Raw genomic sequence first — 144,179 nt, forward strand, 5'->3', positions numbered from 1 at the left:
CAAGACAGGTTGTGGAAGAAATACATGATTTCACAGTACTCCAAAGTAATTTTTTTAATTTTTTGTTGCAAGTAGTTCCTACTTGGTCAATCCACTCATAAAAGCAGCTGAAAAATGTGGAGTAGGTTAAGATGAATGTATGTGTCACTTGTACTCCCCTGGCTGGGAGATAAGTAGAGTTGAGAATGAGAAAAGAGGCATTTTTATTGCAACAGTGATCCAGCAAAATCAGTCACAAAGGATCTGATCTAAGGTCCATTAACATGCAGTTTTTCCAGTGATTTAATAGGCTTTTAGTCAGACCTACTGCCTCTTCTACAGTATCCATCTCCTCTGATCTCAGAGAAGATTAGTACAAAGCAAAAGATATGCACATTGCCATGAAGGTCATGTGCACTGATCAGCCACAACATATGCCATAGGCAGGATTTCATGTACCTCGAGCTGACATCAGGAGCAATTTAGAGTTAGAGGAGAGTATTGAATAACAGCCTTTTAAATACAGTAATTATAAGGTCTTTGAAACAAATACTGGCGTTGTGATTTGGGGAGCCTGCGGAATTTAATCAGCCATTCTTGATCTAATTGCCAGTGTGATTTTCACTCTATCAGATATGAGTTGTAATTGGTTTTGAAAAGCTTGACATATGATAGGCTTCTGGGCTCTCCTTACTTAAATGCTTTATTTATTTTATCAAACAACTTTCTAAGCAGAATATTGTACCCTGGTCTGAAACTCTCACCCTCTTTCCTAGGACACAGTGAAGTAGATGCTGAAATGCCTGGAAGAATAGCTCTGGAAAGCTATCACAGCTAGTAAGGTCTGAGGTTTTGATATTTACAAAGAGCCAGAAACCACTCTCTACTTGCATCCAGTATTTTAATTTTAATGGAAAGAAAAATGAATCTTTGTCTTAAATCCCACAGTAGAAGAACAACTTCAGGAAAATGAAAGGAAATGCTTCTTCCCAGAGTGGAATTCATTGCTGCAGGAAACACTGGAGTCAAATACTATGTCTGGATTTCTACAGGACTGCAGTGGCACTACTAATAACAACTGTAATTTCAATTTATGAGCTCAATTCTGCACCAATAGAGTCCATGCAGGATCTGGGCTTAGATCTGCAGATCTGCTGAAGCAGGAACCTGTGTTCAGAATTATCTGTGCAGGCAACAGAAAGGGATAAGAAAGGCTGAGCTGCCACAGGTGTTGAGCAAGGCTCCAGCAAAACCATTGGAATATCAGTGGGTTTTGTTACCTGTCTTAGGTAAAAATACTCCTTTTTAAGGTGAGGAAATTGCAAGCATGGTTTCGAATCAGGGGTAATGCATCTCACAGTCTCTTTCTCCTAAATTCAGCATGCTGCAGGGACTTTGGAAGGAGCAGCAAGTTATTATTTGGAAAGAGCAGACCAGTTATTTGGGTCTGATTATGGGGCTGGGCATCTTCGTATATGGTAAAAAAAAAGGGCAAGTGCTTTCTGTCAACAGAGGAGCACAGAGAGGGGGACGTAAGGAGGCTGTAAAGAAATGTGATGCAACACGACCTGGGCCCGATCCAGAGCTGAGCAGAGCCAATGGAAAGACTCGTAAGGAGTCCTGGATCGTGCTGCAGAGGGATTGTAAGCACGCTGTGCCGAGAGCCCAGGACCCACCTTGAGCGGTGCACAGCGGGCCCTTGTCCTCTCGCCAGGCAGAGCCCAGCCCTGCCGAAAGCTTGTTTGTTATTGTTATTGTCATTGTTGTTGTTGTTGTTATTGAAAGAAGTATTTTCACAGCAGTGAAGGTCAGCTACGAATGATGACTCACTTGCACCGCAGATCTACACAAATAGCATGTGCTAAGATTACCATCTGGTATAACAATCTACATCACAAGACACCACATTTCCTGTTACCCAGGGTAAGTAAATTTCAAGCATGAGGGAAAATTTTAGCAAGTTTCCCCAAGTACCTTTGCAGAAAGAATAATGTGGCTTACACAGAGGGGGGAAGAGAAAGGGAAATTATGAGGTAAATGCTATTCCCCTCCCTCCTGCCCCCTCATCTCCCAAGAAGAAAAACATATTAAGTTTGCAGTTCTCATTTCTATCGTATTTAAAAAGTCAAATCTATGTAATGAATACCTGTCTGGAGGGAGTCCAGCGGGATGCTGACAGCCAGGCTTTTTGGACACTGTGTGAAATGGAGAGTGTACGTTTCACTCTCTCTCTCCATCCCTCTTTTTTCACTATTTATTTAATGTCAGGACAGTGCTGTGTGTGCAGCCGCAGTGACGGGCGTTGGATCTCGGCGGTGCTGACGATGCTCTCCCCCGCACCCGGTGGCTCTGAGCCTGTGGTGGGAGCACAGCTGGGCCCGTGCCAACCTGGGACACCCCAAAACATGAGGAAGGGTCCACTCCTTTCCCTTGATGCAGTCTGGCTGCCAGGGGTGTGCCACCCATCCGCCCCATCTCCTTGGAGATGCTGGTTGGGCAGCTCCCTGAGCGAGGCACGGATGAAAATAAAAGATGAATCAAACTGGTGTGTTTCCATGGAACACAGTGGCCTGGCTGTGGCAGCAACTGAGAGTGTTGTCCCAGCCAGAATGGCACTCACTGGCAAGGAGAAAAGAGGCTTTCAGTGGCTAAGCCTACACATGCCAGGTGCTAAGGGCCATATTCATAGCATTCAAAGTTGCCCGGTGCCACTGAGCATCTCTTTTCCTCCTCTCTCCATCCACTTTGCCTTTTCCCTGTGTGAGAGGGGGCTGTGTCTCTACTGGAAGCTCAGCACAAGGCTAAAGCCACGTCCCAGGTTGGTACTTCAGCCCCACAGCCTTTGCAGGGTGCCAAACACCACATCTACCTGCCATCTCTCCCTCCAGCTGTGGCACCACATCCCTCTCCTCAAAGGTTCTGGTCACCTCCCAGGAGCTGGCTGCTGGCCAACCTAACAAGGGACAAGGGATGGCTCCTACTCCAAAGAAGCTGGCAAAACTAGTGGCCCTTGGATTTGGCAGGAGCTGAAAGAAAGACCTGAGCCGCGGGAGGAGAAACAGATAAGTCTTTTCCAGACAAAACAGAGGTGAATAAAACAAATAAATAAATGAATCTGGGCAAGCCACTGGATGCCAGAGGCACTGCACATGAGTGAGGTGGCTGGGAATCCCCTTTGGGATGCTGGCAAGGGTTTCTTTGGCTCCAGGGAGTTCATGATGACTTTTGCCGTGACTCAGTGCTGTTCAAAATCAGCTGCAGAGACAGGCCTCAGCAAGGATCAGGGAGATTTCATCTCCTGCATCTCCTGCTCAATTTCAGACAAAATCCAGGCACTTGGGAGGAGGTGTCTTTCTTTCTGACTCTTTGTTTGCACACTAAGGGTTGCAGCCTGTGCTGTGGTGGAAATACCAGGAGACAGGCAGACAACAGAGCAAGAAACACCATAAAGTGTTCCATATAAATGAATAAGTGACCATAAGTGCCCTTTTTTCCCAGCCGTGGGCACCCTTCTTGCCCTTCCCTGCCCTACCCCAGCACATCCTTTCCAAATTGGCCATCCAAAACTCTCCTTTCTGTGACTCACACGTGTATTAAGCCATCTCTGGGGTAGTGCTGATGCCCAGCCACAAGCACATCTCCAGCCAGGAGAAGCTGGTGCTGCTTTGTCAAAGCCTGAGACCACAGTAATTTAGGGAGAAAATCCTTTTCAGTGGTAGGACTTGTCTTGGTTTTCTCCACAGCTTTAGCTATCTATGCCCCAGTGAAAGGGCAAAGATCAGTTCTTCCTCTTGCTTTGTGTAGGTCTGCTGTCAATGCTGGTGATACAACTGCTGCTGTCTGAAATAAAAAAAGCAGTAAGTAGTGCAAAGATCATAAATTGAGACCTGCACAGTCTGCTTGCTCACCATTTTAATCACCAGCATAACTCTGACAAAATTGGGATCTATATGTGATGTAAACTGGCAGACCTTTGCATATCACCTCCTGGATCTCCATGAAAACTGCTGCCCAGGGGTGCCAAAAGGAGAGATCTTCCATCCTGCATTGGCCATGTAGTCCAAATAGCCTGAAAATGCAGGAACTGAACCTCAAACCATATAAGACATCAGCCAGCAAACCTAAGAAAAGACTCAATTGTTATAGCTGGATTAGAACAGGCCATGTTTTTTCTACCCTGTGATCTAAGGAGCGTTAGGAGAAACTTCAGAGAGCAAAATACTCTCATGAGCTGGTAATATACATAAAGCACAGTAGTGTTCCCTGTGACATGCAGCATCCACTGAATATATGGTGCCACAAACCTACAACCACCCAAAGTCAGGCCAACAACACTTTTGCTTCTCTTTCTGTTTTATCAAGGCATGTGCTGACATAAATCAGACCTCCCCCGAAATCACTGGACTGGACTAATGCAGCAAATGGAGACCCTGCTCAGGGTGCAGCAGGGCAGTTTGAGATGTGACACAGTTGTGTGTAACTTCACACCTTAGTGAAAATAAAGCTCTACAACCCCAATTAGTTTTATAACATCTCTTTAAAGGATGATGCACTGGACACCACAGATGGGAAAAATTTTAGATCAGGACAACTGTAAAACTGGGAAAACTGGGAGTGGGCGCTGCCTTTTCAAAGTTATTTTCTTAGTTTGTAAAAACTTTGCTTAAACCCATCTCTAGAAAGCCTCAGTACCAAGAGTACAGATTTCATTAGTAACCCTGCAAGAATAAAAATACGACTTCAGCACTTCTGAGTTATTCTTAACATATGAGCCACTTTCTGGAGAATCCAAACCTTTGATCAACTTTATGAGAAATACCTGTGACACAAAGAAAACATTTAATGAGCCAGAGATGTCAATTATAAGCTCTCGAGCAATTTTATACCCTATATAATTCATATTAACCAATACAATTTAAAGTGTATTTTACCATTCTATAAATGTCCTAAACTATCCCTTTTAATATTTCAACTTTTTTTTTTTCATTTATTTGTTTCAAAGCATGAAAGATAAACCCTTTTCAAATGTTCATGGTCTTTCACAGTATAAGGCAAAACAAATTGGGAACAAACCAGCAGAACATCACAGAGATTGTAAATTTCAAATAAATGAAACACTTCTGCATTTTTTATTTAAATCAAAATTTGTTCGGATGGATAAGTGGCTGATGTTGATTTAGTGGTTTTTATGATTTGCTTCTTTTTTTAATATTCTCCTTTTCTTATCATTATGCTTCAGGACACGACCCTGAAACACCAGTATTAAGGAGGAACTTTAGAAAAAACATGTTGCTTTGCCAAGATCTTTGAGAGAAGATTTTAGACATTTTTACTGATTGTTGGTGTCTGCTTTCAGGTGTCTTACAGTGCCTTGGTTTTTAAGAGTGCTGAATACCAGTCTCCTGAACTGCACAACCATTATGTGACTCAAAGACAGACTTTTCAAATATCTGTTTGCTTTTGTAAATCTTGATCCTTAGACCTTGAGCTTTGCAAAACTGTTCCATCAGAATGCAAAGAATCTCTGATTATCAGTATAATAAGAAATGGTAAAATAATGCTACTTTAGCCATTTAAAGCTCATGTAGACCAAATTCTACTTTTTTTCCATTATCAGTACACTTTGACTGAGAAAGAACAGGATGTTTTCCTTATGCAACTAGACAAATGTCCTGGACAGACAAAATGTTACAACTTCCAATTTAACTTAGGTACTCAAGCAGCAGACAGGCTAAATCCAGCTGCTTTAAAAGGTTTTTCATTCTTTTGCAGTCTCTGGGCCTATCTGTAATACCTTATGCTTCCATTTTGTGAGGTTTCTTGCAAAACATATTAGCCTCAGTAAGAAATCTTCAATTCCCACGGAGAATTACATTTCAAAATGATGCTCCGTGCTAGTAAGCAATATTTTTCCTGGGCTTCCACATATGGCAATATTTATCTTCAAAGTTTTCCTCTTTGGCTTGTAGGCTGGTTTGCAAACCAGATGGTCTTGTGTGGCCTAATTGTAAGATGATTTGTTGTGTGATTCAGTAGCATTGTTTATTTGTACAGTGGTTTGATGGAATTTGTAAACTGCATAATATTGTTTTACTGTGTTTTCTTTTATGACAGAGCCACATCTTGCTCTGGCATTTGTGGTGGTGATTATAATTAAATGTAGTTCTCAAGACACTTTTATCTCTGTTTGCTTGCTGCATTAAACTAGTGACACAAAAACACAATATTTCTCATTTAAGCAGTTAAATAATGCTGGATTTGAAGGCTGAGTGAATGCACAAAGTTTTATCTTAACTCCCCCCCCCCCCAAAAAAAAATTACACAAATCAAATATATAAAATGTTGGTTGAATGCTGGAAATCCAATGGCTATTCAGCAGTGTTAACTTCATGACTAACTTGGAGCTAATAATGAATCACAAAATGGTTTGGCTTGGCAGGAACCTTAGAGATTTTGGAGTTCCAACCTCCCCACCATGGGCAGGGATGCCACCCACTAGATCAGGTTGCCCTGGGCCCATCCAGCCTGGCCTTGACCACCTCTAGGGACATCCCCATTTTAACCAGCCCTTTTCACCATGGGTTCTGCAGAGAAGCCTCCTTTGCTTTTTTGAGACAAGAAGAATTTGGCTGTGCTTGATCATTGCACATGGTTAGTTGTATTCACATAAGTATTGTTTAGGAATATATTTAGGTTTCCAAGCCTATAAACAGATCTAAAGAGCCTTCTGGGCTTCCTGTTCTGTTTCCATCATGAAAGGTACCTTCTGTTTAGTTTCTGGAAGCAAACTTGAAGGGGGATGACTGTGACTGGGAGCCCAATAAACACTTTGAAGTACAGGCTCCAAGATTAGGAATTTGGGAGGTTTCTTTCACTTTTAGGAACAGAGTTTCAAGCCAACCCGTTTTAGTTAAAGTCACATGTGTGTCCTAGCTATCAATGGTCTGTGTGGCAAACTGATGGACAAACTCCAATGCCATACACTTTTTCAAGAGATGTCAACATAAGATACAAGAAAATCAACACCACGAACTCATGGCATTGATACAGAGAAACTTCAGGAGACAGGCTGCAGAATGAAGAGATAAAAGAAACAGATTTGTCCTTTAGCCTCTGGAAGCAGTTTCCTAATAGCAAATTAAAAATTTTTGGTATGGATTAAGAATTATTTTAGTACAAAGATGCTCAGCATGTAATCTCTAGTCAGTAATTTATAACAGATTTGGAATAAATCAAAAGAAGCACAGTGTTCTAAACAAATCTCCTAATTATTCCAGCAGGAAGTATGGGTGTAATGATGATTCACATAAAAAGTGTCTGATTGACCTTTATTTTTCATGTGGACATTTGCTACTTTCATCCCTTTATACAAACACATTCTGTGGCAGATTACCCTTGAAAAGATTTCAAAGGAATAAATCAAGATTCAGAGACAGACACATACCACCAAACAGCCCAAGTGCATGAGGAAGCTGAAACTAGACTGTGATGAAGCTGCTCCCACGCAGTGCCTGGCCAGCCTAGGGATGTGTCATCATTTTTTGTAGTGCCTTGAGAGAGAGTCACTGCTCCTACACTTTCCTAAGCAGGTCTTTGGTAAAAATCCTTCCCCATCTGCCTGTTTGTCTCTGGGGATGCAGGGTACCACTCTTGTTGGTTGTGGTCATTTTTTTGCTGAATGAGATTCCTTCACGCTGACATTTTCTCTTAGGTCAGACAGTGGTTGAACATCAAGACGTGTCTGAGCACAATTTGTCTTCTGCACCTACCTTATTTCAAAGGGCCATTACAGCTTTATTCTCTCGTCAAGTTGCCACTGCTCAGCAGTGAATAAAGGCCCTGCTGCAAGAGAGGAGTGCAGCTAAAAACAGTTTTAAGAGGTGTCTGTCATCCCTTTCCATTAGCTGGTGGAGTGTATTGGCACTCCAAAGTGAGGTGTTTGCCCTCTTAATAGAGATAGGAAGGGGCAGGGCTCTTTCCAGAGAGGCTTCTCACTAGACCATTTACACAGGTGGACCAGTTCATGCTGCTTGGTTTTCTTTTTTTCTGGGAAGAATATTGTCAAGGCTGAAAACAGTTCAGATGACTATTTCTTTTTCCCCTTTTTTTTTCCTTTTCTCACAACAAGAACCTGAAATCCTGATATTTTCATTCTTAAATTCCAAAGAAAAAAGATGACAATAGTTTCACTTGTGATATGTTGTTGCTGTGTGCCAGAGGCATGGGGGAAGGGCCTTTCCTCTGAAAAGAGCATATTCTCCATTGAAAAGCTACACAGAACAAAACTTCACTCCACGGTCTGCTTCAGTAATTCTGCAGACTCAAGTAGATGTTGCTGTGTTAATTCAGCACAGCTCATGGTTTCATGTATTTCTTTGCAATCAGGAACACTGGAAATCTGCTTTCATGTTTGAAATGAAGGCTGATATACTTATCTGACTATGACCACAACAAACCAGAGTGCAAATGACTGAATTCTGCTCTCAAGCTGACCTGTGTGTGATTGAAAAGTGTAAGGTAAATATACTTACCTGTTACTCTCAGAAGTCAAAGATATCTCAGCAAAGCCTGATAAAACCATGCAGACAAATTTATCTCTGGGCTGGATTCCAATATCAAAAGGTCAGACTGAAAACTGTTTGAGAGCACTATAAGCAACTGAAAAGGAGAGTTTTCCCCAGGCTATAGTTATATATTACACCCATGCAATAAATACAGCACAAGAATTGATTCCAGCATTAGAGAACGTTATTTTCAATGCTGCTGGATAAGATAAAAATGGCAGCAACACCTTTTAAAATACACCAAATTAAATGATAATAAGATCAATTTCCTTCTCCAGAATACTGCCATGTTCATCATCCTTCTAGATTTCAAATATAAGCTCAAATGTGCAATAGAAATGCCTTCTTGCAGCCTACTGTGGCAATCAGTGTTCAAACACTTCACAAACACATGTTTTGTGTGAAGGCTCTAGTAAAATAGCAAACTGAGCCTGACTATTCTTAGACAAATGACTTTAAAGCCTGTTTTGTCCCCTGTTGAAATAGTTGTGCTGTAGTAAAGCTGAAGTAAGAGAGCTGGGAATAAGACCAGTCAGTTCAACTCTGTTGCCTCCAAAAGTAATTTCCTGCATCCAGCAATGCAAGTTACAAACCCAAACTGCTATCGTGGAGTAACCCAGAAGAAATGGGTCTCTGAAATTTCCTTTTTTCCCTCCCTGGGGCCATACAGCAGGACTGCTTAGAATACATGTAGTGAAACTGTCCAGAAAGTGCAAAGTTACTTAGCAAATAGAGGGAGTGGCTTACGAATACAGAAAAAAACTCCACATAAACATTCCAGCCCAATGTAAATTTTAAAGAGGTCTTTAAATTTATATACACCACTTTAATCTATGTATCCACAGCAGTGCATCAGGCATGACTTGATTGTTTCCTTTTTCACTATGTACATTCTTGCTTGCAAGTGTGTCGTGGGTTTAAACCCAGCCGGAGATGGGGCACCACAAAACTGCTCACTCAACCCCCCTCACCCCGGTGGAATGGGGGAGAAGAATCCAAGTGACACTTGTGTGTTGAGATAAGAACAGTTTAATGATTGAAAATAAAGTAAAATACAAATACTAATGGCAAATAATACTGACAATAAAAGTGAAAAAACAAATCATGCACAATACAATTGTTCATCACTCACTGGCTGATGCCAGATCCCCTTCCTGAACCCTTCCAGGTAACTCCCCCCAGTTTATATACTGGGAATGATGTTGCATGATGTGGAATATTCCTTTGGTCAGTTCAGGTCACCTGTCCCAGCTGTGCTCCCTCCCAGTTTCTTTTGCTCGGTGTCAGCGCATGAGACAAAGGGGAAAAAAATAGTCCTTGCCCCCAAAGCATCAGTGAGTTATCAACACCATTCTCATTCTGAACCCAGAACACAGCACTTTAACAGCTACTGAGAAGAAATTAACTCGAGCTAAAAACCAGGACAATGGGGGTTTCCTCTCTGCAACCCATGACACATATTGTTGCATATACATATGTATCAGTCTCTGAGGATAAATTTCCCCTGGCGTGGGTGAGAGTCATGGATTCCTCCTGCACTGCTCACAGTGCTTACAGTGGGGGGAGGAGGTCTGATCAGTGAAGAGTTTTTTGAATGAGTCCCTGAGTATCTTGTGGAGACCAAAACAGTATTTTTGCATTTACATGGATAGCCCACTGTTGAGAGTGCATTTGAGGTCCTGCTTTGTGCCTGCAGATCATCTGGTGTGTTACAGCACTGCTTTAAGGGACCAGGAACCAGAGAAACCTGGGGGTTTAATGCTTGAGATCTCCTTCTCAGTCCTTGGGATACTTGCTGAGATTTTGACTATTTGATAGACACCATCTGTTACCGCAAAGCAGTGGAGGAACTTTGAACACTGAAACAAGAGATAGAGGCCAGGAGAACAGCAAGGGGTGCTTAGCTACAGCAAAAGTTAATTAAGGATTTGTTAAGAGCTCATTTAAATTATGTCTCCTGACTGCTAATGATCTCAAAATGTATCAGTGACTTTCATTTATTACTAGATAAATTCCTACCTCCCTAGAGATACCTCTTTTCTTAAAGTATGAGAAATGGGAATGGCCCGTTGTGCTGTGGAAGCAGTCCAAAGCAAAAAATACAACAAAAACTTGTCCAGTTTTCCTGTGGTGTTATATAGGGCCTGCCTATACTTATGCTGACAAAAACCTACTGTTGTGTTCATCTTTCCTGCTCTCTTTCTGCAACCCAAGCCTGTGTACACCAGTTGGCTGTATCTGACACTCAGGATCTGCAGTAATTCACCTTCTGTGTTATATATCAGGGCTGAGTATCAAGGTGAAAGATGTCACTTCATTTGCTTATTTACGGTCTTCTGGCTTTTTTTTTTTTTTCTTATGGTAACTGAGAGTTTCATAGAAGAAGCAGAGGAAACAATATATTTCAGAGTATCTCCAAATGCAGCTTTCCCTCCCAACTGTTCACAAATTGATCCAGACCACCTCTTTGAGAACAGGTTACACACTACAGAGGAATGCATAACTTGCCCATGAACTGCTGCATATTTTGTCTTGTGTTTACATTTTTCCAAAGGGGAAAAAAAAAAGGACTTTTTTTTCCAGATAAAGATATTTTCTGCTTTTGATTGATGAAATTAGTCTGCATATCCTTGGAGGCTGCCAACAAGTTTACACTAGGAACTGGAATGAATCCATCAATTCATTTCATGTGGGTTCCATCAGATGGCAAAAACCATCACATAGTCCCATAATGCTGGTCTTTAAATCACTGAAGAATGAGGTGACCTGTAGCACTCCCGGCCCTCTGGGCAACACCTTGATGCATAGGGACATTTTGACTGTTTCCAGCAGTCATTCCTATGAGTGGCAATTATATTTATGTGCCTTTGCTCTTGGGAGAAAAAATAGAAGACTGTCTGTGAGACTTGCATGTGGCATGCTCAGAGCAACTCAAGAACTTCTGACATATTGAGCTCAAAGCCTCACACACCCCAGTAACAACTTTGGTGATTAAGGTTTGGTTACAAACCAGTTGCAGAGATTGGCCCTAACAGAATTTAATGAAAGTGATTCAGGTTTGAACACTACTTCAGAGCCCCAGCTTCTTGATTTTTGATCAAATGTGTACTCACGTGTTAATATTTTGGCTGCATCCATCTCTAATTAGCTCGACCAAACAGTATGTGAGAGCTCATGGTGTACTTCACTGAAGAAGAGACTCTGGTCCCCTTTGCCATTTTTATCTTCCTTGTTCCCTTTCTTGTAGCAAATATTTCTGGAATGAGTTTGCGAATCATTGAATCAGGACCTGCCTGCAGTATGTGCAAACAGTGCTGAGAACCAAAGATCAGTGATCACTGACCCTTCCTCCTGCCATCATCTTAGTTTGGCACAAAACCACTGCATTTATAGGAAATATTTGTTTCTTGGACCACCATATGGTTGAAGAAAGGTTTATACCCCAGGGGTTCTGTATTAGATTCCAGCAGGTTACTTCATTAAATGAGCATATCAAATTTGATTGGAAGTTCTCATCAGCTTTCTGTTCCATTTAATTTTATTTTTATACAGATGAAGAAATTACTGTTACACCCATACCCACTGACAAGCCAACTACATTACTTCACATCTACTTTATAACCACATATAATTACATAACCTCTTGGTTTATTTTCTTCCAGAACTCATGGCTCCTCATAGAATCTGTTCTGTCTGAACTAAGAGGCAGATTTTGGCCTAAAAGACAGTTTTCAAGACATTGACATGGTTTGGGGTTTTCCTATATTGAATATTCTTCATTTATTAACCACAATTTGATTCAAGCACAGTAAGAGCTTCACTGATACAGTCTGGAGAGGTTGTGTTAACAAAAGGAAGGCAAACCCAGCATCAAAATACTCTGCATAAACCTCTTTATCATGAGAGATCTTCCATCATTTCAGCCCCATGCTATAAAATCTCTTTTAGCACAGTGTTCCCTCCACTTTGTTCCTCTTTAATTACAGGCACCATGACCACTTTCTCACCTACACTTTCCAATCAGAATTCCTCCTCAAACCCTCCTGTTCTTCACTGACTTCACGAATACAGCAGACAGGGCTGCAAAGTATTCCCACCTCGAGGCAGTGTGAGGGCTTCTTTGGATAAGAATGAGGCTGGTGGATTACCTTCATGTCAAAGCACATAGCTGGGTAGCTAAAAATATACAGAATAAAAATTGGCATCTGGAAGTTTTTGAAGGACTATAGTTTCATGCCTGTATAAACTCACTGAAATCAATTAAGGCTGGAGCATAACCACTGTGGAATCGTCCCTAAGATTGTTTTCAATGCTCATCCCAAGTTACATTCTTAAACATATTGACAGACCACAGAGTAAATTTGCTATAATGTATCACAATAACCCTAAATAATCTGGCATAAACATGCTCTTTCATTCAAACCAAGAAATGCTATGCACTCCTTAGGTGCCAGGGAAGGCACCAGGAAGAGCAGTCCCTGGTCTCCTCATCAGTCCCTGGTCTGGAAGAATTTTTATATATAATTTCATCAATTTTAAAAGCAATGGTTGTCCCAAAGTCCTTCCTGCCATCAGTTTTATTTATTTAAATGACTAGAGCCTGATAAAGAAAAGCTGCAATTCCAGGCTCCTTAATTCTTATTTGCTTAGGTAATGCAGTTGCATACTGCAGAGTGCATGGAAACAGACAACATACTAGGGAACCCTATTTTATGTCAAAAAATACTTCAGGTGCCACATGGCTGCTCCTGGTAAACTGATAGAACTGGAGCAGTGGTCTGCAGACCACGACATCCACTGCAGATAGGATCCACCCTCACCCTGGATGGATGGATGGATGGATGGATGGATGGATGGATGGATGGATGGATGGACGGATGGATGTTCTTCACCTCAGCCTGTGGCAGACCACACCAAGGTCACACATGCCAAAATCCCACACCAAATCAGGCTTTGCAGGGTTTTAACATTCCAGAGCTGAGGAATTACCTGTGCCAGAAGAACACCGCCATACGAAAGCAACACCAGCATATAATTGAAATAATTTATTTACCACTAAAGCACCACAAAAACAGACATACAATGTGTTAAAATACAGAGTAATCAATCACCAAAGTACAACACAGCTGTCCTTTAAGTTCCTTTCTTTTTTCTCCTTTAAACCATGCCAACCATACAGTTGTATTGATGCTCAACAGATAAGAAGTGCTGTCCTACCCCACCCAGCTAAGTGCTATGATTCCCCCTCAGCCCCAGTCAGCCCCTTGGGTCTGATCTCTCCAGATGCTGAACATTTCCCATCAGTTCTCAGGGACTTTGCTTAGACAGTGGCAATCACCTCACCAAAATAAGTCCCCGTTGCACAAAGCCCTGGAGCTGTTGCAGACCCATCTAAAGATCCCGTGAGGGGTATTTACATCAGACCTGAGAGGTGCTAAGGACTCACATGACCCCACTGTGCAGTGGGGAATTTCACCCATGAGCTCTGCAGATTGTAGGATCAGGCCTAACACCTTTGGTAATTAAAGGGAAATACATGCCTAATGAACAGGAAAAAGAAACACTGTAGGAGCTTTAAAATAGAGAATTTCAAATATTATCAGTGCATTTTGAAGAACACTAGAAATTTTTTAAAAATCGATCGTGGGGCAATGAGTTACAGAAATAGTGTTTTATGCTTAGAGAAAAACTCCAAGTCCAAATTTTCAGCTGCATCCAGCACACAGTGAGTAGAGCTGGACAACTGTGCTATCTCCCATTCCACTTTTTCAAAACTGGTTTTGAGCTGCATTCCTGTACCAGAGAACTGCAAAAATATTTTTAAGTTTTGTAAAATGTGCTCACTCTTGTCTTCTCTCCTGTCCAACAAAAATACAGTTCTCATACTGAACCTGATAAAACTAATTTTGCTGTTGTTATACAACAAAATCCAGAGTATGTATTACCCTGAGGAGTTTCACTGAGTTCAGTGCATCTTTTCACTGGAGTTAGTCTGGCTCAAGCAAGTATTAGCAGGACAGATTCTTCACCTCAGCTCACTAAATAAATCAGAAGTCTAGCATACCTTCTCCTCCTGAGCCAGTGGGTGGGACTGGATCATCTCTGGGGCTATGTTCCCATCTAGGCAATGAGCACAGGCTCCACAGAAGTCCTGAGGAGCTGCCTGTGCAAGCCACCATGGCACCTCAGCTTTGCACCAGTATTCTGCTGAAGCCAAAGAAACTGCACTTTTAAAAGTGGAGCTGACAACACCAAGCTCAGGAGTGTCCTCCCAACACTGCTCAGGGCAATGGCAAAAAATGTCCCTCTCACCCAAGCAGAATGCTCGCATTGCAGGTTTCCAGCTTTGCTCTGCAGAAGCATTCATCACGTGAAATGAAACGATTGTGCCTTCTTCAGAATTCTTTTTATTCTTATTTAGGTTGGGGCTTTTTAAAAATGAAGTATGCGATGAGACTTTTTTTCTTTTTACTCCCTCTACAATATGAAAACGTGTAACAACAACAAAACCCTAGGAACCCCCACGTTCCCTTCTCGATTTTTTAAAATAAGCTTTAACGTGAACTCGCAAAAACCAAGGGTCTGACCCTGCCAATCCTTACACATACCCCAACAGCCTGAAGGTCCCTGCTGTGCCACTGCAGAAGCCAAAGGCAATCCTCTGTTACCTGCAGCACAGCAGGGACAGCCCCACGGAGGAGCTGCAGGACCGATGTGCCAGGATAATGCACCCAAGGGCGCTCCACTCCCACCCCACGCGGGCATCGCTGCCTACAGCCAGGCAATATATAAATATATATATATACACACATATATATGTGTATATATAGATATATATATAGGTGCTGCCTACAGCCTCCTGCACAGTGCTGGATGCCATCCTCTGCAAGGGTTTGCCTGGCCTCAGCCAGGCTGGGACATCTCTTCTCTCGACACCTCGCTCCCTGCCCATCTGTTTGGACGTGTCTACAGCCGAAAGAAAACGGGAATGCCCGCAAATCCGCGGATCCAGGCGTTATGAACGGGGACAACTGGAGGAGGAGGAGGAGGAGGAGGAGGAGGAGGAGGAGGAGGAGGAGAGGAGGAGCAGGGGGGGGAGATTGGTTTAATCCATCCTTTTTTTTTATGAAACAGAAAAACAAATGGAGTCAGGTAGCTTATGTCATAATGATGAACAATATACAAAGCACATGTATAGCAAATTATTATAAAACATGTATTTGTAGTGCAAGTCAAAATATAGGGACTCTACTCATACTGGCCAGCTAGAGGGAAACACATGATTCTGAGTGATCAAAAAGAGCCCCAAATTCAAATTCAAAGTCATGAGAGCTGACAGTATTACAGAGTACAAAAATATGGTGAAAATTTACACATTACACATAAAGTACGTAATTTTTTAATAGTTTACAAATAGAGATCTACAGATATGTTTCCAATTAAGCTGGCTTTTACTACCCACCTATTGTAATACTCTAGGTATGGTTACATATACCAAAAGAACAAAAAAAATTCCCATAGCATAGCTATACAGCAACATATTAAGGTCTGAAGATTAGACCAGTACATGTTAAATATTTCACTGGTTTACTAAACTGACATTTTAAATCATTTACAGTAAAAAAAAAAAATCTTATAGACTTGTCTTTGAGACTGAAACAGAGTGTCCTTTATTAGTAAATTATTCAGTATTTAAAACAAGGGTTTGAGACCTTACAAGAAGTCTCTCTAGGCAGATGGCATGAAAAATAAGGTATTTTAAAGGCAGAGTTTGTCAGTAATGTAATAACTGGTTTCTATTTTAATTGAACTAAACTAACCATTACTTTTCTGATTCTTTTGAGCTTGTGTTCCTTTAGGCTTTATCTGTATTTCTGGCAGCTTATTTGGTCTCCACTTTGTCCACATTGGCTGGTTTTCATTTCTCCAATGGTGATACAGAAATGTTCATTTGATAGTTTTTACACACAAATAAATAATGCACTGTTAACTCTATAGCTAAGAGGAATGGGTAGGATGCCTATTGCATAACAATACAGAGAGATCAAGTAAGGCATGGGACAGATACAGCAACTCCACTTCATGGGATTTTCCTGTTTTTTTCCTTTCACATAGTAACACTAACAAATTTCTTCCAGTGTTTATTTTTTAAAAGGTTTCTTTTTTTCTTTAACTTTGCTTCTTGTCTATCTCACACTATGTGTAGGTGAAATGTAGGAAAAAGCCTTCAATGTTTTGCTTCAGATGCCAGTTTAAAAAGAAAAACAAAACAAACTTTCAAACAGTTCAGACTAGTACCGCTTTTTTTTTCTTCTTTTTTTCTTTTAAAAAAATGAACCTGGGTTTTTTATTTTTCTTCCTTTCCTTCTCATTCTCTCTTTCCTTTTTTTCCTTGATTATCTTTTTTTTTTTTTTTTTTTTGTTATAAACACACGTCATGCTGTTTCAGGGATATCCTTTAGCTGCACTTGCAAGACTTTACAATCATGTTGGACAGCTGTTCGATTTTGGGTGTTTTTCCAATGTAGTAGAGGATGGTGAGGGGTTCCAAATCCTGGGATACACAGCACGGAGAGGCTGAAGCTTCTGGATTTATGGTGTTATACAAGCTGAGTACCTAGAAGGAGAAACCAAAAAAGACAGATTAAGGCAGCTACCTCTAATGAGTGAATTGTTTTCTGCATCAGTTCCTCCCACAGCACCTGAGAAAATGCCCACTGAAAGTGGTATGAAGATTCCTGGATTTTAGGGAGTTTTTTATGCTTTTCCACTTCAATCTGGTGTTCACAATATGCCTGAATTTCCTAAGGTTTTGTCCATTCAGGTAAGCCTCAAAGCAGGTACATACTTGGAGTCTGGCTCTGAAGTGTGGCCCTTTGATCAAAAGGCACACCATATTTATGAGAAGAGAGGAAATGGAAAGGTTTTTATCTGCTTCTTCAGGTTGTCATTTGCTGTTTACAGGATTTTGGACTGACAAGTGACCAAAGAGAAAAGAGACCCCTTCAGAGCATAGGCACTCCTCTTCTTTGACCCTCTGGCTACGTTAATCAAGTCTATCAATGCCACCCTGCATGCACCAGGACTCAAGGTGCAGTTACTCCTGCTGAGAGCCACATGCATGGAGTTATCACCTCTGTCACCCTGGATTCCTATGCATGGTTCTCTGCAAGGGAAGTATGTAGGGTTAGCCACTGATGATGCATAGGTGCTCCTGAGAATGCCATTAATGCCTCAGCCAAACACCAAGTGACCTTTTCCTAGAACTTCTACACAACACTTGCAGCTTAGAGAGACAGAAGATCTGTTCAGGACAGCAACACTAACTACTTTATTAGGCAACTTCTGGCTCCTCAGGCAATTATCCAAACCACATATTTGTGACCATGACAGTTACTCTTCCTCTTTCCCTTAAAAACAAGTGCAGTTCCAAAATGTGTGCACCATTACTCCACACCAGCACGGAAACACACTCACCTTATTTACACCTCTGCCTGCTGACACTGCTAACAGCACAATGTCACAGACACTGACTACTATAAAGGGGTCTGAAAACTCAGGAAGAACATGGTATCGTGGTTTTATCAACCATGAAGAACTCAAGCTGTCCCTTGGACACGGTGAGTTGTCCCTGCTGGCTGACACTGACCTGTCATTTTAAGGGAGGCTTGAAAAAGGAGAGACATCATTCTTAGTAAGGACTCAAGGGTGCAATTCTTACTTTATGACAACTATGATGCAAATGTCTGTCTCCTGCATTTATTGTCTAGACATCCTCAGTGACAGCTGAGAGGAAATTAGCACTTCACAGCAGAATACTACTCATCCTGAGGCAGTTGGCTAAAATACCACATCTAAGCCCTAAAATAAAAAGTCCCATCTCAGACAACAATGATTTGGCTCTTCAACATCCGATACACAAAGTCCCTCCTTCCCATATAAATTTTTAAAGTATAAGAAAGAATATGTCTTTTGAAGTAAAAGAAAGACATCTATCAGTAGATTTTCATGAAATTCAGGATGGCAGGTCATAAAAGTATGTGATGACCAGGTGGGATAACTCAGCCCTTTTGTTACTCTGGAAGTGCCTCTCTCTGTGTCTTTGCTGACCAAACTCATTGTGCCATCTTCCACTCATGTCTATAATAAAAGGCCTTTTCCAAGCCACCTCCAAAGGCTACATACTCACAAAAAGTATTCAATCCAACTGTGTGTTCATATCAATGAACATTAAAAAAAAAAAGTAAATCTCTGGGCCAATACAATTTTCCTGCTTCAAAACTAGCTTGAGGCCATGTGTGAGTTCCTCTGTAGGGCCATATTTCATCATCCTTAGTTACTAACTCTGGACACTGGTGCTGATGTCAGTCCCACAAACACAGCTCAACCTACAGTTATAAAAGAGAAGCTGAAGATTAGCAAATCCATTACTTACTCTGCTGTGCTGAGTATCTGAGCTCCATAAATACGGGCAGGCTCCTGCACAGAAATTAGCATGGTATCCTTTAGGTTCATGAATCCATTTCCAGCCAAGATCCCTCTTGAAGTCAATATAAAGTGGACGCAGACAGCAATTATCCTGCACATTCCTGGGAAATAAAATACAAACACATTGGTCAGAACAAAGACAACACTGGGAATAAAAATAATCCAGTTGCTTGCTTCCTGAATGATCCTTTACAGGCCGGCAAGTCTGAGTCACAAAAATTCTCAACTAAATCAAATCAATAGTAGCTTATTCAGTAACTGAAATTACAGTTATTACAGGATGCTTAGACATGGCAGGACTTGCTCACACAGACAAAGCTAATGGCTTCCCTGTAGGACTACTCAAGTGTTTTTCTCCAGATCCTACAAGGGAGACTCTGGGTAGGTGAACAAAGTGGAGATGATAATTTGGCTCTAACTATGGGGCTAATGCATCTGGGAATCATCCCAGATGGAACTGAGCTTCTGCTGTCTAAGGCCACAGCAATCTGCCCCTGTCTCTGTGGGACGGGAGAGCGCCGGGCAGAGACCTGCTGCACGCAGACCCTGGGTCTGAGAAAGAGGGTCTGCATTGGGTACAAATGCCAACTGTAAAGAAACATGATAAACAAGTGCATGACACCTCCCAGGCTGGGAGGAGTGTGTAAGAATACTGGATGTGCAGGCATAGTTACCTAAAACAATAGGCAGCATCTAGAGCACGCTTCTTCCGCCGACTGGGCTGTTGCGACTCAAGTCTGTAGGAGGGTAACAACATTAGCAGAAGATGTGGGGTCTTCCCACTGTATTTTTTCCTATTGGACTTTAAAGCTTTCACATCACCACTGGAATATGTGTAGTCATCAATACCTTCAAAAAATACATTTTGGTGATAAACATTGTGTTGCTTTTTCTTCACAAATTAAATAAACCATCTCTTAAAAAAAAAAAATCTCTCAGAAACCGGGCCATGATGGTGCCAGCTGGGCATGTTTACTGGGGAAATGGGGGCAAATTTCAACCCAAGATGCCTAAGAAATTCACAGTTTTCATGTTAGCTATTGTATCAACCCTCCCACGTTCACATTTGTTTAATGGCATTTCAGTATATTTACCAGAAACGTTTAAATAAGCAACAGAGAAGGTAATTTCTGTCACTGCATCTGTGTGCCTTAGCTTCAGATGCCCCAAGCAGTGATTCTTATGTTGCTTCAGTTAGAGCAGCACTCCCAACTTTCAACAGGCATGTACCTTTTAATACAGTTAAAGCTGCTCTGGATACTTCCCCTTCATTTCCCACTTTTACTTCTATCCCATTAATTTGCTCTATCACATTCACTCCTTTCTGATACTTGTAAATTCCCTGTCTTTCATTGCCAGTTTTTTAAAATCTGCTAATTTTCCCCGTTTTCTAGTCTCTTCCTTCATATGGGCATGGCAAAGAAAGTATTTCTTCTTGAAATGGCAATCCATGGCCTCACATTCTATATTCTCTTTTAACACTAACTGCCTTACTAGCTTCTTACCATGGCAATAGCACAGACTAGAGACTCAAAGTATTTGCCTTTCATAGGAGTCAAGTTATGCCTTTTGGTAAGATCCTTTAGAAAATTAACCTCCCCAGCCAGATACTACCATCTAAACAGAAAAAGATACACTATTCTTTTCTTAACATATGCAATTACAATGACCAAACATGACCATACTAACAGTTTTTTAAATGCACACAATGGCTTTAATCATATGTACAGTACATGTATTTATTTACAGGAAAAAATTCCAATGCAGTGAAACAACGGTTAGAAAAACTTAATACTTGACAAGGAATATAGCCAAATACTTGGACCACAAGTGAACCAAATCATGATACACTTCAATAAATGAAAATTTCATGAACACAACTTAGGTTAAAATTGGTTCTAATATAGCTATAGATTCATATGTGCTGGTGGATGGTTGCTGTAGTACAGTCAATTAAATATAATTTCTCTTTGTGAAACCAAAGTTTAATGGCTTAAAAACACAAGAGAGCTTATATGACCTTGGTATATTTACTCCATATCACCTTGCCTGCTGTCCATAAAGAGCACATATATTCATAACCTTCACTACAGCTTTTTATTTTTTAATGCCCACTCATTCCAATATTTTCAACTAAGTCTGACTCATTATAGTATTAGGATGGAGAACAAAAGGTTTACTTTGAAAATATTGAGTTATTTTCTCATCCAATAGTGGATGGCAAACTTTGCAAGAGTCTTCACTAAATCCAAAACTCTATGTGCAAACTGTGAGCATGCTGCAAACCGTAGCACAGACTCTTAAGGACATCAAAGCTGCATGCATGGAAGGAGACAGCTTTTTTATGCCATCTGATTTTAGAACTGTTCAGGTGATACAGATTTACCCTTGTGATTTAAGTACCATTTCCTACCAGCTGAGAATCATGACTTGCTCAAATGAGCAGGTTTTCAATCAGCTGAATGCCATTTAGGACACAGAAACAGCTTTTTGTTTCCCTCCTCAATTAGTACATACCAAAACATTTTAAAAAGTTGGAGTTTATTTTCTTTCATTACCTGCAAATCTTGCTTCAAGCTCCTCACTTTTATTTGGGATGATGTAATTATTGGAAGGCACAAAGGTACAGCATGGACAATGTAAGCTTATCTTAAATCCAAGATTCCTGTCTGCAAAACATAAAAGTGAGTGTTGTTGGTTTTTACACGTGGAATGACTCTGAAATACTCCTGAGTTAATGGAGGAGCAGCTGGGGCAGGAGTGAAGGCAAAGAGCACTTTTTGTCACCTCTGTGATGGAGCCACTCATGTACAGTCTCAGTGACATCAAAAGACAACCACTCTCCTTCAGCTCTTGTTTTAACTACTTTGCTGTCGATATAGCGCTGTCCTGGTGATGATAACTCTTTAGATTTTAAAACCTGCAAGAAACAAAAAATAAGATTGCCTACAGGTTAACATTTAGCTGATTGCTTTTAAAATGGACTGCTAACATTAGAAAATAGCACAAGAAACTCTGACAGCTGAAACCTCTATGCAGCAGCAGAACATTCGTGCACATTTTCAGAAAGAATCTTCTTTGGGTGTGTAAGGAGAACAATATAAAAACACCCTAATGAAATCAGCTTAGGCTCCCAAGCAAAACACACCATCATATATTCCTTTGTGAGAGAAATCACACAGAAGGAACTGCCCTGAAAATTTATCCTGTAATATAAGAGCTGAAGAGATCCCAGTAATCATCAAAAGAAGCTATTTTACCTTCTTCAGTAATACTTACACTGGCTAGAGCATAAGATGCCAAAGTCCAGGCTGTACAATGTAGTCTGTACACTGAAGATATTACACTGCTCCCTTATAACTAACCTAGGATATTGCCTTATTCATGCTTTTAGCCTTCCCTCTGAATTTCAGGTACTAATCATCCATTTAACAGAAGGCCATGCATGGATTTGTGCAACAGGTGAGGCTGCTTCCATCCAGACTTTGATGCAGGCTGTATTTGTATTTGTGTCAAATGTGTCAGCAAAGCTTCCACTGACCAAGCAATAAAAAATACCTGAACAAAAGAAACCCAGGCCCTGCAGGACCAGCATTTCAAGTGCCCACAGTCGTTCTCATCTCAGGCAAACAATTCAGTGAGTGCCTTCCCACATACAAGCATAGCCTGCTATTATTTACCCACACTCTAGGACAAAAACAATTGGCCTTTTGGCTGTTGACAGGTTTCTGGTTTTCTGGTTATTACTCTGTTGATAGTTTTGTGATGCAGGGAGCTGGAATGCCATGCAACATTAAGTCAGCTCCAATCAAGACAGCACACGATAACATCACTTTGTAACTTTTGGCATGCCAGCTGTGCGACTTCACATATTGTTTCGGGTTTTTCCATCCTTTAAGCACCCAAGTCCATCTCCAAATGAGTAACTGACAACATCTCATTGTTTCCTCCTATTTTCTCAGCCCAGAACAACCTGATATCTAGCAAGCACTGCTGTAATAAAATCATGGTGAAACCACATAATACATGTAAAGAAAAATATTTCAAAAGAGGTGTGAAACTATGTCATCGTGATAAAATCAGGCTTTTTGTAATTAAACAGGCTTGAAAAGCTCAGATTCTGTCCAGCATGTGGAGTCAGCATGTAGAGTCTCCCTATTTATTATCCAGCAAGGCAGTGCTGGATCTCTCTCTCATAGGCCAACAGCATGGCTCTTACAATAACATTTGTCTTATGAAAAGAATAGCAACACGACAAGCTCTTTGTCTTCTTTCTGATCAACACATTTAGCAAAAAGCCATGAGAAGATGTTGGTTCCAGTCCATAAGATTACTAAGGGCCCCTGGTAGGCGATGCTGAGTTCCCCAGTAGAAACTAAGGGCACTCAAACAGTGAACATTGGGACTCCTTTTTATGAGGTAACCTTCAAACAAAGTGTCTGAACAACTGTTTACAGAGAGTCTGGCAGCAGCAAGGGGACTACCATTGCTCAGAAGTGCCAGAGGGATGAGAGAATCAGTAATCAATGCTGGGAAAGTCCCAGAGAAGTACAAATATAACTTTGCCTTCCCTTTGGTCTTTATCAGGTCAAGTGTTTCTGAGGATGTAATGCAGCTGTCATTCTGCAAGGTTGTGTTGGGGCTGGGGAGAGAGGGTGGGGGCTGGGGGGGTGAGGCAAATGGGACACAAGAATTTGGCTCATTTCTCTTCCTTTCTGCACAGTCATATCTTTCCAAAGACTCCAGAAACTGCATACCTCAGTTTTGGCAGTGATGTAAGGACTAAAAGTAAGTAATGTGCCAAAAGCAATCTCCTGATGTTAACTATAATTGGTCTTAGACATATTCTGAAGACACAGCTGTGCCTTGGTATCAAAAATAAATATATTTATCCCACTCTTTATCCCAATTGCTACCAAAAGACAGAGTCAAGTGCTGTCAGTGCATACCTGCAATAAAAGGCATTTGTAAAAGTACAAGAAATCATCACTACATGTATCCAATGGTACAAGGAAAATCCATCACCACTGTTGAGCTGAATGACAAGAAGAGTGTTGGCAGGTTTCTGAAGTGTATGGCACTGTGGGACAGGATGGATAGTGTGGATTAAAAGAGCTGGATATTCCCCATCCTGTGGTACCTACAATACCTGAAAGCAAAGTTTCTCTCCATGTTGTTTATGCAGCATGTTCAGGAAAAAAATTATGAAGAATGAGGTAAAAAGCTACAAAGGATAATTTCCACAATTGACACCATGGGTTAAACAGGCGCTGGCAGTTCTTAAGCAAAAGGCTGTTAAGTGAAAAGAGTGTTACACTTAGTGAAATTAACTTCAGTCACCTTCTCTTGGGTTATATATCTTTGTATTGTTAGGGTGATGTATGATCTTAACAACCTGAGTACTTGTAAGCAAGAATGATATTCTAGACTCACCATTTCCATTTTCCCTTCTTTATCTCTTACATTGTTGCAAGAGTGCAAAGCTAATGGAAGAAAAAATCCTAGACTAGATTCTCAGAGTCCATTTTCTCCCACAAAGTAATCAATCCGATTAAGTTTCTTTTCCTACACTGCTTTCTATTTCCATCCACACTGAAGCAGTTGCACTCTATATGGTGGTAAACAAAGGAGCCTTTTTGTAGGAATCTCTTAGAAATGTTTACAGCTACAATATATTCTTCAAATGAGTCTTCCACAAATTACTACATGAAATAAGCATTTTAGGTTCTCTCTGCCATTTCCCTGCTTTGGTTTGCTTCTTTTTACTTTGCCCTACATTTCTGGTTTTAACCTTCCCCATCAGCAACACACCCTTTCTTCCAATACACCCTCAAGCCTATATCCTCAATGAAAAACTTCTCTTGTATTGTTTCTAATAGTTTCTTCCTACTAGATCAACTAATTTCATTTCAAAAAGGAACAAAAGCATTTTCTGTGCCTTGCAGCTTTTGTGCTTGAAAGCTTGTCTACTTCTTCCAACCCCACTGATTGGTCTTAGAAGAGATATTACCTTCACCTATAAACATTGCCTTGCCTTACCTGTAAACACCACCTCACCTTCATGCCCAGCCCATCACAACCACATCAAACACTGTTATCAGAACTGCTGCTGCACAGCTTGTACCTGCAGGAGCTAAATGAAAGCCTTTGTGCAAAAGTTTTCAGTGCACTCAAAATATTAACAGAAGGCAAGGGGAAAAAAGAAAATCCACAGAAGAGAAAGTCAACTGAATTAAACTTCCCCTTTAATCCTGTCTTACTTCCTTCTGGCACCTTACCCAAACACACCCTCTTGAAGAGGTAGAGTGAGTTTGGTCTGACTACAGGCCATGACGTGGAAGGCTAAGGTTTTCCAGTGGGGGAATCCTGGGCATCACCTACTGCATGCAGAGACACAGATCCCATCATTTGCATGAGCAGGAGACAGAGTTTCCACACAGGCAGCCCCACCTCCCTGGCTGAGGAGGAACATCCTAACACCCACATGTGCAAACAGCTGGTGATGCATGGCACGGATGGGTGTGAGCAGGCACTCCTTCACACACAACCTAGAGAAGGCTCCAAGCCAACAAACCCGGGTTCTGGACATGAGGATGGCTGTCCAGGGATATCTGCTTACTCGGTCCTGCTTCCAACAGAGTGGTAATGTAGCACTGCCTGTTATAATAAATGATTACACAGGGAACATAACATATATGATCACATGCTGTGGGGATGAGTTGAATGGGAAGAAGTGTTACCAAAAGGTGATTCACCAGACTTCTAGACCAGTATACAGAGTAATTTTCATTCAGTAGCAATGCTCTAAATTCTAAGAACAACTTCAGGTTTTTTCTACCCCATTTCTGTATGTGATTCCTCCCTTTCACAGGAAAACCACCAACTAAAAAATTTCTTAATCTCCTCTTGACCCATATCTTGTACACTGCCTTCTACCTACCTTTTTCTATGCCCACTGCTAACCTACCTCTCATACACTTTTTTTTTTTCAATTCTGAGGCGTCTTGAAAACACCTGGTGAAAATATGATCTTACAAATACCCATGAAGAGTCTCTAGACGTCACTTACATGCAGCTACTGCCAGCAGATCAAGGTGAAACAACCACATGAATAAATGAATAATGCAGTTAATTGCAAGAAATGGCTCATGAAGAAGCCAGATGCAAACAAAGCATTGCTCTTGTTTGTACAGCTCCATATGTTTAGGAAGCCCAGCCGGGGATCTTGGTGATGACAGCATTCACATGCCACCCTCATCAGGACTGCCAGATTTCTGGCATTTTACAAATCCTGTTGAAATCTACTCTTCATTCTGCTCAGTCATCTGGGGGGGAACCTCTGCTTGGCTGGCAGGGGCTGACCTGCCTGTTATCTTGAAAGTGTATCCCAAATCACCATGACCAGGGCATTCAGAAGTGAAAAATTTTAGTTTTGTCACAAACTGGCTTCAGAAGAATAAGCAGTTTCCAGAACATACTGATTCGTAAATTACTTTTGTCACTTGCTATGCTTATTTTTCAGACTAACTGGAAAGCATTAACAGATATCCTTAAAAAATTTAAGTATCAAGTAGCTGAAATCTTCATTAAAATACTGGAGGATGAAACTGTTTATTTATAGGCACACATGTTTATATCCTCAAACAACCATCACACAGTTCTGAGTATAAAAGTAAGGATAAGGATTATCTTAGTCTGTATTTTATAAACTGTGAAGTACACTCAGAACACTACATAATTCATGATAACAAACAAAGCAGAATGCTTGCAAAATTAGCAGAAACATGATTTCCTTAAAGAATGGGGCATATCTGAAGTTGACATGAGCAGAGCAGCAGCAATCGGCATCAGTGTAATTAAACTGGTTCAAAAACAAACTCTAAAAAAACTCCTAAGCCCAAGACTGTTAGAAGAAACATAATTATTTTGCTCAAAGTTTCCTTCGCCTACTCCCCCGCTCATATATTTAGGCAGCTAAAGCAGGGGATAACTGAATCAACACATTAGTGTATGTATTCTAGACAATAACCACCAACAGCAGACGCCAGAACAGCCTGTCTTTGTGACTCATTACACGGCTAGAAGGAAAAAATTTGACACGAAGATACACTGGTTCTTTCAAACAACCAGAGCTCCAGAACAGCAACTTGTTTAGTTCATTTCAGATTTGGTATTCTGGCCAGTAATTACTTCTAGTCTTCTACTGTCACCACAATTCAGATGCAGAAGAATAGGAAAATTACAATTAAGTATAATTTTCAATGGAATAGTTTTGTCTAATAAATTCACCACCTCCTCAGCAAGCAAACAAACAAAAAACTGAATGTGGTTCAGCAGTGATGATACACAGGCTGATGCATCAATGACATACATTTGCTGCAGCCAAGAAAACCAAGAGTGTTTTACAGCTGGGTTTGAGAATTATGGTCACCAACTCTTTGGAAATATTTCTGGTGACTTACAGTTTCTTAAAACAAGTTGATGAACTTTCCAAACATAGTAATAAGATCATATGGCCACCTAAAAATATCTATCATGTTTCCTGCATTGCCTTGGAACTTGAAATGGTCACTGCTATCAGCCAGTGTGGGTTCTGCAGTCACTGAACAGCAGTAAATAAGGCATTATCTTGTGAAAACCTGTTATCAATCTGTCTTTCCTCTCCATTCATTCTGGACTGTCTGATCTCCTCCCTCCAGATGCTGCTGGCCCCCTGATAACTTCCTTCCTTCCATTCCCTTCTCTGTCATTTCAGACTCCTGTGATGTTCTTGTGTATTACAACATCTTGGCAGGCTCACTACTCTTTCTCTTACTTATCAGTCATTATCCATGATTTCCACTGGAACTTCACGGCCCTTTTAAAAATAATGGAAATAACCTGACACGGACTTGTAAGCTTAAAGTAAATAAGCTCAAACAATGAGATCCAGTGGCAAATGATGTGCTTATTCTGGTTAACACGAGAGCACAGATAAGTTCAGCTATGCACAGCATGGCTAAAAACTGCCATTTAGGATGACCTTTTCTGAACTAGAAGAAACTGCAGGGGACTCTAGCCCAACTCTCTACACTGGAATGACCAGATTCCCAAGGTCTGCATACACAGCTGCTTGGTGCTTCCAAATTCTTACATAGTTTTCACCCTGCTGAAAGATTCACTCACTGCCTGGTTCCATATTTCAAAGGTCTCCTCAGACAGCTCTCAGGGACTTTGGCCAGCTCTTTCTGAAACTAACAGTTAAAAAATGGCCATGCTAATTATCAGTCCTTTCTCATTCCCTGCTTAAATCTGAGGCCTTTGATCCTATTTTGGACATAGGGAAAGGCAAATCCTTGATTCTTGCTGCAAACCTTTCCAGTTTCTTACTCATTATATGTGAAAACATATGGTGCAAAGTGCAAAGCTTCCATATAGTACCTTTTGCCAGATAACTGGGAATCCATTGCCTATCAAAATCTTAGCTGCTTCTAAGTGCAAGAGACCGGCTGTGTACTTTTATAAAAATTGTCAGTGTGAGTTTTCAAGCTCTTCTTGTAGCCACTCCTGCAAAGGAGTAGTTCAGACTCTGCCTTCAGTGCTATGGAGTTAAAAGGGCTTTAGAGTCCCCCTGCTTATCAATGAAGTCTTTCCATTACTTGCAATGGTCTCCGAATCAGGCTCAAACTGAGGGCAGAATCTTTAGAGACTAGTATATGAGATGCAGAGCTCCTGCCAAAATACAAAGAAAGGTATGGAGTACTTGCCAAAGTTTGTAAAAAACCCATGGCTCTCTGATCCATCTGCTCAGAACTTGCCAGACACGTTCTTCATGCAAACTTGCAAATAAAAAGAACATATTGCACACATAACCCAACCTCTTTTATATCTGGATGGGCCACAGCTGCAGAAGGATTCTCTTACAGTGTTGGCTGATGCTCACTTAAAGGTAACAGAAGGTGAAGTGTGAGGTAGGTAAAGAGATGAGCACTGAAGCAGATCAGAAAGGGAGGGGAAGTCAAGTATGCCATGGAATCACTGTGACTGACTCATTGCATCACCCTGCAGTGAGGAGAGGAGCTCTGGGAAGAGAACAGATCCTGGGAAGGGATTTCCTCTCCATTTGCTCCCCAAGCAGGGCCCTCCTCCTGATACTGAAGATACATGTGCAGTGTAAGTTGGGGACAGAGCCCCGAGGCCCTCCAGCCTGATTTATGTTTAACCAGGCAGGAAGACTCTGGATTGTTTAAGCAGTAAATAAGAACGGAGGGTCTGGGGTCCTTCTCCTGGAAGATTCTGAAATATTGAGGGCAATTTCCTGCCATTTGGGAGATTTTAAGATAGCTCCAAAGAAAGATTTCATATAAAATGAAGCAAAACAAAAAAATCCTGTAAACTTATCTAGCCTTTAGCTTTAACTTGCCAAAGGCACATTATGTTTTATTAAAATATCAACATAGGGGAGCCAAAGTCAACAGAAACAGAGTGGGTTCTCCTGTCTTCTAGCCAAATCTCCCAGATCCTGCAGGGTACTCCTGTGTTCATCTCCCCTTTATGCACAAGCCTCCTAAGCCCTTTTCCCTTGGTCCTGTCCCTGACAGCCATATCTCATCTTCATGTGCATTTTACAACAACATTTTGGCATGCAGCTTTCTTTGCTAAATGAGTATTTGGACACAGTACTTCCTCCAAGATGTTGTCTTCTTCCACAAGTCCCTCCTCTTTCTTCCTTGCTTTGTTCCCTATAACTCACAGATCTCCTCGTGGTTTTCTCTTCCCACCACCTAAAGGTTCCCACCCAAACCACTCCCATCCTCCTCCATTTTCTCCCATCATCTATTCTTCACGCAGGCTTCTCTCCAAAAAAGCTTCACATTGTTTCCTACACCTCCCCAGAACAGGAACACCACCACCTTTCCCCCTCCAACAGCCTCTCAAGCACATGGCCACCAAGCCAGCCTGATGTTCCTTAGCCCAGTGACTACCACACCGAGCTGCTTGGTTCAAACTTGCTCGTGCCCCAGTGTAATGTAGGCTTGGCTACCCCAACAAACCCCAGCCCAAAGAGCAGGAACCCAAACCTAGCTGTTGTTTTCAGAGCCATGGCTGGCATTCCCACACCTCCAATAATGTACAGGCACCACAAATGGCAATACAGCCATCTGTGGCCTGCAGTTCTACACATGGCACTGTCCAGCTGGGAAGCACATGCTGGCCCTTGCCAGGAGCTGATGGAAATGTTATATATTTCTTCAAGTTGTCTTCAGTAAGTGCTCTATTCCTGGCAAGAGGTGGCTGCATCCAAGATATGCTCTCAAATTACAGTGAAGATAATGCAGCCATAAATACTTCCCCTCATGCTCAGAGAATATTTGCTAAAGGTACTCTAGACATGGTCTCCAACGTACTGACATCTTTTTGTAGGGCATGCAGTATTTAGAACCAGAAAAAAGGAATTCTAGAACAAGGAGAAAACAGCAATTCAACTGAAATATACTGCGAATTAACTTCCTCTGGTCCTGAGCTTTTGCTGGGGGAAAAAGAAGGAGTTTGGTAGAGTAGAAAGTTATTACATCCACGCTTTATACTGGGTTTGGCACTTCAAAGGACACTGTACATTTGCCATTAAACAAAACCTTGTAACCTTTCAAAATGCAAGAGGCTGGTTTCAGGACAGCAATACATAAATTGTGAGATCCAAATGCACTACTTTAGATGTGGGTCACAGCGATGGCAGTCAATTATAACCAAGTGCCCCAGGTGATATCTGTAATACAGACATCCTGCACCAGCTCACAGCCACAAATCCTGCTTCATGGTATTTTCTTCTGATCAGCCTGAAGGATCTCTGTTGCAGTCAGTGTAAATTGCCTCAGATTTGCACTGTGGAGATTTGGCCCAAATCTATAGTAGCTCACTCTAAACTGAAAAACAAGACAAAACACTGTCTGAATTGAAACTATTTGAACAACTGACTGTGGTTTATATTTAAATCTGACTCATAATGGGGTAATATGTTCCACAGCATCTTCCTCCTCATACCTCAAAACAGAGAGAGAGGCCCTGGAAGAAGTGGGGGCTACCACTGCCTAAGGACAGACAGTTTTTCCTAGACCCCAAGCAAGCTCCACAGGAGCTCTTGACATGGATTGGGCCCTCCCTAACATGGGAAGCCCAAAAGTCTGCTGTCTGCTCCTGTTTGCTTCAAATTCTTCACTTTCAATCTGATGTGTGTCCCCCAGCACTGTTCATTTGCCCCAATCCTTGCTCTGATACATCCTGTGGATATATCTCCCATCCACAGCAGCCTCAGATAATGATAACAATAAAACACAGCACTTCAGCTGCACTTTTTGGGATGCTTTATGATGTGTTAACAAAACATGGCACCGCTTCCACAGGAAGTAATTATTACTTGTTATTGTTTGACTGCCGGTACATAATAAAAATACCTTAAACCCAATACCACAGTACTCACAGTACTCTCTGAAGGATGTCTTTTCACCCTGTAAGGATTTCCACTAGTTCTGCTTTGCAGTGGTACCTATTTGTTTTTTGGAATGCTTATTCATAAAAGACAAGGCTTTTTTTGAAGGGTGCAGGAACTTTATTCATAAATACAGAAGCACCTTAATAAAAGAAAGATGTGATGAAGTCTTCAAAGCAGGCAAGAAAACTGATGAACAAAGACATTCCCATAACAACTGAGCTTTATCTGATCAAATTCCAATAAAGCCTGCATTTGGCATAAGTCTTTAAAAACATAGCAAGGGCCACTGGAGGATCCTAAAACTTGTTTATTTAATATTACTCCTCGTCCCTTCCCCAAAAGCACTTTATCCTCTTAATATTTTCGGAGGTCTTGGTGCATGTTGGGGAGCATTGAGTGAGCATGGCACGGTGGAAGGATGGGAGAAGCGTGCCTTGTCCGAGGTCACGCCGCTTCCTTCCTTCCCTTCAGCTTCCCACTCTCCAACGTGCTGATGATCAGCAGCATAACCATTAGGTTAAGCCTCCCTTTGGGGCAGAAGAAACAACAGAAAAGGTAGTGCCTTTAAAGAATTTAATTGTCTGCAGCTTCACTTAACCAGAGCCAAGAAGAGACAGAAGCTTTCATACCAGCCTTAGAAAAGTAACTTAATTCCTACTTCTCTGAGTTTTATTATTTTCCATCCTAAGACTACTTAATATGTGCAATGCACTTCCCATCTGTGCAGGAACACACAGATGTGACTGACTAATCCTTAAATACCAAGAGAAGTATTCTGGGTGAAAACAGACATTTTCTGCACACAGGGATTACTACTTGCCCATTGGCTTTGTGGATGCATCCAGGGCACTTGCATGAGAATTAATCTCTAGGATTCACTGCCTGGAGAAATCCAGATTGCAGAAAACTTGGCAAGAAGATTCATAACCACTCGCTCCCAGCATAAATACGATGGGGTGCTCTCTGCTCCAGCTCAGCCTCTGAGGTGGGAACAGGGTCCTGCTGCTGTGCAGGGGCTGGGAACAAGGGGCCACAGCCCTGGCTCACCATGCCAAGCAGCCCCAGACTGCCTTCCCGGAGTCAGTGCAAACAAGGGCTGTAGGAAAACACAAAGTCCCCTTCTGATGTGGTTTGGAAAAGGGAGCCAAGTACAGCCTGAGGAAAGCTTAGCTGAAAAGGTGCAGTTTTGCATTTCTTCTTTCATTTTAAGGGGTAGATCTGTAAGGTCAGAGGACCACACAAAGAAAGAATCGGGCGGAGAAACAAAATATTTATATTCTGCTTGCTTATTTTTTCAATTCAGCCTGCACATCTGTCTCTAGCTGTTCCTTAAATAGTCCTTTAGAATAACGTTGTCCCTTCTGCATCAGTGGTATATATGCTACTCCTGAACTGCCACTGGACTAAATCAGAAAGCTCCTGGAGGGCAATCAGAAGATGTGCACATGTTCAGGGACTATCGCAGTGAACCACAAGAGAGCTCTGATTCTCCCCAGAAGGCTTCTGCTTCTCTCCTCCTGCTTGACTGAGAAAGACAAGGGGACAAAAGAACAACCATTCCTTGAAACTGCAGGTATGAGAGGAATTTCAAAAACCCTGATCAAGAAGAACCCCACAACAAAGCAAAACACTAGGCAACCTGAAACTTGGTTGGAGGAGAAAAAACCCCCTAATAATTAAATGTTGCTTATGCAAGATGAAAAACCACACTGTTCCTTCTGGGCACAACAGCCCTGGCAAGCCCAGCATGTATGTCACAAGACAGGAAGCAAAGCTCATGCACAGAGGAGGAGCGGCAGCTGCTCATGCCAACTCCAGCAGCAATCTCCTCTGCAAGGCTCACTCTCCATGCATGGCTTTTCATGCTGGAGTCAGGTATCTGACTAAGAAGATAGTTGCCTCTCCCACTTCCACTGAAAAGAGGACCTTCCTCACTCTCCCCTTTTACCTCTCACGTGTGTACCATGTTCACCACTAGACAACGCTATCTGCATTCTCAATATATCAATAGACAGCCCCGAAGCTCCAGCACACTGGGGCACCAATGCCTCCTTATCCATCCTTCTTCACCTTCATCTGCATAGATTTTCTTCTTTCTAATCTCTAGAATTAATACAGTAAGTTTTAGAATGCTTTCTATAGTACTGTTCTACAATACACCATAGAATATCTCAAGTTGGAAGGGACCCAAAATCATCTTGGGTCCCTTGTCTCCAATTTCTCCCTGCTTTTGCTTTTCCTGTTAAGCACAACATCCTAACCTCATGTGCTGTGATGGAGATCAGTTGCAGCAACATTTAGGGACTCTCGTGCTCCTGGCAGAAGATCCCATGTAGCTCAGAGTGCCCACCACAGAGCTGTAATACCCCCATACCAGGTTTTAGGAAGAGCTGCATACAAGATTGCAAGAAATAAACATGACCAAAGGGAAATGATCCAGAGACAGCTTGCCTCTCTGCAAGCAAGGAACAAAGTAACATGCCTAAAATATGCCTGGCACAAACACACAGGGCATGCTGCCTTTGGCTTGCCTGTTACTTGGTGGAGAAAAGATCTAATCCTACAATAACCTGCACTCATTACTCACCTAACACTTCACTTAGTTTGCTCCACCCAGCCTAAAAAAGAAACTGCCTTACTCACCAGCCATATATTTATCCAGGGACCCAAGTACCTGCCCTGGATGCAGGCGTAGTCATTTCCATGGGCACAGGCATGCTGGAGTCAGGCTCTTTCAAGTAAGCCCCAGCTGTTTCTCATCACAAGGCAAAATCCCAGCCAAGCAAAGGCCCTTTCTTCCATACCTCTTCTGAACTCTTTGTGTCCCATGTTCCTCAAACACAGAAAGGCAATGAACTGAGCTCAGGCAACCACAGCTGTATTTTTTTCAGGTGGCTGACTAACAGCACTCAAAAGTTGAACAACAGAAAGCCCAGAGATGCCATCAACTCCTTTTAGGATGTCTGAACAGTGAGGTCAAGCTAGAATATACAATTGTTTCAGCAGGCTGCTGTGGCAGCATCACTGGGACACTGGGACACAGTGTATTTCTCTGGGATGGCTGTTCTATATAAGCAACACCGGCGATTCTCAAGAGAGGTTCTTAGCTTTCCCTTTTAAAAAGTAAAAGTATTTGCTCAATTTTTCTGCCATTCTTGGAAAGGATGGCAGTCAGGTTGCAGCCCCCAGTGATCACCTGTGGACCTGAACCACATTCAAATGTGAATTATGCTTTTCCTGCATTTAAACAACATCTAAACAGACCAACACACTTCTCCTGTTGTCAGCCCCCATGACTGGATTTTACTGTCACTTCAGCAAGCCCATGAACATAAACTGCCCCCTGTCTCTGCTTCAACTTTAGCTTCCACTTGACCAGACCAGGCAGGAAAAGGTGAACATTCAAAGCGAGGGAGAACACTCAAATTTGCACCCACTGGATCCAAGTTGGACTCTACAGTGCTGCAACCCCAGGACAGTGCCCAAGCACAGATAATGCAGGCAGCAAAAACAGAGCTAAAGAGGGTCTCCATATACTTATACAAAGTGGTGTCCTATCCATCAGGGTTTCCAGCAGAACATGACACAGGTTGCTGGAACAGCCATGAGTTTTACTCAGTATAAAACTTCTGGGAGCTGGGCCCCTTTTAGTTGCTGTGTTTCTCAGAGAGGAGAACTATGCTTTAGATGAAATATGCTCTAGACAGTATTTGCACAAATGCACAAACTCTACGTTAAATGAGGTTAAAGGCTCTGAAGTCCTTAAAGATTAAATGACATAAATCTTATCAACACTGGAGTGAAAGAGTCATGGGGCATTTTCTTACTCACTGCACAATCCCTGAGTTGTCCACTCCCTTGCCTCAAACACTGGACTACTATACAAAAGCCAGATTTGAAACTCCTAAGCTTTGCAAATTCAGTTTTAATTCCATTTCTACAAGGAAGGCTTAAAAAGCTTCTCCTGAACATGGGCCAGAGAGAGGAATTTGACCTCTATGTAAACCACAGTTCAGGTCAGGTGTTGGGAGACAGAGATCCTGGAAATAACCTTTTTTGATGTCTTGTTCTCTTACTTCTTTTTTAATATGCTGTGAAACAGAATCACAGAGTCACTAAGGCTGGGAAAGACCTCCAAGATCATGGAGTCCAACCTTTGACCAAACACCACCACGTCAACTGGACCATGGCACTAAGTGCCATGTCCAGCCATTTCTTGAACTCTTCCATGGATGGTGACTCCACCACCTCCCTGAGCAGCCTGTTCCAATACTTGTGAAGCCTTTCAGTGAAGGAATTCTTCCTCACGTCCAACCTGAACCTCCCGTGCTGCGGCTCAAGACCATTTCCTCTTGTCCTGCTGCTGCTTGCACAGGAGAAGCCAATCCCCACCTGGCCACAGCCTCCTTTCAGGGAGTTGTAGAGTGATAAGGTCACCCTGAGCCTCCTTTTCTCCAGACTAAACACTCCCAGATCCCTCAGCCACTCCTCATAGGACTCTCTCTCTAAACCCTTGCCCATTTTTGCTGTCCTTCTCTGGACATGTTCCAGCACCTCAATGTCTTTCTTGCAGTGGGGGGGCCCAAAACTGGACACAGGATTTGAGATGAGACCTCACCAGGGCTGAATAGAGAGGGAAAATCATTGTCCTGGTCCTGCTAGCCACACTATTGCTGATACACTCCAGGATGCCACTGGCCCTCTGGGCCACCTGGGCAAACTGCTTACTCAAAACTCTGGAGTCCTGAGCCTTAATTGCTAGAAAAAGTTTGCACATTTCAGCTTCGTATGATTTCGAGTGAAGTCCTTCCTAGGGAAGGCACTGAAATATGAGGCAGCTTTGGAGAGATGCCTTAGGTTGCAATACAGGATGTGACCAAAAGTATGTATTCTATCACCATCTGTTAAAACCAGGTGGGGCAGTATTTATCTTTCCACAACCCATCCTTCCTCCAGGGAAATATCTTCTGTTAATGGGCCACTGAGTCCCACTGCATGACTGATAAAATTACATCATCCCATTGGAAGATGCTCCACCCATGGGGAGGAGCCAAGCATTTCCCACCTAGATAAAATCTGAGATTTGGAACACCAAGGCAGCCTTTTTTCCAGAGGATTCTGGAGGAAAACCAGACCCTTCCACATCATCACTGGACCTTTGGAGGAAAACTGCACCCTTCTACAAGATCACTGCTTCAACAGAACCACATCTGCCACTTCAGAAGAACTGTAGCCACCATTTAATGGGACTGCTACCAACACCCTGACTGACTGATGGGGTGTCAGGCTGTATTCTGACTCTGTCAGTGTTTTGGGTTTGCTCTTTGTAAGGCTGTATTTCTATTTTAGTTTTTCCTAGTAAAGAACTGTTAACTCCTATTCCCATATCTTTGCCTGAGAGTCCCTTAATTTCAAAATTATAAAAATTTGGAGGGAGGGGGTTGACATTTTCCATTCCAAGAGAGGCTCCAGCCTTTCTTAGCAGACACCTGTCTTTCAAACCAAGACAAGAGAGGAGACCCAGCTGCTTCTCCCCACGGTTTGCTCTGCCTGCTAGGTGGGTTTGCAGCAGCCAGGTGGGGAGCTGAGGTGTGTGAGGTGCCTCCATACCTGGTACAGCTCTATCCTCTGCTCTGAGACGCGGGCCTTGGTGTTCTGCAGGCGGAAGACCCTGAACTCAGCCTTCACCAGGTTGGAGGCGTTCTTCTCCATGGCCGAGACGTCGAACCTGACGATTCGGAAGTAAAGGCTGTAATAGTTCGGCGGGATGGCGTCTGCAAGAAAGCAGTGGGGTTTCATGACTCCTCTTGATGACAAAATACGTTGTTCCTTCAAACATTCTAATACAAGACAGCCTCAGTCAGGGAAATATCTGAAGCGTGGCTCAGTTTACAATGGTCAATTTAGTACTATTAACGATTTAATAAAAATTAAGAAAATCTACCCCGTGTGTTTTTTATAAGATTGCCATATTAATAGAGATTAACAATTACTTTCAACTCTATTTCAGGTCATGCATTTAAACCTCTCCTCTTTCAACCTACTGGGGGAAAACCCTGAATATTTATGAATTGAGAAAAAAACATAGCAGATGATATATGGTAAATGCCTTCAGGCTTACAGAGTGTTCACAAAGATCTGCTAAGACAACAAATAACAGCAGCTCATCTGATCTACATGTTCTCTGAAACCCACTTCCCCCCAGAATACGGGCCATGAATTAGCCAGCTTCAGATTTTATTCCATACCTAGTTATTAAAGGATATTTTTGGAACAAAATAATCATTCTGATTATAGTGATGAGGGCTGGGAGAGAAAAGGAAAAACAAAGGGAAAAGGCAAGCAGACAGTAGAAACTGTAAAAAGGATTACATGAATTTTGACCACTTGGAAGCAGTTAAAAGTCATAAAAATAACCACCCTTTACTATATATTGGGGAAAAGCAGAAAAAAACCAGAAAAATGGTCTCAAGTCTTCAACAGCAGCGTTATACATCTCAGTTTAGGTTTCAAAACAACGTTTCTTCTTTTCCCAGTGGTAAACTCTGACTAAGGGTAAGCAGCAAGGCAGTTTTGCACAAACCAGGTAACCCTAAGGGGTTCAGTCATCATCTCAGGCCCTTCCACACTGTCCAGAGCAGCAGCACCAGGAGAAATTTGTCTGTAGCACTCCTGCCTGACACCCAAACTTGTCAGAGAGGAAACAGGGGAAGAGGGTGGAAGGAGACAAGCTCACAATCCTCAGAGAGAAGATGAAATGCCTGAAAAAAATCTCTATTCAAATCGAGGGAACCGTTTCTTCTTCTCTTACAGTGTGAAAACTGAAGTGGATAAATTAAAAAAAAAAAAAAAAAGGAAGAAGGAAAATTTTATTTGGGGAGACATTTTCAGCTGAGGAAGTGCAGGTGTTCTCACAGTTACACATTTAATGACCCACTTGTTGGAGCTCTTTGGTAAGTTCAAACTGACTACTTAATAAATGTAGCTATGAGAAAATCTTTGAGGATAAAGAAATAATCTCAGCCTCAACTGTAGATGCATTATAAGTGAGAGATGACAAGTTCTCAAAACATTTCAAAACAATCCTCTGAAAGAGTACGCCCCAAAGAAGACCCTCAGTATGATCAAACAGGTACAACTACGAACAGGAAGCCCCAGACTTCCTTATGATTCCATTTAATTAACAAAAAAAAAAAAAGAGTTCTCAGATTTTCACATCTGCAGTGCTTGAAGATTACCCCCCAGGCATCATAATCACTGTTCTTGGCTTCCACGCTTATTGACAGGAAACTGCTACAATCTCACAGTGAGAACTCAAAGGCAAACGGATGCAAATTACTCCCACACCAAAGCTGCTCCTCACTCCCATCAGCAACACATCACTGCTGGAGTCTCCCAAAATACCAAAGGAAGGGCCGCTGAGAAATGCTTAACTGTGTGCAATTATGATGCTGATACATTTTTCAAATTCTTATAAAAGCTACTTGGTTTGGAGATTACATCCTCCTTCAAGAGAGAAACACTATCTTCAGTTTATTTTTCTTGCTGTAGGAAACTCAGAGACTACTACTTGTTCTTCAGCCAAACCTAATCCTACTAGGAATATAATTTGGCATAATAATATGTATATATGAGATTGATGCTTCCAGGATGAGTTGTAAGTTGTCCTTTCCTGTCATTTGTTTGAGGCATCACCCTACCATTTTGTTCACTGTGGACAAGCCAAACTAGCAGCCATTCACTTGCCCTGGCACAGACAAACCCTGTTCATCTTGACTTTATTTTAGATCGAAAAGCCCTATTTAACTGTCAGTTTGGTTTATATTTAGCTTCTTATTCCTAGAACTTTCTTGTGCTATATTTGTAGGCCTTCTCTCCAGTTCTTTGTTTTAGGTACTGTATATAACAAATCTCTGAATATATATCTGAGTGGATATTCCTGAGCCATTCCTGCATTTGTATTTTTTTTCTCTCTTTCATATATAAGGAAGACAGAGAATGAATATTCTTCTAGTGTGCCCGTTGTTGTGTTTGCATATGTGCATTTGTATATGCTCCAAACAAGTATTTTCCTTCCATTGGAAGGCAGACATGGGACAACTCTATCAGTCAGCATGAATTCTTATCTTAAAGAAGCTTCATCTCTCTTATAAGACAGTTTCACATCTTTATGTGCAAAATCTCACATAAGAAATTTGATTTCTTTACTCTATCATTCATGACAGTATCCACAGGAAGTCAACTGAGGAAAAGGCATTATTCATGGGCTGATGAAAAAAAGAAGGAATGGCTGACTGCACAATTGGGGTTTATGTGAAAATTAATCAACATGAAGTCTGAGAAATGAGACTTGCAACTCTCTTTAAAGGAACTCTAAGAACCCTATGGAGTCTACAAGGTTTTGGATTAGCCTTTAAGTGATCTCAGATGCTGCAATTTATCTCTCTTTGTGACTCCACCTTAACCTGACAGTTGTATCAATTCAGATGCAGTGAGATACCCCTGCACTCCCCTCTGGTTTTGGCTGGCCCCATGACTCCAGCAGACACCAGGATGACTCTGACCAAGCTTGTCTGCAAACACAGTTACCCTGCTGCAGACTAGACTTCTGAAGTATTCTTTGAACTATTATCATTAATGAGTGGAATTAAATCAATATGTTTCCTGTAGCTAGGAAAACACAGATTTCTTTTGTTTTGGTGGGAGAGAGAATAGTAAATGCAATGAAAGGTTCCATTTTTATCATTTTTAAATTACTCATTAAATCAACCCCCAAAAAAACCTGAAGACTTCCAGCTGTAATAATCACAATCACAACCATCACAGTCGAGACGAGTTGCACAACACAGCTGGAGAAGGCGAAGGCAGCATCCATCCTCCTCCTCTCTTTAGGCTGCTAAACACTAAGCATCACAAGTTTACTCTTTTGCTTTTTGGGTTTGCTTTTTTTTTTTTTTTCTGTCTTGAACAAGCTAAAACTTCATCAGCTGCTTTACATGGGGAAGTCCGACCTGCCAGGTTAAAATGTACTCTGGTATGTGAGTGATTAAGTGCATAAGGACACTGTGGTTTCTTCTGCCTCTTACTGACTTTGTTCCATGTCCAGCATCCTCCAGGCTTCTGTGCCAGCAACCTGGACAGCAAGCAGCCCTGCTCTGATGAAGCAGAAAAGCACCAACGGGAGGGGTGCAGGAGACCCATCCCAACACAGTCTTCAGTGTTGCTCCAGGCTGGAACACTGTCACTGGGAGAGACTGAACACATTCTCTGACCAGCCATCCAAAACAGCACACAGGCCCCCCAGGAGCACCTGGGAGGAGAGCAAGGTGTAGCCAAGAACCCTGAAAGCAGGGATAGGAAGTTTGTTTTACGCTGAAGATATTCCCCAAATGAGGAATAACCTGCATAAAAGGATGACACTTCTGCCTTGCGCAGTTGTGTTTGATGAACTAAGCCCTGCATTTCCACAGCTTTCCTCACAAGTACTGCATGTACTGACATTTCAGGAGAAACAAAACACTCTGTTTGACACAGCTCTTCTGAGAGCTGAGCTTTCATTCTGGCGAGGAAAAAGACCTAAATTCAATTGTATCCAAATGAGGCTTTTTTTTCCCTCTGAATTTTCATTTCTGCTATTGAAACAAAAAGAAATCAATTACATGCACAGCCCAAGTTAGAAAATGTAAACAACTTTTCTTTTCTCGTTGGAAGAGGCCAGACAGGCCGCCTTCACACATACACCCACACTGGAAAGGCTGAGAGCTTCAATCTAATCCTTCCATCAGGGGCTTGTAATAAATGCTCCAAAGATTTATTTTTATTCCCTTTTGTGTTTATTAAACTTTGGAGGGTTTCTTTTCCTTTTTCTTTTCTTTCTGGTGCTTTGCCCATTCTTTATTATGGCAGCTACAAAACACGGAGTGCCCTTTTCTTCTCGCTCTCTTTTTTTTTTCCCTCCTCATCTTTCTAACTGCACTACATGAATGACCATGTAGTAGGCTTTGAAGCAGCACATGCAAATATTTATAAGAGTAGCTTGATTGTTATTAAATGCAGTTGTTATGCTTTCCACGTTCTGGCAAGCTTCCCTAACCTCTCTAACTATTAGGACCATTTAGGCTGTTTAGATTTCAGCTCACTGATAGCAAATTCTATGGTTTTTTTTTCCTTAACAAGCAGCATAACGTGACATCGTTTCTCGCTGTGTGTGAATTTCTCTCCCTGCTCAGCTTTGGGGTCCCTGCCAGGAGCTGGGTCAGGCTGCCTCCAAAGACACGGTAAGTGAAGCAGCATGAGCTGGAAGGATGAACATCTTGTCAGCTGTGACAGCACCTCTTTCCAGCAGGATCCCATCCTTCCTGTCAGGCACACTTGGGTCACAAATCCTCTCCTCTTTTCCAGGGAAAGCCTCTCCAAGAAATTAGAAGCTTGTTTAATGCATCTGGGCTCCCAAAGCCCATAATAATCACTCTGCTCACCCCTCCCGACCCTGATGTGACTTCAAAATCCTGCTGGAAACTGCCTCTCTGCAATCAAAGGGGACCTAATGATGGAAGCCATAGGTCATACCCAGGAATTGGGACTGGCCCCCAAGGGTAAATCCCACCATGACATTAAGCTCTGAGCACATCCATCAGCTGATCAGTGCTCTTGGACTGAACACTCGTGCCATTCCTCCTCAGGCACAGCTTCCAGGCTTCACGCAGCAAGGCTTCAAAGTAGACACTATAAAAGTAGTGTAAGAGACTCACTCCAGTATTCCAGTTTTTATCTACAAAGTTAACACTGAGGTACTACCTCTATCTGTCATCAACCATTTGCTACTGAGGAGGGACTGTGCACTGAAGTCAGAAAAAGCCCACTGGGAACACAGTAGGTTGAGAAAGAAGAAATACCCAATTACCAGATTTTGTCACATATTTTTCACTGTTGAACCACTTGCTATTCCTCTTCTGAAACACATTTAAGATCTACGACAATATATGAAAAGTAAACAACCCCAGGACATTCCAAATTTAAAACCAGGCACAATGAGGCAAGGAGGGAATTTTCAGGGGACACATTTATGAAATTATGTGTTCCTTATTAAAAACCTGACAAGAGCCTTCTGGTTCTGCTACTACTTCCTCATTGCTTCACCAAGCTTGAATCAAAAGATGACTAGCCAAAGCAATGATCTCAACAGCAAACAGATCTGGTAGTCAGGTTTCCAGTTACCCAAATAATTCATTCCCTCAAGGTACTCCTATTGCTCTGGAGTTTGATGGACTCTGACAACACTTTTACATAATTGTCCCCTGTACTTTCAAATTCTGTAATGGTGAAAAACATCCTGCAGTCATCTTTGGGTCAAAATGCAACTGGCTTAGTAAGGATACTGAGACATTGTAATTATCCTCTGGAGAATCACAGGATTAAATTTAAGTTTAGGTTTAAAGTTCTCACAAAGACAAGTAGCAAAATAAACTCAAGTAATTGTTAGTGGTGTAGTAAAGCTGCTGCATAGGATTCTTTTACAAAACAGGTTTAAGTCCTGGCTTTGTGGGTCACCATAAAGATGCAAAGAGAAAGGCATCTTATTACATGCTCCCTTAATTCCTTCCGCTTCATCCCTATTAGGACATTGGAGCTGGATGTGAGTCTTAAAGTGGGCAACAAACCTTGCCTTGAAAAGCTACCATTGCTGTTTTAAGGCTGTAATAGGTCAACACATTTTAAATTTTTTTTTGTTTGTTTGGGTTTTTTTGTTCTTTTGTTTTGGTAGTTGTTCTCCCTGGGCTGGGTCAAATCATGTTGCAAGTTTAACCTCAACTGTGTTTAAATGCTGCAGCTGACACTGACTGCTTTGGATGTTAATTGTGTATGCAGACCACTGCAAGAAGGGCTGTAATTTTGCTGTGTCACTGAATTGTCTGATTTAAGTGAATCTTATCAGACAGCCCTCATTTAGATCTTATTTTTCACTGGACCTTCTCTCTCTGCCACCCTTTCACAATTATTTTCAAGCTACTAGTCTTTGTACACTCAGTCCAAAACAGAATTTAGAATAAAAAAAATCATACTACTGACCAAAAGCAAAGACAAAGTCTCCAGGATGCTGTGAATGACAGGGAGGCACTGCTGCCTCACACACTCCTGCTGCAAGGGGAAGGAGAGCTTAGGTGGGTGCAGCCTGCCACAGAAAAAAACCTGTCCCCATCTGCTCATTGCAGGGAAGATTAGAAAGTATGAATGTGTTTCAGCAATGGGAGAAAAACACTTAAGGAAAACATACATAGTCCTCCCAGACAAAGCTACACAATTTGCTTTGTAGGAAATGGGTTGTGTGGGATGTCTGGAGCAAAAAGGTAACACCTGTGGAACACACAGGAAGACACCTGGAACTAAGGACTACAGACTGCATGTGTGAGTTTACATCTTCAGATGCATGGCAAGGCAAACCAGCACAGAGATTGCAATATCTTGTAACTACTTCACCACCACAGAGTAGACCTGAAGCAACTGCAAGACAATCCTGGTCCTTAGCAAAGTCTCCTGTTCTGAAAGTGTGTCCTGTTGAGTGAATTCCTTCAGGAAAGTGCACTTTTCTTCTGCAGCTCTGAAGAAAGCAAGGGCTGCCCAGAAGACCACTTCTGCTATAAAACAAATACTCTCCGAGTATTAACTTCTAGAAGAATCTGACTGAACACAGCCTCTCAAATCAACTGCCTGGATCCAAACTTCTGAGGCTGGAGGACAATCAAAAGCTTGTTGAAATCACAGAAACCTCTGGCTAAGATGAAAGGGGAAACTGTCTGGTCCCTTTCAGGAACACAAAACCAGAACTCCAACCCAAGCACACTTGGTGCGACCACTCCCAAATACTCTTTATTTCTTAAAAAGGAGCATGGAATCCCTCCTAGGGCACAGAACCTCTGGAGACAAAGTAGCACAGATAGTACTGCTCCATACCTGATATTTCTATTCCCTGTTTGGAGCAGATGGAAAGGAGTAAACCAGCACTTCACATAACAACACCTACACGGTGCCCAACAGACACTTTCTGCCCCTGCCTTTATGACTGCTTGAATGTGAATTTCCCAAAGAGAAATTCCACCATGTGAACTCACCAGACCCTCCTCTCTTTGCCTGCCTTCAAAGCTTTCCAGGCTGTTGGCTTGTTTTCCCTCATCCAACCTGAAACACAGGGGCTGGGTAATGCAAACAACACTGACAAATCACATGAGAGCTCTTCTCAGCTGTTCTAAATTTTGAGCCGTTTGAGCAATGCTTAATTGGGGTAACTTAATTACTTGGGATTATTTTGGAGAGCAGCAATTGCTGAGTTTTCCATTCTAGACCATCTTTCACAAAGATAAATCTCCAGGCATTTTAGGAAGTCTGAAAGGTCTGACCTCAATTCTCCTCTTCTCAAAGTCCTCTTTACACATCACCTGTCATGCGAAGCAGCCAGAGAGGGAATGTAAACACAAACCCTACTACTATCTTTGTTTCTTAACAAAGGAGTCTTAATCTTGCAGCAGGTCAAAACATACAGGGTAAAGGTACAGCACAACAGCTCACTCTCTCACACATAAACCCCCTCTAATCTCACTGCTGTGTATGCAACACTGCAATTTTAATAGTGAGAAAGAAAAACACATCTTCAGATGTGTCCCTCACTCCTGCACTGATGCCAGCACAGCAAGGCCATGACCATGCATTCCCAAGAGAAGCTGATCCTTTTCTCCAGGGAGGTGCATGATAAGCTAACAGGAAAGCTGCTGTGTCTGTCAAAAGACATTAGAACAAGTTATAAAGATACCAAAGCTTCTCCAAATCCTGAGTAAAGTTTTGGTCCCACTGAAGTCACCGACCAAACATTCCCAGCACTTTGAAAAGGGCCAGGAATTTACCTCCACAACTGCAAGCACAGAGAAGATTTTCAGTACAAGGAAACTGTCTTCAGCCTCTCTGTGAATTTATCTGCCAACAAAAGGCCTTTCAGCAGTTATTTTGTGAACATTCAGGGAAGAAGAACTCCTTTCAAATCCCCATCAGGATCCTTTGAATGAAATCCCAGGTTATCATGTATCACCACTGAAATCAAATATGTAATAGATGTGTGTTGTGTTTGGAAACGTCTCAGGTATGTACTTCGCTATTCTACTTACACTGGAATGTAAGAAAAATACTCCTAGTGTCTTTCATCTCTCTCCATGAAAGGCTGCTCCTCTTTCAGCTAGTAATCATAAGGAGGAATTGCAAGTACAAGTGCCTATCTCATCTTAAAAGAAAAAAAAAAAAAAAGGTGGGGCAAAAAGAAAAAGCTCACCAGGGAACACAAGCCTTTCTCACAGGCAGAGTAAGACTTGACTTGCTGGCACAGTTCAGCTGAGGTTATATGGCTGCAGTGACCTCAGTGAGTGAAAACAGAGCAAACCAACCTTCCCCCATTCACAAGACTGACCAGCCTTCCCTGTAACAAAGACCCTTTTCCTCTTCCATTTCCAATCTCCTGCTTGCATGCTGCTGAAGTGATACCTTCTGCAACCAGAGACCTCTCCACTGGCTGAGGAGGCAGACAAGATGACGAGCCCAGCTGCACTGCTGTGTCCCCACTGCTTCACACAGACATTGGGATGATGACTGCAGTGCCTGAAACCCCCCAAGCAGCCATCAATGCTTCAACCTACCCAAACCCAAGCCACATGGAAGAGTTTTGATCTAAGAAAAAAAATTTACCTTCTCAATGACAGATTAGATGTAAGGTTCGATTTATGTATGTGTTTGAGAAAGTCTATATATGTTTATTTTTTCTCTAATCCTTCCTCTTCCTGACACCTTTCCGATGAATTTCACTTGCACTCACAGCACAGCCAGCAGGATTCAGACTGGCTTCACCATGTTACCACAGTGCCATTTTACTAATGAACTATTTCTTAAAAATATGCTTTATTCAGACATACTTTTACTGAATCCCTCAGATTCACACAAAAAATCACTTCTGTTATAAATCTATCTTCCCTGTCAGCGAGAGGAGCTTGGCATGCCTGCACACAGCTCTGCACACTCCGCATCTCTCCCTCCTCTCAGCTCCAGGATTTCCACGGGCACGAGGCCAAGGCATCCTGCTGCCCTGGGGGGACATGCCATCCCAGGTAAGGTGAGAAAGCTGCCTTCCCTCAGCAGCACCCACGGCAGAGAAGTCAACCGGCCCACAGGGTCAGGATGCTGACAAGAGCCACGGGACATTGATCCTACAGGGCCAGCCCAGAGCTGGGGACCAGGGTGGTCTTTTGGGGACCCCCAAAAGCAGTTCCAGTGAGGAGGATGGTGTTTAAGCCTGATCCTTGGAGAGAAGCACAGGCATATCCTCTCACTGGTAGAAAGCAGGGTTTACAGGGCTGACCTCTGTAAGGAGAGGGACTCAGCACTCCCTTTAAGGCGAGCTGTGGTTACCCAAAGTCTGTCTCTGTCTGTAAAATGAGGCTGCTGCACTGACAGCAAACACGCTCCTCACAGGCTCCAACCTGCGCCTTTAGTGCTGGATGACTTGAGCTGCCTTTTAAGCCTGTGAATGCCATCTCCATTTTAATCTTCTGCATAGAAGGGCTTCTAATCACGAGCTTTGTTACGAAATCCATGAGGATGGCAGGAAATCTCTTGGATAGGTCCTAAGGATTATATTGTGCCAGGGCAATGCAACTATACAAAAATCTACTTTACAAAAAATGTACCGCTGCAGAACAAAGCTGCAGTGGTGAGAAAAAAAAACAGAACTGGAAAACATTCTGAATTATTTAAAGAACTAAGAAAACTTTCCCCAAATCCAATTTTCTCCAACAGTGTCACAACAACCACAAAGCCGTCATACATGACAAACTCAGTGTGTTGAAATCAAGGAAATGGCAGCAAAAAGACATTCTCAGGCCATTTCACAATTCAGTTTAAGCTGCTGTGTTTGTGTGCCTCTCTACCTTAGCACAGAATAATCCAAATATCACTTCTCTTGTTCTCAAGTCCAACGTTTTATTTCTCCTCTTATACATCTGCAGGGCGATTCAACCAGCCGGAATTCAATGTATGTGATGTATGTGGTGAAACCAGTCTGAATATTTAGCACAGAAACAGGGCAAGAAGCCTATCAGTCTGCTTCAGAGAAAGAGCACAGGCACTGGCTTCCCTTTGAACACAATCCTCTCAAAGTCATCCTCTGAGCTTTTCACGCAGCCTTGAAGGATTTCCTGCCTCAGAGTCCGTAGCACTGAGGGAGCACAGGTTGAACCCAGCCCTTGTGATGCTCCTCACACTGAGGAGAGCCTACAGGACCAAATCCTCCATGCAGCTCACACTTGGAATGTGATTTTTATTACTGCTTTCCCAACCTACCCAACTTGTGTTTTGGAAAGGCCTCCTCTGAGCAGGAGCAGGAGTAGGTAATAGCTTTCCTGCCTATGCTCTTGGTGGCCTTGCAGTTCACAGTCCTGATGAGAGAGATGAAAATGAGCATCAACCCTCTGCAGAGACTGCTCATTCCACTATTCTCAAGCTGGCCTGTGGACAGTCACCTCCTACTAACATTCTCCAGGCCCCCTCAGCCTGGATTACATCCCAGGCTAGATAGAGTCATCCAGTCTCCCCTGATTTATTTTGGTTTTAGTATGGGAAGAGAGTACAGTTTCAACTGACAGAAGTTGGTCAAGGCAGGTCCCTTGCACAGAGATTAAACTGAACTGTGCATCCTACAGAACCCAGCAGGGCAGCAGTCTTTGCTTGGTCATGGATGAAAACTGAGTAAGAGTATACCATAAACCAAGTTGTCCTAAGTTATTTTTCCTTTTAAGATGGACCTAGAAAGAGTAGTGTCCTGCTGCCAAAGGTCTGGAGCAGCAAGTCCTGCCTGTTACCTATGGCTGCAGGTTACTGCATGTAAGGCAATGTACCTTTGAAACCATGAGCTCTCCTTTTCTTCCCTCCATCTGTAAAAAAGCCACTGTTTTTAGGTGCACATCTGTCATTCATCACACTTGGTGGTAGCTCTTTTGCTTTTGCTGCCTCATCTCACTTGGAGCTCTCCCACCATTTCATTCCTTTAAACCACTCAGGCATTTTCCCTCTTAAATTAGTCCCTTAAAACTTTCCTTCTTCTTTGAGCTTATTCTTTCATTAGTGTATTTTTTGGTGCTCTCTAAGGAGAACAAACCGAAATAAACCTCTTTACTCCCAAAATTACACTGTCATGTACTGAACAACTTGTAAGAAACCAAGCCAAGGCACAGACTGATAATGAAGGTAACACCATCAGGTTTCACCCTCTTCTGGACTAGGAAGAAAGTAAATTTGCACATACAGCCATAAACCATAGGAAATTAAATAGGTCTCTGCAAATGAAAGTTGCCTGTGAAAAGAGTATCCAGGTCTATGGTTTTAATTACTACATAAATGAATGGAAAACAGGATTAAGGAATTTGCACAATTGTTACGCATCATATTTGGAATCACAGCCTTTTTTTCAGCTACAATACCATGAAGGCATAATTCAATGAAGTCCAACTGAACTAGATCCAGTTTCTCCTTGATACTTAGTTTGGTAGACAAAAATCTGAAATAATTCTCCAGTAGCACTCCTGTGGGACTGAAACATGCAATACCAGAGTGATTTTGCAAAGCTTCCTCACTTATACTCAGGCTTTGGATTTTATGATTTGCAGCCATTAAAAATGTCTATGACTTCCAGTTTTTCAGCTTTGTTCATTTACTAACTCTTATTTCTAAACAAGATTTCAAGCACCAGTTGAACCATGGACCGTGACCCCCTCTACAGAAGTCCTCTGAGTTGATAAAGCCATCTGGGAATCAATCAAAGCATGCAGAGGAGCAGAAGTGTTGGAACTGCTCTTGTGCCCTTTCAAGAATCCATTCATGTTTGCAAACACAAAAGCTTGGTGCTTTTCATTCAGAGCTAGAGTAAGCCTTTCCTTTTTCCTTCCTTCTTTTTCTTGTTTTCCTCTTACTGCAGTGCACATTGATTTTACATGACCAAACTGCCCACGAGTGACTGTTCTTTACATATTTTCATGCAAGTCAGTCAGTTACCCAGGGAGAATTTAGCATGCTGTACCAGTTCAGCCAAGCTTTTCTTCCACAGGCTCAAAATCCCCCTAACTCCTTTCTCCTTCAGAGGCTTGCTCTTCATCTCCAGCTGAAATGAAGCTCAGTAAATATTACACTTGCAAGGTAGCAGGTCTGGAATGTGAAGCATCTAGAGCTCAGCAGAGTCTCTTCTCGGCGTCTCATACCTACCTTGTTGCCTTGTGCCAAACAGTGTTTGACTGGCTTTATTCAATTCAAATAAAGACACTGAATCCCACGACTGTACAAACCTCTCAAAAATCAAAACCATAGTTAAATGCCCTCTAAGAAATGCCACTAAGAGAAGGTAAGAGTGCTGCATGCCTTTTTAGAGTCCCTGAAAAGAGCAGCATCTCAAACAGACCTTTCCATCTAGAATATACACTAACATTTTTGTTATCATCCTTCACAAATGAAAGACAAGGGAAAGAAGATAATAGATGGTTTTTCATGCTCTGTCCTACAGGATCCTTGCCTGTCACATTATGAACTGCACAACAGCAAGGACCAACATGGGTAAACTTCTGTCATTCCATAATTGAGTTTACAGAATAACACTGAGAGCCAAGTGATATTGAAGAGTAAGAATAGTCATAAAGCAACAACTAAGCTCAAATTCTCTATAATCAAGCCATATTGATTGGCACCATGTAGCACAGCTTGGCAAGGATAAACTCCAAGCATTTCTCACCTTCTAACCTAGGCTGTGTCCATACAGGCTCAGTCTTGACTAATGCTAAATTCCAAGTGCTCTCTGTTCAGAACTGCAAGACCCCTAAGGCTGGGAGAGCTCTTCTGAATTTAACATTTGCTTGTACTAATTAACTGTATGGATTAGATGCTTTGTGTCAGCACAAGTTAGAAAGAGACAGCATTCCCAGCTTCTTTCCCATGGGAATGCAATGGCTGGCCAGCCCAACAGGTGCAAGCTCTGAATGGTATAACTTGACTAATTTATATACAGGTTACAGGTCTGCTTGACCTTGAGGCAGAAATTTATGCCTTGCTAACCTAATCCCCAGAAGCCTTGGACCAAAATGCCTCTCAAAATTTGAAGTAGAAACAAACAAAATGTCTTTGAATCTTAAAAGACACCAATATTCATTACAGACCTTTTTGCAAGTAGGAAGGTGAAGACCATACCTTCTCAGACTCTCTTGTTCCAACTTGAACTTTTTTTTTTTATTTCAATGCTGGAAACGTTCTAGATACTTATGACTAAAAATGTTTAATTCCAACAGTCTACTTTTTACACAAACCCACCTCTTTCCAGTCTGATCTAAACTGTGGCCTCCAGTCTCTATTGGTCCAAGCACAGTAGGAGTGAGCCTTTCTGTGAAAGCCCCCCAGATCACTCCTGAACAGTGATCTGTTCAGTTTAAAAAAAAACAACCTAAACCACTTAATCTAATGTTAAAAAAAATCTAAAATATTTTTAAAATTTACTGCCAGAAAAGCAAGAATAAAAAGGAAACAAAAAAGAAGGAAAAGTAAGGAGGAAAAAAAAAGATTTAAAAAAGAGATTGTTTTTCTGAATAATTTCAAGTTAACATAGTAAGATGTCCTAGACAGTTTTCTGAGTCTTAAAACCATCCCATTTCAAATGCTGGTTTATGTAAATCTGGAAAGTTGCCTTGTCTGGAGTAAAATCATATACAGATTGAAAAAGGATTAAGTTTTTTTTGTTAGAATATATGCAGTTTTTATATTTTAACCTTCTAGTGTCTGAGATGGAAGAGAATTGGGAGAGATGGGAATGGGAGAATGAGGAAGGGTATGGCTCCCTGCAAGGGCTGCTGCAGGTATAGACTCTCTTTTTGCATTGCACAAGGTAACACGGGGCATTACAGACACGAAAATGTCATTTTATAGCACGGGCCCTCCTCGTGACAGGTTAACACACGAGGAAATCCAGAAGTTCGTATCATAGTGGGCACTCAGTTCTTGTCTGTGCTATTCATAGCCGAGTGTTCAGGTTTACAAGGCTAGACTGGCTTTCCTGTGTCCAAATAAAACAGCTAGATTGATCCAGTTGGATTTTCCAAAGGGCAAGATAACGTCTTTCCCCGAAATACTACAAACATCAATCACTCCGAGCGCCGCCATCTGCCTGAGATCCATCTGCAGAGAACTGGCTTTTGGACAGACACCACCACCACTGAGTTCCTGATTCCTTTATCCTTGGTGAGCCTTCTCACAGCCTGGAGGAGACACCACGACAAGAGAAGTGTGGAGCAGGACAGCTGTGCACCAGAGGTCCCTGAGTGGCAGGGGTAGGGACACACAGCTCCAGCAGGTCCGTGGTACCACCAGGACAATGGAACTACACCCCAGCTCAACAACAGATTCCTTACTGCCTCCTATTGCAATGACAGGTTTTGCTCAATCAATTTAAACTCTTTGCCTCCACCTGAAGTTTCACCTATTTTTTAAAAATCTTTGCAGTAATACCCCCCCAAAAATCTGCTTTACATTGGCAAGCAACTTTACTTCCTGCTTTTTTGGGCGCGCATAAATGTTTGAGAAAAAATTTTCTAGAGAAAGAGGCGTGCATACAAACAGACACACTTATATGCACATGAAGAAACAAAAAGTATAAAAGAATATGTTTCAGACTAACAAAATGACATCCAACTAAATATTAGAAAAAGATGTTCTGACCGTTTATGATTCAGAAGAATCCAAAACTAACGCAGACTCCAGACAGAGATCACATTCAGTGAAAGAGCTCCACAAATTGCATCATACAACACCATGACTGTGACAATGAATATGGACAGCAACTACAGGGGCAATGTCTGCATTTCTTAAGGTTCAAAACAGACTAGGAGTGCCTCAGCAGCTTCTTGGAATAAGCTAAAGAATGATTTGAAAACACATTTGTTCAAAGGAGCATGAAAACTATGGTGGCTCTTCACGGCAAGTTTTAATTTTTCTGCTCTATATGCATTATTACTCATACTTCCTACTGGTGGGGCTGTGCAGGTATTCAGCTGACCTGTGCCAGCATAAGCAGGGCTCCACAAATAAGCCTCTACTGCTCCAGTCATATGACACTGACACAAATTACACAAGATACTTAAGTTTAAGGATCATATTGAGAGGGAACAAGCACTGGAAAGTGGCTGTGAAACAGGGAACTGTCCAAAGAGTTTGTTGCTCACTTGGGTGTTTTGTCTGAAGTACAGGCTGCATATCCTGGAGGCAGAGTCCTCCTCAACACTGATACAAAAGAACAGGTGACAGCGAAATATCACACCTATTTATACCAAACATAGAATGCTTCAGGACTATTCTAGCTCTCCTCAACCCAAGGCTGACCCTCCATCAAAAGGAAAAGCTCCACATTTCAGAGATGAAACTTCAGAAGGAATTTGTCCTCAAAATGCACAAGGATTACATCAATAATGAGGGGACACCATTGTCCTGGCTCTGTATTATTGATGCACAGGTACTACCAGGACCTCAGGATCACAGATACAAATGAGAAGTATGGGACATCAGCTAATTACCCTACAGTCATATCAAGCAATAAAGAACACATTTTTTGCCATTTAAAAATTTACAGAACAATAGGTTATTTTACATACACAGAAGTATTACCAGAATGCACAAAATAATCATAAAAGTTAAAATCACTGCAAAAAAAAAGTTTTAAAAAATGATTCAACTGAAGGGACACAGCAAGACAACTGTACTGCAGATAAACAAGTTCTCAGTGCATCACTGCAGCAAAAGTAATGTGCTCTCAGACTGCAAGGAAAGTGAAGGCTTTTACTACAGAAATTAACTGGGATCACACACACATACAAAGTATTTCCTTTCAGTGTTGCACATCTCTTTCCAATAGGATAGTGTCAAAATGGAGAGAAGTCAGGGCTAAGCAAGGAGATCCAATGGCTCCAGAGTGTCATGGAAAAAAAAGACTTAATAGGTCACTTTCGAAATAAGTTATGGAAGTGCTAATCTAAGATTAGATGAATAGCACTTAGGTGTGATAAACCACATCTCCAGTTAATCTGTGGCACCACTTGCCTAAAGCACTGCAAATACATAATGCCTCTTTCTTCTTTGACACCTCTTTCACCCTTGACAACGGTGGAGGGAAGGGCACCTGGATACAGCAAAGGAGCCACTGAGACTCGAAGCAAAAAAGAAGAGAGGAAATGTAAAAAAGGATAAGCTCATGTGCAAAGTAATATAATCCATGGCATCAAATACAGGCCACTGGAAAAAAATAATGCTTGAAAATCTCTATTAATCAGAAGAGATGAAATACCACTGTCCTGGAGACCAGGGCAGGGTACTGTGTTAGCATGAAACTTGAGCAGTCCCTATCCGAAGAACAAAACTCCAAAGAATGTAGAAAATTATGTTTCTTGTAATATCAATTGTATGCTCTGGGATAGGAAATCTAGCCAACATTGTACACTGAGTCAGAAAGATGATACAGCCTTATTTTCATTTCTTGAAAAGAGTATGGGAAAATTACTTCTTAATTCATTCAGTTATTTCAAAAGAGAGGCCTGAGAGAAAATGCTTAGAAGTTAGTTTTCTCCATTCTTTTCATAGCTTCCATTTTTTTTGAAAGGGCATCAAATCCTAATTCCATCCCAATTCCAAAAAAGGAATCAAAATAATAATGTGAGATGGGGAAAGTCACAGCTGAGCTCTATTCTTCTTAGTTGATAGCCTCCTGTAGGCACTTGAGTAAAAGATACTACAGAATACTACTGTCCATACTACAGATACTATTCATTCCTCAGGCTAATTTTGAAAACAAAAAAGGTATGATCATGACATTGTTCAAATCTGACAAGTGACTTTAACACACAATCAGAAACTCAGTTGTCTGTTTACAATATATTTCAACAAACTTTGTTTTGCTTCTCCAAGTACATAGCAAACTACAAACCAATTAAAAGACCAGCTGATGAACCAGGGCCACAGCAGAGTGTAAAAAACGACAGACACAGACCACGATCAGAGCCAGAGATCCAGGCACAGTCTCTCTGACACACACATTCAATCCATTTTTTTTTCCTACCTTTCTTATACAAGCAATGCAGCTCTAGTGCACAGCCTTGCGTGCGAGGGACTACGGACACCTGCGCATTCTTCTACAATTACCTAACCTTCTGAAAATACCTGCCACAAATTAATACACTACTCTTACAATTAAGAAAAGATGATTTAAATACAGTGTCAGGCACCAGAAGACTGGAATGGAGCAATCTATGGTATCTATTAATTAAAAAAATAAAATAAAAGGGGAGGTGAGGGAAATAAGGGGTAGCGAGAAATTAAAGACAGAACGAGAGTGGAAAAATATTCAAACAAACAATTTGTTAGCACCTGGAAGAAAGCAAGGAGTTGAATAACTGCTCACATGGCCTTGTCAGAAGCAATTAGTGTCCAAACAACCTGAAGTGCCTTCAGGACTGGATAACAAACTTTACAAACAGAGGATAAACCACAAATGACACTTATCTTGACTTCTGTAAGTTTGGACCCTGACAAGCCTATTAGCAAATGAGGGAAACGGGGTCTAGACAAAAACAGACAGGAGGTAGGCTGCAAGACTGGAAAACTGCCCTGAGCCAGCAGCTATCAGTGATTCCTAGTTAAAATAGAAGCTCTACCCACCAAGGTGCTGCAGAGGAATGAGATTACTACTGAGCTATCAAACATGGACTAATGAGTTGGGTTTCTTGGCCAAAAAGAGAATGCTGAGGGTGTCACATAAAAACAGCCCCCAGCTATCTAAACAGCTGCCACAGAAGGCAGGGGAATGATCATTTTTCCACGTTCCTGAGGGATAAATCCTGAGTAGCTCTGAGCTAAGGTTTGTTTGAGGCATCAAGAAAACCTTTAGACAGCAAGGGCCATGCACAGAAAGCTCCCACTGCATCCAGAGTGAGTGGCTGCCTTCTAAAACCCTTCCTGTGGGAACAATTTTTACAGGATACCAATTACACACATAGAGACCAGCTAACTTAAAAATTTAACTGTGTTTCTTCAAGGCGTTCTGTTTCCTGGGTAATGCACTTGGAAGTCTGCTGCTATCCTGGAACTAACTAATAAATCATAACAGCTCCTTAAGTTAAAGAGATAAGCCTTGTGCTAAAGGAATTTATACCAGGATACTTGACATGTATAATAATGCAAGTATAATGAGCAAATTCTCTGTGGTATTAAAACCAAGTTTGTGCTTAAAACAACACAGTAAATAATTATAACTGATACTCTATTCCCTGATTGTGAATTCCCCAAACTAGGATGCTATGTCGTATGACACTTTCCTCTGCTGATGATTCATTATCTTGGGACTGCTTGTTATATTGCTTGAAAAGTTATATTCAGCGTGAAGAGTGATGGCAAATTTTTGTAAAATTACTGTGATATGCTTTTTTTTCCCCTTAGTCTTTGGCATTATTTCATGCTAAACTTTGAACTTGCTCCTTTCATTGATGTGCATTTCAAGTTTAAAGCGAAACAGTCCAATAGCTGAAGCCAAAAGTTTGACCTCCATTATAACTGCTGTAATCTTCTGGGAAAATATCCTCTTGACTCTAATTTCTCTTTTCAGACCCACCATGCTGCTGATGAGAAATAATAGTTATTGGAGCTGTTAGGCCAAGATTAATGTCTGGCCCTGAAAAAAAAAAAAAACAACTCCAAACCAAAACAAAAAAAAGACCAGTAGCAGTGAATGAACACATGAAGTTTCTCCATTTCTCATGTACGATCACTTCCTAGATAAGCAATCTGGATGAGATGGTGAACACTCTCACATGAAGAAATATTTAAGATCAGATGAAAATCTCTGGTTTCAAGCACGCGTGCCTTTTGCAGTGTAACTGATAACACCACAGAGCATCATTATCTGACTTGTCAGCTCAAAGGGGAAGGTCTGTAGGGCTGGGAAGAGTACTGAGATCAACAGTGCCTCACGCACCAGGGCCCTGATCTCTCACTGGGACTTCAGCAACTACTGTAACACAAGTATTACAGCATTCTCCACTTTGCCTCAATTGGATAGTGTTGTTAGATGGATGCAGCATGTTTCTATCAAGAAATACTTGGCTGCGCTTCTAGAGGAGTGAAATGATCCCTGTAAATACATGGACAAATTGTGGTTGGCCCTTGGCTCCACACATCAGAAAACCTCTCTGTCAGCAGCTGCAACATGGGGTGAAAGTTGGCTGATGCACTAGAAGGGCCAGAATGGGAGCAAAGAAAAGGATCTCTGTTACAGGAGCTGTGGAGAGACCTGACTCACTAAACATGGGCAGTTATAGCCTCCCCAGCTGGACCATTCCTACCCAAAGATGTTTTACTTAGCACCTCTCAATAACACCAAAGGGAAAAAAAAAAAAGTAATATCCATAGTGAACTTCTTTCTCTATTTTTCACTTTTTCCGGCACAGAAGAACAAGACTGCTTTCATGTAGATTTTTTTTCCTTTGGTGGCATCAATAAAAGTTTAAGGCTCCCTGTCAAAAGCAATGAAAAGGTTACAAACAACATAGAATAGCTGCCAATGCCCTTGAACTAAGAGTGCTCATGCCCACCTGCTTAGCTGTCAGTACCCAAAAACACTACCCACTGCTTCACAATGCTAAAAGTAAGATGGGTATTTTTGTATTTATTTGAGGTTAACAAAATCTCTAAGTCAGAAGGCTCCCAAGCTCTCACGGGGCTTCCAAATTCCAGTCAGGGACACGAATTTTGACCAGAAATATTTTGGCAGAGCAAACACCATTTGCACAGTACACGAGATGTATTTGCTCCTGATGGCATTGGCTGCTTTTTGTGAAGTCAGCCACCAGCAGTTTCTGCACCCAACTGCAGGATCATGAATTGCAACAATCCAAACTGGAAGTTTGTAAAGCCCACCTCACCATAACCACACTTTCACAAAAGTGGATAAAACATAGCCTCAAACAAATTGTTTCTTCCACCTTTGAAAACACATGGGAGCATGAGCGAGGCTCCCCCACGATGCCGAGGTTTTGCACAGCTTAAAGATTTTGCATCACTGTTGGTGCCGGTGCAGGAATCAGCTCCTCAGGTGAGGACCTTTGTCACCAGTGGTAGGTCACTTGTGACTTCCAGCCAAGCCATGAACCTCCCACTGTCTGCTGACTTCACTTATGGTTCGTGGCAAAGGCTGAACCAGCACAGGCATAGAGGAGTGTATCACTTGGAAAGGTGCCATGAGAATCCATGGCACCTCCAGGTATCGCTGAAGTGCCTCAGGAAGAAGGCAAGAAAACAGTTACAGATTTAGGCTAGTCAGACTTGGAGGCAAACAAAAGAAAGGCTTCTCCATGGGAGTCATTTTCACACTGGGACCTCTTCTGAAACATGTCTGTGATGAAACCATAAAAGGGGATAGATACTTCCAAACTTTTTCCCAGAGGCTTTTAAGAGAAGCCTTCTTACTTGTGTATTTCTGATAAAGGCCCCAGCAATAAAGACCAAGGAATTAAGTCAAATTAGATTTTACCAGGAAACCTGTAACATTTCACTTCAGAGAATACTCCAAGAAGTGAAGCATTTGCAGTGTTGCTGACAGCAACTTGTCTGCAAGAGTCCAAAGACAGAATGCAATGCACTCCTCCTGCCCAAGACTTCATCTCAGCAACAGGGCTCAAGAACTCTGCAACACTCAGGGTCCCCAAAAACAAATCCACATATCCAAACATACCAAGAAATTTGGAAAAGAAGAAAGAAAACAAGGAGAAAAAAAGAAGGGGGGGAATCAGAACATTCCAGCACATCCAAACCTAAATATGCTAAATAAAATAAAATAGAACAGGATAAAACATAGACTTATTTTTAACAGAAGAAACTTACATGGATGATTATACAAAAAGGGCACTCGTACCAGGTGAATCGTGATGATTATCAGACACCCATCTTCCCTTATTAGTATTTTTAATCTATTGCTGTTTCTAAGAGCAAGCTGCATTTTCTTCCTTTATGGCTTTTTTCCTATACAAGTGGGCCTCACTAGTTAGCTATCTGGAAGATCTGACAGTGGTCAGGAAATTTCAGGAGTGCCTCGCAGAGAGTGGAGGAGATGAAAGCAAGTCCCACGGCACACGCTCCATTCCTCTCGCCCCACCTCTGCCAGGAAGAGCTCCTGTTCCCCTGGCAAGCAGCACAGCTGGCTGCCTCCTCCTGCTCGGCCAAGGGTCCAGGGAACAGCCTTTCCAAACTATTCCCTGGCTGCAGGAGGAAATGAAAGCAAGTTATTTTCAAGAAAAGCAGATTGGATTGTCCAACTCTTTCACTCTGGGGAGAAAAAATAACAAAAAGAAAAAAGAATTATGCAAGAAGTAAAAGTATAACGAAGAAGGAAAAGCAAAAGAAAACTACGTTGGGTTTCTTTTTCATTGCAGAGAAGTCGAGATTCACAGACTCAAAGCACAGGCAACACATCTTTAAATGATTAAGATAAATACAGCAGACAACAGATGAATGCTAGAGACAGAGGGAAGTGAAAGTTTTAAACCACATTAAAATTGTTCAATCTTTCCCGCTTTGTAACAGTAATTACAAGTAAAATGATTTACACCCTGGTGCAGTGCAAATCAGGAACAGAAAAGCACAGAGATTTTAAGCCTCTCTCAGGAAATCTCTGCAAGCACTGTAAGTGCCACTAGCTGCCTGCACGCAGGGAACACACACCTGTCTGCCATGCCTCAGTGCTCAGCTTTCAACTCCTTCCTCTGCTTCTTCACTGCAGCTGGCCCAGGAAGCTCCCAGGCCACTCCTGAAGATCCCTAAAATGCTTCATGTACTGCATAGGAAATGTGTCTGCTCACTGAGCCCAGAAATGGCTACACAGATGCACATGGAAGGATCAGAAGTTCCAGTACAGACAGGACAGAACAGCACAAGAAAACCTGGAGAAACTCATCTGCAGAGCTTCATGTTCAGCTAGCCACAGATTCTGCTACAATGGAATCATGGCTAACACAGAGAGGATTAATGCAGGGTAACAGGTCACTCTCTTTGACAGAGTAACTTGTTAAAAAAAACAGATTGCTGCATGAAGATACTTGCTAGAGTTAGCTCCAGTTTCGTGCTAATGAGCATATCAACTCCTGTTAAGTACAAATAACCCTCATGCCAAGGTCCTTTCACTAAGTCGCAGTTACTAGGATGACTTACAGTCCATTATGTCCTCTACACTATTTTGAGCACAAATGAAATTTCTTTATAGGTTAAGGGCTCAGACCTCTGGGTGGAGTAGGAAGAACACATCCATTAACTACTTTGCACATGGAGTCACCAACTGAGCCAGTGACTTGGAGGTCTCCCATGTCTTGTGCTATCGAACATGGAAAAGAAACCCAAAAATATTATTTGCCTTCAAAATTATGGTTTCTGACAAGAGAACTAACCTCACAGCAGGAGTGTGAATCTGCCCCTTGCCTCTCTGAGGAAAGAGCTGCCAATGGTACATGCTCCAGGTAACCCATCTTTACACCTGGCTCCTGAGGAAACAGGGTGACTCTCTAATGAGCTGGTCTCTACAGAACCCTGGTTTTAGGTTGCTGGCACTTCAACAACTAAGCAACTTCAAGGAGCCAAACATAAGTACTGATTTATTTTTAAGATGGAAGCAAGGTGCTTGACAAGCAAGATTCAAAGCTCAGGTAGAATATACTACCTCATGTTCTGCACAAAATCAGGAAATCCCAAAAAACTGAACAGGTGAGTTTAGTATTATGAAGGAGACAGTCATACAAAGATGATACAACGATGAACTGAATCAATTGGACAAAACTGCTCACAGAGAAAACTGGACAGGATAATGGACTGACACCTAGCTTACTGGATAAGTAGAAGTGATACATAATCAACAAATAACTCTTGTTAGGAAACTGTCTGTGAACCATAATGAAACCATAAGAATGCCACCCTAAGAAGATAAAGGTAAAAAATGCAAGTATATATTATCAAAAAACCTTAAAACTAAAACTAATAGCTGCTGAGAACTACTATAAAATTAGAAAATAAAAACTGCAGATAACAGACAAGAAAAAATAAATGGGCAGATCAGCTCCATGGCCAAGAAACTTAAGAGATGAGATTTACTTAAGTACTAAGGAAGCTTAACCATGATATTCCTCCATGTCATAAAAACTGTTGAAGTAGTAGCACAGAAATATGAAATACACTTCTGTAGATAAAAAAGTCAGGCAAGTATAAGATTAACAGATTTTTTTTTATTCCAGTAGCAACTCAGATGGACTTAAAACAACATTATAAAACAAACTTGCATAAGGACTTTTTAAAGAGCTGTTGAGGGAAGAATGTAAATTATTAGAACTAGCTTTCAATAAATCCTAAATACTGAAAAATACCTTAAAGTTTTGAGGCAGAACATAATTGTTCTTACGCAATCCTAAACAGGCAGTCCGTGATATTGCACTTAACACAGTCAGCCTTATACTGATCCCAGAAAAAATACTTGAAGTGTGGGAATGAGAATGAGCTCAGAGGAACTAAGTGAGTATAATCCCAGCAGCTCCAGGAAAAGAGATCCCCCTGGTCTGTACCTTAGTGAATGACATGGGTAGGGAGGACAACTATTTTACTATAATGTACTTGGGTAGCTGCAGGACATTTAAGCTGGCGCTACATAATGACTTCATTAGGAAACAGGACACTAACAGGGCCAGGCAGTAAATGAATCAAAGCCCTGCATTTTTATGAGACTTAAAATACAATGGTAGACAGCAAATCATTACTGAGAGGAAAGCACCTACAAAGGTCCCATTTTACTGTACTCTACTATCTAATATTTTAACCATCATCTGGAAGGAAACAAAACCATTACTAATCCACTGCAGATTCAATAATGATATGGATGTGTTAAATAATGAAGAAGGTGCACCAAAAATAGAGTCACTTGAATCCTGAATGATCAAGATGTGCATGTGTTTTTCAGTATGGAAATACAGCTGTAGGACAGATAAACTGGACCATACTTACGAAGTAAGAGACTCCATCTGATAGCCAGCACCTCTGAAAAGAACTTGGGAGAGACCCTGGTGGATAATTACCCAAGCATGAATTTCAACTTTTCCTTATAGAGCTCCTGGCAAAGCTACTGCCAAAGTTAACTGCATGAACTGTGTAGTATTGAACCAAAGGAGTTTGCAACATGCAAACATGGCACAGCCACTCTTGAAATACTGTGTCCAATACTGCTGTCCACAGTCTCAGCAGAACAAAGCAGAGGAGCTGCAGAGGGGAACCCTGAGAATAACTGAAAAGGCTAGGAAGTATCTCATGGATTACAGCACAATTAACTTTAAAGAGATGCGGCTTGATCACAGTTCACAGACGTGAGAGCCACTTGAAACTGGGTAAAGCAGCCCATGCCAAGCTCCTGGCTGCTTACTGCAGGGTCTTCCAGCAGCCACGCCAGCTTACTCTTTGCCAGATCTGTTCCCCTCTCCAAAACCTCAATTTCCTGTAGGTACCTACAGAAAGCCCACAGATATGACAATGGGTCTGCAAAATAGCAAGTGAAGGTTTAAACCAGATTCAAATGCTAGAACTTGAAGCTAAACAACTTAAACCACGAAGACACCCATTTTTAGTCCCTGTAATTAATCACTGGAATAATTTACCAAGTGTACTCTTCCCTTTCAAAAAGGAATTAATTCAAAACTCAGTGGCCTGGAATATGCAGGTAGAGATCAGAAGATTATAATGAGGGCTTCCAACTTTTTTAACCTGTCCATTCTATCGTAACTCAAAGCTTCCTAGAGAACTATCAGTCTCGTCCTTTCTAAAGTATGATACCAGCTGTTGATGAGCTATGAGTGTGAACAGACCTGGAAATGTTACACCCTGAGAAGAACATCTCATCCTTGCTGAGATGAGCATCTCCTTCAGTTGCCAGGCAACATACAGGCTCAATCAGAAAGCTGCCTGCAGGTCTGGCTGTCCTTACATTAAGGCACTTTATATCCTGCGACATTAAAATATTGCCTTATATTAAACAAGAACCAAACCATTTGGTTTCATATCCTGAATCAAATGAAATCTCATCCCATCAGGACAAAGGAAGTACCACACAGACAGAATACAAACCAAGCTTTTTCCTTTGCTTTTTTGAAAAACAAGCGAACACACAAAACCCTAACAACCTGTAGTGGATGTTGAGTCCTTTCAGGCTTTAAGAAGTACACAGCAGTAGTACAAACATGATACAAAACAGCATTCAGGACATTTCTTATCAGCAAAGCAGATTTAACTGTCTCAGACTTCATCTGAACAGAAGGCTGGGATTCTCAAAGGTTACAAAGAAGCCACTCCTTTAGGTGCTGCTGGCCCTGGCCACGATGACTGTTCTTCTTGCCTAAACAATCACAGAATCCAGTTTCAACATCACAGGAAAAAATCTGGAGTGACTTTACTGACTTAAATTAAATTGCTTCAGCTCTTCATCCATGCAAAAAAAAATGTATCTCAAAAAGTTAACTCGTTATTTTGTGAGCTTAGAGACATATCAAGTCAGAGAAGCTTTATGTAAAACCACATGCACCTTCATGCTATAAGCACAGCTCCTGTTCCCAAACTTCTTGGCTTTCCAGCTTGTAAACTCAGCATATATCATGTAGCAAACTGGCTTTCAGAAATGGTCCTCCTGGCTCCAGCTCTATGCAGAACTGACTTTAGGATTTTATTGATAACATAAAAACACCTTGTTGGCTTAGCCCTGACCTTTCTTTACAGTCCACTGCACAGAGATTTGCCACATTCTTAGTCAAAGCCTTTAGATTCTTCCCTGCTCCTGGCGCTGAAGTCTGATTTTGCACATGTTTCTAAGAAGCCTCTGGATGTGGAGTGATGAACTTCTAGACAAAAACTCGCTGTAGGGAGGATGATAAAGGTATATTATGCCATGTTTATTTGCCAAGACCTTTGCAGTCAGATGGTCATTTATTTCAGACTGGGGAAGATGTGGAATACCTAAGAAGTACAGGACTTTAACTGATTCCTCCTTCTCTGCATTCTGCACTTCTTGCCATATTGCCACCATATGCTGAACCCAGATGACATCTGCCAACAAATGAGTCCATCAATAAAGCTAACTAAGGTGTTCATTTTCAAACGTGGTCTTTGTTTTTCAGAGCCTTATGCAGAAGAATGTCTCCAGTGGAAACTCAATAAAGGAGAAAGCACCACATTACAGTAATACACCCCAATATATACTGGAGAAGTGGCCACTCCCTGAAACAAAGGAATGACACTTAATACCTGACCAAAGACTTCTGCAGCCAGTGGAAAGACTTCCAGCATTTTCAGCAGGCTTTGGACCAGGGCCCTTAATCTGGGGAACACACTCTCAAAAGGCAGAGAAATGGAAAGGTTTGACTGTATCACATGTACAGCTGGCCCAGTGGTGGCAAGTGTGCATGAGGCAGATTCCTTTCCAGACTCTACCTCAACAAATACACTTCCAGCCAGAGAAAATCAGGTTTCCCAATAAAGTGTGGTAAATAATGGGATTGCAGCTTGGAAGGAGGCAAGTTCCTTCAGACACATGATACTGCTGTACCTCAGACTGTGGCCACCTTCATAAAGATTTCTTTTTCTAGGTTCTTTTGGGGCTCTTTTCTTCCCAGATTAGCAAGAGGAATGTGAAACTGCCAGATACCTGGCTCCTAGCATCAGGGAGAAATGCAAGCTGGAACAGGGGAATCCAGATGCAAAGAGGGAGAGAAAGGTCAGGCCCCCAACAATCTGTTCCGAGTCCATCCAAACGGGGCCAAAGCTGCTCACTTAGCTCCCTTGCCTTGCAAACTGTATATCCTGGCAGGGAGCCTCTCAGCTCCTATCACACCACCAGATCAGAACAGCAGATTGATTTTCAAGAGAGCTGGAACTTGTTCCCCACTCACAGACCTAGAGATGCGTGTCTGCTGCAATAGCCTGCTATCATAGGCTGGATAAACACGCAACGAGCACAACAAGCAAAACCTACAGACATCTTTCAGCAAACCTCAATGTTGAAATGTGGCTACTTCACTTCCAAAGCGTGCATCAAGAAAAATATGAGCATAAAGCAGTGATTAGCAGAAGATGTACAAGTCCTTGCTCTGCCAGGGAGGCCCAGAGCCAACTGCAACAGCCAAGAAAACTGGGCTGGATCTCTTGGAGATTGGGCGAGAATGAGAACATCAATGATCTGCATAGATCCAACACATCTCCAGACTGTTTACAATGTCCCATCATGTTGGCGAATACAATATATCACTTATCCTTCCCAGAAGGCAAATATCCCCGCTACCCCCTGCAGGCATTTGAAAGCAGGAATGAACTGCCAGTGGACCTGAACCTTGGCATCCATAAATCTTGCTTACTAGGCATCCATTAAGTGCTCTGTTTAACTATTCTCCGGTCAGCTGGATCAATTCCTGCACCACAGCCCCAAAGCACAAAGGCCAGGAGCTGTGATGCCAAGAGCATCACCCAGAGCTGACCCTCCGTGGTCAGGGGCAGCAGAGATGTCTCTCAGCCTTGCCAGTCGGGGCCACCCATGGGACCAAGCAGAGATGGGACAAGGAGCAGCAGCCTGTGCCAGGCTCTGGAGAACACCAGGCCCTGATCTCCACTTGTGCCATTGTTCCAACCCACTGCTGCATCACAAGAGGCTGAATTTGCAGCATGGTTTTTGCATGCTGTTTGGAAGATGTAAAGTTTCGTGGGTGCTCTTCCAAGTGTACATCTTGGCAGTCCTAGAGAACTTTATAACACTTTGCCCAAAGCCCAAAAGAAGTACTTTTGTGCATACTGGACAATGCCCACTCAAATAAGCAAGGACCACTCTCTCAATTTGGGGTACTGGAGATCAGCTGCACATAAAGCTACATGCTCAGGATTAGTAAGTATTATTGTGCAGAAGCCTTCATCAAATATGTGATTGCAAGGTGCTCTCTGACCACTTCAAAAGAGTCAGTGCTGCTAACACCTACTAGTTTTTCAGCCTTGTGATTACAAAGTTCACCCACAGGGTTGGGGGATTTTGTAGATTGGGTATTTTTTCCACTCCAAGGAATGAAAACCAACATGTTCTGATTCCTATCTTTCAATCATCACTATGGTAAGGATATATTACCATCACTATTTCAGCTGAGCTAGCTGCTGAATTGCAAATGCTGTAAGTAAACAAAAACAAGTAAGAGAAGGAACTTCAACAGGCTTAGCTCGCCTTTTAAAATTCAAGGCAGGGGTTTAAAAGAGATGAAGCCAGGGAAAACATTGGATACTAACACCAGCCAAACAGGGAAAAATAACGAAGTTGTAAGCCTGAAAAACTGAAATGGAAAGAATGACAGATTTACTGCTGCATTTGATGCACATAACCACCGATAGACTCTCCCCAGGAAGTGTTGAAATTACCATCACTGAAATGAATCCAGGAGCTAAAAATTAAATTATCTTTCCCAGAACATTCCAATTTGGGCCCTGGCAAGAAGAGCTGTTTGGATGCCGCAGAGTGCACGCATGCACGTGTGTGTGCACACATGCACACACAGGGCACACCCTCGAGCACAGGATCCTCTTTCACACGAGACCTGACCTCCCCCCCAGCTCCCACAAAGCCAGACCGAAATCACGGTCATCCTACAAAGCCTCTGCTTCAAATGCACAACTGTCAGATTAAGCAATCCATAAGGAGTCTTACAGCAGCTCCAAGTTATGAATGAATGGTTATTTGTGAACTTGCCTGTCAAGACAGATGTGGTATTTGTCAGTGCAGTGTGGGTTAGATACGATGGGAAGGAGCCAAACAAGCAAAGTGAAAGGTCAGTATCACAACATTTTCCTTCCCCTCCCCTCCTCAGTTTGCCTAAAACTGTGCCACAGCTTTTGCTGAAGTCCAATACAGTAGTCTATTTTCATGCAATTTACCATGCTTATTTGAGAAGCAACATTCAAGCAAGAAAAGCAAAATAAAACCGTGTGCAGAGGGAGAGAAGAACAGCAACATTTTGGTGCAGGAAAGCTACAGCAGAGGGACAAATCCAAGAAAACAGCACATCTTTAGAAACATGGTGATACTTTGAATCAAGACCACCCTGTGGAAGCTGAAATACAATGCATTGTTTTCCTTGCATTAAAATGCAGTATTACAAGGATTACAGGTTAATTCATGTTGGAAGTCTAATCTCCAGCTCAAAGCAGGTTCAGCTATGAGGTCAACTTATGTTTTATAATTTATACAGTTATTTTTAATAACCTGAAGTCCACACTGTACTAAGTACTACATAAAAACAAAAAGAGGCTCCCTCCCTAAGGAGGATTCAGAGGGGAAAAGCTCAGGTCTGCAACGAAGAGTCTGAATGTATCAATGAGCATCACACCTGAAATGAGAAGCACTCCTCAGTCACTGTCCAAATTAAAACCTGAACAAGGGATAAATGTTCTGAAGATCCTCTCCACACTCTCTGCCACAAATCTGCTGCAAGAGTGCCTGTGAGGTCCAGCATCTCCTGGAAACCAAACATGGATGCCAGAGAGCCCAAACAACAACACAAGATGCATTTCAGCAGAGCCTGTCTCTTCACAGTGAGTGAGAAGTCTCTCTGCACAGCTGCCTGAACTCATCCAACAAAACCTCCAACACAAGGAGCCAGAAGCTCTCCCAGTGGTATGAACTGCCACGTTCCCCTTGGAAAACCTGGTTGTTTTAAAGAATGCTATTTTAACCAAAGAAGCAACTTCTGTACTGTGGACCAACTTGCAGAGCACCAAACACGTGTAAAAAAACTATAAAGAGCAGACAGGTCTAACAAAGCCAGGTCTAGCACTTCATTTCTGCAAAGCCAGCCCTGTGCCATTCAAGCTGAGAGAATCACAGCAGTGAACAGCTTCATGAGTAATTCATAAATTCAAACACAACCGGTCACACTGGAAGGAGATAAAACACAACCCTTGATGCTAAGGGTTTTTTTCCCAACATTTTCTCATCTTGTTACAGACAAATCTTTGAATTTCTCCTCTATACCTTGCAGCTGTATGTCTTGTACAGTCGGGTGCCCAGCTGCAATCACTTAGCACAGCACAGACAGCAAGGACAAGCATGGGGGAGATGTTTTAAGAAGAAACATTGCTGCCTCAGATTGACTACTACAGGAAGCCAACTGACAGTGATGCTGGAGCTAGGCACTGACTGTGCACAGCACACACTGAAGGGGAAGCAAGCAACAGCCTGTGCTGGAAGGCAGGGTGCAAGCTTTCCCTAAACAAACGGCCAAACCAATCCTTTAATCTAAACAAACCAGCAGAAACATCCGTAACACATTAATACATTAAATAATACCTGGGGAGCGTATCCCCCTCAAGCTAAAAACTGCCTGCTTGAAAACATGCTGCATGTGGTTTCACAACAGGAGCAAAAACGTTCGTGTGTCTTCACTCATGACTTGTTTTGTCACCATACCCTGGGGTTCCTCTCTTTATCTGTAATACAGGAGCAGTCTGGCACATCAGTGCAAAGGCAAAGGAAGCCAGCTGCCCAACAGGGTCAGCCTTCTTCAGGATCACTGAAGAGTTTCTTCTTTCCTCTCTAAAACATGCTGTAAAGCATTTCCTTTTCACTGGGCTCCCATGCCCAAATGACAGATTTCCACCCAGTGAGAGGGATTTGAACTGTCTAGCTTTGTTCATCCCTGCAAATGCACCATAAACCGGGCCCCAACTCAGGAAGCTAATTAGGCATACACACAGCCTTAATGCTAATGAGCCTGTTCGTGTGTGTGAAGCTCCGTGCTTGTTTCAGGGCTATGTTGAAGAAGCTCACTGAGAATGACAGCCAGTTCTCTCATTCATTCTTTTGCTCAGCTCTGGTGCAGACAGGAATCTCAAGCTGACAGCAAAATAATGGCAGTAGTAACTTGCCATCCTGATGGCCAGTACAGTTCTCATGCAGGGTACCAGAGAGGAGCAAGGCTAAAACCAGTATCTAATGAAGATGATGCTCTGCTTTCCTCACTCAATCACCTACTCATACTAGTCCTGCAAGTAGAGCCAGCAAGAAGAGCACAAGCTCTGGGCACTCCCTGCACATCTCCAGCCACGGAGCAGAAGACAAGGGCAGATTTCCAGAAAGGTCTCTGGGACTATAAAACATTCACACTGTCAAGGGCTGGAGGGTGGGGAGCAGCAGGGGCACTGCTGCATATTCACTAAAAGGGCTTTTAAGCACAGGGAACAGGCTGCCCAGGGAAGTGGTTGAGTCACCATCCTTGGAGGTATTTAAAAGTGTATGTGTGGCACACAGGCACAAGGCTTAGTGGTGAACTTCACAGTGATAGGTTAACAGTTATACTCAGATGACATTAAAAGTCTTTTCCAACCTAAGTGATTCCATTGTTCTGTCAAACTTTCTCACTCACCAAACTACAGTGAAAACTGCCTCTTTAAAACAGACACAAGAGAGAAATTCCAGGAGGGCTATGGAAAGGACTTGGAAATATAGCCCTGTCTTGTAGCTCATCTGACCATGCAGTGTTAAAGATGGGGGTCATGCGTGTTTAGCATTTCTGCAGGCTTCATCCTCCGGAAGAAACTCAAGGACCATGTATCATTCCAGACTGGCTCTTGGACCTTCCCCCCCTGCTCCCCAGCTTGGCACCCTGCTTATAGTAAAAGTGGCTGGTGATTCAGAAGCCAGGCAGGAAGCACATGTGGTGCTGCCCTTCATTAGTGCACCAGAGCATGTTATTTTATTATCCCTCTCAGTATGTAGAGGACTACTGTCTAGAAAATTATCCTGTGCCTTTTCTAAAGCCATATGGAATTTCCTGGGGTTTTCCACCTATGAAAATTGCATTAAGTGTCATTCCTTAAGGAATGAAGAACTGTTCCCCCCGTGTCTCTCCTTGGGAAAGACTTCACATTGCTTCAGGTGCTCTCTGTAACGCAGAGAGTATGCCTGGCAAACACCTCCTCCTACAAGACGTGCTCCAGAGCACAACCATAGGTCCAGCATAGCTAGAAAGTTTTAAAATAAGTTGTTCCTCCCGAGTCTGTTTCCATATCATTAATAACACGGGGAAAACCTGACAGATTAGACTCTGTGTCGTGCTAAATGCAAACATAGGTGAGCTGTTAACATTGTGGTAATGATGCAGTCAGTGCTGGGAGCCGTCTGCAGGAGCAGTTCTGAAGACAAGGAACCCACATATGTGTAATTGCTGGTAAATTGAGTCCTTGTTGATAAAGTAGAAGCATGCCATTGTGCCCTGCCAGCTTATAATGTTGTCTTTCATGGGGCAAATATTCAGCAGAACGATGGCCTAGCAAAGCAATATTCATGGGACAGAGCTCCTGAGAAGACTAATCCTGACCATCAGTGCAGGATGGAAGCCATGGAGGCTCCTTCACACACCTTTAAGGTAGCTTAAAACTCATGAAGAATGAGGCCCAAACCCAGAAGAACTGCTTTTTCTTAGGCTAATGAGTACTGACAAACCTATCCTCAAGAATGCAGAAAACTTCAAAATTTACCTGCATTGGCCTTAAGCTATCACTACAAACCAGTTCACTGGCTGTGCTAAAAGTTGCTTTGAATGAAGATGACTGAATGGGCCTTTGCCTCCAGATACACGTTTCCTGTTTTTCTCAAGTATGCCCGTTATTCATTAGCATTACAATTCACAATCCTTAATAGTGTTGGCATTAAATTTCTGTTTACTCTCAGTGAAATGGCAATCATCACCTAACTTAAGTATTAGGCCCTAGATATTCAATGAAGAACTGGTAAGTAAGAAGCTTCTGATGTGATCCAGCACTCACAGTAACCAGTTGTAAGCATTCACTCAGGTAACTTTGCCTAGGCACAAAATTCCCAAGAATTCTCTGATGTTGTGCTCAGAGAACACCATATTCAACCTTCCTCTTTGAACTGCTCTGAAAAACCTCAAATTCTGGCTGCCACTTAGGAGAGATTCAGACTCATACAGATGCATACTGTCCTGAGCACAAGGCATCCTTGACAGACTAAAGCTTTCTGTTTTTTCCAAATGTCTTTGTAGTATTTTTTTCTGACACTTCTTTTGCATCTGTTGCTTTTGGGTCAGGCAGTCCCTGACTCGCTGAATTTCCACCTATATCCCGATGTGTCCTTAACCTCAAGTGGACTCTCAAGCCAGATGCCCCCTTATTTCCTCAGTGCAAACTATCAGTAAACCTTAGCACAACTTTAGTTTGAGCCTTAAATTAACAGCATGTGAAAAGATTAATATGAATAATTTCAAAACTAATCAGATCCCTTCTTTAAATGTTGACACAGTATTATTTATATCCCATAAATACCTTCTTGACTAAAATTCATCCCAGGAGATTGGCATCTTGCCAGTTCTATTCATATTTACTGTATTTATACAGTACAGTTGGCCAAGGATAATATTTAAGACAAAATATGCCTTAGGGTATATACAATATCTCTTATAGTTTTCCTTTTAAATCTCCTCATTGCTAAAAATATTTAGTCTGAACTTTACAAAATGCCCCACGAAGACCTATCAGCGATCTGTAGTGATATATTGCTGACTATGAGTATAATTAGAGCATATTTGTAATACTTGGGTCGTAGTCAGTTACTGAACGCTAACAACTTGTGGTAAAAACTGAACCACTGATCTTTCCCATGCCTGCCTGCAAGCAGCTTTTGACCTCCAGTGCATTCACACTGATCCCCTTCTCTCTCCTGCCTCTCCAACACAGCAGACACTGTAGAGTTAAAAAAATCCACTCTGAAATGCCTAGGAGAAAGTGCCTGTGGCCGCCAGAGCTGCGCTTTCAATTTCTTCCTTTAAAATATGGTGGAGTGATTTCTTCCTTACTGTCTTTTTTGGAAAGGTTCACTCCATCCAGCATAACTAGAGAGCAGTGGAAAAACAGTTAACCTACTTACTGTGATGTTAGCGACAGCCCTCGCACAGTAGTGCTGGATTTGCTGCTGGCTGGCCCTCGGATCCCAAACGTCTGATGCACTCTGTTGGTAGATACCTGCAATCTCCTTTGCTCTTCCAAAGCCTCTATCGATACCTTCAGACCAAATCTGGCCCCTGACAACGTTTTAAAAATAGATCCTCTTTTGTCAATACCATCCAAGTCACACACCACAGATATTTTAATTTTCTGGGAAGTATGCAGCTGTGTTTTGGACTACTGGTTCTTTGTAGTTTGCTGAAGCAAGAAGAGGGGACAGATGTGATCAGGACGGATGCACTTTACAGTTCTGAGAGACTCTCTGCTACAGGGTCAACTCCCCAGGCCAAGGCACTGCTGTAGTTCTTCCCAACCTTTGCCCATAGGTGCTCCTCTGCCCTAAGTATGATCTAATAGGTCTCAAAAGGAAGTGCTGGCTTCTACCAAAACCACCAGCAAAATAATACAGTACATCAACGTGGAAAACAAGCATGACTTCTGTGTTCTTGCTGTGGCTATGAATTATACTGAATTGCTCTGCTCATACCCACTTGGCTCCAAATATGTGGGTTTTTTTTAAAAAAAAAGAAAGTATTTCTTCCCCAAGGGTAACAAGGGTGGAGTGTATTTATCATGGCTATTAAGGATGGTGCCATAATTACAATAATAAAATGGCTCTGACTGCCAGGATGTCCTGTACCTGATGTTGTCATTTAAGACTAAAGGAAGAAAAGGAGGCAGCTGCACAGAGCGTGGGGTTCAGATACCTTGGCTGGCATCCTAGGACTATCCCATGCAAGACGGAGCAAGCCCCAAAGCTACAACTTGCTAAACTAAAAATAAATAAGGGGAAAATGCAATTAGAAACTCTAGGATAAAGTTACCAAGATGGCTGAATTATCTGTTTAAGCAAGAGCTATGTGCTTTTGAGAAACAGACAGCAAGTATATAGGGCATCAAGTGGTGGGGGAGGGAAGCGAGCTAAATGAAATGACTAGGGACTAGGGTTTGGTTATGTGAACGGTGAAGTTATTTTCTGCTTCTGGTATTTCACTTTCCTCGGTATGATGATGATCTAGATTCTTTTAAGGCAGTGCGGTGCTTTTTCTTTCCTTCTTTTTTTTTTAAGTCTATGCACTTAAGCTTCACTACCAAAACAAAAAGGCACGTCGCAATGATTATTAATCACTCTAAGCGGATTTGATCAGCACAGAGCATTTGTACCCGTTTTTTTTCTTTTTTTTTTTTTCTTTTTTTTTTTTTTTGTGCAAAACGTGGCATGGATCACCAGAAGGTCGTTAAAAACAGCAAAAGGCAGACGGGCTGAGACAGGTTCCAAGAACCGAGGCTACTCAGAAGGGAAAAGTTTTTCTGTACCTGAAATGAAAAGTGCCCACTAGCCGAAAGGGGAGGCTAGTTAAAGTGGGAAGAGGAGGGAGGACGTCTCTGTCCTCTCCGAGCACGAATGTGAACAGCACTCTGCAGGACAATGTTCTAGAGGGACACAGACAAGACGAGCCGGCGACTTTTTTTTTTTTTTTTTTTTTTTTAAAGACCTCCTTTTCACTTATGGAGAGATGGAAACCTGCCCGTTCCAGACACTCCAAGGGAAACAAGAGCAGTGGAAAGATATTGGCTCTTCCTGGAGGCTGTGCTCGGGGCTGCCGGGGAGCTAAACCCGGTGCTGGGGAGGGACAGGGATCCCGGGAGGGGGGAGCTCTGCTCAGGTACGTGGTGCCGGTGGCAGCAGAGGCACCCTGAGGCATTCCTGGGTCACTTCAGAGGGGTCTGGGGCAACAGGTGACCCCCCCAACATACCCACCCGGTCATATGGATACCCCGTCACCTAAATTAAACCCTAGAAGCCTCCACCGAAGCGATGCTGAGGATGACAAGCGAGCCGAGCAGAGAAGGGAGATTACGATGCTTGGGGGTACTATTTAACCGTGCTGAGCACCGCTAAGCCCCGGGGGCGAAATTACGCACACATGCACAAACACAGAGGACTTACTTTCGGGGTAAAAAGGCTGCATGTCTATTTTGTAGACTTCTTTGGCATAATACTCCTCGTCGCTCCTCTCCCTCTCGCAAGTGGCGGCTCTGTGGTTGGCTTTTTCCTGCAGCAGGTCCCTGGTGCTGTTGTAGATGGAGATGACCTCCGGGGGCACCTCCTCGGGCTCGGGGTACTCGTCCGGGGGGCTGGTGAGCTTCAGTTTGCTCAAGATCTGCCCCCGGATCGCCTCGATCCTCTTGCGCATAAACTGATCCATGTCGAGGGTGCTGCAGGTAGACAGGCTGAGAGCCACGGTGGCCAGATCCACGGTGAGGAGCACGCTCAGGAGATAGCAGTGCATTTTAAGTGTTTAAATACAGCGCCCCCCCACCACCAAAAAAAAAAAATAAAAAAAAAAAAATAAAAGTGACTTTAACAACGACCAACAAGAAAAAAAAAATCGAAAAAAATAAAAAGGGGATCTGTGCAAACAAAGGGGAGATCTGCAGACAAAATGCTCTTAAAAACCGGGCTGCGAGGGAGGCTCGCAATAGGAAAACGCACGGGAGGCGCCAGTGAAAAAAAATACCAGTAATAATAATAAGGGGGAAAAAAAATAGAAAAGAAAAAGCAAGTTGCTACAACTAGATAAAATTCGGGGCTGGAGTGAGCCGGACAGCAAAAAAGGATGAGGAAAAAAGCCCCCAAATAGATACAACAAACCCGCAAATCAAGTAAATGGCAGAGAGGCTGCTCTCAGCGCGCTGTAATACAAAAATCCGAAGGGGGGGAGGGTGGGGGAAAGGGGGAAGGAAAAAACCCAAAAAAAAAAAAAAAAAAAAAAAAAAAAAAAGAAGGAGGGCGAGAAGGCGCGGTGATGGGTATCACAGGGCGCTGCCGCAGCCGGCACGGAGAGGGTGCGGGCGCGGCGCTGAGCCCCGCCGTGCGCCCGCGGCGCCCGACGGCTCCCGGCGGGCAGCGGCAGCGGCACCGCCCCGCGCCCGGCGGCGCTCAGCCCGGGCACCGAGAGCCGCGCACGTGTGCGCCCGGCGGGCGGCGCCGAGCCCCGGCCCGGCCCCGGCCCCGGCCCCGCGGCGGCAGCGGCAGGCGGCGGCCCCGGCCCCGCGGCGGCGCCCGGCGCCCGCGGCGAGCGGTGATCCCCCGTGCGGCCGCGTCCCGCAGGCTGCTGCGTGCGCCCCGCGCCGCATGCACCGACCCACCCCCGCCCGGGCCCGCTGCGCGCCGCACAGCTCTTCCCAGCTCCCTCCTCTTCCTCCTCCTGCCGGAGCGCCGAGCCCGCGCCGCGGTCAGGCAGGCAGGCAGCGCCGCCGCGCCCCGGCAGCCTCCCGCGGGTCGCAGGCGCGGAGCCGGCCGCAGCGCCGCGCCGCTCTCCCCGCCCGCCGGCCTCCCCCGCGGGGCTGGCGCTGGCCCCGGCCCCGGCGGCTCTAGCGCTCCGCCCGGCGCCCCCCGCCTGCCGCCCCCGGCCCCTCGGCTCTCCCTGCGCGGAGGGGACGGGTGCCAGCAGATAACATCACGGCCGCGCAGGGAGAGGGAGATTTATACGATCTCCCCGCCCCACGTGCTCGGCTCGCTGCGAAGTGACGTGGAGGGGCTGCGGGAGCGGAGGGCTCCGCGCCGCCGCCCGGCTATTTATTCCCCTCCGCGCCACCGGCGAGGGACTCGCCGCAGCCCGGCCGCTGCCGAGGTGCCTCACCCCGGGGCAAGGAGAGGGGAGGCAGCCCGGAGCCGAGAGGGAAAAGCGAGTCCTGCCAGACTTTTATTTTACTTCTTTTTTAAATAAAGGCTTTAGTGCTTCTTGCACCTATTATTAAAGTAATCGGGCCAAATAGCGCTCTGGCGTTAGAGGAAGAATAACACGCCTCTTGGACACGGCTCAGACGCGTTCCTGTTCGAGGCTGCGGGGCAGTTCTGCCCGCTCCCGTGTCACAGAACGCTCCTCGGCACTGCCCCTCAGTTTCACTTCCAAGTGTGTTTTGGGCGATTCTCGCTGTTCCCCGGATACCTCGGTAATCGGTACTACCGGCCAACGAGGGAGAGAGACGACAGATGAGGAGGATTTGCTCCTTCGCCGAGGTCTCCTCTCCTGTCAGAAGCGTGCAAATACATCCTCATCTGCACTTGACAGAAACTCTCAAGCCCCAAATGCTCTGGCTATGCCTGTAATTCAATTTTTCCGCTGCCTCTTTTGGCCACAACAAACATCACAGGCTCCATCCATACCCTGCTCTGCCCCAGGGAAATCACTCCACAGTCTACTAGGCATCCCTCAACTTAATGCCATAAAGCTTTTACTTTACAGTTCATTTATCACCACTGTACATTAACTTTAAAAAGTGATCAAGAAGCCTTTTTTTCTTTTTACTCTCACCCATTTTAGCTTTACATTCCCTTCTGAATTAAGTTATCTCAGCTTTTACTTGCCAGAACTTTCCAATAACATCATCCTAAGTGGGGCAAGGCTGTTTTTGAAGAACCTCTGTTTTCAGAGACGAAGAAAGATGTAGAAGAGGTACTCGAAGGGCCCTAGGTGTTTCCGGGAGCAGCTCAGCCATTGCCAGTGGTATTACGGGTAAACACACACAGGAGAAAGGAGGTAGCAGGACTGGGACCTGGAAGCACACTGAGAATCATGTAAGACACAAACCAACCAAACACCACTGAAGCCTTCCTCCAGCTGACCACACCTCAGGAACCATCTTCTTTCTGCAAAATTTTCAAATGTTTTCCAAAGCTGGAGAACGCCAGTCCCCAAATTAAATGCAAGTTTTTCCTTCCCAGTGAGGAAAACTGCTTCCTCTGAGCAGCTGTGGCTGTGTGCTGGGGTGATGGAGGCACCCAGCAGCACAGAGCTGCCACACGCTATTTGCCTTGGCAAGGCTCTGCTGCCGGGGAATCTTGTGCCAGCACGGCCAGCTAACCTCGGACTGCTGTGGGTACCAGCAACGATGACGTTCTCTGAGAGATGGAGGAGCTATGAAAATATTCTTTTGACAGGTATGTGTACACATACAGACTCTTAAAAGTAAACTTAATTCTTTTCCAATGTGTGAGTATGTACAGCCCTACATGCAATCAAGATTGCATCCTCACGATGCAAGAGTTAATAGTGCTTTCCACTTAAATCCATGAATTCCTGCAAGGCCAGATTATACCTCTCTGCCACAACATCACTCTTTTACTGCTGTACATGTCAATGTCCTGCTCCTACTGACCTCAAAAACACAGCTGCAGTGTCAGGAATGGCAACGTTTCCAAAATTACTCAAATAAACAAGCAAGCTCAACATGTAGACTCAGCTGGTTTCACTTCTGCAGCACACCTGTAGAAAACCAAGGGGACAGTTCCTCGAGCTGTTACATCTCACAGCTCCACTGCTAGCCAGCTGAGGAATCAGCTCTGTTACATGGGGTACCTCAACTGCAAATACTTCTAAAGAAAAGGTTTATTAAATTATTTCCTCCAAAAGCTGCAGCTGAAACCATGAAAGAATTCCTTATACAGCAACGACGGCCCTATAGCACTTGGCTCTGCGTGCAACTCACTTCAAGGGCTTCAGAGCAGCAATTGGGACCGTGCTGGACACCCTCCTCAGGCAGGGAACTTACCCCCATCCCTCAGGATCCCTCTGCAGACACAACCCACCAGATTACAAAGTATTTTGATCCTTGGAAGTTTATTATTGGTGGGCGAAAAAAAACAAAAACCCAACCAACCCAAACCTGGCAGTGTTTTAAACCCTGAAGCCTTAGGGATGCCCTGCTGGAGGCCATCAACCCCCCTGTGTTCAGTGCCCAGATGGCCACACTGCCCACGGAGCTGCAGGAGGTCCAAGCTCCAGAGAAGCCCTCCATGTAAGCTGCCAGAAATCCAGCCAGGCTGACAGCAAACCAGTCCAACTAGATTTTGAAAGTTGCTGAGATTCCTTCTGATTTGGCAATGATTCCTCAGTGTCATTTAGACCATCTAGAAGAAAAAAAAAATTAAGATAAATCTTGAGTTTGTTCTCATCTGAGAAAAACCCTTTGCTTGTCTTCTGACCCTTTTACTGTGAAATAGGCTTACCCAGGTGCATGTCTCCATTTTGCCTTTTGACTGCAACAAAGCTGGATTCCCTAAAACTTCCCGATGTCACCATGGTGATGTTTTTGCCATGCACAACTTCCCAGGCATGCATACTCCATTCCAAAAGCCCTGGCCACTTGGGCTAAATCCCCAGCAGCTGCAGAAGCCCACCACACATGCCTGAGCTGCTCCAGTTTGCTCCAGGAAGAGATACCTACCTGCTAATCAAATAATTCAAATATACATCCACGTTCATAAACATCGACTTTCCATTATGTAATCTAGATGGAAAATACCTGAAACCTATACATCATGATAGAGTTGTCTTAGTTCCAAAACCTCCTCCTTGCACATTTAAGGAGCCTTTTTTTTTTGCCACAGAAGTCCTGCATACTAGACTCAAACAGGTGTCATTTTTACCTTGCTAAATGTGAGGAACACACGGAAAAGGCAATCAAAAATCGTCAGAAATGGCAGAACCAAACAGCAGGCAAAGATGGATAAAGTTTTATATCACAGATTTCAACTATAACATGGCCTTTTAGTGATGTAATTCTGCTTCTACATTCTACTGTTAATTTTTGTGACTATTATCGCAATTATGGCTTCGTATTTTATCTTGCAACGCTTTTTAGTTTTTATTCCTTCCACAATAGCTCTTATTGATGACTACCTGTCAGTTTCAAAAGCTGCTGGGATTATCAGAGACTGAAGGTTAACTCAGCTTACATTTGTCTCTTCCCTGTGCCTCTGTGAAATGGCCTTGTCCTGTGGGGCTGCTGTCAGTGGAAGCTTTGTAAGTCAAAAAGTGGGAATGGGCCCTTAGAGTGCATATGGGGAAAGAACAGAACTTATCTGTTTTGGCACTTTTAATTCAATACAATACTGTCTTTTTTACATATTCATTTTTTTTTAATAAACACTAACTGTTTATTAGAAAAACAGGGACACCTGGAAAGTTACTTCACTAAATGTAAAGGTTTCATGTTTCCTATTAAGTTAAAAATTACGTGGTCAGGATTTTACAATTTGTGGTTTCTTTTTAGATTGTTTTGGTTATACGCAAATGCGCTGTGCAAAATACAAAGGCAATAATCTTTCTAAAACTGCTGACGACCAGGTCATTAAGTAAGGTGGCTGGTCACATTTCATAAACTAAAGAACATTGTTGGAAGAGGAATAACTTTTAAAAGTTAAGAGGTGACTTTTGTAAATTCTCACACTGATGACGAGTGTAGGATGATTGCACAATTAATTCTTTGTGGCACGCACAGAAATCTGCAGCCGTAACTGTGGTTGTGTAGAATCTCAGTCATTCTGATGCAGGGTATTAGAGAAAAAAAAACTTTTGAATTCTCCTTTTTATAAAAATACACGTATAAAGGTTCAACTTAGAGAGCCAAGGTGGCACCTAATAAAGGTGAGGCAAAGAGGAGATGACAAATAATGGAAAATTGTAATATATACTATAATAAAACCTTAGATTTTACTGTTTATTATCCTTAGTGAAGTAGAAGTCCATACCTCTGTGCTGCACATTTCATTAGTGTGTGCTGCAACGCCTGGATGAATTTGAGAGCAAACCCTGCTGACCTTACTAACACAAGCAGCCCCACTGCCCCAGGATTGCATTTCACACAACCACAGCCCATTTCTGCAGCACTCATGTTCCAGAAGATAAAGGCTATTTTATAGAACATGCTGTTTGACACGCAAGACTGCTACCCATATATACATATGTAACTACTTGTCAACTTGCAAATCAAAGGTATATTTCCGATATTTATATAAAGAGATAATTTATTTGTGTGAACCAGAACTTCTTTTAAATATGTATGGAACAAATATAAAATATATAACAAGAATAAGAACTTTGATTTTTATATATATTTAGACACACATTTTTGTGTATTTATAAGTATATGTATTCATACATACATATCTACATACATTAAAAAGTTCTCATTCCTACAAATAGATTTAATAGTTTCAGTGGAAAGTCACAGGAGTAGTTAGCAGGATCTGCTCCAAAAAGCCATTCAGATGTCATCTCTGAGAACTTACGGAATGGAATCTCCCACCATCAAGTAAGAACACAAAGCTGTAATGCCCATACAGCTGTATGTCTGTGTTTAAAACTGCAGCTTAATAAAAGACATCTAAAATGCAATTAACCCTCAAAAAACTGTTACCAAAAAACCCAAAACAACAACACTGGAACTTTAGACAGGACATCTCAAGCCAGAATGACTAAAATCTGAAAGAAAGGGGAAAAAAATTCTTATGGATAAGAGGAAAAAGGGAACACAACATCACCATTAGTCTGTATTTCAATGCTACATTATTCTTCACATTTTACATGGCTGGGATTTTACAACTCCTAGAATAGCTTCTCTCCAATAAAGTTGCACCTTGTCTCCACAGAGTACAGCCAGACATCAGGGGTCTAGGGAAGCATCAATAGCCTAAACCCTGTATCCTAAAAACATACACATTTCCCATAAAGGCTGCACACATCAGTGCTACATCCAAAGACGTTTCTGCTTCCAACAGCTGATTTCCAGCTTTGAATCAGTTAAGATTCAAGTCTTCATAAAAACTTTGCCAGAGGTTTCCCCATGGTTACACCTCCCGGAGTTTGATCCCCTCATGTGCTTTCCCAAATCTGTTTGTCAGCCTTGAGGATGCCACACTAATCTTCTATGTATCATTCCAGTTTTAGTCTATATGCCACTGAAAAAAAGGCCTTCCTTAATCCTAGCACCTGTGGTTTTAATCACCACAGGAAATCCTGTTTCCACTTAAGTCAGTAAGACTTAAATATCAGCAGAGGAAAATGATCAGATTCACTAACTAAAAATAAAAATAATTAAAATAAGACAGAGAAATATAAGCTCAGTGGTTTATAAACCAGAGGGCCTTGACATCTACTTATAGCAAGCATGACAAAGTAAAGACAGTAGGGTAAAAGTCATCCCTTTAATCTCAAGGTTTGAACTCGTGACCTGCATCTCCTTCTCAGTATTACAGCTGTTGCCTTCTATTTCTGAACTGCATGGTGATGATTTGGGTTATACCTCATTAAGTAACACGCAAATGATATCTGTAAATATTGGATTCCTAACAGAGCATCCACTGGAGTTTATTCAACAAATTAAAACCATGTAACTCAAGTTAGAATGTGCACCCAGATTGTGCTGTTGAAGTTTTAAGAAAATTACGTGTATAGCAAGATTAATTGGCAGCAACTTCAAAAATGGGCCAGCCAGTAATGCCATATTTAAATCATATTCTGCAGCTACAAAAAGCAAATAGCTCTGGCATCCTGACTTCTTCACGAGCTGCCTATGCAGTCTGCACAGACAAAAAGCTCTAATAAGCTAACACAGCTTCAGAAATATTTTTTCCTAACGGTTTTTAAGTGACATGTGTTCAAGAACATCCTAGAAAGCTTACAGAAAGCTTTCATTGTTTCACATTACCTCACGAAACAAAACCAAACCCACAACCAAACCAGACCTCATGCAGTACCAAGCTTTTGTGCTACACTCACCAGAGTAGTGCAGAGCTCTTTGCCTCTCAGCCTGACACATTTTAAAACGTATTTTCTATGCCTGGCTACTGAAATCAAGAAATGCAGTATTCCTTAATGGCTGATCAAACTACATCTTCCCAGACAGATGGTTTGAGTTTGAGGACTCTATCTAGAATTAGAACAGAAAGATCCATTCCTGTATTAGTAATTTTGATCCATATCCAGATTATTTTAGAGTTGGATCTTGAAGAGGCCACCTCTGCATAGGGGCAAAGATGTTCAATATTTGCTTCTCCTAAATCAATGTTCTTTTAGATGGGCTTGCAATTAACCTACTCCCCTGGTTTTAGCTGGGCTCTGTGTATCAGTCTCTAAACTTCCCCATCATGGATATAGACTGACAGCTGAAATGCCTCCTGTCACAAATTCGTGTCATTAGAACATCCAGTTTATCAACAATTTAATCAGAGTGTAAAAATGCCTACAAATTTGCTGCAAATGTGCATCAGATCCAGTAGAGTCTCACTAAAGGACCTGAGTCCACAAGCTCATCACTGCAGTCTTATGAAATGAAAGCAATTAATTCATCATGAGAGAGATAGTCCAGCAATGTGTTTTACCAGCAACTGAAGTGAATGAGAATCAAAGGCAATGGCCTGTGTCTGGGAGGCACAGTATTGACATAGAAAGACACACATCTCCCCTCTTACTTGAACTGTCTTCTTCACATAAAATGTATTCCACTTCTTTATTTCTAGGCAATGACACGAATATTTAATATACAAGAACACCCCAGCAGTTAAAAAAAAAAAAAAAAAAAGGCAAAACACAGCAGATGGAGAGAACAGCAGTGGGACTAGAAATCCTGGTCTGACCTGCTGGTTGCAGTGCTACATCATCAGAAAGATGTTCAGCATCTTGCAAGGCCTGACTGGTCCCTTTCTAACACAATCCACAAGAAAGAATATCAATAGATCACCCTCCCAATTTGATCAATGTTCATACTGGAACTATATTTATACTTGGGTCTAATCCATTGCTTTGACTGAGTAGTGCATCCTTAAATTGAGGTTCTTGTGTGAAGGTTCTGAAAAATCTTCAGTCTTTTTCTGTTAATCATGAAAAGACACTTCAGAATTTTATGAAGTCTTTTCTTAATTAATGAGTATTTCTTTCATAAAGATGTACCAAATTTCAGCCGGTACTGTCAAATACTTCACTCCTCTAAAAAAAACCGACCATATACAAAACCACACTGTTGTTACCTTTTGTACAAAACTACACTACTGCAGCAATACTGCACTACAGTGCAATGTGAACCTCTTTTGAAACTCGTTGGGGCTGTAAGTGAGGATGCAGAGTACCCTGTGGTGGAAAGACTGACAATGTGTGTTGACTGCCCTTCACCTCCCAGCAGCTCTGTGATGTGTGACTGGGAAGGTGCCATGGGCAGGTATGTCAAAGGCTCAATTTGCAGCAGCTCAGGGACTCGGCTCTCCAGTGACACTTTTCATTCAGCTGCCTGACCTCAGGCACCCTTCCTGAAACGGGCACAGGCCAGTTCTTGTCCCTGGACATAGGGCACCCTAAGTAAAAGGCTGCTTCACTGCCCACAAAACTTGCAATTTATGGATCACTTAAAAACCAAAGAAAATCCTCTTTGTGATAAACTGTACTCAACCTGAAAGTCAATGCAAAATCCACATAACCAGGAAAGCTTTTCACTATCTTGTTGCTTGAATCAAGCAACTTTTGAGCTTTTCTGTTCTGAACAAGATAAGAATGTCTTCCTTTATCAGGATAGAAAAGCAAAGTTCAAAGCAAGAGAGTGATTGAATAGCCATGGGCCTTAAGTCACAATCTCCATGATTATATTCATAATGCACTTTATAAAGGGCTCATAAATGGCTAGTGGAATCTTTAAGTATGACAGATTTTAAAACTATGGCAAAAACCCCTGTTAACTTCTACTTATGATCACACACGCCTACAACATGTGACTTAAAGAACTATTAACATAACATCAGCAGGTTTTATATTTAACCATTTTCTTAATTATGGCATGAAGTTTCTGATAAGAAGTGTATCCAGTTTATCCTGTAAATGAACACTTTCTATTAATTATTCAGCTACTTCTGAGAACACTATGTCTGTAAGAAATCATAGTGGTATGAAAACCTCAATGCAAGTCTGATCCTGGTTAGCAATTCACAATTAACACCACCACATTTACTGAAAAGAGTGAAGAAACACTAAGAAAATGTTGTAAAATGATGCTCCAAAAGTTCATGCACTGGCATGACAGAATAGGCTACTGAACCAACTGTGGCACTGTTAAGAAATGCTTTTTATGAGTATTCCTAAAATAACCTTCCAAAGTACCTCTTGGAAACTGCTTGTGCTCATGAGTTCACACCCAAAAGCTTGATGAAAGTACTCTAATTCATTTAACAATTTTGTATCCAACAGGTTTAACACATGGATTTAACAAAAGTAAGTAGTAATGCTCACGGGATGGTGCATTACACAAACACAAGGATCTTTCGTGCTGAAGGTATTCAGTTTGACTGGAGTTTCATTTTTAACATGTCCCTTAAGACAGAAAAGCAATTGAAAAGATGCATTTGAAAACAATGCTGTGTCTAAGAAGTATCAGCCATTGCTAAAAGTCCGAAGAAGAATGATTAAGAAAAAGCCCTTATCTGCTAGATCACTTACAGAGGTGAAACACTGGAGGTTTACATGCTGCAAGAGGTTAGAAGCCACTGCTTAAGCACTGCAGTAAATGAAATGTATAGTCTTCCACCATCTGTTAATCAAGAACTTGTTCAGTCTCCAGTGTCTGAGGTCTTAGACTCCCGAGTTTAACATCTTATTTAGCCCAAGGACCCAATCTGTGTAACATGATCCTGAGTCTCCACTACCTCAAGCCTTCTCCTGGCCCTCTCACTCCTTACCTCAGCAAGTCTTGAAGAAATCATTGAGCAATTTGCAGGGATTGGAAGTGAACAACACTGATGACTGCTCTGTGTGTATATTAACTGTGCCAGGACTCATTTCATAAGAATGAGAAGCTTGTCATTTTCAGTTGTGCAGAGTGTTTTGTGCCAGATGACTTCTGCCTTCCTCCCCAGAGACCGCTACTGAGCCAGCTCCGAACAGATGCAGCTCTACAGACCACCTTCTTCTGGAAGCATCAGATAGTCAAAAAACTTCTATGGCCTCCAAACAATTAATTTCTCTCTTTAAAACAAATCAGACAAAAAAGCACTATCTTCACTAGGAAGCAGCTTCCAGCTCAGCTAGTGAAACCCAGGAGAACGTGCCTCACAGCTGCAGAAGTGGGAGCTCTTCCCTCCAGGTTTTAGCAGAGAAGATGCTGTGGTACAGTGGCATCAGGCACAACAAGGATATTCCATCACCACTCTAAAAGTGTTTCCCTAACAGGAGACTGAAGAAAAGCAGGGACAAGACAGTTATTTTTTTCATAGGCCAACTCACGCTTTCCTTGCTGAAAATAAGTTAGCACAATTAATGTGAAGAGAAATTAGACCAGGGGACAAGAGACATGGGGAAGAACTGACCCTGTGCCTTCTCTTATTAAACAAAACCCTTGCTTTGCGTGCAATCCATAGAATATTAAACTTTACATACTCTGGAATTGGCTCGAAGCCTAACAAAACTGGAACCACCCCATCCTTATTCGCTTTATATAGATAGGTACAGAAATATACAAAGTTGAGATGATTCATGCTCTCTGGAATGAAGGGCAGCAGTACAGCTTTGCTTGAGCACAGATATTCATGGGAGCAGGAAAAACAGAGTGAACACTCTGACTGCTGGGAAAAGCTGCTGAAGGTTGTTCTTGGTAGCTGTTGAAGAGGAAGAACATTACTGAAAAAGGGGGTAGGGCAGCCCAGAGAAGAGACTGGAAGGTGCCTGGGCCAAACAAGGTCTTTTGAACTGCTAGTCAACAAAAACAAAACTTGTGAAATAAAGCAGCCTAAAATTAAAACGTGTAGTTAGCAAATTTAGCAATTCTCGGAGCTTCTCGGCATATAGCACAAAAAAAGGACAAGGCAAAGACAAGGTGCAGTATAACATTTAAATAACTATTCAATATACATAAAAATGTAAGTATTATCCTTCTAAAAAGGCAAGAAATGCTCTCCACATATAGGCTATGCACTCTAAATGAAATGGAAGCTCAAAATACCTTCAGCAATATTGACAGACTCTACATTTTTCTTAAACACACAAGAGACACTTCAGTGCTTTAATCAAAACATTACTCCAAAAATGCAAAAGTAAACACCCAAGTATTCTAAAAGCATTTGGAAAGCCTTCTGAAATTTTTAATAATCACCTCAGGATGTCACAGTTCCTAAGGAAAACTTAGATTATTTTCCAGGAGTTTGATTATGGAAAGAAACCTGCTGATATGAAACTAGAGAACAACTGTAGATTTAAGGGTGCTGATGTAATTTTTCCACAGAAAGCAGCTGAACTCTGTGGAGAGAAAGCAGTGTCAGGTTAGAATGCTATGCTCGTTCATGAAGCATATGCATGCTTCAAACCCCACTGCAGCACGTTGTTGCACTGCACTGATGAGATGGTGACTCTCACTGCACAGCTGTACAGATGTTGAGCCTTCAGAAGCCAGGATAACCATATGTCAAACTTCTGTGGTTTTGCCACTTGGTATTTTGGGTGTATGTCTTCATTTGTGATAATAAATATCAGGCCACAAAATAATGTCTCCTCAGATATCTAATATGTTTAACACTCAAAACAGCTTGAAAATATAAACATTTCTGCTGTTAGCTTTGAGTTCTCCTAGAAGAATTACACTACAATATATACCAGATGAATAGGCTAGGGATAAAACAATGATTGCCAGTTGTTGGGATGGGCTTCTCTGCCATTTTGTAACTGTATTTTTTATCCTGCAGTACACACAAAGTTCAATCAAATGCCTTTGTTAGGAAAATCTAAATCCTACTGCACATTTCCATGATGAAGACTGAAAATTTCAAAGTTGCTCCTAATCATATCTTGCCTATAAGCAGGTACAAAGAAAAGTTTGTCTGTAAGGCATCTGTAGAAATGGACAAAACAGTACCATGTATTATAATTATCAATTAATAGGCCCCAAGGTTTTTTCTTCACATAGCAAATGGGGAAATGTGATAGCAAAGTTAAACAAATTACACAGCATCACAGTCAGCCTGGAATAGCAAAGGCAGCAGAATTCAACCCCAGCCTCTCATTTAGAACACCCTATCACCACATAATTCCTTCTGTATGCATGTGCTTACAAAAAATGTTCTTATTATGTGTGTTAGCTTCTGCACCTCTGCAACCAGGAACTAGTGAGGAGAAATTGCTATAGCTTAAACAAAGGCAATTGTGTTACCCTGAGAGATGGCTTCCAAATTTGTTACTGTCATGGCCCACACCTAAGAGGGAGGCTCTGGTTTGACCCTTTGCAGACCTGAGGAATTAGCATTAGAGCTGACTAAACCCACGGGATGAATCTCAGAGTGCTGGCTCCTCACTGAAAAACGCCAGAACACCACAACTGCAAATGAAGCAACACTGAACACAATTTTCTGTGGTATTGCTGGAAAAACTCCCCCTCCCCAATGACACCAATGGCAATGAATGTCCTTTTCTCTCCTACCAGACTCTTAGCTTATACAACCTCAGACTTGCCATGGAAAAACCATATATATATACATATATATATACTAAACCCTATTAGTAGGGTCAAGACTCTCCCTTTACAATTCTGTTTCCAGAGTTGTCTCCAATCAAACTAATGCTCCAAGACCAGAACTATCACATTAATGGTTACTTTCCTTTATTATCTACAGAACCTTTTCTGGCCCAAGTAGTAAAGACTCTATAGGAGTCTGATAACTTTACAAGGTGACGGCATTTCTGTGTTTATTGTAAGCCATTTCTATTGCAAATTGCAACAACTTTTCAAAGTGCAGCAGTGATTTGGAAATGCAGGCACACTAATACATCAATTGCCATGACTAATGTATAAACTTTTAATGACCTTGGCAAAATCTATCTTTCATTGGGCAAGTGCCACTATTTTGACTGTACAAAATGTTTTGGAAATATGTTGAAAATTATACTTGTTTTGGAAAATATTTCAGGATTTCAGTATAGCAAATGGAGCTATATTAAATAAAAGTTTGACATGGAGGAGAAAACACTCCAACGTTGTGTAAGTCTTTTTTTTTTTTTTTTTTCTTTTAAAAGAGTTATCCTCCAAGTGTTGTACATTCACAGAATGCTGACTTTTTATCCAAGGAAACTTAACAAGATAAAACATTATCTTGAATGGTTTTCAGTTTCATTCAGTCACTGTCATCTTCTTGTTTCAGACCACCTCCTTCTTCACTGTTGCCCTCTCCATCGCTTTCCTTGTCCCAGTCCTTCATAGATGCTCCCATCATGAAGTCATCACGCAGTATATTCCATTCTGGCCCCTCTTCGGACTTCACTTCACCCTGAATGTTTGAGGGGAAGAGAAGAAAGAACAGAGGAACGAGATAAATGTGAAAGGCAGTAAAAGATGCAAAGTCTCCATGCAATCAAAGTAACACCTCCTATGATCAGGAAACTGAGCGCCAGCTCTATGTGCAAATGGTACAGAAACACTCAGAAAAACCAAAAATTACTTGATGCTAAAATGCAAACTTGTTTTAACCAACCAATAAAAGAAGTATGGAAACAAAACAATTATTCCTCATGGATGAAATAGTCAACCCTGGGCATAGCTTCCTTTATTAAAATCTTTCTTGGCAATCAGAATGGATTCATGATATCATTTATTAACCCCCAGGTGCTGCTTCATTAGAACACTTCTTGGCACATTTCTAAAACACAAATATGGATTTAATAAAGGCTTAACCCCATCCCCCCCCCAAATTTAATATTTAACATATTCAGTGATACGTGAACCAAATCACCTTTATGTGAATTATTACCTCACTACCTGGGCTTGTCATATGGTACAAAGCTGCCTCTAAAAGAAACAAAGTTGATCTACTCTTAGCAAGCCAACAACACCTTACTCCAAATTTCCTAGCTCTTGGAAGTGGATAAACTCGAGGCCCACTACATGGACCGGTGAATAATAAAGAAAAGGGCCAGAAGCACAGTTCCAGGTTAGCACTGAAAGCAGCGCTCGCTTCCCGGAGGTGACAGATCCCGTGTGGGCAGTGCAACAGCCCCATCCTGTGGCTACGCTTCCAAACAACAGCTGGAAGCTCTGCTTGCATCCTTGCCGCAGGAAAATACCAAAAGCTGCTCAATGTACTGAGGAAGGATTTATTTCAGTGTTTGTGCCTTAGCAGCAAAACATTTCCGAGGAACAACATGGCTCAGTGTCCAGCAGGCAAGCAAAAAATTGTCCTACCGAAGTTGAATTAGGGGCACTGAAAACACTCCTTCAGTTCTGCAGGGTCTTTGAAAATCAAGTTAACACGGGCACCCCAGGTAAGCTCTCCCCACTCCCCTGCTCAGCATCCTCTGCGGACAAGATCTGCCTGCCTGGATGCAAAACCTGCAGTGAATGCATGATCACCACAGACATCTGTCTGTGCCTCCTCTCTGTCATGCATCCAGGAATGTGATACCACTGCTGATTTAAGCTGAAGCCTGTGGGAATCAATCTTTGGGCTAGAATAGCATATAGAATTTGATTGCAGGAGAAAAGAGAAATGAAGAATGTGGGTCCATTACTGTAAATAAAACACGTCCTATCACACCATCAGGAGTTATCTGAGTGCAAAAGGTCTGCCAAACAAGCTATGTGTTTTTAATAGGTAATCAAAGCAGAAATGCTACGTGTGACTTCTGCAGTTCTTTATGTAACACTGCCCTCGCAAAAATTGGACAACAAGTCTTAACACTTTCCTTCCCGAAAGGAATTTCCCAGGGCCCAGCTCAAAAAAAGAGAAACTCTACAGCTGTTCCTCAAGATGTTTGCACTGGGTTTCGATTTAGGGTTTGCTTTTGTGCCTTCATGGATGCTCTCATTAATGGCTACTCCCATCCAACAATTCCCCTCTTCCCAAGGGTAGTGCCTCCTAACCACTTCCATTCTTGCAGCAACTTGCTTCAAGTGCTACACCCAGTAAACCTAAAAGCATCTCAGGAAGGGCAATCGATCACCTGGAATTAAAGAGCTACAGATAAGGTAGGTCCCTAGGCAGACCTGGAAATATTCACATGGGAATCATGTGTATTACTACAATAGTGCAAACACAGGTAAGTCTGTTCTGGGATGCAAGGAGAGGGTAACTATTGTTTTCTCCTTTTTAACTGTATTGCAGTTGTACATCTTTGCAGAGCAGAGAATAGTTTTTAAAAAAATCACGAAAATCTCCAAGTTATGTTTTAATCCCAGATCATTGTTAAATCACTATGTGAACAGTGAAATTTAAGAGAGCTGAATCTGAAGTATTTAAATGGAAACTTAAATCTGAAATACTTAAATCCCATATATTTTACAATATAATCTACATTTTTTTTATTTCAACAATAAACTCAACAGAATTCCCTTTTTTTCCCAGATGTGTAGAACAGGGATTTTTTTTCTTATTTTGTTTTGGTTTTTAAACAGCACAGAAGGAGTAGATTATTATCAGCAATGACAGTTGCAGGCTCTGGGTTTGAAAAGCTCAATCCTCAAATTCATCACAAGCTACTATTCAGCAACCATTAGCCCTTCTTTCTAGCTATGTCAAGTGAACAACAGGACAAAAGCAGAACTTTAACAAAAGAGGGATGCTGATCCTCCAGAGCATTACCCATTATGTAAGGCACCACAAAGGCCTGAATAGAGTTTTACAACTAGCCTAAAGGAGAGAGACAGAGGTAGCATGTTCATGCCTCAAAGATGAAGATTAAATGCTTGAAAGCAAATATTTAATCAATTTTAAGCATTGCTTCCAAGTGAAGAAAACGTCTTGTTTAGTATCTTCATTCCTAACTCATTTACTACTCTATTTTCCCCTCAGAATAAAAACTCTCCAAATCTACTGCATCACAAAACATTCCCAAAGTCTTAAGAAAATATGCAGCAAGAGCATTTGTATAATTAACAATTAGTTGAACTGTAACATCACTTCCCAACTTGCTTTATGTAAGAATGTTAATACAGTTGGGTTTTCAATGCCATAATCTAGTTTCATCTAAATAAAACAAAACTGATTCTTGGCACGTGGAAAATAAACCAGCTTTCAATCTACACAAATGCTTTTGAACTCCCAGTCAGCTGTTCATGCACATCTCACTACAACCCTGAAGTCCCCTTTGAACATCCCCAAATGAAAACAAAGCAGGCTATATAAACAACAGAGTGTAATGCTACATAATGTGACTCCTTCAGTAAGGCAAGGAGTGAAAAATTCTGGTGTTGCTTTTTTTCCTCTTCTCTTTTATACGTTGGAATTGGGTTTTCTTTGCCAGAAAGGTGTGACAACCTATTTCAAAAGGTCTGAGAGGCAGCAATTACTAAAATACACAAGAGTCACTGGTGTTTTACTAATTGCTGTGATGAACTTGTTAACACGGGCTGAAATAAGGCAGACCAAAGCACCTACTGTGGTTACTTTAGTGCTGATACTTGCTCTGATGGACTCATAGTCCAGTTGAAAAGAGTTTATATAAATTTTAAAAAAACCCAAAAAAACTTGCCTACTTGCTAGGCTATCATAGCATTAGCTGAAGATTCACACAAATAGGGCTCTGTAGTGGGGACATATTTCCTGAGCTAATTCTGCTTTGAAGACATACTCTAAAATCTGTACCAGTACAAGATGAACTGAAATTCTTAGCCAAGTCCTAATAAAACCACCAAACAAAGCTCCAACAAAGCTTAGTTCTGTCACATAGAACAAGCAGCTGACCCTTGCAGGATCCAGGCTGGAACTGCCTCCTGGATATTTTTAAAGGAATTGGTCTATGAAGGCCTTGTGGTAGCAGCAACTGTATGATCAAGTTAGAAATCTCCTTGTTTTTATTAATTTCTTTACCGCCACAAAAAACTGGAGCTACAAAATTTGCTCTTGGTAAATGACAAGACAGTATTTTCTGCTGAGACCTGCCAAACTCAGCGCTGAAGCTGTGACAGACAGCACTGACAGCGAGGTGTGGGATCAATCCTCTCTGCCCAGGATACCTGCCAGAGCTTTTCAGAACCTTATGCTCAAGCAGACCAAAGTCCATAGTGCTTATCGGTAAGTAATGGCATTAAAAGATATGCCTTGCAATCAGACAAAAGACAGCATTTCACTCCACTGTCCACCAGCCTGAGAACACTCCAGCTCGTGCATCTGCAAAGCAGCAAACACACCTACAAGACTGTGGAGATTCCCCAAGAGCTGTGTCCAGAAGACAGGAACTCCACAGTTTTAACAAAGGAACATTTTTCAGACCTAGGAATTACAACCAGCACACTGGACCCCCACGCCTTTGCTCTGTGTATAAGATGAAATGCCAGAGCTTGCAGGGGCATCTCTCTTTACCATCACCTACAATAAATGTTTATTTGTACCTGTCAGGGGAGGAATTTCTAACATAAATATCTCTCAAGCAACAACTTTAAGCACTGAGAAAACAATTCTAACGTGTCTAATTAATCTGAACTGTCTCCCCAGGTTCCTCTGTTTTGCTCAATACAAACATTTAAGACCTTGAGACACAGCAAAGCTTTTGTCATGATGAAGTTAAAAAGCGTGACTGCCAGAACACATTCTCACATATATCTGACAATTACCTTCCCTGTCAGCCTGTATCTTGCTCTGAATCATCTACTTCTATTCTGGTTCTCATCCCCAAGCAAGTCCATGTAAACTGAGCTCCAAAAACCCCAAACAACACAGGCATACACTGAGCTGTGTTAAATCTCAATAATAATAATAACAACAACAACAAATACCTCCACTTGGCAGAAGAGGGGGAGGGAATGAAAAACAAAGAACACCAGCATAATAATTTATCCTAAGTTCATTTTCAGCAATATGCAAGCTCATAGGCTAAGAAAATAAATTTCCTTCAGGCTGAGAAGAAATGAAAAAAAAACTGCAGCCAAAGTATCTAAAGCAGAAAACAAAATGTAGTAATTTTTAACAGGAAAATAATACTTGGGTTTGATCATTAGTTCTGCCTGCAACTTTATCTGATTTGAACTGCAGCAAGATCTTGACTCTAAGAAAGACTCCTATTTAAGCCTGGTCCCAAACAGCCAAAACCCCACAAATCTGCAAACTGAGAATATAATAATCTGCACTGCTATTACCTTGAACTTCTGAGCTGAATTCTCACAGCAACTCACTCTGGGAAGCATTTTCAAGCTTGCAGAATGTGTGAGCTGCACAACAGAAATCTATTTTGCTGCAGTATAATTCTGCACAATCATTTATTCCTTAGGGTGAGAGTTATTCAATACCCATTTGCATTCTCTCTCTGAATGAGAAATTAGAACAACTGAGCTAAACTGCCCTGGTTTACTTGAAGTGACACCACACTGTGAGTATCAACAGTGGCACAGGGGATTTACTCAGATCATAAGCTCTCCCACATACACCAGAATCTGCTCTGGCAATTCTAGTAAATAAATCTAAGAATGAAATTTTTTTACAGCGTGTTTTGAGACCTGCTGTTCCTGTTCAAACTTCTCTGAAAGTAACACACTGGAATTATTACTACAAGCACAACAAATAGTGATTTTCCTTTTGAGCACAGCCAGAAGACCACCCAGAGCTTAACGACCTGCACAAGGAATCTCCCCATCCTCACATCCTCCTCTAGGGTTTACTACAACTGAGGATGTGTGAATGAGAAGGAATGCTTTGGGTTGGCACGCAGAGGCTTAAACATGGCCCAACTTTAGAGGGGTCAGAACTCAATTATAGAATTTCTAAAAACAAGCATTAATCTGGGCCTAAGCAAAGAAGAAAATTCATAAGCATCGTTATTAAATGCTCAGTTGCAAAGAAGAATCTTAGAAAAATTCTTATGAGAGAACAGATTTCCTCAGGCTTGGTTCACCAGAAACCTCATAAATTATTATTTCTGTCAGGAAAAGCTAAAATATTTTAAGAATTCAAGCTTAACACAGGGCCCTTTTGCACACAGGACGCTCTGGAACTCCTCAGCCTGTGCTGTACTTCAGCCATCGACAGCAGCCATCTCAGAAACCCCTGTGCTGCACAAGGAATTCCACCACATGTTGCTGCAAGACATGTTTGGCCATACTGGCATCAAGGCTCCCTCCCCATGTTTTAATGAGCATGGGCATGCTACACCAGGAGCTGCTCACAGACAATAAAAACTCACCTGAAAACAAGACTCACCCAACAAAACAATCCCGTAGTTAAGTTACAACACAGGCACGAACTTTACCCATACAGGCAGTTCCCCTTGCAGAATACACTCTAATTTGTAACTCACGCTCTTTAAAATACAAGGCAAAACGACAATGTTGCAAATATGAAGTAATGACATTCTTTCCAACTGCCAGGTGAAAACACCCCACTGACATAAAGAAAGAAAAGGTCCACCAAAAAGCATTTTTAAGTAGGCATTTTAAGTAGCAAAGATGAGCTCAGAGTAGATTGAAAGTTATTACAGAAAAGGTATCTGGAAAGACAGGAATAGATTCACACATTCCCCATATGAGATTCTCATGCAACACATCAGAGCAGAAAGTTTATAGACTCTATGTGCCACTGCTATTCATTTTCAGTCCTGCTAGTTTTTGTCTCCTTTAAGAACAAAATTCTTCATCACTCTCCTCTATGCATGTATACCTTCACATCTGAATGCCTGTCTATCAGCAGTCCCACTACTGACAGTGAAATTCCTGCCTACCAGACTGGCCATTCCTATGCCTGTATTCACCTGTTACTCCTACCCTTTATTCACCTGTAAATCTCCACATAGCTTTCCTGCTTCATGTATTTGGCACTGCACAGCATCAACTGATACTTGATATAAAGACTCCCTGAGTACTGTGGTTGAAAACAACACATGAAGACCTTTGTACTTAAAAAAATGAATTACACTTTTATTCCTTATTAGACAAGAATCTGTATGGCCAGTTATGGTGACCAAACTAGTTGAATCATAGTTCTGACTTGGAAAAGACAGTGCTGTCCATGGGAAAAAACAACTTTTGCTAGCTAGTCATGAGCTTCAGGTCTGAGGCAAAATATTGTGCATTTTATATTAAATGCATACTGGTTAGTTACTAAGAACAATCTAGATGTGCAGCATTTCAGTCCTGAAATTATTGCCACACAACTTCTCAAAAGTAATACAAATACTCTCTATCAGCTGATCCTTCATTTCCTAATGTGTATTTCCTAATGGGTATTTCCCTCAGTAATGAGGACATGAGGACAATGAGGTTCAAAGATGAACCTAAACATCACCTCAGATCCAAAACATCTTTGTTACAAGCTGCACAGTTCCTGAACCACCAAGCTGTACCTGGAAAATACACAGATATAGCAAGAGTGCCTAGTAAAAAAGCATGCAGTCAAGATTAAGGCCTCCACTGTGCTATCTCTCAGAAGTCACATCCTCATGTCTTTCAACAGTCTACTTAGATAAACATTTTCCAGTCACAACAGATTTTTCTCAGATGTCACCCATTTATGAAAGACACTTATGTGCTATCTCAGCTGGGTACCTAAATTTTTTGCAAGTTGTTATAAAAGCTTGCCTGTTGGCCCAGTAAGGAAACATGCAGACCTGCAGGTGTTTGGACTATTTATGATTTTTCAATTTTTTTTTTTTACAATAAATTAGCAGCTCACAAAGTTTTGGATAATATGAATGTCACTCAAGTTATTTCCAACAAATGATGCTAAAATCATCCACTGTTTTTCATTATGATTCAGCAAGAGCCATAATGGAATGAGTCCCAAAAGGCTGTCTCAAACAATAAAGGCTACAGTAATGACCATGCCCATCTCTTCCAGCACTTAAGAAATCATCTCACAGAACAGCTGATGAGAAGGAAGTAGGGCAAGTAAAAAGCCTCCTCTTCCTGACTCAGGATTTCCACTTTTGAGTCCCAGAAGAAGAATAAGGATCAAAAAAAACTTTGAGGTAGGAGGGTGAGAAAAAAAATAACCCCCAAAGCAGAGCTTACAAGGAACTAACCTTTGTGCAATTTTATTACTAAATATGACATAATGACGATTTCATGTCTGCTAAGCAGCTTGTCTGATTTCACCTCCCTACAGTCATTGTCCTGGATTTTACTTCAGTGGTTTTTGCAACATATCCTAGAGGCCTCCAAATCCAAATTTCTCTTATTTTATATCCCTGTAATTTCCCCTCACCCTGCCATGAGTGGCAAGCTCGTTAATGAACAGATCATGCCCCTCAACACTCCCAGGCTGCTTTCTGAAAGCAGTTTAAATCTGATGAAGGAAGATGTAAATTGCCCAGGATCCCAATTCCTTATCTTAAACATCTGGCTACCCTTTCTCTGCATTTCTGACCATTCCATTTCCTTCTATGCTTCTGTATGGGCTTTCCCAAGAGCTGCAGGTGGAGAAGAAATGACACAGATCACCAGGAGAACACTGTCCAAAGTTCAGCAGCAAACCAAAAAGAGGTCAAACCTTTCCAAGAGGCAGTTTTAGTATAATTTGTAATTGTACCAGGTTTAAAAAAGTACATTTTCTAATCTTTCAGTAAATTTCAGAAACACTCATCAAAAACTGGCCGGGATTTCCCAAAGTACTGAAAAAAAATGCACTGAACTCAGCAACCCTCTAACCATTGCAAGCTGGAAGCAGTTTAACCCACCACTCCTGAAGTCTATCTACCAAGATAAACAGATGAGCAGGTACCCACAGAGGTCATTTATAACACACACACTCTGGAAATCACAACATTTTATACCTTAATAAAACTTCAAAGTAAAGGAATCACTTTTCATGATAATTTCCAATAGCAAATGCTCAGATGGGAGAAACAAACTTACTCAGATAGACAAGCTCCACCCAAACCTTCTTACTTCCAGAGAACATTTTTCTATAAAACTTTCATGAAATGTTTAGATGTATTTTTCTCTAAGTACACTGCCCTGCCTATAAGAGTTATGAACAAAGCCAAAAGTGGAGAGCTGCCTTTATAAGGCTTCCAACTTGATTTACCAGATAAAAGTCTAATAGGATTTGACTCTTTGTGCTTTGTATACTCCAGGAAGATCAAAAGAAGATGTATGCCACAAGTTTTTTAAATGTGGGTGTTTTAGACAAAATTTTGCTGAAAAAAAAGCCTTGCAACATCTTCTGGGAAAACAGAACACCATCATAGCATCCTGTGCACTAATAAACAAATAGCAAGGCAAGTTACTCTCAAATATGACAGATGGAGCTGTCTCAGTATTGCCTGACATTTCAATCACAAGTCCCTGTTTATATTCACTTAAAAATTTGCCAAACATCAACTGCTTCATGCTGAAGGATTTTGCAATGTTTCAAATATAACGACTTCATTCCTTTTCACAGAAAGACAAATTTAAAATATTTTGTCTTCAGCTCTAAGGAAGAAAGAGACATTTTCTATGGGAACCCATTAAAACCTTGCATCATTCATTCTTTTTAAACTTAAAAATCAGTTAAGGATGTGTTTTGGAGCTGGCTACATATCTTTTGCTATCTCCATGAACATTTGCCTGGATTTGGACAAGTTATAAACATCTGGAAGACTGCCCTCCCCAAACCTCAGGTCACCACCTCAGTAGATCCAACAGGCATTTAACATCCAAATTCTCTTAAGATATCTGTCCTCACTGATCACATACTATCTGCATCTTAGCAAGCAGCATTCAGCTGAACTGTGAGTGACTCATGATGACACATGATTTTCCCTTCCTGATTTCTGATCAAGTATCTGAAAAAGAGGACAGAAACGGATATCTGAGTATAAAACCACAGGAAAAAGGGTAAACCTAGTAAAATACTGCCCTTCATATGACCCTTAGTTGTCTTATGTGGAGTTGAATTTACAGTTTCAAGTTCTTGACATCTAATCAATCAAATTTAAATATCGAAACATTGACAAATTTAAATTGAAATTTAAATATTGACAAAGCCCTACGCTCCCATGTTAACACAGATGTGCATTAGTTTCTATTACAATAATCAGGGAACTGGGCTTGCACATCTTAAAAACCTAATCCTCTTGATGACCCAAACTCTGTAAGTGAATACAACTTCTAAACAGATTTAAAGTAAAAATGTCACCATCAAACAACCTCTAATACACATAACAACCCTCTGCCTTAAAGAACAAAAGGAATATAGGATATAGCAAACTGATGGCAGGCTGCACTGCATTTATCCCTTAGGATATTCCTAAGAATACAGCATACAATTAGTTGTCAGCAACCTTCTGGTACAAAACCAAAAACCCTCATTACAAACATCAGCTCCAAACATATACAGGGTGACCTTCAAGAGAATATACATACACACAGTTGAGAAAAACAGATACAAATGCAGGATCCAAAGGAGTCCAAATTAAAAGTTTTTGTGCATGTGATGGGAAGACATTTATTAAAACTAGGAGAATACATCTACTCTGGCTACAGCTGAACTAAATTAATACTTGGCTGCCCCCTCAAATCTGCTGGAATACATGCATGCCTGGTTACTCCTTCAATTAGGTCTGTAAAACTAGCACACAACAGCTGTAGTAATAAACTTCTGCTACTCTGCAATGCCATTATCACCTAAGGAAGTTTCCTGATAAGATTAAAAAAGGTGTTGATACACCTTAGTAAATTTCCAGAAGTCATCTCTGCATTCATCCACACTTCAGACACAATTTCCTAACGCAGGCTGAAGCAACTGTTCAGACTATTGTCACTTCAAAGAGGTATATCAATGAAAATTTTTCACCCTCCTCATTTCTACACTGCAGAAGCAGTGGAAAGAAACAGACCATGCTGATGGCCAGTACTCAAGAAGCTGCAAGGAAAAGAAGGCAGTCACTCTCAGTTTTTAAACTGATGTGACTTTTAAGCTGGAAAGCACAATTTAATACCCCCATTTAGCCTAAAAAAATGAAAGCCTCCACGCCACTCTTTGTATCCCAGCAAGAAGAGCAAAGTCGGTAGAGTAGAATTCCTCCTGCCCTTGAACAATCTTCAAACTACTGCTTAAAATAGTCTTATGAACAGAAGAAAAATCTTAGTAAGCCTGACTCTAATCACTGTCCTTACAAATTACTTACCAGATACCTGGAGCACTTATAAAATATGCTTGAGGTAGAAGGAACTTTTCTGGAAAAGCACTTTAAGTCCCGTATCAGAAATATCCGATACAAAATAGCACTTGTGTTCTTCTCCACTCATCTTCCTTCCCATCAATACATTATTTTGAGACCAACACACCAATTTTTTCCAGATGCCATCACAACACAGGAAGCAAATTGTACCTCCAGGTCATGTAGTCAGCCTAGCTCACAGAAAGATTACCTTGCAGATTTGGGTCATGGTTACTGAAGTAGACCAGGAAATCCTGCTCTTACTGTCACCACAGAAATGCTCTGCAACAGATCTGGTGAAAGAAAGCTTACAAGTTGAGGGAAAATCATGCTACAGAGTCCTAATTAAAAATGAAATGTTCATGAGTGCAGGTTATGCTTGTCATAAAGAGTATCTGTAACTTTCATGCCCGTTGTTTATGTGTCACTAAAAAATGTTTTACCACACAGTAAAATGGATACACAGTAAAATACAGGGAGCAGCACAAATGACAAGAGAAAGGTCAAGATAAAATTGTCACTGACACACAGCAAGCCAGGAGAGTAACTCTGAATTTTCTTGTTTTCTTATAGTTAAGATTTCAAGGCCTCATGTAGTTCACTACATTAGCCAACGTATCTGTGCAACTCTAAGAGAACAGAAACCTCACTCAACCCTAGAAGCAAAGGTACATCCTCAGAACACCCTGAAATTTATTAAGGACCTAAAGAAAACAGAAGGTTCCTACAAGGAATCCTTTAGTGCCACTACCTACTTTTGTATTCATTCCATAGACATAAAAATAACTTCAGCCTCCAGGCCTGAAAAAATAGCATTTATGATATGGACCCTTTCTAAACCTATAGTTTAATAATATTTCTTGTAGTGTCTTACAGGAAGATATGACCAACACATCCTGAAATGAAAAGCTAGTGTGTAAGGATTGTGTTGAACAAAACTGAAAGCCCTCTTATCTGACAGTAAAAGACTCCTAGAAAAACCCACCCCAAAACTTAAAAAAAGAAAGCCTATCTGAACACAAACAACTGAGATTTTATTTTTTTTTAATTAATACATTTTTCTCCCACATTGCAAGGCTTCATACAAGGTGGTGAGAGGAGAGAAATTAGATGACCTTACCCAGAGGCAAGCATCATGCACAGTAACTTGGAAAAAAACAGGAAAAAATATTACACAAGTCAGCTGGCTCAGCAAGGATTAAGAAATACCTTGATAAACAGCAAATGATATGAAAGGCAAAGCTTTTGGCTCCAGCTCAGAAAAGTAATTATTCCCAGCTGGGCACACAGAACTCCAAGAAAGGCTTCAGTTTCACAAGAAGGCTACAGGAAAACTTACACAGCCTTACAGTCTTTCCTTCATAGTTATGCTGGTAGGTATATGCCAAGTAACATTTAGGCCAATGGCTAAAATAAACAAGACTATGAACAATGTTCTAGGTGGGGCACAGGTTACCTGTCCTTCCCAGAAAAGCATGAAGCTGATGGAAATAGAGAACAGAATTTTAAAAGCGGTCATGCTGCTTTGAAATCATATTGCTGCAGATGGGCCTTTACAGAGCATTTAATTTCTTTTTTTCACATATAAATATACCTGGCTAAATAATCAATCAACAGAACCTTATAAGGAGTTTCTTCAACAACCCCTGGCACACGAAAGAAATTGGAAATTGCCAAACTTTCAAAAATACAAAGCAAATTTTGCATTCAAAAACTCCTGCAGAGCAAGAAAATGCTTTTGCCCATTCTCAAAACACAGTCACGACTCATGGCATAGCACGAGGTTTGAGTCAAAAAAAGGTTTGCTTTCACTGGTAAAACTTTTTTCTGCTATTTTTCCTGCTGACTGCTTGTTTTATGTGGGTGGGGTAGTGTTTTTATTGTTCTGGACTGCCTTTTAATTGATGGCAGAGTGCCTGGATTTTGGGATTGGCATCTCTTCCATTGTTTTTGCTGAGATAAATAAATGTATCTGCCCCCCCCTCCCCTTTTTAAAAAAATGAATACACTCTATACTCTCGACTACTAAAAACAAGCCCACAAAACAAACAAACAAAAGCTTTAAGATGGCACAAACAATCTGCTGAAATCCTGCTGCAAGGAATTTATTACTGAAAAGCCTAATCCAGGCTTCCTACTCTCTGAAACACCCTCAAAGACCAAGAAGCAGAGATACGACAGTGGAGGCCAGCAGAACTGTTCAGTGGCTAAATATTTGTGTAATTCTGAGAAGGAGAATGAAGAGCAGATTTTGGCCTCACCTCAAGCCTCAACAACTACCAGGAAGGGAGCTTGCTAAATGAGTAAGATATGTTCTCAAGAGAAAAGAAGGCAGATTAGGAACAGCTTGAAAAGGAGTTATTGAAGAGTTTGGTTCAGTATTACATTGAATGGAGAGTCACTGAAGCAAAGGCAACAAGGGAGAGAAGAAGGAGGGTGGCCTGTCTAGGCAAACATGCAATTAAAAACCTAACCAAAAACCCCAATCCCCACCCCAGGTTTTGTGCACAAGCAATGTGAAAGCAGCACCTACATTAATACTCAAACCCAGCACTAACCAGCCAGCATCTAAAGCATCTCCAGAGGTCTTGAATGGAAATATGCTGTTACTGATGCTGCCAAAACAAAACTATTTTTTTAGTATAGAAACATTTGCAATCTGTGTTTTCTGACCTAGTAATTAAAAAATTGCCCTGCTACAATGTGACACAAAACAAAGGTCCTAGTTCTTGCTCAGCTATTGATTCAATGCTGACTACAATAGTAGTTGGCAGTGCCATTGTTCCAATATTCTGCTATTCCAAGAGAGGGAAAACAAACAAACAAACCAAAAAAAGAGAACCACACACATACACATGTCCCCCCACCCAAACAAGCAAGCTGGATTTATTTAAGGAGAAATAAAGTGTCAGCACCAAGCTAAATTGTTCTCATTATCCAAAGAATTTAAAAAATACTTTAATATTGCACTTGCATGAAAATTGTATGAGCAGTCCATGCCAGGCAGTGTTTCAGCATGTTCCCCAAGTGCACACAAACAAAAAACATATGACAAACTGTTGTCTCCCAACTGATTAAAGTATTTCTTCCTGGCACGGAAAAGCACTTAGTTAACTGCAGTGTGGCTGCGCCAGCTGCAGCATTCCACCCACCACCAAGCACAGAGTTCAAACCTGAACACAAATACGCTTCAAAAACGTGCAGCTTCTGAAATACGAGAAAGAGTGTGTCTGAGCAACTTGTTTTCAACCCTGAGCTACTTGGTGAGCTGAACGTACTGATGAAATTGGACGAGTCCAACTACACTGTGTCTCTAAACACATTTGTAAAAAGAGGAATGTGTTTCTTTCCAAAACATCACAAGAGCAAGGAAGCCACACCAGCCCAATGCACAGAGAATCAGAGAAAATAAAGCCTACATATAAGGTTTAATGCGTCTCTGTTTCTTTCTGTTGGGGTATTCATTTTGTGTGGCAAATCCTTCAGTTTCAGATGCCACAATCACCCAAAGGAAGAGAGTTTGACATGACTAAACTGTGCGGACACACAAGTAGTACAGTCTAATAAACCATGTAAGATAAACAGCCTCCAGGTCTTTAACAATTTCAAGGAGCTAACTATTATTGGCCAAATTCCAAATGTCACAACTCACCATAATCTAGCAGTTTGGTCCATGCCTGGTGCAAAATCCAAGATAAAATCCAGTGTTTCATAATCTTTTTCTAAACACACAACTAAACCAAGTTATTTGCATAAAAGGCTTGATGTCTTATCAGAAGAGCTTCCAATTTTTGTATTTTGATAGTCAAAAGACAAGGAAGACAGGCTAAAAGCTACCTGTTCCCTTCCCAAAGTGTTAAAACATCCCAGCCATTTGGGTCACAGGTTTATGAAGAGCAGGCACATTAACAGAGAATCATTATATTGATGCAAGCATTTTTTTCTCACAGATGAAGCTTACCTGTTTACTTTTTGTGGCCTTTCCAGCAAGATTCTTGCCTCCTTTAGCCCCGTCCACGTTTCTTAAAACATCAATGAAATCTCTCTTTGAAACAGAAGACATCAGTTTAGCACGCTTCCTCTCAGAGCTCCCAAGTTTCTTCATCTGTTCTTCCATGTTTTTCTGATGTGTCCTGACAGCATTGAATAATTGTACAACACCTCTGGAACAGGGAAAAAGACAACAAAGCAAATTTTTAAACTCAAGTTCCTTTTACAGAAATTAACCTCCCACTAAAGCTAATGACTGCAGACGCTGGATGGCTTCTAGCTCCCCAAAATGATTCCCTGGAACCTCAATTGGGTTAAGAAGTAACATTTACTAAAACACAAAAGACTTTCAGTTTTACTCCTCCTTCATACTTATTGCTAGGAACAAATCTACAAATTACCATTCAGACTCTGAAGAAAGCCTGGTAACATGGCACTGAGATCAGTTTCATCCTTGGGAGCATGTTATTTGTCCTAAAATCAGTTATTAAATTACTCAGGCAAGTTTCTTAATGGCAGCTGAAGCTGGGGGGATAAGGCAGAGAAATGAGTAAGGAGATATAAACAGGCAGCACATCAAAATGTTCAACTAGTTCTGTGACAGCAAACTAGCACAATGTGAACAGGCAGCTGAACTTCACAGCCGTGGATCTGATGAATCCTTTGTGGAGAAGCAAAAAACCAGAACAGTAGAAACAACTGTTCTGCATTTCTAAGGCATTAAATTAACAAAATTAGGGGATCCAACGAAGCACTTCTGTTAAGCAAACATTAGATTCCCATCTAAATTTTTACTCTTTCATAAAGCTTCTGAAATCTTTTGTTGAACTTGATACTGTACAATGCAGACCTGTCTATAAATCTCTCAGCTCCTGCTAGTCACTTCTTAAGAGTTCAATCTGATTGGAAACAGATTACCTGCACAGGCCTTTTCCTCCTCTTTTTGATATGCATATATTTAAGGAAAGCATTCAGAAAAACTTTTACCTTGTGGCAATTCTCTGAAGATTTCTTTCCTTCTCTCGGTCTTTGACAACATCTGGCTTCACTCGGCACATCATTTCCCATTCCCGCTTTTTATCGAGCTGCATTATAAATATTGTTATGTGAAACAACATGGACATTTGAGAATGCAGCATGCTCTGATAGAGTATGTAGCAGGAGGAAAAAAGGTATCTGCAAAGTTCAGTTTGGTTGAAAGCAAAAGGAGCTCCAGTATAGGGCTGGACAACAGCTCTGAGCAAGTCTCTTGCACGACACAACAGGGGCCACGCACAAATCTCAGAGTCATCTCCTACCAGTAACAAAAGCCTAGGAGAAAGATGCTTTCACACTGACTGCCTTGAGCAAGGAAACTATTCAAAGATAGCCTTCAAACTGCAGACTTCACAAGCTGGGATTTTTCTTTTTCACAGAAAAATTTATACATAATAAAATCCTGGGTCATCAAGACAGGCATGTCACATTTTGAACCTTGCAAATTTGACTTACAGAATTGGTCTGGACCCTACAGAATTGGTCTGGGTATAGTTTTGTGACCAAAGTGACCCCCAGCAAAGAGTGCAACAGGCAGAACTCTAACACAGGAAGAGCACCAAGTGTCCACCAGACTACAGGTCATGTGTACAATACTGGTTCTTGTCTTTTTTTGGAGGCTCTGTTTCAAAACCAAATTGATCCACTTTTCCATTACCAGCGGACACAACACCACCAGCTTTGTTCCTGCTGCAATAGGAGACCGCTGTGTTTCATGACCTCTGTTTTAGCAGAGCTAGCAACATTTTTTCTTCCTCTCTGAACAAATTTAACAGTGTTTTAGGCCTGGTGATGTTCCATAAAATTTGTTTTATGCAAGAAGTCTCTAATGGAATTTCAGAATCCTTATCTTTATAATTCCAGGCAGACTACTATGAATTTCTGAGTTTATGACCATGTTTTGGCTTTCAATCAAAAGAACTGCCCTATCCTACCTTTCATCAGCAAGAAATCAATGAAAGGCAAATTGCTTTCAAGTTTTTCTAAAGTAAACAAGTCACTTTGGGGACCTGTGGCCCATCTCTGTTTTGCAGTACTCTCACATATTTACTGGATGAGAGGAGGTATTTAGGACAACCATAACTGTGCAGATGCTGTACTGAAGTTCTCTGTATTTAAAAGGCAAGCCATGGCCCAACTGCAGCATGTCCCAAACTGTCAGGTGAATAACCTCGTTATCCCACTGAAACAGAACTGGTAGGATTAGACATTAGAACCATTAAGGTATTTCTAGCCTGAAGGTAAATCAATCAGAGCCTGGAATTAAAAGTTCCATTGAAGGCACAAACAAAGGACTTACTTGCCAATATGGTTTTGTTTTCTTCATACTAGTTTTAGAACCAGAAGCAATCTAGGGCCCTGACACGGTAATAGAAAACTCCAATCAAGAAAATGATTGAGGAGAGCAAACAAAAATGCACAACCATATCAACGATTACTGCACTCTCAACCTAAATGCCTTGACTTTGGAAGTCACAGCACACTTTAAATGGAAGCAGTTTTCTTTTCTTTCTCCCTCTCACTTTCTGTGGTAGAGAACTATTTCAATTTGTAATGCCAACAAGGTGAATTTCACCCCAAATTAACAACACCAATTAGAAAATCAAGCTTAAAAGCAGCTGCTTTCACCCCCTCAAAAAAGTAAACACCTTAAGCTGACAGACTGGAACACTCCTGCTGCCAAAGCTCAGCCTGCTTGATGACCCAGAAGAAGCAGTGAAGGAAAAAACTTTACACAGCATGATTGGAAAGTAAAAAAAATTAAGCTAATCAAGATCACTGTGTAGGAGAGACTCCAAAACTGAGACAGCCTCAGCAGAGATTTGGGACAGGGCTCTGAGACTATATGGCATGTAGCCCATCTGACAGTCACTGCACATCTTTTTCTCACCCTCATCTTCTTTTCTAGCCTTTCTTGTTTTCTTCTCTCTCTCTCCTTCTCCAGGCTTTTATTCTTGGCCAAGATGGTGGACTTATTCTGTGGAATCTTTTTGTTGAGCACTTTTGCCATGGCATCTGCCCATCCTGAACTCTGGCCATCTTTGGAGCTTGTTGCCTCTTCAGCCACATTGCCAGGGGCTGCTCCTTCATCTTCATCATCACCATCCAGGGCTTCACCTCCTGAAGAGTAGCTGTCTTCTGGAAGTTCTGAGCTTAAATCAGAACCTAAGGATTAAAAAAAAAAAAACAAAAAAACCACAAAAACGAAAATAAGAAAAAAAAGTATCAGAATTGCTTCTACTAAGAATCATTCACTAGTGCCACTTGCTCCACATGTTAATGTTATCCAAGTTCAGAGTGAGGTATTATTGTAAATGTTCTGTTACAAATAATTCCTCAAGCAGGCACACACCATTACACTGAATTTATTAGAAACTATGCAGTGCAAGAGCTTGCTTACCTCAGTGATGGTTTAACGTGATTGAAAGAGGCCGGGCAAAAGGGAAAAGGCAGCCTTGGATATTTATTATTACATTATTGAATATTTTTATGTTTAAGGCTGGTAATTGTGGGGGGGAAACCTGTCTATTTGCCAGTTCAAAAAGTGTAACTTACAAATGCCTATCCACACAAATATGTGTGCATATATATGTACACACTCCCAGAGAAACTGCAACAGTGACATCTGGTGTTTGAGTGCAAACAACCAGAGGAATTAAACTGAAGCTGGGAGGCATTTCTTATGTGACAGCAAAACCTGCTCAGAGAGAACACCGCCAGTAAAAATACAGTTACCTAAGCCTAATGAACCCAGGGGTGAACTGCTTTGTGAAATGCAGCATCAAGACAGTTGTCAGGCAGCTCAAAAGAAACCAGAGGCACTGAGCTTTTCTGGGATAACTAACTGCTCAAGTTACACAAATAAAAAAACCCCAAAGTCAAGTTTCCTTACCCCTTTAAGCCCTTCAAAAAACCAAGAAGGAACTGAAATTACAATACCAATTACAATACAATTCCAATTGGACTTAAGCAACATTAAGATGGCCCAATTGATGACACAACAAATACATGAAGAATTAGTCCTCATTACTCTGTTCAGTGGGTCAAACTGCAAAAATAGAAGTCTTTAACAGCGCAAATGATGAACTAGAATGAAATGGGCTGCAAGTTTAGGGTGTGCTAAAATGTGCTCGGTTATTTCACTAAGTAAACAAGAGCAGAGCATACACAAGGCTCTGCCACCATTAACTACTATTCCACTAATATTTGTGCCACATTAAATTTTAAATTAATGACCTTATATACAACTCTCAAGGCTGCAAAATCAAGTGCTGAATAGGAGACTGGTTTCTGATCCCACCCAGTCCCACCAGCAAAGGACCGATTCCCCACCCGATTCACTTTCATCCATCTACCACTCTCAAACTCCTTAAAATACAAAACTTACATTTTAAATCACAGTACTACTGAGCCAAGAGCTTTACTTGCACTCCTATATGCCATGAAATATCTTTATCAACCAAACCATTAAGAGGATTAAGCCAGGAGTGCTTCACAAAATCTGTTCTCCATAAAACCATGCAGGCAGCTATTAATGATATTCCTCATTAATCAACTGTCTATTTAATTACTAAGCAAACATAAACATACACTCTGTTGCCACACTAACTCATTATTGTGCCTTCTCTATGTACCTGTTTAAATCAGAGAAAAACCTAACAAACAACCTAACAGCAAAACAGTGGCATTGACCAATTTAAAACAAAACCTCTATTGACCAGGCATGTTTAAAGGCTTGGGGAGCATTTAGTTATCCTGATGGAAATAAGTAAGGATCTATGGTTACAAAACAAACGTGGAAGAGAAATAATTACTGAATACTTGGTCATTATCTCTATCAGTATGACTTATTAACACCAAAGCAAACATAGTGGTATGTCATGCTGAACTCAAAATAAATTATGGGGGTGTTTTCCAAGAGTCCTTACTATAAACTGGAAATTTAGAACTGGCAAATTTTATCAACACATTAAGTAACTGCTTGAAGGCATCATTTTCATCCTTTAATATCCTTCTAGGTATTCACATCCATACCCTTAATACTCTCAAATAAAAAATAAATTCACACCATTGCCTGCAAAGAAATAACTGCAACACCACATGACATTTCACATGTAGGAGCCACATCCTGGTTCCTACACATAAAACAACGTCAAGTTTTCAGCCGTGGGCCTTGTCCATGCTAGGACGTTGCTATTTAGCTTTTAAACAAGGAATCAACCCCTGCTTGTTACTTTTTTTACACACACAAAAGCTAACAAATACCGAAAGTCCAAACCTGAATTTCCCCTCCCCCAACTGCTTAGGATCCACTTTTGCAGTTAGCCATAAAAAACAGATCAGACATATAAAACGGAAATTTGCAAAAGCATGTATCATTTCCTTTACATAACATCTTGCACTATTAAAATCGGAGAATAATACCAACAACATTTTGCTTTCAACAATTACAGAAAAATTAACAAGGTTTCCACTACCAGCCATAATTTATTTTTTAATACATCAGAGTAGCAGTCAACAGCATGAGATAAAGAAGAGATATTAGAAAAAATTAAACCAGATTAACTCAATCAGAAGTAGGACCTGGGGCCATAGTCTGAATTGAAAAGACTGATATCTGGCAGAGATTTAATATAAAAAGTGCTAATTGTTCCTCTGTGTGTGCGTGTTGTGAAATACACATACACATCTCTGTACTTCACTCTTTTAACCTCGCTCAATGATCAAGGTGTAGACACACAGCTAAAATGCAACAAACGTTCAGCAGTGAGCTCTGAAAAAAGCTCCCACACAAGGCTTCCCCTTGGGCTCGATTTTGACGCTCAAACCAAACAGAAGCCATGAGAGCCACAGCTCCAAACGGCCACAAGCCTGACTCTCCCAGAATAAAGAAAAAAAAGAAATCCAATTACAGGATAGAATACAGGAGCGATCACAACTAGTTAAGTACAGCCTCACAACGCGCAAGGAGGCGAGAACCAGTGCAGAGCCCCGCATTAAGGGTAAATCACTGGAAGGAGAGCGTCCCAGGCGTTTCCTTCAGAGAGAAGCAGATCCCGCTATCGCACAGACACGGAACTCGTGCAGCTCTGCACAGTCGTTCCCCTCTCTCCCAAGACAGAAGGCAGCGAAAGCCGTTTCGGTGGGCCTAGGGAATTAAGGAGCTGCTGTCGGTACTCCCAGGGCTGAGAGGGAAAAGCCCAAGGGTCAGCGCAGGGCGGGCAGGAGCAGCCACAGCACCAGGCATCGCGGGAATGCCACCCATGGGACACACCGCTGGGAAATGGCCTCAGCAGGTGGCCGGGCCGGGGCTTGAGCTCCCGTTCCTGGCACCGAAAGGCGCCAGCCCTCGGCCCAGGGTCCGGAGGGGGTGGGGAATGAAGGGCCACGGACCCACCGGCGGGCTCAGACAGGGCAGAGAGAAAAGGCCTCTAAGATCACAGATGGCCCACAGAAGCGGCCGGCGATGTTTCAGAAGAAGAGAGGGGCCCACCCCGTTCCCGCTCCCGTTACCGCTGTCCGTGTCTGTGTCCGTGTCCGCGGCCCCGCGCCCACGTGGGCTCGCCACGGCCGCCGCCATCTTCCCTCAGGTCCACCCAGCGCCGCGCTCCGGCCCGGCCCCCGCGCCGCCAACCTGCGTTCCGGCTCCGGAGGTTCCGGGCAGGCGAGCGGCGCTTCCGGGGCGGTGCGGCGGGGTCAGGGCTCCGGCCGGGCCGACGTGGGCCCGGGGAGAAATGTGTGGGCCCCTCCTGCCTGCCAGGCTCTGCCCGCGGTTGGAGGGCGCAGCAGGCAGAGCCTTCGGCTGCTCCAGCCTTTGGTGACCCCGGGGGTTGTAGGGTCTCCGCTGCCCAGGCCCCGATCCCGGGGCTCACTGTGCCGGGAGAGCTGCGCTCACCTGGAGCGTGGAAGTGCCCTGGGAAACGCTCCAGCACTGCAAGCTCCGGCTCGTTGTTGGCTTCCACCCTGGGGAGCCGCTGTGGATGGACATGACAACGATAAAAATAAATTAACGCTGTATATATAGATATATAAAGGGTGCCTGGTGTGAAGAATTTGAGGGCTCCACCACCGTGCTGGTGTCCCCGAGCAAACTTAGCCACGCTTTTGAACATTGCTTTAAGGCCCAAAAGGATGGGCTGGAAATACTTGCAAATTCCGGTTGATGTACTGAAATCACTTTTCTCTTATATTTGTTGTTAGCACTGGCTGGTCAGAAGAACAGACCATCCACCACGTGTAGGAAAACAGCATTTTCCTACCTTAGGTGAGAGAAATCTTGTAACACTAATTTTCGGTCACTTCACAACCACTAAACGGGCACTCAGGTTTTAAGGCCGGATTGTAACCCTGCCAGTCATCCATTTACTCAGTTTGATGCATCTGTAAGGAGCCCATCCTGAGAGCAGCACCACCTAGAACACCAGAACTGTAAAAGAAATATTAGACGACTTCTTACATAAAAGTGCTCTAAACTAAACAAACAAAAAATTGGTTATCAAGAACTGCTGTTCTTGTAGCAATAAAGCATGCTGGGGGGAAGAAGCTTCAGGATTCCTTGGAGTCCCAAAGTAGCAGAGTAGAAATAACCACGGACATTGCCAAGCACATATTTGAATATAGGTAGTACAGGGGGAAATTGTTACATGTAGTGCAGTCTTCAGTATTTTTCAGGTTTAAAAATCTTTAAAAGGTTGTTTCATTTCTACACCCTATATTTTTTATGTATTTCTTTTGTTGTTGCAACCCTGCACAATAAGTGACCTATGTCTTTGCACGTCTGTCATTCTTCAGTGATGTGGATTGCAGCCAACATAGCAAATTTCTTTTCCTGCCTCAGTATCAGGTGGAAAAATTAGAAGTTGGACAGAGGTCAGAAAATGATGACAGATATTCTGGAATGACTGGGGAAACTATTTCACAAGGAAAGATTAAAATGACTGAGTAAGTATATCTTGGTTAAGTGCTAAGGACAAACAGAGTTGGACTTCTTGTTTCTGTCATAATCTGTGCTGCTGACTGGAGCTATGTGGTACAAATTTCAGTCTAACTCACAAGCAGAGAGAAAATTTGTGCTGGAAAACTTGGGCCACTGCTGTGATTTGCAGAGTAACAAGGAAACTATAAACAGCCCCAGGATGTTTAATGAAGAGGCCCAAGCATTACAGGAGATGTAATTCCTAATGTTTTACTCTGTGGGGCTCAAATCCTACGGTGCCTGCCAATAATAAGCAGTAACCATTTGGTCAAGTCTGCTGTGTGATGATAAAGACCCTTTCCATGTGCTTGGCATGATTCATCTCGGAATCACATTGTGTCAGAAGAGACACTGCGAGGAGAAGGTCATTAAATTGCATAGACAACAAGCTCTCTCAGCATGGCAATTACAGCCCTCATTTCCTACAATACACACCTTATTGAACATGTCTCACTTGTGGTAGCCTATTTGTCTTGGAAGTATGTCAAAATCTTCAGATTAAGTCCTGTAATAGGTTCCAATAAATGACGGCTCTGAATCTTCCTCCTTCAGACTGAATTAACAAGTCACATCTCCGAGAGCACAATTCTCTCTGCAAGCATTATCCCAGAGCATTTGTCAGAAAATTTGTTGCCAAACCTCATTTCAAATGACTGTCATTGTCTCCCATCACTCTGGTCTGAATGTTTTCTGTGTTGAAATTGTGGTCTGAGGAATGCTGGAGATATAACCAGACTACAGAATCTTTCCAAACCAGACAAAGAAGCAGTTGCATCCCAGTTTATTGGTTTATTATGAGCTGTGACTGAGGAGCAGCAGAGGCACAGGCTGGTATTCTGTGTGCATAGGTCTGTAGTTAAACCTTGGCTAATGAAACAGTGCACAAAACTTTGATCAGTGGGTGCATCAGGGCCAACATCAGAAAAAAAACCCAACCCAAAAGTGTAAAAAGGATGGTGCAGGAATTTGCAATCCTAACTTTGTTTTCCTAAAATTTAGGTTTTTTTGGCTGAAAGTTTAAATATCAACAATACTGGGATAAAGCTCATTTGAAGCAGTTACTGTGTATTTCTCCTTACAAAACTAGCAGCAGCAAATTCATAGAATCAATATAATGGTTTGGTTTGGCAGGGACCTTAAAGATCATCCAGTTCTAGATCCCTGCCATGGGCAGGGACACCTTCCACTAGACCAGGTTCCTCCAAGCCCCATCCAACCTGGCTCTGATCACTTCCAGGGTTGGGGCATCCACAGATTCTATGGGCAATCTGTGCCAGTGCCTCACCACCCTCACAGTAGAGAATGTCTTCCTAATATCTCATCTAAGCCTGCCCTGTGTCAATTTGAAGCCACTGCCCCTTGTTCTATCACCACACACCCTTGTGAAAAGCCCCTCTCATCTTTCTTCTAGGCCATTTTAGGTAATGAGAGGGCCTTTAAGGTCTCCCCAGAGTCTTCTCTTTTCCAGGCTGAATAACCCCAGCTCTCTTGGTCTGTCTTTCTAAGAGAGAACAAATAAAGACAAAACTTCGCTTAGGTTTCTCGTTGGAGTTGTACAGTTCCTATGTCCTGATGTGTTCTATAGTTACAATGAATTTGTAGATCCCAGCAACAAAGTGACCAACATCTGCATAAGTCTGTTGTCAGCTTGTCTCTGGGACAGAAGTTTGCAGGATGTTTTTCAACACAAAGGCACAGACTCACAGGGAAATGTGCAGTGTGTTTATATAAAGGAAAACAAGGTCAGAGTAACATACCTTCTGCTTAAGCAAGCAGTAAAAGTTTTTGCACTGCCCTTAGTTCCTGTAGGAAACTCTCCACAGACTTGTCTCATTCTATGCAAAGGAAGTCTTGCCTAGGCAGACAGGATTACCCTTCCCAAAAAAGTTCAGTCATGCTGCAGTTCTTTCTCGGCTGTGATCTTCATCCCAGCTCCAGGAGTGGAGCCTCTCGATACCCTGGGTGCAGGCCACCAAAAGCCTTTTAGATAGGACTCCAGTTTTGGCTTATTTGGATGGGTGTGGAAGTAAGTGTAGATACTTGCTGCCTCCAGTAGCCTTTAGATCAAGTTCTTCATGCTTAAATTTCAATAGAATAGAAATTAAATAATAATATGATAGTTACAAATGTAGCTGCTTCTTCTGTGCTGGAAATTCTTACTGGCATCCGTGAAAATGGAGAATTGTAGCAGCCCTCATGTGCTCATGTGCCATTATCCTCAGCTTCCCAAGATTTGAGCCCATATTATCCCAGCTGAATGCTTAAATGTTTTGGATCTTTCCAGCTGTTTTTTCTTTTCTAGCTCTCTCCTATGGCTGCTATCACTCTCTTCCTCTTCCCTTTCTCAACAAATTGCCTTGACTTGTACATATCCCCTAAATAATCGTCCTTTCTGTTCCAATGAAGACTGAATTCCAAGCCAGTATAATAAAGTTTAAAATATTTGCCACTTTTGTAGGTCATATTCATAGCCTGATTCCTGCACTGAGATCAATAACACCAGATAGGAAATGAGCATGATAAAGCTCTCCAGTGCCCCAAGATTTAAACATGTTTATTATAATTTCCATTTCTTTGGTTTAGCTGATGTCATGTTTCCCCCTCAGCTCTGCAGGGTATTTGCAGATTAAGAAAAAAAGAGCAGCTCATGAGTAAATCACAGAATACTGTGCTGTCATATAATAACTACTTCTCTAATCTCATATTCAATAAAACTCATATGAACTGACATTTAATAAATCATAATAAAGTACTACCTGGTCCTCTGCAAGTGTTTTACCTCATGAGAGTTCTAGTCCAGCTCCCAGCAAGGTCAGGTGGAAACTTTCTTTTCTCCATGTGAATTCATTTGATCCCTGAGCCTCACAAACACCAGTGCAGTAAATCTTAATGTTCTTAGGAAGAAGACACCGGGTGGTAAATATAACATTTGCAAACCTTAATGCCTGTAGTTTTAAACATACACATGTTCGTGGACTTAGCTGAGTGCAACTGTTAAATACCTCGGCAATGAAAAACCTAGAAAAGACAAGACCTCTTGTGTACATTAAAAAAACCCCCAAGCTCAGAATCATGGACTGAAAAATTATTCTAAAAAGAAATTGTGACATCTTGCCCACTGAATGCAACAGGTTTGCACCCTGTGTATGCATTAACTGATGCTGGATAATCTTAAATCTGCGTTTTCCAAACTTCAAGTACTGGAATTTGAAACTAGCCCTATTATTTGACACAATTTATTCTGCATGCAGTTGTTGATGGTTATATATCACTGTGGTGCCATTTGAAAAACAGCTTCCTGGTTTAAGTGATATGTAAGTTTATGTGTCATGTTGAGGAGCATTTTTTATTTTCTGCCTCATCAATATGAGAAAATTAAAAAGAGATGAAAGGACTTTATTTACCCAATGTGTACCTAAATCTTAAATTTTTCTGTGTTTCTTCTTCCCTAACTCCATTCATTCATTTATTCACACTCAATAATCATTCTTCTTCCTATATTTCACAGGAATGAATTATGGTAGTGATGTATTACCTGAAATAATCAAGTTCAAAACATGAACCAACTGGAATTTTAGGAATTCATGTCATATTTTTTCCATTTCATCAATATCTGCATCACAGGAGTTGGCTGGAGCTACAATGAGAGACCGAGAAAGAAAGCTTGTCCCCAAAAATGTGCGTTTATGTACTGAGTAGATTTTAAATGTTTAAGGACTTGTCAAGGAAGGTAGGAGAGACAACAAGATGGTCAATGAATATTTAATACAAATCTTTAAGGCTGTAGGGATGGGGTTTTTTACATTTAAATTATTGTCAGCTATGTTCATCATGGATGATATTTTTTAAGACTTCTCAGTAATCATTAGTGAAGAGAAGAACAAACTTGCATGTATGAAAAATCAGAAAAGCTTAGGTAAGCTCAGAAAGTTGTCTCCTGCTCCCTGGGAATCACAGAAAAGATTGTGGCTTGAGCCTGTCTGTAGTAGAAGAAAATCCAAATGCCTAATGCCCAAGTTGTAATTAAGCCTCCAAGTGGGACAAGGGTGCCAGAATAGTGATTTAGTTTGTATGCACTGAGGATTGTGAAGGGACACAAGTTATAAAGCAACAAAATGCAGAGAAAGAGAATTCTGCAAGGTGACTAATTATGAGTCATTTCCTACTACAGAATAATCTCAGGGAAGTTTATATATATTTTTAGTCGAAAGCTTTATATATTTGTCACCTAAACATTTTTAGATTATACTTAATTATTACCTCAAATAGTAAAATTTTCCAGATCTGCTTTGTTCCTTCACAAAACCACCTGAAGCCTCACTGCAGTGATTTCACATTGGCCATAAAAATCATTATAAAATAGAGATGCAGAAGGGTTAGCCAAAAACAGTATTGTAACTACAAAGCAAAATCTGTGCTGGGATAATTGAGGAAGATGAGATAATACCCTTGTGCAATGGTTTAAGAGCCAAAGAAAAATCATGTTAAACTAGCTTAAAATTTTCATGATATATTTTTTTAAACCCTAAGACTAATTCTGGTTTTTAGCTGAACTTGACCTTTACTTCAAGCCTGTTTGCACATGATCAAGTGCATGATTGCTTAGACTTCATTTAATACCAGATTTTGACAGACCTCCCTTCAGGACCACCTGACGCAGAAGTTATCATACAGTAAAAAAAACCCAAATAACCAAATAAAATCCAGCTTCAAAAAGCTTCTAAACCCCTCTTCAGCAAGACTTCTATACCTGTAACTTCTCAGCATATAAAATCTCTCCATAAGTTCTTGAAACATGCTTATTAAGCCTGTGTGTAATTTCATTGATGAAGCCTTGATGAATACACAAGGTTGCAGGCACAAGAGCTGTTACTGGGATGTGCTACTTGCACCCAATTGCTGATGAAAAGCCATAATACTCATCAGCAAATATTCTGTAAAATTATTAAATTGTTTTTTTTTTTTTCTCCTGACAACTGAAGCACAATGGGAATTGGTTTACAGCTGGTCTCCTGTCATAATCTCAGATTTTCAAGTAATGCTATGCTTTTAGGAGCCTGAACTTTCCTAGAAGTAAGGTCACAAGAATACTTTAAACATACGAAACTAAACTTTGCATTCAGATGTATTTCTGCAAAGTAATTTATTCCTAAAAATCAATTCCTTCCCCTCCTCCCTTCCCTTCTCACAGTGAAAATCATCTACAAATCAATGAATTCAGTTCATACTCCTTCAGCTGAAAGAGAATTTGGCCAACAATAGTAGTTAAGACTAATTTAAATGAGGTGAGATGTATCAAGAGCATTACCAGGCCTGGGACATATTTAGAGGGACCTAAACTCTGCAGTGAATGTATGTTTAGACATGTTGAATTAAAGTTAAAGGAAGAGGTGGCTCTATCAAGCCAGAAGCCCATTCTGTTAAGAAACTTGCTGGAGAGATTCATCTTCCAATCTGTCATCATCAAGTTTTTCTGTGTTCTATCAACAGGCACCCTCCCAATTTACACTGGGGCTATTTTTCAAAGTGTTTTAGGAGTCTTTAATCTTTAGTAAAAGACAAGTGAATAAATTCCTGGTTCCCCCAAATTCAGTAGTAAATCCCTCACTGTCTTCCAGCAAAATAGAATTACATACCATATTTTTGTTGCCTATGCAACACCGTAATTACTAGTCATTGTTTGTTAATTTTCTTGCCTATACACTTCTAGTGATGTACCTTAATGATGGAATTGCTAATAAACAAACCTATTATAGAAGTACTCTTTCAGCTTTCATCTGAATACTGACATTAGCTAAACTCAAATTGCTCTTTTTTTACCACAGCCCCAACTGAAATAATTAATGCAAGTGAAATCCTTGGATTTCTTTTAATGCAATGAATTGGATGTTTGGAATGGATCTGTGGAAATTATTGAAAGAACTTTGAAGTCAGATAAATAAGCTTTACTTTTAAATTCAAAAGCAGTTAATTCTGTAACTAAGTTCTTGGTTTGTTGTGAGAATAAAAAATAAATCAGGCTCATGGAGCTGTTCAGCCTCCCTGCCTAAGTGAACCTCCCCATGCTGGCAGATCTTCATTTGTTCTGCAGGAATGGGGCTGCCTGTGGGTCCCATGGTGGTAGCAGGAAAAATTACTTGCCTTTCTAAATAGGGACAAAATTTTTACCTATATCTTGGATTTGTGGTGATCTTAACCAATAATTGGACAGTTTTATATAATAGTAACTCTTCAAGTTGCCTGTCTTCATTTCTGGATTTCATTTCTGTCTCATTAGTGCCCTTTAAAAATAAAAGGGTGGTGGTGTGATGTGGGAGAAAGACTAGAAGTCTGGCAGAAAGATATATATTTCTTTGAGGTTGTTTTTGTGGTTTTTCTGGAGGGTTGGTTTGGGTTTTTTTTTGCTATTTGTTGGGGTTTTTTGCATTGTTTGGAGATAACCTGGGTTTTGTCAACCTGATTTTTCAGGTGTGAAGGTTCACAACTCTAGGAAGAGCCAAAATAGGATGTGTATGTCCACTCGAAACCAGACCCAAGGTTTTAGTACTGTTGATAGCAATAAAACAAACATACCCATATCTGAGAAGACAAATGTGAATCCTACGTACCTGTGTGAGTTTCTAATGAAGCTCTTTCTGCCTTTAGAAGAAAATGTTTCTGTTTATCTTTAAGAGAAATCCATTGTGTGTAGCTATGTAATGGAATCTCTCATTTTTTATTTGCATCTGTTAGCTTTTTATTGCAAATAGGGCTCTAAATCTTACTTTAGAAATGAGTATTGCACTATATGTCAGTGCATGTGCAAAGGAAGCCATTAATAATGTTCGTTATGAAAACTTGATCATAAGTGTTTTTAGTCCATTAGCCATTCAGTTTTATTTATGTCCTCTTTCAGGAAGAATTTGAAGCCAGGATTCAAATGATGAAGTTTGGAAAAGGAGCTACACATGAAGTCATAAAAAGCTGTCACTTTCAGGATGCTAGAAAATTCTTTTCTTTCTGCAAGGTTTTCAGTAACCTTTAGAAAGAAAAATGAGTATTCATCATGTACTGCTTTGCCATCATTAAATTACAGTGCTTTTAGGAAACAAAACTCTGGCGAAGCAAGCCAAAGTAATCTACTAATTTCACAAAATTAGAATATATCACACTTCCTTGGCCTGTTTAAATGTACTGCAGATAGCAGCTCTCTCAGAGTCTTAGTCCCTTCCTCTCAAGCCTCAGATGACGTAACTTTATTCTTGATTGTTTATCCTGACTGCCAAAGTGTGTAGCTTTCTGATCTCTTTTAGGAGCGAAAACTTTTAGAATAGAATACTGGAAAATGGTAGCCAACTTCCCATCTTCATGGACTTACTCCAACTGCATTTTTTTATATGTATTACTGAAAAAAAAATTACACCCTAGCTCTAAAATGTCCTATGGTCCTCTTTTCAGCAGACACCCTCAGGAACAAAATTTTGTTCTAAAAAAAGCCTCATGAGCTGGGTGGAAGCATAATCATATTGAAAAAGGAAAATACTTTTTCTCTCTCAAATAGCCATTCAATTTCTCTTGCATTTCCTTTCTTTCTAAAATACTGTGGCAATAGCATGATTTATTAATATAAAACTGCAGTTGCTATTTTGTCTGAAAGTGAAATCACCTTGTACCTTTGAGCTTGGAAAAAAAATAAAAAAGGTTTCTTACGACTTCCTTGGAATAGAGGTGCTGTCAGCTCCAGAGATTTCTCGTGTATGTTTACTGTTTTAATGTATCCCTGAAGCTATGACTTGATCCTGTTGCATTTAGAAGTTGTGTTTGGGATTTGAAATGTCAGCAGAGGAGCTGCTCTCAATGCATCACTGCTGCCATAGGTAGTGGTGGCTTTGGCAGCCACTTCCAGGAGCTGCTGCTGTTCATATTTCACCAAAGCCTCCAGAAAAGAGGCTGTGTGAGAAATAGGACAGCGTAAAAAAGGAATGATCTCGGCTAATCTGTCTTCATCTTTGGCTAGCATAGTAAGAAGCAAGTTGATTGTGTATGATACAAATTATTTCATGATGTATAGGGAGAGTTTTCTTCCTACGATTTGCATTAAAATGCAGTTGTTAACCTGATGTAATAATTTGGCATTCAGTGGTTTTCGATCGCCTAACGCTGAAAGGCTGAAATGGTTTTTGCATGAAGAATAGGTCGCTAACTTCTGAATTAATTTCTGTAGGAGACAATATGGATGCAATGTTTTTAAAGCTTAATTTAGATTCAAATTAATGTGAAGACAAGCTCCTTGAGTCACCTAGTCTTTCTCTGTGGAATCATTTCTAATTGAATGTTAAGATCAAAGTTTAAGTTTATAAGAAAGAAAAACAAGTGCAGATAAATAGTTATTATCTGACATCCTTATGAAAATTCATGACCTGCCGCTTTATCAGAGACCTTTTAAGAATTCTAATTGTGAAGTATGCATAACTATTAAATGGCTGGAGCACTTCAGTCTCTTGATAAGAAGCGAGTTAAATAATTGTCCTGTTTAACTTGTGCTTGTTAACCTTTAAGGTCAACTAGTTTGAACATACGTTTAATGAAATCCTGGAGCCAGAATTTATGATACTGCTGCTGAATGTTAAATTGGACAATTTACATAAGCAGGACATTAACCTTCTGAGCACTAAATAGCATTTTAGCACTTAGCCGCTGGGGACAATAAGGGACATGTTCTATATATTTGTGATTAGCTTGCCTGGAAACTCTCATGATGACCAATTGGCCTACCAAGTTTAGCAGCATAATTAAATGAATGGACTCAGCCTAAGTAAATTATCAGTGCTGTGTACAGTATATCATTATAGTCCTAAGGAAAAAAAAAGATATGAATAATTTAATATTACATTACTAATTTATCAATGCTAAGTGACTGTGAGGAGGCTCTTTGTAATTCGTTGTTTTAAATTTGATATTTGATTTACTGCTGGTGTGATTAAACTGGAACCTACTTCATTTCTTTATCAGAAATTTATGGTGAGAGTAGACTTTTTTCTCAGGGTAATGGATGTTTTTTTCATTTTCTTCAGCTTTAACGATAGCAGCAAATACAAAGTATTACATATTGCCAAACTTGTAATTAAGCCATTTGTCATAACAAGACGTGTGTGTCATCTTTTGGCTGGCAGATCTTCTAGCAGATAAGGGCAGCAGACCTGGAATTGTCAGTGCTCTGAACTGCAGGAGCAGAGCGTTAGCAGCAGTAGGAGCTTAGGGTGTGCTTTTCTCCCTGAGCTGAAAGATGGAGCAGGGTATCCACACTCTGCCCACCCAGCTACTCTCTCGGGGCAGCTCAAGGCCATGGATTGCAAACAAGCCATGTGGATTTTTTGGGACAGGTGCTGTACTTGTTAGAACAATTTTTTTTGTCTGACTTGTATTAGGTGGTGCTGCACAGACATGAATAAGGACATGTTTTGAAGGACAAGGTGGGACCTGAGCTATTTGCTCAGTTGTTTGTTGGCTGTGAGATGCCTCCAGGTGAGTGTTACCTTTGGTCATTGCTCCACTGCTGCTCAGGCCCACACCTGCAGGCAGGAGCCACCCTGGGCTGCTGACTCATGTGCAGGTGCTGCATCTCCAGCCCAGCCCATCATCTCTGCCCCAGAGGTTACCCTTGGTCAGCAGAGATAGGAATGGGACTTGTGTTCCAGGAACTGGAGCCAAGGAGGACAGGATGGAGCTGACTGCCATTTCTGAGATTTGCCTGCACTTCTGTGGACTGGAAAGTGTAGGATTTGCCAATATTGCTGCTCAAAAACATTGCCACCAGTGAAGTGCTTGTGTTACAGTCCTGAAAAAAGGACACTGACTTATGGCACTCCTGGCTGAACAAAAGAATCAAGACAGTGATGAGCATATAGTAAATTAATAACTTGTGGATGTTTCAACACAGAGAGAAAATAGCCCCAAGATCCAGCTCTGGAACTGCACAATAAAACTGTCAGGAAGATGTGATGCCTTTGCTGTCCTTCCCTTATGGGATGGAGCAAGGGAGGCTGCCAAGCTCTGCTCTGTGTGCCTGTGGAGTTTGCTGAGGGTGCTGGAGAGGCTGAGCAGTGCCAGCAAGCTCAAGTGGTGTGCATGTTGGTACTGTTGGGGAAGAGGCACTCAAAAACAGATTTTCTGTCACCCCAGTGTCCTATTTCAAGTTCTGCACTGACCTGTTTCTTCCCCTGTATTGAGCACAATGTGTGTGCCAGAGGAGTGTCAATTTGACCCACTGGTGAATTCTCTGCTGGATGTCTGTGACTTGGTTGCTTAGAGCTGATGATGCTTGTGGGTTTGATCCTAGTGTAGGCCATTCGCTTAAGAGTTGGACTTGATGATTCTTGTGGATCCCTTCCAGCTCAGAATATTCCGTGGTTCTCTGTACTTACAGAGCCTACGTAGATTTAGATCTTTGTGCTCATTCAGCTACACTCACTTCCCTAGCATCATCTGTTGTGCCTGAGAAAGTGAGGGAGTGTGAGAGAAAACACAGTGTAGTTCATAATCCATGCATGTCCCTAAATACTGCCTGATTTAGGAAGAGAAGTGGTTTAGGTTCATGTATGCTCTGAAATTGCCTTCTGTCATCCAAAAGTAAATGAGAGTGTTTCAACTTTCCCTCCTTTTTACATATTTTTGGCAATGCATGAGATGGACTTGAAAAAAGCTGCTTTTTATTACAGAGGATCAGTCTAGTTTCTTCAGTCCTACTAATTCCAAGTATTTTTGCTAGAAGGGAAAAGGGAGGAAACCTATAACCTCTGGTCTCTGAAAGACCACCTCTCCTTATAATTGTAGTTGTGTTTCTATAAGGGGTCAGGTCTTCATGGGCAGGAACGAATTTACAAGATCCCTGCCTGTTTCCCCTGGAAACCAGTTGAAATTATTCCTAAGGATACTGGTGACTAGCTAGGAAAATTTTGTGTTTTTTTTAAAAAAATTAATCCCTGTGTTTTCAACAAGCTAGACAATTACTTCTCTTGGTATTTTGGATACTAGGGCTCTTAGCCTTTTCCTCACCAATACATACATACCAAGCTTGTCAGTCTCACTTACTGATTACACCATAGTTAAAAATTATTAATAATAAAATAGAAGAACAGAAAAAACCCTTAAAGCCATCAGTAGACTTATTAATATGCCTGATCATATCATCCTGAGGTTTATTCAAGGTGTCAAGTGGTAGCTGTAGACATTGGTAGACCTAAAAAGCAGTAGACATTAGTAGACCTAAAAAGCAATTAAGGGAATTAGGTGTTTTCAGAAGCTGTTTTTTCTGAAAACTCTTTGAATTGCTGATTTTTCCATATAGACAGCCTTAGGTGGCCCAAGTTCAGGGCCTCGTGGCAGTGACATTTATGTAATATTGGGCCAGTCACTGAGTCTAAATGCACCAGCTTCTGAGCTCGGGTTCTGCCATACACACTGAGTAGGTAATAGTGTCCTTCAAGTAATTCTGTGATGATGAATGCACCAGGACTGTGAGCTACTCTGGCATGGCAGTCATCAGAACAGTGTAAGTATTTCCCCGTTCTGATAAATAGTAAAACTCAATGAAAAAAAGTTAACTTTTTGTGACAAAAAGGTTTCAGCTTGCTGCATAATAAATACACTTGCATCTGAGTTGAGGAAAAGAAGAGACAAAGTCACGCACCAGCCTTTTTTGGCCCCAGAGACTCAGACTGTTAAAAATGATACATTATCGACACAGCAGGCATCTCATTTTCTACTCTACTTTTGTGGCATCATTGCTTTCAATCAGCCATCACTGGGATTGCAAGGTGCAAGGTTCTTCAGAAACAATTTTAAGAGAGTTCATATATGTACGAGAATCACCTTTCCTCTCTCCTCTTCCTTCTTTGGGATATTTGTCATTTGAGACATTTCTCCATACATTTTCAAAACAGTTTTGCAAATGCAGTCAAAAGCTCTTGGCTCCCCACTGCTTGCTATGGAGAAGAGCACAGCCCACACAAAACACCAGCACTACAGCTGGAAAGAGAGTGGATCACAGGGGAAGGAGTGCAGAGGATTGCTGGCAGAGGAGCACCTGCCAGCACCAGACCTTCAGTATTTTTGTTCTTGTAGGAAGTAACTTGTGTGAAGGGACCAAAGTGTGGGTTAGTCTGCACTTTCAAGGTTGTCCTTAATATTGTGCCTGAGTTGTTCTGTGTACCTGCTGCTGCATAGAGCCAGGGGTGTCGGTGTGTCAGTGACAGGGAGGTGGCAGGGACACTCAGCATGAGACCACAGCAGTTATGCTACTCCCCAGGTGTTACCCACGTAGCCCTTTTTCTTCTCATCAGTCATATTTACCAGTCTGAAATGCTGAGGAGACTGGGGAGGGCTGTTCACTAGTGTTAAAACTTGGAATTTTTCGTTTTGTGGTCACAGACAATAGGGTTACCTTGGTGAGATAAAGTCTAGTTTTAACAAGGAACAGATGAAAGAAGTGATGACTTCAGGTAGTACAGCCAGTACAGATGGAAAAAATTAAGGCGATTGTAGCCTTCAGCTGCAGACTAGCACAAATCCAAATGGGAAAAGATGAATCTTTTAAAAGGCTCAGTGGTTATCTATTACTTAACCTCATCAACTTTACTCATGGCAAGATTAATTTATGCCTCTTTTGTTTCTCTTCTTTTCATATTGTTCAAATTCAATATAATCAGACAGCTATGTGGTTTTGGGGTCTGATTCCCATTCAAGTGAATTCAGCCTTTGATATTTTCTCTTTTGGTAAGCCTACAAAATCTCCTGCTGCCCCTCTGTCCTCTACCACAGTCTTATTTTAGGATGCTTATCTTGTCTCTACTACACTGGGAAACTTGTGATATGGTTCACTTGTCTTTTTTTCCCCCCTCCATCAAGAAAAGTTTTAATTCTTCTGAAACAGACAGCCCCTGTTGAGGATGTAAACTCACAGAACTGTGAGTACTGCACCAGGTGATACCAAAGAAGAATAGAATGAAATACACACACACACACACACACACACACACACACACACTGAATATGCAACCTGATTAAGTAGAAAGGCAGACTTTTCCTGCAGTGGACCACTTCCCACGAGTCATGGTGCAACCTGTTTTGCTTAAATCTTATGCTATTTGCAAGTATTTAACCTGCCTACTTTTACAAATGCAGCAGATACATTCGTTGAATGCGTTGGGCAAGAGGTTTTCCATCAAATCTTGAAAATCGCCTGCCTTGATTTACACCTGCAGGAAGCTGCACATTTAAAATCACTGGCATTGTTTTGTCTTTGCTTTCATATGCATTTTAGTCTCCCTAAGTGTCTCCTTAGTTTAGTGGTGTCATCAGTTCTTTAAGTACCCCCTAGCTTCTATTTAAGCCTGCTAATAGCAGTATATGTGCAGAAACTGATGCACATGAAGAGTTTTGTGTCACTTGAGCCATACAGTTTGTCTCTGCATCCTTTACTCTTCCTTTTACATTTTCTGCTTAGGAAAAGTTGTATATACTATTGCTAGTCAACAGCTCTATGGAATTATCTGTTTTAAACAAGCTTAAAAAATTTCTAGTCTTGAACCTCTGAAATGAAATAATGGATGTAGCACACTGGCAGGCTGAGGAGATTTAAATGTTCTTTCAGCCTGGCTGTAGCTGTAAGATATCTTCCCACAGAACAACTGTTATCTTTTAAGAAAAAAAGAAAGACATTTCTCTGGCTTGTTTTCCATACAGACATTTGTAAATATAATCCCTTCTGTTGCTTTGGTAAGTCAATCACACTAACAGGTACCAGTTATTCAGTGACTGCCTTGGGCTAAAAAGAGCAAATGACAAAAACACTTTTAGGTTGTCATGTGTTAATGCAAAATGCCCCCAGACCCCAGTGCTTATTCATCTTCATCTAGTTGACTAATGCTTTTCCCATGTTGTTACATGTTGGTAAATTAAAGAAGCCTTCCAGACAGTTCTGTCAACAGTTTACTGAAATGTACCTCATTAGTGAGGTTGAGCTGTCACATGAGTGTAATTTAATCCTATTGAATTATCACTCAAAAATGCTTGAATACCAGGCCTTTATACAGTGAGAAAGAAGGTTTTCTAGGAATACTGTCAGGCTGTAAATTGATTAGATGTGAAGCATGAAAAGGAAAAACCCCAGAGTTTTTTTTATACTTGCAGTAAGATTTGTGACAGCTCTTTCAGTGCATCTTGTGTTTTAGAGACTTGCATAGAGCCAGGTGCATTTCTTTTGAGCATTTGTTTTTCATATTCATAGTAAAGCTGAGAGGCTGAGTGCTGTGCTTAAGATGGATTTTTTTTTTCCCACTGGAACAAAAAGAAGAGAGGGGAAAAAACAAGGTAAGGAACTAGAATGAGAAGGATGGATTTCAGTTGGTGTCATAGTAAATGATATGTTTAGTCCTACTTTTAGAGAACACTGGGCATTTTAAAATCTTTGGAAATGGTTCTTGTTTTTTGACCAATGGACATATGATTTAACACATGAAGTATAGAATCTGGCTCCATACCTGTCTGTATGGGGTCTTTAAGGGCACTCTGTTCCTGCTGAGACCACAGAAATGGGTCCTCTCTGCAGACTCAGTGTGACATGCTTGGGAAAGGCCCAAACCAGCATTTGTCTGAAAAATTTAGTTGTTAATATTGAGCATTTCCTATACTTATCATTTTAATAATGCTCTTCTTATAATTGGTTTGAGAGGACCTAGGGAAGAATTTAATGAGAGACAAGGGTAAGTTCTGCTCAGTGGTGGGCTTTCCTGGGCTGTGGTGGATCATAGCTCACAGGACAGCTACATTTCCTACACCCTACCTATATGCTCAAAACACTAGATAATCAGATCTGTAGCAGAAACTGCCAAAAAAAAATCATGGACAATTCGCAGAAATGGTTTTTGAATGTACTGCAACAGGGTAATGATTTCTCATTCACCCCAGCAATCCCTGCCAGCAAAGGAGTGGCACAGTGGACAAATATACACACAGACCCCACATTCATGCACTGCTGATGCAGGGGGAGGGTGAATGGAGAGGTTTCCCAGCAGCTTGCCTTGCTGGAGAACATCCCACAAGACTTGAGCCACGGTGCAGGAAAGCTCCCTGGCTTTCACACAGTCCTCTCCCCACTGAAGGTCACCAGGGAGTCTCTGCAGAGCGTGTCCTCTGTGCTTGGGGCCAGCCCTACTCAGTTTCCTCTCCTGGTAGGTATGCTGCCTTTACATATTTAATGAGGTTTTATGGGTTTAGGCGTTGTAAATTATATTCACTTTCTCAGACCTCTAAGACCTTCCTCCACCTACCCTCCCTTACCTGTCAAGTTTCACTGGGTATGCTTTAAATTCTGGAGAGGAGAATACTGACTTTGCATAACATAAATGAAAGAGCTGGAAAGCATTACATTTTCATACAAATTACATGAAACCCCCAAGATTCTGCCCTTGAGGGGAGACAGCAAAGCAGCAAGTGTGCAGAGAAACAGCAGCTTTGGGTTTTGGGGTTGTGTGGGCAGGGAGTAACGTTTCAGGTACTTCACGTAAGGAAAGGAAAAGGAAGCTCCTGTGCTTTGCAGGTAGTTGTCAGGCAGAGCTGGATTTTACTTGGTTTTGTAAAAGCAAGAATCCTTGATGTTACCCTGCAGAGGAAGAGCTGTACATATCTGTGGGAAGTTTACATATATATCCATATAAAATGCAGCAATTTCTGTTTTGGCCTTCTGCACCAGTAATTTATTCCTCAGTGGAGCAAATACTCCCTTCCATGGGCACATTGAACTTTTCTTCTGCAACAGGGACTTTTACAGGCAAAGAATTTTCAGTGATGAAAGTGCAGTGTTGCATCTTGTGTGTGTGGCTGAGCACAGCAGCTGAGCTCAGTAGACTCCTATTGGGAATGTGTGACCTGTCTGGAAAGCTTTCCTCTTTGCAGTTCCTAGTGGAGGTAAAGAGATATTAAGACTGGACGGTGGGGTTATCAGCAGAAAGTGAATCACTTCCTTGATGCTCCTGAGTCATTATTGCCACAAAAGCAGTCAACTTTGGTCTTTCATCACTCTGTATGAGACAAATGTCTGATCCAAGTATGCCTAATAATCTAAAACACTTGCAAGTGATCATTTTTTTACTATTTTGAACACCAAGCCAGGGATTAAACAGAAGGATCAGGTGTTTTCTGGCACAGGCCAAAGCATATGGTGGAAGAGTATATTGCTCCATTGTCTCTGGTCATGAGGCTTTGGGTTCAGGAAAAAATTGTGCACATAATTCTGAGTTCATACACAGAATAGTAAAGTAATATGAATTTAAATATATGGATAAACTAGCTGTCATTTGGAAATAAAGTAGTATTAGGTAGACTCTATCTGCCCAGTTTGAAGAGAAAAAGTTATTTTGGGGTTAAATAGAGTCATGCCAAGAAAGCACATCCTGATTCCTATTTTCATGGTGATCCTTTAATTCACAGAAGCTCTTATGGCCACCAGGGGCTGAACCAGAACTTCATATAAAAGGGATGCTCTGTTTTTCAGGTGACTTTGTAGTGTGATGGGGTGTACCCTATTTTCCTGGACATGGCTGAACACCTGCCTGCCTGTGGGAAGCAATGAATTCATTCCTTGTTTTTTCTTTGCTTGTGTGCTTTCCCTCTTAAACTCTCTTTGTCTCAAGCCATGGATTTTTCAGCTTTTACCCTTCTGATTTTCTCCCTGATCCCACTGGTGGGGGAGTGAGCAAGCAGCTGTGTGGGATTTGAGTGCTGGCTGGGGTTAAAACATGACAAAAACTTAACAACCTTGTGCTTTCTTGGGTTTGCTTTAATTCTGCCAAAAGCATTACATCCTATAAATATGTGGAACTCCAAAACACTTTTTAAAAAAAATATATTCGCTTCTGAGTATTTGTCTTCTGAGCTCAGAGCTATCAGTCAACTGCTTTCTAGCTCTGGCCACAAAACCATTCTCTAAAAGCAAAGCAATACAAATTGTGTAACAGCTTGCCAAAATGTACCTTAAAAAGCCCAGAGATTGAAAACCACTAAACTTCACTGTTAGTTTCAGAGCTAAAGAATATTGAAATGTAAAAATGCTGCCTATTTGTACTTTCTGGTATTTCAAATCACAAAAAATGATGCTAAACGAATAGTGCGAGATTAACTTTTTAAACAGTAAATATTTTTAAAACAATTATGTCAAACTTTTATTGGTCAAACAATGTATCTTTCTGAATATAAAAGTCTTCTTAATTGTCTAATTTTCTTTATAGTTGTGTGGTTTCTACTTATTTAGGTTCCAAAGGAAGAATAAAACTATATGTAGAGTTTCTCTGGACTTCTTCATAAGTAAGTACATCAAGTTCAATAGTGGCTTTCACCACCTTCTACTTCCTAAAGAAAAAATGTAAGCAAATATAAATCTGCTAAGTGTTGTAAGAGTAGGAAAGATATATTTATATCCATAGAAAATGAGATAGGAAACCAGATACTCTTCTGCAAATGATGAGGTACCAATCCTGGTGTTTCAAATTTTACTTTTTAAAAAAAAATTCATATGGTTTGTGGAGGTAACCTTGGAATCCTAATAGATTTGTTTTCTAATTGTCTTAACAAAAAAACCTACCTCCTAAATTCAGACACTTCACTCCTCACAAAAAGGCCATTGAAGTCAAAGGAAAGATTAATTTACCCCATGATATTTTTTATCAAGGTTTTGTATGGAAAAGTCTCATCATTCTTTCTTTAAGTGTTGTACTTCTGATCATTGCTGGCACGGTGCTATTGGTGTCCTTTCTCTTACAAAGAGTTAGTTGGCCAATTCCTGATCATGGGATGAGCTTATAACTTCACACGCAGAGCTTTGGGCTTTGTTCTTGTGGGTGGTTTTAAATAATAATTAGAAATGTGTTTTTGAATATTTGAAATTCTTGCAGTTTCTGAGTGCAGCATACTTTGTTTTCAAATCCACTTTGTATTTGCTGCTACTTTGCAGGTAGCTTGGAGTTAAAGTGTAAGGTGCAGGTCCAAATCTCTTTGTGCCATCAAATATGTGATGATGCTGGAAAGCTTATAGTCTTGTTACACCATTACCCTATGATTTTTACAAAGTTGGATCACTGCCTTTTGTCAACAAATTACAGCTGTGTTTTGTCTTTCTAGTGAAGGAGTGCCTGAGAGGTGTTTTTATGTTTCATTTCCTATTTAGGACATAATTTGATGACAGCAAAAGGCTCGCTGCTGTTGAAGGAGACCATCCTGATCCCAGTCACAGCTTTGTTCCCTTAGGCCAGCTCTGGGGCTTGTCACCTCTGCTGACTGTGCAGTCAGAAAACTTCCTCCTTGCCAAGTTAGATGTTTATTGGTGTTATGAACTGACTCTGTAGGGTATAGGGAGAGTGGGATCACATGCCCAGGAGAAAGCAAAAAGTTTTATTTCATTGCAACAAGTGGCTACTTTGGCTTGACCATTAATATGACACCCTTAATACAATCCTTTGGCTTATCTGTAACTGATGTATTTGAATAAATTGGGTGAAACATGACTACCACTGCAGGGAGGCAGTTCCCTGCACTCATGCTTTTCCACAAATACCTGCTTAGTGGCATTGCTGGGGGACAGCTTCTGACCTGTATTCACATTGACCAGTCCTGGTGAGCACTGCAAGAGGCACAGAAGGGCTGAAAATTTGTATTTCAGCATATATTTTGTCCTTGGCCATGTAATCCACCACATTAGAAAGTCCTTTTATAGAACTTAAAGAGTGAAAATTCTGCATAGTTTCAAAAGAGAAGTAAAAAGAGAGAGTGTTGCCTGAACCTTCTTCACTCACTACTTTACCTGCAACATAGATGCATAGCAAAATAATACACTGGACTATCATCCCATGATGCTAAGATCATATCTTTTTCCCATGTGGAAAAGCAGAAACTGAATAGCTGGGCACAGAAGTGTAACATAAGAAAAAGGATAGCTATTATTCACACAGAAAAATGAGAATATGGAAGCTGATATGCCTAGGAATTTTTGCAGAAGGTGGGCATGATCCCAGAGCAGGCATATGCAAGACTGGAAGAGGGAATTTGCATTGTAAGGCAGATTTGCTTCTTGTTTTATTGCTCTGCTTTCAAGTAACCATAGTTTGCAGAATTGGGGGGTTTGAAAAGGAAGGTTCAACTTCCACAACAAAAACTGAAGAAAACGAAAGTCTTCTTGGAAAGAGTAGCAGTGTTGAAAAACATACTTATAATGGATTATACTGAAAAAAAGTCTAGAAAGACTAGATTTTTTTTGTCAAATCCTTGGCCTGTCTTCTTCCCTACCATCATTCTTTTGGAATGGGAATCTGTACCTGCTTGAAGACAAACTTTGAGAGATTTTTTTTATCCTACCCTTCACAAAAGGGTGGTAAAAAGGCAACAGTGTGAGTGTTGTCTCCCCAGTGATAAATTGTCTCTTGATGCAACATGTCTGCTATGTATGAGAAGAAAGAGTTTCCAAAGCCTTTACTTCTTGGTATATGGCTCTGCTTCCCAGTGACTTAACATAAAAGGATTAGCATTTTACTAACATGTGGATGAAGTGAAAGGGTGGTGTTCTATATTTGCCTTTGTAAGGATGCCCAAGAGGAGATAATTGCTCTTTTTTCTTTGAACTATTACAATTTCTGCTAGAAACATTTCTGTGGTGGCCCTCTGTGGCAACATTTTGGTCCAGGTTATAAAATGTAAATGCACTTTATGGTACTACTTTTGAGTTATCAGGACAACACTTCTAAAGTTTGATCTCATCTCATGGGTTAGGTGCTTCAAGCATCGAGTGAGGTGCAGAGCACCTCTTACACTTTTACAGATTTCATATTCTTAGGCATGCAGGCATCTTAAACACTGGCATGAGGTCTGGCCTACAGAAGCTGTAAGGGTGCATGCTGTGAATGTCCCTACATCAGCATGGAACCATCGACAGGAGCTCTCGACAGTTACCAGGGATCAGACTGCCCATGTGTAAGGAAAACAAACCGAAACAAAACCCACTACCAAAACCTCCTAGAAAACCCCAACAAGCCACAAAACCAAATTCCAACCTTTTGTACTGACCAGCAACCTGCCTGGAAGCAGCAGGAGCTGGCTGCTTCCCAAGGGCTGATGACACCAGAGGCAACGTAACAGAGAGAGAAAAGCTCAGGCAGAAATTCCTCAGCCCCACCGTGGCTGAACAAGAGGAGCAGATCGAGTCCAACAACAGCAACCAGGGCCAGCCAACAGCCCAGACAGGCTGGTGGTTACAAATTCCAGGGCCATGGCAGGCTAATGTGGCACCAAGGCAGAAAGGCAGGGACCCACTGCCTGAAAGGCTGCCCAGGGCACTGGGGACATGCTCGTGTCCTGCCCTGATCGACCTGCCCTGATCGATCTATTTGTGGTCTCTTGTGTCAGACCAAGGTGTTAAACTGCGTGGATGTCAGTGGTGAGAAGGACACTGGTGCCTGCCTGCCCTGGCACAGGAGACATGGGAAGAGCAGGGAGAAGTAGATCTCTGCTCCTGGTGGCATCTCAGCTGAGTCTGTAAGCAGAGCAACTTGCAGATTGTCCTAATTTACATCTGGATAGGGACCAAGGCCAGTTTGGAAATTAAAAGGGCATAGCCACAATCCTGATGGCCTCCCACTTTTCCTTTCTCTAATAGATCTTGGCAAAGGAAATAATCTGTCCTTCCTGCTTCTAAAGGGCAGGTTTAGAAAGGCTCCAGCTTTGTCACAACTAGGTTGAGTAGATGTTGAGAACAGACTGTTTTTTCCAGCAGAGTCTTAGCCATGAGAAATCTTTCAAAGACTTGGAAACAAGGCAGTACAGCTTAAAAGATACCACTTTTCACTTCTTCATTGGGTTTGCTCTTGTTTTTTCTCCTTCATTTTTATGCCCATGAAAAGTGCTAGGTTGTCAGACTTGGAGATGATCTTCCCTCTTTATCCAGCTGTCCTGACAATGTAGTGCTTCCCTGAGGGACCACTTTTAAGGGGACTGGATGGTAGGTTGATTCCTACATTATGCATCTCTGCCAGTAACTAACTGCCTGTGAGGAGATGACCTAGTTCTGGCTGTGAAGGTGATGAGATTTTGGCAGGCCAAACTTCTGGCCACAAAAATCTGAGCTTTAATAATTACCTTAATCTGTAGATAAGGTGCTTCTTTGGTTTAAGTATAGAGAGAAATCTATGTGCACACAGACATAAAACATATAAATAAATACATATATATATATATATATTCTTAAATGCCATGTACTTACTTTTGCCTTATAGTACTATTTGCTCTGTGGGCACAGCCCATGGAATTATTATCTTTACAGCTATTTTGCAGTCATGACACTGTTATTACCATGCAGGAATGGGAAAAAGATTATCCTTTTTTTGGTGTCAGTTTTCATTAAATTGCTAACATTTTTATACCAAATAAAGAGTGGAGACTGTCAGCCACTTCACGCCTTTTTATCATTGCTAGGTGAACATGAGGGTTTTTTTTTTAACAGACACTGAACTGTGAAAAAAAGATTTTTAAAAGGATAAACAATTTCTGTATAAAATACAGTACATTAATCCTGTTGCAGCTTGATGTAACTACCTGAATTTGATCATTTCTTTAAATCCTGAAATCAGTTGGTTCTCAGTTACTTTTCAATGACATTTAACAGTTAGACTTAAAAATACAGAAGAATGCATTATAAGTTTTACCCAAAATGATTATGGCTGTCATTTGAATAAAATACAGATTTTGCAAGCTGTAAAGCATATCATTATACTATATACTGGTCTAACTAAGGTTTGGTTCACAAACTACAGTGCTCTAACCAAGTCATTAAATCTATCTAAAAGGGCCTCATTTGAGAAGCAATAAAATTTTTAATCATTTTATTATTAAAAGAGTGTTTAATATGTAGCTAATTAAATGCCAAAGGCAGGTTATCTGAGTTTAACCTTCAAAAAGAAAATGATGTATCAAAGTCTGCCTCTGGCATCATGGGATAGAAATGTCATCCTCATAATCATTGCGTGACAACTAGCTGGTGGCCTTTTCTAGAGCTATAGTTAAATTACCTGATTAAATTAATAGCCATTTAGATGTTTTAGGAACTGCACAGACCTATACTAAATGAAAATTAGGTCCATTACATTTTCTGAGTGGGCTAGATAGACCCTAAAATAAAACACGTATGCCGTTGTCCACATTACTTAGATTAAGCAATTAAAAGCCCTTTCCTAAAAACTACTAATTTCCCATAGCGTGCCAAGAACTAGGTTTACACTAATGATCAGACAGGAAGCTTTTCCTCCGCTTTCCCCCACCTTCCTTGTTTATTTTACTATTAAAAAAGTACCTCTTAAATGTGCAAATGCTTCTGTGTGTTGCGTTGACTTCTCCTGAAGCCTGACCTCCTGGAGAGCAGCAAGGGAGGAAAAGAGTCCCACAAAAATCATGATGGTTTCTTCTGTTCAGGTTGGAGTCCTTCAGCTTTCTCTGGGCTTTGTCTCCACGAAAAGAGAAGGCTTTGTGGGGCACAGGAGTGTGAAATGACAGGGAAAGAGCAAAAGAAAAAATATTTGCTCTGCCACACAGAGAGCTTTCAGCTATAGGTGAATGACTTTTAAGACTCCAGTAAGGATATTTTCCTTGTCTTGATTGTCTGCAGAGAGAGAAGAGAATTCTGTGGATGGTGTTCAGATTCTGCATGTGGTGTTCAGTGAAGCTGGAGGCACTCACATTTCCTTTTGATCCCTCTCTCCAAAAGCATCATTGTTTGTTGTCCATCAGATTTCCATGTCCCCCTCTCACTTAGGCAATTCCAACCACATTTACTGCTAAATGCCAGGTATGTGTTCCCTGTACGTGATTGTCCAAGTACATGATGCTAAGTGCTTAAAGCAGTTAGAACCATGCTAAAGTTTTGATTTAGATATGAATTTTATGGATGCTTCTTCTTTAATCCAGGTGTTGATATTTTTGTACAGCTCTCATCCAGCAAAATGCTCCATAGGTGCAGTGGTTTAAATACATTGAATCCCACTGAGTCCAGCAGGACTGCATATACACATTTGACTTGATCTGTGCACATTTTTAAAGTATTTTTTGAGTGATGCTATAGATTTCCAAAATAAAGGAATCTGTTCCAAATCAGGTTATCACTGAGTGGAGCTGTGTGTTTAGTAGATCAAGTCAGTATGCTCTGTAAGGCAAAAGTGTTCTTCAACCTGGTCTTTCTTAGCATGTGAGATAAAAATGTTTTACACATTAGACTTTGAAGTGATACAGTTTTAACTGGATTAGTAAATTTAACTGTGAAGCATAATTTTAAAAACCCAAACTGGTTCCTATTTTGTAGTTAACTCCAGCAGTGTTTTTTCAGAGTTAGTAAACAGAAACATGAGACAATCTTATGGAGAAGAAGATATCATTGAAGCTATGGTTTAATAAAATATGGTTTAGAATTTCATTTTTCTTTAACAATTAGTAAGGCACTAACACAATATTTATAATGATTTTTGCAGTTTTAAGTAATGCTTGCCTTTTTGTTTCTGGAGTTATCAAGTTTTAATTCTACCGTGTAAGCAGCAAGTTTTACCAGTGACATGTCAATACTATAAAGCAGAAGTTCCTATGGAAATGTTTAAAATTTGTGATAAATTACATACATCAGGTTGTTAGATGCTGATGATATTAATACAGTACCGTGTTTATTTGACATTTAAGCTTGAATGAAGTGTAGGAAACTTCCAGGGGGGTAGTCTGCTTTTGGGACAGTGGCAGATCTTCTCACTCTTGGAAGGCAAGGACCCCGAGGTCTGCTCTGGCCAAGAAGTGGACTCTTGGTGTATTGAATCATATTAGGTCTGTAGACAGCTAAAACAATCTACTCAGAGTCACTTTCAGAGCTGTGTTGGGAGAGACCTTAAACAACATCCAGTTCCAAGCCTGCTGCCTTGGGCAGGGACACCTTCCCCTAGACCAGGCTGCCCAGAGCCCCATCCATCCTGGCTTTGAACACTCCCAGGGATGGGGCATCCACAACCTCCCTGGGCAACTTCTTCCAATATCTTACCACCCTCACGGCCAAGAATTTCTTCTGTATATCTAAACTAAGTTTCCTGCCTCTCAGTTTGAAGCCATTCCCTCTTGTCCTGTCTCTACAGTTGAAGAGTCCCTGTGTGGCTTCCCTGTAGCCCCTTCAGACACTGGAAGGCTGCTATGAGGTTTCCAAACAACCTTCTCTTCTCCAGGCTGAACAGCCCCCACATTCTCAGCCTGTCTCTGCAGGGCAGGCACCCCAGTGTCTCAGAGTAAATAAAGACAAGAGCCTTGCCCAGGGCTCTTCACCTTCTACATGGGACTGATGTTTTTTCCATGAAGGAAATTAATTTATTAAAGACACCAGACAAAGGGAGAGGAATCCAAACCAGTAATGAAGATATAGAGGTGATTTTCTTATGGGAGAAAAGCAGTCTATTTTAAAAGAAGCCAGAGATTCTAAAGAATATCACAGGCCCCAGATGAAGAAAATGCCACTGTAAAAAAGTTCTTGCAGTGCAATTGCTTCAGAAATACATATTTTAGGTGATTTTTCTCTGTTAGTAGCTGGCTGACATTTTCCAAATGTTATGTCCCTGACTTTAAATCTTTCCCTAAAGTCCCCACCTTGTGGGGGCAGGGCTCCACCAAACCAAAATTATGCTGGTGGTACCAGGCTGAAATTTAGATGTCTTTACTGAAGCATCCCTTTGAGAACAGCTGAATCTCTGTTCAGGAGGCTCATTTTCAAGTGAGACAATTTTCAGAATTTTGCAAAGAGCTTTCCCATATCCTTTGCAAGAGCTCTGCATGTCTTTCCCTGTAGCACTCCACTTCACAGCAGCTTTGTGAGGAAAGGGAAATGAAAGAAGGTGAGCACAATTTGAGCCTGTATAAAACTAGGCTTCCTCTAGAGCAGTTCCCACTGCCTTCAGTAGCAGTTGAGCTTATGAATGACAGCAATAATTCAAATAAAGTTCTTCAAATTTTTCTGTCTTTGGTTGAGAATCATAGCCCTGTGCTACACTAAGTCTTGCCATTCCACTGGCTTCATTGCAGCAGCTCAGGGTGAGCTAGGATGACAGAATTGACCACCAAATAATGCTTCTGGTGAGGAAAATGGGCTTTAAGCTGTAAAATATTAACAGTAAACACAAATCAATGTGTTTTTATGGCTAGATAATGATTTCAATAATGGGATATTGGATTTGATAAGCAATGCAAGCTGCCACAGCTGATGAGTTAAATACTAGGAAAAAAAATGCTCATGGAAAAAGAACAGTGACAGACCTGTTAAAAACAAATTTTTGAATAAAAGGCAAAGGGTGCAATTTAATGTTTACAATATGATTGGAGGTCACTTTGTATCAGCAGGGTGCTGAAAATGCTGAAATAAAAATGTGATTTTTAAAGTGAAATTACAGTGATTTTGTCACAGCATCTCATTTTCAAAGCCCATTCATTCTTAATACAGGCTTGCCTTTTCAGTCCAAACTTCCAGATAGAACTGATTTCCCTCTGTAATGAGAGGAAAACAATAAAGAAAAATCATATACATACAATATACATATTTATATGTGCTTATTTCTTCCATCCATATTGTTCACTATGGATTTACAGTATTAAAGCAGAGATCTGAATTTCTCCATGACCTACGAACAGGATCTTCTAGGTGCTGAGTGCTGACCAAATCCTCCTTTTAAGTCAATAAGCAGGGATGGGTTTGCATGTGAGCTCTGGGCTGAGTGTACACTGTGAGCCAGCCATAATCAACTACTGAACGTCTGAAAGGGTTCTGAGCTGGCAGCTGCATGTGCTGGGAGCTCTGCCCACACTGGAAATTGAAACATAGATCTATTTTTTCCAACTGATGCAGCTTTTTGATGAGCTGTCACTGCACTTTAGAGGTGTCCATGCAGGAGCAGAGCACCTGGAGGTGTGACTGAAAGGTGTCTGTGCCACCTGGATTCTGGCTCCTGGGTTATGGGGTTTTTCTTCTGAAGGCTGGAATGCTGGAAATAGGCACTTCCCCTACTTGACAGAAATAAGGCCACTTCTTTCCCCATTATAATATTTGAGTATTGAATATAAAATATCCAGACTTCTGAATTTTTTTATTTATTTTTCTTAAACCAAATCAACTAAGCTCAGAGGGTTCTGAGACCTTCTAGTTTTCTTTGCTGAATCAACTTAGGTAGTACAGAAGTACAGTCACAAAGGGTCTAGGGCTGTTAAGTTTATTTCCAGCTTTTACACTGTTTACAGCTATTTGGGTCTTTGGGGTGAACCCAGTAAAAGTGTTGACCCAGCACTGAAGATCAAGTGTGGATTCAAGCAAAACATGCCACAAATAACTGGCCTTGTGTTTGGACCTACTCTAAATGGAGTCAGTATTTTTTTCTCTTATAGTTAGCCCAGTATTTTCCAGTTTTCCATAAAAGGCTTATTTTGATTTTTGGCATGAAGTTTGAGGGCACTTTTTGGAAGGCAGTGTTGTTTGTCTTTGTTTGAAACCATCAATATCTCATAAAATTTCAATATGTAGGATAAGCTACCTCTTTGCTAATGCAAAATAGTGCTTTGTTTGAATCTGGTTTTAGGTTGGGGGATTTTTTTGTGTTGATTTTATTTTATTTTTTTAAAAGCTGTGTAGTTTTTTGGGTTTTTTTTAACATGGCATTTGCTGGCTGCCTGCACTTCTCCTTTAAATACTAGCTGGGAGATACAAACGTGCATTACCTTCGCCATTTCTGAACAGTATATTTATCATTTTTATTATTTATGTTTCTGGCTTGCAGTGTGGATGCAAATGTATTAAATGCTGTTAAGACCTGTGTGCTTTAGCATCTGTGGAATATCATCACACCTCCAAGGCTAAGCCTGCAGCTAAAGTGTTTAAGAATTTATATGGCCATTCTTTTTCTCTCTCTGTGGCATTAGAGGGAGGAAAAAAAAAAGCAATAATGAAATGCATAACCTACACCCACAGAAAATATAACTGGTCTATTTATGATTATGATTCACAGTTCAGTCACTAGAAATATACTACAGTTCTGCAGGTTTATGCCTTCAGTGGTTATTTGTTAATGGCAACTCCTGCTCACATTTTCCTGCAAGTCTTTTGGATTTCAAGAGAAAATGTGTCCTTCAAGCAAGTTGTTTCTTTGAGGGATCTTTCTGTAAGTGGTTTCCACTGTGTATTGACTACTCATAATATTTTCTGTTATCATCTTGTCAGGGTTCAATTCATTACTCCATTCATTATTCAATTTGTTGGGCCATGAGCATCTGAATAATTGAAAACTGCAGAAGTATTATAAATTATAGTGTCGCCATGAAATCCCAGTTTTAGGGTTTATGGCTTGACTTTAAGAAATCACTCTCTGTTGAAAGTTGGCATATGAGGTCTCATTTTTAAAGCAGAATCTTATCAGTGTGATGGTGTTTAATATCTCTATGGCTGCACACTTAAGAACTCAGGTTGCCTGTGTGCATTAAGTTATGGACTTTTTTAACAGTTTATCTGCTTTTTAATTACTATTGCCATCTCAATGATGTGGGCTAGGGACAGATAAAGAAATTAATTTATTTTGAGGTTAATAAGCAATTTCCAGCTGTTAATTAAAAATATTTTTTTTTAATCCTTTCACAAAATAGAGTCAATATAGTTCCCTTTACTAAAGACAAAATATTTTTGTAGTGTTTTGCAGGTTAAAGATATTCCTATACGGAAAGATAAGCTGACATTTAGCTGTTATTTTTACTAAGTACAGTATGTTTTAAATATGTTTTTTTTAAATTTTATTCTTAGCTCCTGTGTTTTGATTTGGAGTACTATTATATTTCTACTCTCTGGATAAATTATATCAAATGGCATCATATTTATTTTAAGGCAACAACTATTTAATTCTAGAAATATGAATACCTCATAGACTACATTCTTCTCTTGATTATATTGCTGAAAGATCAGCAAAATTGTGCCAGGGTAGCCTGCACTTCTTGTTTTGAAGTTTTAAACATTGCCTGTCTTTAGGTTATAGACCAAATTTGGGAAGATATGCCAAAATAAGTCAGTCTGTCATTAAGGCTGCAAAATTATCTTTTGTTTATTCTGGTGCTGATGGTGTGTAGCCTCATATGCTTCCTCATCAGTAAATGTCAGGATCATCTGATTTTGCTATTATAATAGAGGAAAGCTTTTAGTCATGCTCTTGGCAAGCTAAAGAAGTAGAAAGGGAGATGCAGTGATGAAGTCTCCAGTATCAGAACTCACATTACCATGTCAGCCATACTCTTGGGTTTGGCACAACCTTTTGCAGAAGGCAAGAGAGAAGGATGTTTTCCTCTACAATGGTCCAGGACTCACTGTCAGCTCTCAGAGCTTGATCCAGCAACCCAAACCTGGATTTGTGGCGTCCTTTGAGATATTTTGACTGTCCTGTGCTCTTACATCTTGTTTTCCAACAGGGTGCAAGGCTCCTTAAATTCTGAGGGATACCAGCCCTCTCTGTGCAGGTGCCTCAAGTCTTTTACAACCCATTCCTGACCCAAGATTCAAAGGATTCATGCCAGCTGCATGCCCTGTGAAGCACCCCTTACCCCTGCCCTGCTTTTGGCCAGTTCTGGTTTTCACTGTGCTCTGGTTCCTCTGTGCTTTGCCATGTTTGAGGGTTGCTCCAGAGTGAGAGCTCCCTAGAGCCCGTGGCAATTTCCTACCTACAAAATAACTCACCCAGGGCAAGAAGAAATGGAATTTGATATCAAGTTTTAGAATCTGACCATCTCCACGGAGCTGAATTGAAATACCCCACTTTTTATTTTGAGTCTTCTCAGTGATGCCACGCAGTGAGAGGCCCCAGGTGGCCATGGCTACCAGGGATGCTCAGCTCATTTGTCCCAGAGCTCTCAGCAGTGCTCACAGGGATTCTTGGGAAGCCCAGCCCTGCCAGCACAGCTGGTCGCTGTGTGTTGCCTTCACAGCTGTGATGGTGCTGCAGCTGCAGGGAGGCTGAAAGCCAAGAAATGCAGGGTCTCTCCTGGAAGCAGGGAAATCATTTGGGATCTCAATGAGGTTTGGGAGAGTTTGATTTGTGGTCCAAATCCAAGCATGCGTTTACCACTTCCATAATTTGCATTGCTTGCATAAATTACCTTGTGGGTCTAAGCCTTTGCACTAGGCAGGAATGAGTAATTTTATTGCCTAAGAAAAGGGCTAGAAAATATGTTTACTATATTCTTATTTCCTACGGGCATCTAGAGCCACTTCTCCATCCTCCAGGAAGTAAACACAGGTGGAATTCATCCTTTTGTGAGTTAAAAACTGCAGCTATTACCACTGCTGCTCAAAATTTGGATAAATTTTTTTGCCAGACTGAGGGAAAAACATCTGGATCGTGGAAGAGCTGGAAACAGTAGCTCAGTGTTAGTGTTAAGGTGCCAAGTAGTCTTAATGTGTCTGTTGTGCACGTGCCCACAGGACTGCCAGCAGCTCGACCTTAGCACATCTGAAACCTGCTGGAATTTTGCTCACAGCTTTGTCAGACGTAGAGATTCACTCCTGTATTCTCTACCATGAATCACTGGAAGAGTAAGGATCAAAAAATGTCTTTAAGGCTGAAGATACTAAAGGCTACCACAAAGAGAGGTGATGCCTGTGGTTTCTTACAGAGAAGTGCAAAAAGGCCAAGTAAAGGTGTAATGATCAGACCACACGGGAAAACTGACCCCTTTCTGTGCTGTGCTCATGCATAACTAAATCACTAAATACATATGTAGTTATTCAGCCGAATTCTGCACCTTCACTTCAGTGAAAGTGAAACAGGAAGAAGTCTTAAACCCTTTAGAAGCACATATATGTATGGTAGAAAAAGGGCAGATTTGTTTCTACCTACCTCTGAATCCCTCATGGCCATCTTGATGGCATTTTCTTTGGATATGCAGTAGGTGGGCCCAAAAAAATGCCAGGGAGCATTATCAACACTGTTGATTTTGGAGAAATATTTAGAAAAATTAAAAGGCAGATAGGGGACACAAAGGGACACAAAGACACATGGCATCTATCTGGCTCCCAAATTAATCTGTTCCATTATTCCTGTTTTACTTGGAGTTTGTGACACAGCACTATTAAGGTGTTCCAGCATAGCCAAACCCCAGAGGCTGGTTCCTAATGATACTCCTTATGTCAGAAAGAAGGGGAAAAGCACAGTGTTGGGAGGGATGGGAAGGAGCATTTGGGCATATGATGTTGCCCATGTTAGGAGAGGGATCAGGACCTAATTTGCCACTTGGGTCCGGGGTGTGGAATCCATGGGTGTAGTGGAGGAGATTACCTCTTCTGGCAGGGATGTCAGGGTTACCCAAAGCCCCTGGAAGGCAGGTGATGTTGAGGGGCAATCTGGCCCCATGGGACCAAAATGATGTGTTTAGAGAGCAAATTCCTGGAGCATAATGGAAGAGGGGTGGAGAAATAAAGGGGTTTGGATCTGTGGGGATGCAGGTAGGGGCTGTGATAGTGAGCAATGTCAATGCACCATGGAGCTGGGGAGTGCAGGCAACATCAAAACTGGAGGGGAACGGGAGGAGGGAGGGTGATGAGCAGGGGAGAGGGTAAAAAGGTTAGCAGTGAAGTATGCAACATCCTACTTGCTTTATTTTCAGTCCTGCTATTGACAATCTTATTTTCAGTCATTATGTAATGGGCAGTTAGTCGGAGTAAGGAGACCGATTAGGTGTGGTAAGCACAGTGATTAAAGCAGTGGGGTAAAAAACTGCTTTAGGAAATCTGCCCACTAACTTTTTTTTTTTTTTAATATCAAAGGAGGTAATGACATTTTCTAGTAAAGTGTTTTAATCTGAAAGCTGTTTTTATTCTCTGCTTTCCATACTGTTAAAAGCACAGGCTTTTCAAAGTACAGCGAATGGTTCTCTTACCAAGCTACCACATATCCCACTCCACATTGACAAAGTCTAGCTCAGATTTGCAAATAACTGAGTTGTTTTGGGAATTAAAAAGCTTTTTATTTATGTTTTAGAGTGAACAAATCTGGGTTTGCAGTGAAAACACATTCTCATCTTCAGCAGTGGGGGAGCTGCCTTTTTGCCTCAGTACAACTTAGAGCATAGGATCATATTTAATAAAGAAATATTTAGTTTGCTATCAGAAAAGGATTGCTGCAGAAGATATAAAAGCTACTTGGATATTTTTATAGAACTTTTGCATAAATCTTGTACCCATAACCTGATCTAGTGACATAAATATTAGCAGCTTGTTTCTATTTCACCTGCTGTAGAACCACTGCTGTCCTACAGCAATAACCAGCAAGGGAATAGAGCTATTTGCTACTGTCATAAATAAGACAGGGTGTCACAGCTGTTTTCATTTGACTGAGCAGTAATGGAGTTAATTATACTTCCAGTCTCTTTGTTTTTGATCTGTGTTTCCAAAGTCATCTGAGCTTCTTGAATTCTTGCAATTTTTTAACCCTTTTTTCTACTCACCAGGATTAGACATTTTCTGTAATTTGCAGGTGATTTCACTGTTATAATTTTTTTCTGGTATTTATGCCTAAAAGCAGGCATAAATTTGGACCACAAATGTGGATTTGGACCACAAATCTTTTTAGTTAGATTTTTATTTTCTATGAAAATCTATTAAACATTAATGTGTTTAGTTGTCTTGAGCAACATAACAGATAGAAAGTATGGCCTTTCTGAAGACCAGGCACATAGACTACTTTCGAAAAAAGTAAGAAACAAAGCAGAAAACAAACCTAGTTTCATCTCCAGCAATGCAGATAACTTGCTTTAAGAAAAAGAGCAGCATAATAAAGCTATACTTCGATCCAATCAATCTTATTTCTGAAAGAATTCGTGGAATTAGATTGTCAAAAGGACACATAGACTCACACAAATAGGGAAAAGATGATTCAGATTTAGGAACACTAGTCCATATAGCTGCTTCAGAGTCACACATCAGGCTGAACTTAATGCAAGAAGTCCTCTCTGTTGTTGACAGAGCTTTTCAAGTTGTTTGCAATTTATTTTTGCTTTTCCCCTTTTTCTTAAGTTTTTTTTTAATGCAACAATAGTAGATAAGAATAAAGGGAAATCTTTGTTTATCGGTATTAATGGCAATATATTGAACGTGTCCAAGTTTTGCTCAAAGAATAAGTCTGTAGTCACACAAAGAAATGTTGTTGTTGAAGTGTCTGTGTGTGATGGAGGCTCTGATTCTGAGCCAGCTTTATAAAGTTATTGGTTTTATGGGAGTTGGACACCAAGCCTGTATGAAAATCATACTGGACACCTATCTGCATATTGCCATACTTGAAAATAGGCTTTGAGATGTGCCTCCAGTGGTTTGTAAGCAAACAAGTGACAAAGTGATATGCGAGAGGAGCAAGTATTCCAAATATATTTCTCTAATATTAATCGTCTGTGGTTGCTAAGTCTCTGAAATACCCTTGGAATGGAAAGCAAGGAGGAAGCTTCAGGAGTTGGACATAAATAAGGTTGCTAATATACACTTAAAATTTCAAAGTTACATGTAATTTAGCATGACAAAAAACATGATCAGTGATATGTGTCAGCATAAAATATGTGATAAGTAACCTTGCTCTTCGTGTGGTTCCGAAATCCAGTCACCACACTGCTACTGCAGCACTGCAAGACAAAGGATTGTGTATTATTTTATCCCCTTGTTTACTCTTTTTGACAAATAAATGATTAACTGATCAGACAGGATAAGGAGGGGCAGATCAGATGAGATGAGATGAACTTCCTAGAAGTCCTGCCAAGATGTCCCATCACTGGGACACAGTGGTCATGACAGAGTTGACAATGTGCAGGAGTGATGCTTCTCATGTGTGACAGTGAGAAGTCAAAGTTTCCATTTTCTGCTGCCAAAATCTTCAACCAGCCCCCACCCCTCAGCCCCAAATATGGCTATGGATGATCATGGAAACTTTCCCTGTTGGTGGAAATTCTGGGATGCTGGGAAGACAGTTATGCTTGGCTGAAAGATAGGGAGAAAATTTGGGATTGGTTTTGTTTCAAGTTTGGATTTTTTTTCAAGGCAGGTAAAATTTAAAACCCAGATTTCATTGTGAAGTGTGTAAAATCTCTACTTTCAGTAGTAGATTTAGCCAGATATAGCATTTTATTACAGAAGGTCAAATCTTTCACTCTGAAGTCTTTCAGACTCTGAACCCAGTTTGCATATTGAGCTCTCAGAACTATTTTCAACTACCAAGGGCATCTGAGCATGAAGAACACATTTCTTGATGTCTTTAGTTACAAATTGGCACACAGATGGGCTGCAGTAGTATGATGGGGGGGGCTCACATCTTAAATCCGCTCTGTTTATTACCCAGGAAGTTTTGATCAAGTTTATGGTGTTAAAGACTCCAACATATCAACTCCATTGAAGAACAGGACAAGCTATTGTAAATATGAACCATCAAAGCATTAGCCATTTCAATGAAATGAAGCAAATCAATTGTTTTCTATAAAGGTGCCTTTCAGATCTCCTTTTTCAGGTTCTGAGATCCCTTATCAAGTTCAGCATTATTAAATGTTGGACTATGGACTGCAAGAGTAATTTT

General features: G+C 41.3%; 2 protein-coding genes across 3 annotated transcripts; both read right to left on the reverse strand.

Annotated features, from left to right (window-relative positions):
* Window positions 1-15,736: 15,736 nt before the first annotated feature.
* Window positions 15,737-74,366, reverse strand: TGFB2 (transforming growth factor beta 2). Its single transcript, XM_014876916.2, has 7 exons — window positions 73,604-74,366; window positions 37,111-37,274; window positions 21,819-21,951; window positions 21,590-21,700; window positions 19,706-19,880; window positions 18,979-19,132; window positions 15,737-17,160 (listed from the first exon to the last, which is right to left on the reverse strand). The coding sequence occupies exons 1-7, from the start codon at window positions 73,944-73,946 to the stop codon at window positions 17,002-17,004; spliced, it is 1,239 nt and encodes a 412-aa protein (XP_014732402.1). The 5' UTR covers window positions 73,947-74,366; the 3' UTR covers window positions 15,737-17,001.
* Window positions 74,367-87,049: 12,683 nt separating this feature from the next.
* RRP15 (ribosomal RNA processing 15 homolog) lies at window positions 87,050-109,187 on the reverse strand. 2 transcript variants are annotated; one of them, XM_014876923.2, is made up of 5 exons: window positions 109,065-109,187; window positions 105,442-105,716; window positions 103,503-103,600; window positions 102,487-102,688; window positions 87,050-87,730 (listed from the first exon to the last, which is right to left on the reverse strand). In XM_014876923.2, the coding sequence occupies exons 1-5, from the start codon at window positions 109,129-109,131 to the stop codon at window positions 87,578-87,580; spliced, it is 795 nt and encodes a 264-aa protein (XP_014732409.2). In that variant the 5' UTR covers window positions 109,132-109,187; the 3' UTR covers window positions 87,050-87,577. The 2 variants fall into 2 exon arrangements, with proteins under 2 accessions (XP_014732409.2, XP_088017287.1); XM_088161161.1 differs by lacking the exon at window positions 109,065-109,187 and adding an exon at window positions 108,464-108,638.
* Window positions 109,188-144,179: the final 34,992 nt, after the last annotated feature.

This window comes from Sturnus vulgaris, chromosome 3 (genome assembly GCF_052056855.1).
Source record: "Sturnus vulgaris isolate bStuVul1 chromosome 3, bStuVul1.hap1, whole genome shotgun sequence".
NCBI classification, from domain to species: Eukaryota; Metazoa; Chordata; class Aves; order Passeriformes; family Sturnidae; genus Sturnus; species Sturnus vulgaris.

Bases quoted from the DNA above. Each gene is read 5' to 3' on its own strand.
- TGFB2 (XM_014876916.2), bottom strand. From the start codon at position 73,946: ATGCACTGCTATCTCCTGAGCGTGCTCCTCACCGTGGATCTGGCCACC. The intron at 19,881-21,589 runs GTAATGAAAGAA...TATTTTTTGAAG, and splicing joins GCTTGAAGCAAGATTTGCAG to GTATTGATGACTACACATAT. The intron at 19,133-19,705 runs GTAACTATGCCT...TTTATTTCCCAG, and splicing joins GATGCTGCCTATTGTTTTAG to GAATGTGCAGGATAATTGCT.
- RRP15 (XM_088161161.1), bottom strand. From the start codon at position 108,548: ATGCGGGGCTCTGCACTGGTTCTCGCCTCCTTGCGCGTTGTGAGGCTG. The intron at 105,717-108,463 runs GTAATTGGATTT...TTTAATCCTTAG, and splicing joins TCGCTCCTGTATTCTATCCT to GTTCTGATTTAAGCTCAGAA. The intron at 103,601-105,441 runs GTGAGAAAAAGA...TTTATAATGCAG, and splicing joins GGCTAGAAAAGAAGATGAGG to CTCGATAAAAAGCGGGAATG.